Below are 144,179 nucleotides of genomic sequence, written 5' to 3'. Positions count from 1 at the left end.
TTGTGTTGCGATCGAAACATCGTGATTTAATTTATTTTCTACCTACGTGACTTTACCGAAAGAACCAAAGAGTATTGATTCCTGCAGTCACGAAAGCTTCAAATCAAGATGTACATTTGCTGTTCTTTAGTTGTATCGTGAGAGCTGTCGGTGTGGAGTTCTGGATTTAGGCTGCCGAGTAATCTCACATTCGATGAAACAGCCGGGACGCATGGAGTTTAGGGTTCAACTCCTGCAGCCCGTTATGTCATGTCGAGGAGAAATTGCCAATTCTTGTGTCGCGTGAACGCTCCAGACTTCGGGAACATAACTTATAACTGCAGGTCATTATGAGTGTCTATTATTAAAATTCCCAACAAATATACCATAATATACTCCATGACCATTCTTACATCTTTGATATGTGTCATTTATAACCGCTGGGTTTTTCATACAATATTGCGTGCATTTAAATTACTTGTTAACTTTGATGAATGCCACTGCATGACTGTGTTATATAAAGAACGCTGGCGTTTTTGAATCTTAACTTAGAGCTTTTGTGACTGCAGGAATTCATATTGTTGGGTCTTTCGGTAAAGTCACGTAAATAACATAATTATTTTATTATGTTTTATTTATTTTATTTCATTATTTCCATTCTACGTTACTTTACCGAAAGAACCAAGAAGATGAATCCCTGCAGTCACGAAAGCTTTAAATCAAAATGTTATTTTTGGTTATTTTCTTTGAACCTATCTTCGTGACTTTACCGAAAGACCCAAGAATATGACTGGCGTTTTTGTGAAAAGAAACAAAGCATGCTTCAAGTGAAAGTGAACTGCTGATGATGAGGATTTAGTACAGCCGATGAAGATCAACCGATAGAGATACCACCCGCCTTTTGGCGTCATCTGGTCCAACACCAATGGAGACTAGGCTCTAAGAAGAGCTGTCTCGGGTGTGGACCAATCAACTTCAAGAACAGTGCACACATTATCATTATCAGAGTTGTTTCTTTTGGTTTGCATTTTGACTGCTTGTGTTGTGGTTATTGCAAACATGATCCGTTGTATAAAGGTGTCAGTTTTTGTACCAGTTGAAAGGGTAAACACCTATTACTATATGTTAGAGATACAGTTGTAAGTGATTTAGCCATCCAATGGCTTTGTCTGAGAGTTGGTGGTGAATTGCAGATACACTCGCCCACCCACTCAACTATTCACTCACACTCACACACCCACCGCCTTCCATTTTATATTTGGGGGAGTGCGACATCACGTGATTCACGTCTTGGTGTTCGTAGCCTCAGTCGCATACAGGGGAGAGAATTCTTCTTTATTTTCCACTCGTGCATTGGGTATCCACGTGTTCTGTGGTTTGTGTGGATCCGGTAAAACACTGCCCGTTGTGTCCGTGGAAAATGAAAGCCAGGTGGTGTGGTGGTGGGCTCGCTGATGAGCTGCGTGTAGAAGAAGCTGTGGCAGTGTGGTGGTGGGCTCGCTGATGAGCTGCGTGTAGAAGAAGCTGTGGCAGTGTGGTGGTGGGCTCGCTGATGAGCTGCGTGTAGAGGAAGCTGTGGCAGTGTGGTGGTGGGCTCGCTGATGAGCTGTGTGTAGAGGAAGCTGTGACAGTGTGGTGGTGGGCTCGCTGATGAGCTGCGTGTAGAGGAAGCTGTGGCAGTGTGGTGGTTGGCTTGCTGATGAGCTGTGTGTAGAGGAAGCTGTGGCAGTGTGGTGGTGGGCTCGCTGATGAGCTGCGTGTAGAAGAAGCTGTGGCAGTGTGGTGGTGGGCTCGCTGATGAGCTGCGTGTAGAGGAAGCTGTGGCAGTGTGGTGGTGGGCTCGCTGATGAGCTGTGTGTAGAGGAAGCTGTGACAGTGTGGTGGTGGGCTCGCTGATGAGCTGCGTGTAGAGGAAGCTGTGGCAGTGTGGTGGTTGGCTTGCTGATGAGCTGTGTGTAGAGGAAGCTGTGGCAGTGTGGTGGTGGGCTCGCTGATGAGCTGTGTGTAGAGGAAGCTGTGGCAGTGTGGTGGTTGGCTCGCTGATGAGCTGTGTGTAGAGGAAGCTGTGGCAGTGTAGTGGTGGGCTCGCTGATGAGCTGTGTGTAGAGGAAGCTGTGGCAGTGTGGTGGTGGGCTCGCTGATGAGCTGTGTGTAGAAGAAGCTGTGGCAGTGTGGTGGTTGGCTCGCTGATGAGCTGTGTGTAGAGGAAGCTGTGGCAGTGTGGTGGTTGGCTTGCTGATGAGCTGTGTGTAGAGGAAGCTGTGGCAGTGTGGTGGTGGGCTCGCTGATGAGCTGTGTGTAGAGGAAGCTATGACAGTGTGGTGGTGGGATCGCTGATGAGCTGTGTGTAGAGGAAGCTGTGGCAGTGTGGTGGTGAGATCGCTGATGAGCTGTGTGTAGAGGAAGCTGGGGAGTGTGGTGGTGGGCTCGCTGATGAGCTGTGTGAAGAGGAAGCTGTGGCAGTGTGGTGGTGGGCTCGCTGATGAGCTGGGTGTGGAGGAAACTTGGTAGTGTAGGGGTGAGGTGCAATGATCAGCTGAGTTTGTTGGGTACGTTGTTTAAATCCAAGGAATCGGTCCATGCCGTTTTGATGCTGACATCTGCATCACACAGAGTTCGTGCCACGTGTTTCCAAACCGACTGAGTTCTGTATCTCAGCTGTGGATGTGGGGCCGCTGGTCAGATCATCGTTGACCGGCGGGAGGTTTTGGTCGACTTCAGCTCGGCGAAGCGTTGCAGCGTCTCCGCAAAATATCTGGCGGCGCGATATTTGACAGCGAAGGAAGGTCGAGGCAACGGCGTAGGCTTTTATTTCAGCTCCTACGAAAGTCGGCGTCGCGATGTTCAGTTGGGTTGTCTGTGAGTCAAGTGCGGCAGCTTCATGCCCTAATGGGGCGCAGTAGACTCTGCGGTTATGTACGCCACATGTCCAAAAGCACAGAGGCATCTTGCCCTTCACCGTGTGACTGGATCATTATTGAATGAGGTTCCCCCTTCGTTTTTTCAAGTCGACTGACAAAACGTTCAACGCTGAAACGACGTCGGGCACGCGCACATTTTCCCGAACGAGCATCCAACGCAATTTTGTGAAATATATAAATAGTTTTTTTACGTAAAATAAAATATCGCCATAAATTGCATTAATATTATGGTTTAAGGGATGTTTGTTAATAATGTATGCGCCACGCTGTGGAAGAAGTCATCAACTGCGCTAATTAAATTTGCAGCATTTTGGCTCAATGGCCACGCCGCTTGAAAAATGTGATCATTATCGCGCAGGAGCGAGCACGCGCGCTTGTCAAGAGCATCTGCTGCTCTCAACGGAGACAAGATGAGGCTTGGCAAATCTGTGCAACGGGGGATGGCGAGAAAAAAGAAAACAGCATCAGACGAGCACCCAATTAGTGGTAGGGGAAGATGTGCCCATTTGTGAAAGTATGATATCTCTCTCATTCATGAGTGGCACAGTCAGCAAAAGAATATATTCTTAGGTTTTTTCGGTAAAGTCACGTAGGTAAAATTTTTTAATTAATAAAAGTAAAATAAAACATAAGATAAAAATCACGACGTTTCTCTCACTTGATACAGCTATCGTGCTGTGACTGTTCCACCTGAAGATGGAAGCTTGTGTTGCCTCCGAAACGTCGTGATTTTTATTTTATTTTTATTTTACTTTTATTAATTCTAATTTTTTACCTACGTGACTTTACCGAAAAAACCTAAGAATATGAATCCTTGCAGTCACGAAAGCTTCAAATCTAGAACAAAATATAGTCCAGTAAGAGGGAATTTTCTGTCAAAGTAGCCAGGAGGCACAGTGGGTTTTGGCGAATTAGGAACTGCAGTCGGAAAGGTTACACGTTTGGGCTTGTCTGCCCTCCTGCGCCAGTCAAATTGGTACATTGCCACTTAGTGAGAGGTCAGCTGTGGCCATCTAATATAAAAACTGGTCTCTCCCATGGCAAGATGGAAATTTCCTCCACTCGCTCATTGCATCAGGAAAATACGCGAGCCAAAAACGTCGCTCGTTTGGGCAGCAAGGTGGCACGTTGTCTTTTATATTGTTTCTACCTCAGGTGCTTTGTGTTTTGCAAAACATAATTCGTTGCTTCAGTACTCTCACCCGATTACAAACTAAAATGCTCTCACTGACTTGAATAAAACTCCTCGGGAAAATAATTTACCAAATGCTCAAACGTCGTTTTGAGTGACTTTGAGCATCGGGGCTTTGGGACCGAGCCAGGAGCTGCCAAGCTCCAGTCAGCAAAGCTCCACGAACTATCGAAGCCACCAATGAAAATGCAGCACCGTGATCTGAGACCATGGCTTGCGATGAGAAGCATAAGTTTGTTGTCCTTCCCCTGCACTTCCGATGAGCATGATTGGACACGTAGGGTGCCAAAGAAGTTCAACATACATGCAGACGTACAAGCTAAATTGGCCGTCAGGAGTCTACTGAAATCTTTCATCAATCAGAGCTCAATAAAATTAGTATCTTCTTGGTTCTTTCGGTAAAGTCACGTAGAAGGGAAGTAATACAATAATAAAAATAAAACATGATAAAATAATTCTCACGACGTCGTGACGTAGAAGGGAAGTAATAACGACGTCGTGAGAATTATTTTATTATGTTTTATTTTTACTATTTTATTACTTCCCTTCTATGTGACTTTACCGAAAGAACCAAGAAGATGAATCCCTGCAGTCACGAAAGCTTTAAATCGAAAATTAGTATCGCCTTGCGAAAAACTACAATAATGGGCGTTGTGTGGATAGACCTTCCCCCTGCCATAAGAATGCGGAATGTAAATCATTTTCTGAGAGCCACAAACAAAACAGTGAGAACCATCCCATACTTGTTTGGGAAACCACTTTTGTTTTTATTACCTCGGAAAACACAAATGATATTACCCAAATTAGGTCCACCGTTGAGTTCATTTAGAATCCCAGAGGCATATCCAAATCTTCAAAATGATCCTTGTGAAACGAAACGTGGCAAGTGAAAACACAATACGAGATATTTAATTTGCAACTTGGCGTTGATAACAACAAAAAGCGACGGGGCATATACAAGATGCGCGATCTGGTGATGCACATAGCGTGAGATAAAGCACACTTGTGTGCGTGACCGCATTGCATGCCGTAGAAAATTGAAATTTATTTTCATCATATGTTGGCTGCTCTCATGATGTGAGCAGCGAATAAAAATTAAACAGGGCAGCGTGTCCATAAGATGTTTTTTTTTGGGGTTAGATCGCGTAAATATAAACGTGTCGTTAAACCCGCCACCACCCGACACAGCCAATTAGTAAGAGTTTGTTTGTCGCGTTAACAAAACATGCCAATTCGTTACTAGTAAACCCGCAACATTGACAATTCCAAAGCATGTTATGCCAGGAGGTTTCCATTGAGGCTGTGCAGCTGGTAGTGTGTCCCCCTGTTTCAGTTCAGGCCCCAGCAGATGCCATCATCAAAGTACTTTCGAATTAACGTCTATATTTATCAGAAACTTTAATATTCCCCCCAATCCACACAAGGGGGTGACCCCTCTTAATGACCTCCAACGAGTGTTAATTGCACGTCGATCACATGCTTAGGTCTCAGACCTGGAATAAGCTGAATTAAGTGAAACTCCAAATGTAATATCATGTTTTGATGGAGTCGTTGGTGACCAGGCCTAGACCATCAACTCATTGCAGCTGACAGGCCTAGTTTTCTCAAAGGAACCTGATACGCGTGTTCAAACTCTATGGTGCTGGCCCTGACAGAAGATGTATATTTTACAGGTAGGAACAACAGTTCCATACTGCCCACCAGGGAACACGTTCCTTCAGAGTGGGCAGGTAGCAACTTGGTTGGACAGCGCATTCGTGCACGACAGAAAGCTCGCGGTCACGTGACGCACTTCAACCAATCCGGGAGCGTATATGTTTGGGAGGGGCTATGCACGACAGACAAATAATCCCTGGTGGGCAGTGTGGAACTGTTGTTCCTACCTGTAATATTTGTCTGTCGTGCATAGCCTCCTCCCAAACATGTAGTACGCTCCCGGATTGGTTGAAGTGCGTCACGTGACCACGAGCTTTCTGACGTGCACGAATGCGCTGTCCAACCAAGTTGCTACCTGCCCACTCCGAAGGGACGTGTTACGCACACACGCGCAAGTGTGTTTTTGTATATATTCTGCTCAGAAATTAAGTGATCTATTTCCAAATGGGCCTGGGTGCAATGCTCATTCCCATCCATGGCCAAGAGCTAACAGTTGCAAATTCAACATTCCAAATCGCAGCAGCCATTCCCACAAAGTGATGTTCATTTTATCGACCCTGGCAGGAAGTTGAGATGAGTTTACCCCTGACCAGGATTTGAATTCATAACCTTTCCACCGGTGAGTCGCGTGCCCCATCCACAGCTTCACCCAGCAGGATTTGATTGTCACCAACGTCGCATTTTAATTGTGCCGTGCACTCTGCCGCTTCACCGCTCGACGTGCACGTGTGCTCACGGCTTCACGCGAGGTCATCGCTCTCGTTCCGTCTCCTTGGTACCTGCCCCCAGGCTTCGGATGCTCGGCAGAATTCAGGCCGACCCCCCGTTGCGTCGTTCAACGTACATTTCAGGCCTTCGGCGATGACATTTGATCACATGTGTTTCGCTAGTCGGCACGCGCAGTAACAAGCTGTTAAGGGAAAGCGCTGCTGCCTACGGGCCTGAGTTATCATGGCAACGCTTTCACCACGGCAACCCATCTCACCAACGCTGCAGTTGCCCAATCATTGCCGACAATTCGGTCCGAGGAATTTGAATGCTCCGATGCGGTGCCTTTGGGTCAATTGCTCCTCGAGAGGATGAATTTTGCGCTCCGAATTGTATTGAAATGGTAATGACCCTCCATTATGTAACCCTGTATAATGCGATGTAGAATACGAGAGGCATGACAGCCGAGCTTATGTAACATCAAAGCCTCTGAATGATGTGGTTATTTATGTGGAAGGGAAAATGTACGCTCTGGTTTTTGTTCGACAAGTCGTGATTTTGGGTTTCCATCAGGCGTCAACTCTTACCAAAGGCCATCATTCCGGGCGTGGTAAATTGAGTACCAGTTTAACACCTCGGCTTTTGCGACCAATATTATCTACGAGTCGTTTGTTTGGGTTAGATCATGTAAATATTGATGTGTCGTTAAAACCGCTACCACCCGGCACAGCCAATTAGTAAGGTTTGTTACGTAAACAAAACATGGCAATTCGTTATTAGTTCAGCACACCTGTGTGTTGGAGAGTAATTGTACATTTTGTGGGTAAACTCTCGAACGCACCGGTATGCTGGACTAGTCACAAATTGGCAGGAAACAAGTTAGGCGGTGCACATAAAACTGGGGCTTGAAAGAGATTTGGCATATATCTTGCAAACTTTTATATTCATAGACGTGTTTGATTACCAACGATGTATGGCTTCTATTTTCACGTGTTTGAGAATCAAGCAGAGGTGGGACAAAGTCATTGTTATGCAAGTCCAAGTCGAGTCTGAAGTCATCAAATTCATGACTCGAGTCTGACTCGAGTCCAAGTCACATGACTCGAGTCCACACCTCAGAGGTGGGACAAAGTCATTGTTATGCAAGTCCAAGTCGAGTCTGAAGTCATCAAATTCATGACTCGAGTCTGACTCGAGTCCAAGTCACATGACTCGAGTCCACACCTCTGGAATCAAGGTTGACTGAAGTCTTCAACAGTAGGCTTTGTTTTGCTGGAGTTGAGGGTAAAAGCACAAGTCCCTGTGGGTGCCTTTGTGAACCAAAGTACATGCTCAGGCTGGGGAACATGAGACCATTTTAGTATTTTTTGAAGTTTAGTGGCCGGAATCTCAGCTCCAGGGAACTGTGTTTAATGCCGCTTCTGTGAGTGAGTCCAAGTCAGATATTTGTTTTAAGTCATGTCACCCAGACTTGTATTACTCAGCCGCTGGCTCTCCAGGATTTAACGATGCATTTGTTCTGTCATGGCTGGTGAAGAAAAAAATGGTTCTGTCGCATGGACAGTGTGAGCTTGCATAGGATTGATATTCTTGGGTTTTTTCGGTAAAGTAAAAAAAATCCCAAGAATATGAATCATAGCAGTCACGAAAGCTTCAAATCTAGAATTGCATAGGATTCTAATAAAATACTGAAATAACTCATTGGTGGATCCAGGATGTATATCATCTTATTTTAATGTTTCCAGTAAGTTCAAATTTGCAAAGATGATACACTTCAAACAGATGCTTTGAACACTGGAGCGGTTGCTCACCGCATTCAACTCGCTACGGTTGGGAAAGTGGCATTAACTGCCAAAAACCTTGCGAAGTGGGCCCATGTCCTGGCCTTCAACTGGTTGTAGGAGTGTGACTTTTAAAAAGTAATCCGCCTCTCATTTGCTAATTACTTGAGATGTTTTTTTACATCACGATGTAATCAATTTTCTTTAATTTTCGATTTAAAGCTTTCGTGACTGCAGGGATTCATCTTCTTGGTTCATTCGGTAAAGTCACGTAGAAGGGAAATAATAAAATAATAAAAATAAAACATAATAAAATAATTCTCACGACGTTTCGGCCACAACGCAAGCAGCCGTCCTCAGGTGAAGACCAGGTCTGTCGGGGAGACTGAATTATTTCCCTTCTACGTGACTTTACCGAAAGAACCAAGAAGAACAATTTTCTTTAAGTTACGCAAACGGATTGAATCGTGTTTACGACCATTTGTTTTTCATGAACGTATCAGCACAAACACAAAAAATGAACCCTTCGTCCTCAACACTACGTTTAAGAAGACTCCCGTTTCAGACAATGGGCATTCAAATTATTGTATTGTTTTTAATTTGTTCAAACGTGAAAAGATGGTACACTTTAGCAGATGGTTCGTTGGCTGCTGAATCCACTAGAATGCGATCGGAAGTGGCATTACCTTGTACAGCTACCAACACAGCGCCTTACATTTAAATGAAAACACGTTATGTTGCCTTTAACATCAGTAGGAACAGCCCAAAATACTGCGATCGTAGCCTTTTTTATCCTCATATTAACCCGAAACTGCGAGACAAATCATTTACTTACTCCCAATTGTTCATGGAATTATTTTCAAACGTATAAAAATGAAAGAATCACGAAAAAAAGTCATCCGGGATGTTATATACAACTACATCTGAATGCACATGCAGCAGTAAAACATGACAAGTGGTACCTGACTTACAAAAAACACATTACTTCGTTAACATATTACTCTCTAACGCTATTTAAACGCCACCCTCCTGAATTAGACTTCAAGCCACAAAGAGGCGTTGTTGGTGGTCCCCTTGACAGTGAATACAGCACATGCATCTCGAAGCAGACGAGTGATTCGTTAAAGGTACGGTCAATTGTGCTTTGCATTCACAGACGAACGAAGACCCATTTTCCGCCCCCCCATAAAAAATATACCTCTAGCAATGGTCTCGCGTCGTCGCATTCAATAAGGGGGGTTATAAAATGTACAGAATCGCGTGCAAAGCACAAAAGCATTCCCAAAGCGTTGCAGTCTATTTAAATTACACAACAAACAAAAAAAACCACCACGGGCTTTCAATCCAAATGGCATGACACCCGTGGTTTTAAAGTACACGCAATGTGAACTCACTAAATCTCTAACAACACGAAACCAGTGCCGATCATGAACCTTGCCTTGAGTAAGACAACATGTGTGGTGGGTGGTGGGGGAGGGGAGGCTTTCGAATCAAAATTGGAAAGTTGTGGAGGTCAAATCGTGGTCGGATATCTGTTCAACCTACCATCATCTCTCCAGGGGTCATTCAAATTTCGCAAAGCTTTGTTGTATTTAAGGACTTGTCTCTAGGAATTTTGCCTCACTTTATGCAGTAATTCATCTTCTTGGTTCTTTCGGTAAAGTCACGTAGAAGGGAAGTAATAAAATAAAAAGAATATTTATTTTATTATTTAATTTTATTATTTTTCCTATTTTTATTATTTTATTACTTCCCTTCTACGTGACTTTACCGAAAGAACCAAGAAGATGAATCCCTGCAGTCACGAAAGCTTTAAATCGAAATTTATGCAGTAAATATAGCTGCGACGGTCCCACCTGATGACGGAGACTTGTGTTGCCTCCGAAATTTATTATTTTATTTCAATTATTACTTCTATTATTTTATTATTTATTTTTATTTTTACCTACGTGACTTTACCGAAAATAAAAAAAAACTAAGAGTATACTTCGTGGCAAGAATAAGCAACGTTTCCAAGTGAGAAACTGGAGTGCAACTTGCCTGCTGAAACTTGCTTTGCCACGACGACTTCAGGGCAACCAATGATGGCAGGGAAAGCAGCGCCCTGCGCTAATTTGAGTGATCATACTTTAACGGAGGCCTTGAAAGCACCGAGACATTTGGAGACGGTTTAAATGCAAAGTATAATGTTGGCGTACGTCGATTAGTAAAGCGTTATATCGTGCAATGCAACCAGGGCAATTTGCCGCATTAAGACTATTTAAAACTGCAAATAGGGAATTCGTGCAAATCGTGTACCTTTTAAGGATTTTAATTCGTCAATTTCCTCCTTGTTATCCAAAAAAAAAATCTGCCAATATAAAACGGCTTATAAATCAGCAGCACCCAAAACTTTCCTGTATTTTCCAATGCCATGCAATAGTTTTGAGCGAGTGGCTACCTGCAGTCCAACCTCAAGACGCTGAGGTTACACCCAGCGGCCCGTCGTCTCCCTGTGGTGTTTGCAAGCGAGTACCAACTTCGTTTTGTTGCACCTCAACAGAGGGCATGTGATTGAAGAAAGTGACCCACACTCACGGGAATCTGCAAATTCCACGAAAAGGGCTTCGCGGCTGCCGACAGCGACAATGAACGTTGCGGTTTATCTCACGTGAGCGGGGGGTGGGGGGCACTGCGACACGGTCAAACGCTGTCTCCCATCTGACCAAAAAATTAACCCGTAAAAACAAAGTTTTTCACTATAAATCCTTTATATGCGTGGCGGCTAAAATCCTCTCGTCCTCTGGCTTGAGATGGCTGCCACCTATGGGTCAGATGATTGCCTGCCACCATTAAGCAATTGGTAGTTAAATATAAAAAAAAAATCCTAAAAAGTGTAAAGTTATGGAAACAAATTTTCACGAAAATAAATTGTCACGCACAACGAGTCTGTGTGCAAAATGTCAGCTCGATTGGATCACGGGAAGTGGGTTAAAAAACGACCGAAAGATTTGCACGGTCGTAAGCGCGCAAGCAAGCAAGCAAGTGAACTTAATATAAAGGATTTAAAAGGACAGTCTGCCTGCGATCTCAACGATCGCTGCCTCGTTTCGGGATGGCGGTGAAGCGAGGTGTTTTCTGGGCAGTGCTTGAAACCGCCCACTGTATGTGAATGAAGCCCCCCCCCCCTTTCAGCCTTTTCCCCTCCGTTGCGCATCGGCACTCGGCATCACAATAAAAGGGGGGGGGGTGTCTCGGGTCGATGTCACAGAACATGAAACAACCTCGAGGGTAGCGCGAGGCATTTACCACGCGCCGACTCCAGTTTACCGCAACACGCATTCCGACTTTTCCAACCGGATATTTCTCGCAGTAAGCGACAATATTTTTCGAAACGAATACCGTGCAATGCGTTTACTGAAAGTGTTTTCGCTCTCTCTCTCTCGCTCTCATCACCAAGGTTGGCAGAATCTTGACAGGACAGTAGTTGATACATTTCCATCGCATTCATAGAGAGAAACCCGTGGACAAAGTGGCAGCGTTTGGCTGTGCTCACCTCACAACCAACACAATGTGTGGTGAGCACGCCCGCTCCGGAAACATCAGTGCTGCCGTACAATTGTTATTTCACACCCTGAAGATGTTGAACGGAGACGTTCACTGCCATCGCAGCGCTTTCAGATGCCCTTCTGTGGCCGTCTGGAACGCTCTTCCTTCCGATATTAGGAAGCCACTGGAGCTATGCAATTTATCATCATCTAGATTAAAAACTAATTTCTTTCGAAGTGTTGTTTGTGTTGTCCTTCTCGCACACCTCCGATTATCACGATTGGATGTGTACGGTGCGAAAGAAGTTCAACACACATACATGTACACACACCCACACATATACAAAAGACCCCCCATATAGCGTTAACAGACTGTAGGGGCAAGTGCTGTTAGCGAGCACCTATGAAGGCCGGAACGGTACACGAGGGGGTGGGTGGCCAGCACCACGCCTGACCGCCTTTGTCTCCCCAGTGGCGATGTTTACACACCGCACCAGGTACTCATTTGAGGCGGAGTCGACCTAGGGGAGGCCCAGGACCAGTTCAGATAATCGTCACTGGTGTTGGCCGTGAGCGGGAATCGAACTCGGGTCGCCGGGTTCATAGCGCAGCGCGCTAACCGCTACACTACCGCTCCACACACACACACTTACACACACACACAGTCACACACACACAGTGACACACACACACACACTTACACACACATACATGCACATACACACATACATATACACACACACACATGCACACATACATACTAGTACGCGTGGCAGAGCTCAGCATAGCTCCGCTTAGCGACAGGCAATATTTTGTTCGTTTTATTCCAGACAGTTCTGCTTGCGATGAAAGGTGCAAAACTTAAGCTTCGTGCTTTGCCCGTGGTTTAAATATTTTTTTTTATTATCTTCGGACCATTAACTGCCAAGTGCAATTTTACAATGCTCGCGAGAGATTCCAGGGCAGTTAAGTGTCCAGAGGGAAATGTCCTAATGCGCGCGTTGGCTGAAGCAACACAATCAATCCTGCAGACGAAAACAACAATTGGATGTTTTCATACGATGACGCCAACTCATTTCAGCACGGGGGTTGGAAAATTTGCCGAGGTCATGCAAATGTGATGCTAATGTTGTTCTCTCCCTGTCGGCAAGCCCCTGTAGTCATGCCGTGACTCCGTTCACTTAGGAAGTCTCCCGGAGCACGGTAACACTTTGTACGGCGAGTCAAAAGTGCTCCCCTGGCTCGTGACGATGAACGTGGAGCCGGCGGGCTGAAGTTCACAGTGAGAGAGGACTGAGACCACTCAAAGGAATGTCGACGCCCTGCCACGTGGTCGTCGCCCCCTCCTCCCCCCCCCGGTGATCCGTGGATCAAACAAATCACTCGAACGCTGACGCAAGAGGTCACACATTTTGGCGCAGCGGTCCTTTTGCCGACTTAGCGCGGCAAATGAATGAACATCGTGGGGTCAGACTTATCTTCGCTCGCCACGAAGTGGTACCTGTTTGCATTGACCCTCCCCCCCCCCCCCCCTCCCTCGAGAGACGACGAGTTGATTCGAGATGTTTTCTTGTTCATGTTTTAGTTTTTTTGTTTGTTGCGGTTGCACCCGATTCAAGAGCCGAATGGCTCACAGGGCTATACCTAATAAATGAACTTTGAACTTTGAACCCTCTCCCCCCGCCCGGGATTTGAACTCGCGGCGATCCGATTGTGAACCCAGAAGAAGTCTGGGCTGAAATGCTACGCAAATTGGAGCTAAGCGTTCAAAGTAACAGCCATCCCACAGTAGCCGCCTTCTCGTCCAGGGTGCAGCTGCGAGGAGTTCTACAAGAACCCCATGGGCCCAAAGAGGCATTTCACATTCATCCATTCATACAAAGGCCCCACAAACATTTGTGTTTGAAATCCTATACAGAGCTCTAAGTGTTGTAAAGGCCCCTCACTTAGAAAATGATGTCTGTCCACAGGGAGGCAGCATGCGGGTCTCTGAAAGAAGAACCTTCTGCAGTATTAAAGGGCAAAGAGAGATGCGCTTTCGTGATGCACTTACAAAGCTCCCCATCGTGTGTGAACATCTACCACTGCAAAACGACGTGACGCATGCGGGTCTGGGATACAGGGGGAACTCTGGCTCAACACTGAACGCTTAATACGGGAACCGTTAGGCGAAACATCTAAAACGTCTCCATAGTAAACCAGGACGTACACCGCTCATGAATAGAAATACTTTTACAACAACAACAACGACGAAAGTCAAAGTGAGCTCGGTACTCAAGCGAGCATTGGAGGGCAGTGGTGGAAATTCCACATTTCTATGGCAGCAAACAAAAAAAATCTCTCCATCGTACAATCACAAAAGTTTACCTTCCCCACAAAGCAGGACTTGTGTTTTAGTGGGCACAGGTGATAATTGTACGGGGTGAATATATGTACACGCATAACTTGCTTTAACCCCGCACTCGTTATGGCATTAATCTGATGTGCTTTTTGTGCAAGAGACGTCAGTATTTTGACAACGGAACGAACATGTTACGGCCATTCACTGCGATTTTTAACGATATTTTTTCTTCTCGAACAAAGTGTGGGTTTCATCCCCGGTCGCAAACGCTTTGTAAAATCAAACACAAGAGTGCATACGAAAATCTAACAAACTTCCAAATAAGACCCAACTCAAATTACCAGAACACTCAGTTGTACATTGAGATGTTTTATATATATATATTTGGGTCACACTGAATGAGAAATGTCTGCTCTTTATCAGACTCAGAATCTTTATTTATCCTAGGGGAGGAATCCGATGAGCTATTAAGCTCTTTTTCACAGATGCCCAGGAGGGGAGGCTCAACACGTCACACCAACACGTGTAATTGCAACCCCAGTGCATCATAGTGGCAGTGGGAGACTCTCTTAACAGGCCATTAGATTGATGCACATGCCCAACATGTATCGTGTTGCAGTGTTGCGAACATTAACATCGCTGTACATTTCGATTTAAAGCTTTCGTGACTGCAGGGATTCATCTTCTTTGGTTCTTTCAGTAAAGTCACGTAGAAGGGAAATTAAAAAAAACATAATAAAATAAAACAAAATATTATTTTATTATGTTCTTATGTGTTATTTTTTATTATTTTATTATTTCCCTTCCACGTGACTTTACCGAAATAACCAAGAAGATGAATCGCTGTACATGTTCTATTAGCACGCGGGTTTTGGATGTTTTCAAAGCCGTCTTAGTGTGAGCTTACTAAGTAATGCACTTTACTGTTGACAAAACATTTGACTCTTTGTATTTGAAGCCCTCAATATGTTTATGGACAGAAATGCTAAATTGAAAGTCAATTGGTACCAGTATTCGTGCTCAAAGGATTGTTGAGGTGGTGGACCATCTCTGTTGAGGATCTTAAGCCGGCTGTGGAAATTCCACATTGCTATGGCCATGATTAGTCTATCTGCAAAACCACTGGTATTTTCCCACAAAGTGAAACGTCATTTTACAAACCCCGAAGGGATGATAGGTTGAAGCAACCCCCCTTCTGAGTGAGAGTCAAATGCTTTACCAATCGTGCCACCGAATGAAAATGATACTTTGTGTTTGTTGATCATAAATTATGAATATCAGTGTTCTGTGTAAACATTGGTATTTTATCATGAAACAGAGTGATGCAATCTTCACGTAGAATCTGAGGATTCGTATTGACAGGTTGGATTTTGCTGTGCTTTGTCATGGTTTGAAGAATCTCCAGGCGAGACAGTGTTCTTGACCAAACCGTCATTCATAATTGTCAAAATTATTGGAAAAACGACAGCCAAGGTGGATCGGTGGCACAGTGGATAGTACACTGCGCTCATAACCCAGTCGGCGGAGTTTCGATCCCAGCCACAGCCAACATTGGCGAGTCGAGAGCGATTTCTTGAACTGCTCCTTTACAGCCTTCTTCGCAAGCCCGCACTGACCAGCGTGGTGAAGTATGGTTAAGGAACCCCCCCCCCCATTATAAAAATACCTCGTAAATACACAGAGCAGTGCACTATTAGGCTTGAGTAAAGAGTTTTAGAATTCACATTCCGAATGGGATGCATAAAGCAGGCGTTCGTATCATCCGAGCAAAAAACCGTCCGTTAAAATATTTCTATGGCAACTTGAATCCCAGTATAGTAGTCGGTTTTTACCCTTTAAACTGGTACAAAACTGACACCTTTATGCAAGGCATCATGTTTGCAATAACCGCAACACAAGCAGTCATATGCAAACAAAAAGAAACAACTCTGATAATGGTAATGATATGCACTGTCCTTGAAGTTGATTGGTCCACACCCGAGACAGCTTTCCTTAGAGCCTAGTCTCCATTGGTGTTGGACCCGATGACGCCAAAAGGCGTACAACTCAAAAACAGCGCACTATCAGAGTATTGAGAGCTCGGGGTAAGCATTTACACTATGAGACAACTTGAATCCCATGCAGTGTTATGTAATTTCGATGGACAGCGACACACGGGTGTTCCAAAGACGGCCAAAACCCAAGAGACCTCCAACGCAAGGTCTACCACGACATTGCACAACGCTGCAACAGCACAGATTCAGAAACAGCCAGGCGGCGTTTAACAAACCGAAAAGTTTCGATTTAAAGCTTTCGTGACTGCAGGGATTCATCTTCTTGGATCTTTCGGTAAGCTGGGTTGGAGGGGGAAGAGCGTCTCAACCCAGCTTAAATATACGCTCCAAGCCTGGGGTGTTTCATTCAGACGCTGTCTTCCCGACAGACCTGTTCTTCACCTGAGGACGGCTGCTTGCGTTGTGGCCGAAACGTCGTGAGAATTATCTTATAATGTTTTATTTGTATTATTTCCCTTCTACGTGACTCTACCGAAAGAACCAAGAAGATGAAACCAAAGAGTGCTTCGGCCACTGAAATTCCCGTTTGTCACGCACCACATGCTAAGTGTCTGCAAACGCAGAGGCAGCGGTGTACACGTCTCAAGCGTGTGCGCGTGTGTGTGTGTGTTCGACCTGATGGGAAAGACGAGAATTCATTGATTTATTAATAATAAAGAACCGGACGGTGCGTGCGTCGTTGCGGCAGAGTTTGCCCCTGAGTCCGAATCTATCGTCGCATGCAATCGTATCCCGGCGGTCGAAAACCTTGCATACGCACGGCAACACACGAAGAATCCACGACGTCTACCCACGAGCACGAAGAACTTGAAAAGAACCGCGGTTTTACGTGAGCGAACAGCGGCTGAAACAGGAACGCTAGAAGCTAGTGCATCAGAGGGCTCCGTGTTTTTATTTTTTACGTGTGTGTGTGCGTGTTTTTTTTGTGTGTGTAAATAAATAAACTCGTACATTTTTACACGTCGGCTTTCGCGAGAAAAAACATTTGCGATTCACGATCGGGTTAGATCGCCGTACGCGTGCGTCGGTGTTAAACGAGGCGACTTCCACCATCCCCGACAGAGGCAATCAAAGCGAGTTGTGTAACGGGTTGGGGGTAGGATGCGTGCCACATTCTGCTTAGCTCTACCACGTCGCCTTTTTGCGCTAACAGGATAAAAATCGGCACGTTTTAGCCCCGAGTGACAACTTGCTTTGCGTGGGTTTCGTCAGGTGGTGGGAAGCTAAAATGCTCAAATCGTACGCGTGCGTGTGTGTGTGTATGTTGAACCTCTTTCGCGCACCGTACTTAGCCAATCGCTGCTAATCGGAGGTGCGGGGGAAGGACAACAAACTAAACACAGGAAACAAAATAACCTCGTACTTGTACGATCTAGCCCCCCCCCCCCCCCCAAAAAATGCATGTAAATCTACAATAAGGCTCACTTGCCTCGATATGACACAGGACACATTAATATCCTCCAATGTTAACCGCATCCATTGGGTACAATTGTCCGACGTCAACTTCCTTGCATCGATACAATGTGCCTTGTGATGCGACCCATCGGCGCGTAGGAAAATCCAAACGAAAAGTGACAACTTCCACGTGGTGCATGCACAACGCGGGTTCACAGCACGTGACTAGGAGGGTGACGATGCCCGTGAGACGGTGCAATGTAATGCTGATATTCACGTGTTCGTCCTTCAAACGTCTGCGTGATGCGAACACGTATCGAACGGCTCTCACACAAAACTCGCTATCGTTTCACTAAATACGCACGTTCGGAGTGACGTTTTGCTATTCACTAGGAGACACACACACACAGACACAGACAGTATAACGTACATACACACAACGGCTAAAAATATATGAAAGTATTTGTCTCTTCTATGTACACGTTTAAAATTCATTCAGGTCTGTCCGTCACAGTTCATCTGACCGGAGTTGAGCGGCGTGCTAGAGAAAAAAAAACAGCAAAGTGGCTATCACCGTCATCCGCACGACTTATTTGCACCACGCAACACGCCTGGCTCAACGCAGCAGACCAACTCCCCGGGCGCACATCGCGTCCACCGTTTCATTGTCGCAAACTAAAAAAATCTACAAATCGCCACGGAGATCACCGACGCGTATGGGGATCTCCGACGAGGCCGGCATCGCCATGCAAGCCGAGGCTTTGCATTGCAAAGATGCCGTTTACAATTTTTTTTAACCCACTTTGACCCCTGAATTACTCGACGCCTTCCAAAATTAGCGCGACCGCGACGAACACGCGTGCGTGTGTTTGGACGTCGAACGCCTTTCGCGAACCGTATGTGGCCAACCGTGCTTAACGGAGGTGCAGGTGGAAGGACAAGAGACTAAGCACAGAAAATAAAAATAGCACTCGTACTTACACACACTGATGTGTTTTCAAATGACTCATATTCACTTTAAGATGTTTTTTGTTCGTGTTTTTTGTTTGTTGCGGTTGCACCCGATTCAAGAGCCGAATGGCTCACAGGGCTATGCCAAATAAATTAACTTGAACTTGAATGAGGACGATAGTCCGACAATAATGTCGTGTGGATCTGACGAAAACTTGGGACCAATTTTAGCGGTCTTCGGTCGGACGAGTCCCGAGCAGCAACGCAGCTTTTTTGTTGACTAAAGTTCGGTTCGTGTTGGATCACCTCCGCGTGACTTATCGTGGCCGACCCGTCACGAGAAGAGGACCAGGGCTAAATGCGTTAACCATTGTTGGAAAGCGTAAAAAAAATCATCCCCCGGGGTCTCATTCGTACAAAGAAAACGGAGATCAAAGCAGTATTTCGTTTTCGTGCCGCGCTCAGCTCAGAGTTGAACTCGAGGCGAGCGCGCTCCGCGCTCCAGAAAACTCAAGAGCTGCCGTAAGATTGTTATTTCACAGCCTGGAGATGCTATGAGACATCTCCTTTACCAGTGGCAAAATATAGTGATAGGTTTTTACCCTTTCAACTGGTACAAAAACTGACACCTTTATACAAGACATCATGTTTGCAATAACCACAACACAAGCAGTCAAAATGCAAACAGAGTTGTTTCTTTTTGTTTGCATTTTGACTGCTTGTGTTGTGGTTATTGCAAACATGATGCCTTGTATAAAGGTGTCAGTTTTTGTACCAGTTGAAAGGGTAAAAACCTATCAATATAGCCTGGAGATAGTTCCATCGAACGCACAACAACCACACACCGCTACACGTGGTTACTGGCTTGCACAGCTCCGATTAGCGGCAATGTTTTGCCCGAAACACTCCACGCAGTTCCGCTTGCGATGGAAAAGGCGCGGAACTTAAAACGTCGTGCATGGGCGTAGGTTTTTTTTCTATTACAATTTTTTGGGGGGGAATCCAAAGATACAAAAAAAGTATCCATTGGGGCATGCACTCAGTTACACTGGGGGCGGGGGTGGAGGACGGAGGGGGTCTGTGGGGTCCTCAACCAAGCGGTGAAGAAACTTTGTAGAGTGCAACCGTTGATGTTGACTCCCCTCCGCACGGTGACACTGAATTTGAACGACCCTGCCCCACCCCCCCTCCAAAATAATTTCTCGGCTCGGTCGATCCACTCCCCCGGCCCTCCTCTCAGCGAGTCTCTAATTCTTTTGCTAACAAAATGCTGCTGCCTATCGAACTCGGGGCCCAATGATTATGGACGTGGCATCGGGCGGCCGTGGGTCAGGCGAGGTCGCGATGACCCACGGCTACTCAGCTCATCGATCACACGCGGTCGTGGTGGAGGAATCTGTTGTTAGCTACGGGCGCTAATTATCATGATTGTTGGCGGACTCACGGCCCTCGCGCGAATGGTTTGCGTGCGCGCGCAAGTGCAATCGTTTCTCCGCTATTTCATTTCAGCGAGTGCTTTGTATAGAGGATTTTAATTGGCTGTTTTTGTGTTGTTGTTTGTTAATATTGTAATATATATTGCGCCAGTGATTACATTTTCCCAGGAGGCACAGCTGGAGATTATCCACTTTCCTGGGCGGGGGGTTGTTTTCTTCTCTGCGTGCACACATTTGCTGGAGGTTGTCCTTACAATAAAAAGAGTCAATGAGGGCAACAAAAATAAAAATACGTCAACGTAATCGACCGCAACAGCCGTTAATTGGCCGATAACGCCTTCATATGTAGGGGACCGCAGAGCTTGGGAGTTTGTTGGCGCCGTCACGTCACCCACGGCGCCTCTTTCGAGTCGTTCTCTCTGTTCGCGAGCGAGAGAGCGAGCGCCGTGTGGCTGCGGCGCATTGCAAGTTGATGTCATCGTCATCGTCATTATGATGATGATGACTGCGATCACATCGGCAGCATCGCCCTGCGGCAGAAACACTGAGGCCTGCTGCTGCCCGACGGCGAGGCATGCGAGTGGGGCGCTAAACAAACGAGGTTCCTAATAAAATTATAATAACAGGGCTTTTCCCCTTTTTTCTGGCAACAAAACTGAAACCTTTTGACAAGGATTCATGTCTGCATTAATCACAATACTTGCAGTCAAAATGCAAACAAAAACACACTATGGTAATATATGCATTGTCCTTGAAACTGATTAGTCCATACCAAGGGACGGCTTTCTTTCGAGCCTCGACCCAATTGGTGCTCGACCAGAGGACGCCAAAAAGCGCACAGCTCAAAGACAACGCACCATCAAAGTAATGAGGGCTCGGGGTGAGCATCTACATCATTAGACCTCCTTTGCCAGTACCAAATCCTAATAATAGGGCTTTTCCCCTTTTTTCTGGCAACAAAACTGAAACCTTTTTACGAGGATTCATGTCTGCATTAACCACAATACTTGCAGTCAAAATGCAAACAAAGCTGTCCCTTTGTGTGGACCAATCAGTTTGAAGGACAATGCATATATTATCATAGTGTGTTTTTTGTTTGCATTTTGACTGCAAGTATTGTGGTTAACGCAGACATGAATCCTTGTAAAAAGGTTTCAGTTTTGTTGCCAGAAAAAAAGAGGAAAAGCCCTGTTATTATATTTTGCTACTGGCAAAGAAGGTCTAATGATGAAACGAGGCTCCGTTCGTTGTGGTTAGAATCCACGTGCACGTGACCCAACACGATTGCGACGATGACAGCCCGAACCCGCCGCATTTTCATCGCAGTCGCCCTCATTTTGGAAGGTGGCTTAGTTTGAGTGAACATCATGCACAAGTGCGTTTACAAAATAACACGGTATACCTTGGTATGTACACACATCTCACGTTCTCGAAAGCTACCTCTAGATACGATACGCTCTATAATACACTCACTACGCTGAAACATCGTGTGCATGCCTTCTGAAATTAGCTGCTTAAAATATATATATATAAAAGAAGTATAATCAGGCTATTGTGTTGGCATTTTGTTCTTACGACGTAAAAAAAGTGAATTTTAAACGTACAGTTTTACGGTTAGTCACTTTCAAACGTAATCAGTCTGCAATTACCGATTTACCAAGGTTTTTAGAAGTAGCGTAACCCTCTATTTGGTGTCTTCACAGGAGCGTCATACAGTCACTTGACTACTCTTGAATACGTGCTTCATTTAACGTACAGATGGGGTGGAGTGGTGGCGCAGCGGTTAGCGCGCTGAACTACAAACCCAGCGACCTAATATTCCATTCGTGGTCATGGCCAACATCACCACCCCCTTCACCGACCCACACTCACAAGTGTGGTGAAGTATGGTCAAATAACCCCAAGGACGCTCAAGCATTGGCAAGATCACCATCCATCAATGTCAATTATCTTAACCTCGTGATCTTTAGCGCCATGCTTTGACTGTATGATCTTTAACGAATATCTACGTTCATGGGCTGCTACTGCTGCTGCTGCTGCTCTGTTAGCTTCAAGCCCGTGCCAGTGACACGACTGAGTGATTGTAAAAAGAGTAACCAGCCGGTGATCGCCACGTACAAGGTGACTTGACTTGTTTACACGCTGAAAATGGAGTTTCATGCAGGATTACCGATATACGCGATACTTTCTTCATCCAATTGCAGGAACGGATACTTAGAAAACGTTGCCGCTAACAGTGCTTTGATATATGACCAGTTGCCTTTGTGTTAGAGGAACACCGATTTTGTACTGTCACGTGGTATAGCGTTATAAACATTGCTGGTTTTGATATATATACATACATATTTCCACGCCTTATCGCACACGGGTTAACATTTCCAAATGAGACAGAACGTAAACTCCCTCCTCTATTTTGTTCTAAGTACAGTGATTAATAATAACGATAATAATACATACTTAGACATGCTCTTTTGTAATAGGGTTAAATATAAGGTGGTCCCCGATCGGTGAATCTACAACCGCGCGTGTCAGTGCATTTACGTGGACAGGCAATCGTGTCTCTGTTAACATGAACGCTACGGTACACAATATCATTCCTTTATATTCTGCGCGAGTTTTGAACGGAGATTCACTTCCTTGCCATTGGCAACACGAGCAATTCCAGACGGGACTAGGAACACGCGTAACGTATTTTTTTTTAGGACGTACACATTTCAACCAAAAACAACTTTGTACAAGCGCCGCCGTTTAAATTTTGACGGATGCAATGATTCATCCCTAACCGAAAATGTAAAGAGTTACGGGTTCGGGATCATTTGAACACGTAGGCTTTCGAGACCAACATCATCCATAACACACGAGTTTTGGGTTAGATCGCGTACATACATAAATGTGTCTACGCCTCTATATAAGGAACGAAACAGGTGGACTTCTCCACAAATCTGGCTGTCGCCTGATGAAGCTGGTTGTAATTACTGGCGAAACGTCATAAATGTTGTGGCTTGGCTCTCCAACACACCGGTGTTGTACCGGCACGTTCTGTTTACGTGACAAACCTTACTAGTTGGCTGTGTCGGGTGGTGGCGGGTTTAACGGCACATTTATATACGGATTCGAGATCATGATTTCGGTCCCAAAAAACATCTGTTGTGTTTTTTTTCGGGCCGTAGACTCTACGGCGGGTACGATGTGTATCGAGCCAAGCTGTGGCATGCGGGAGACTTCAGGGCCAGATTCACCTGGTCACGTAGGCCGTCATTTCCTCCGGCTTTCGACAGAACGAGGGCTCCTTTTGATATCGCAGTTTTTTTTGGGGGGGTTTAGATCGCGTGAATATAAACGTGTCGGTAAACCCACCACCGCCCGACACAGCCAATGAGCAAGGTCTGTCACGTAAACAAAACGTGACAATCGGTGGCTACTTCAGCGCACACTTTCGCTGGAGACGACAACAAACAGTTCTAGATTTGAAGCTTTCGTGACTGCAAGGATTCAAATTCTTAGGTTTTTTCGGTAAAGTCACGTAGGTAAAAAATTAAAATTAATGAAAGTAAAATAAAATAAAAATAAAATAAAAATCACGACGTTTCGGAGGCAACACAAGCTTCCGTCTTCAGGTGGAACCGTCACAGCACGACTGCTGTATCAAGTGAGAGAAATTCCAAGAACACAGTATTTGTATATATACTGGTTGAGGGTGGAAGGAGCCAAGGTAGGCCCTGAATAGTATTATAACATCGTGATTTTTATTTTTATTTTATTTAACTTTTAGTAATTTTAATTTTTTTACCTACGTGACTTTACCGAGACAACGGCTTCGTCGTGCGATGAACCAGATTTGCGCACGGCCCTGGGAATAAGAATCCACGCGCGGTGGTGAACCCCGCCACCGCGTTGCGCAATCACGGAACGACCCGACGACGGGAGGGGAGAGGGAGGCTTCAGCTGGAGCCGACGGGGAGCGGAAAGTTCACGACGTGACGCAGGGAGCCGCGTCGCCTGGCGTGCGAGGGCGTGACACGTAGCAGAGCCCCGCTGTGTCAATAATGAAGAAGAAGAGGATTACATTTTGACTTAAAATTTTCGTGACTGCGGAGATTCATATTTTTTTCGGTAAAGTCACGTAGATAAAAAATTTTAAAAATGAAATTTAAATAAAAAATGTAAGAAAAAATTTTGAAAATAATTTTAGACGCAATTTTTTTTTTATCTACGTGACTTTACCGAAAGAACCAAGAATAAGAAGATGATTCTGCAACTTGTTTTCCCCACTCCTCTGGGCAATGTTTTGCTCTGGACTTTTCAGCGAGTGGCGGAATGAGGGCACGCGTGCACGTGAAGGAGACGAGATGATGGATACACAAATAAATATGAATGTCGTGGATTATAATAACGATGTTGTAGATACATTGCTGATTATTATGATGTTGCTGTTAACATTGCTGCTGCTGATGATGATGATGATCCAGAAGAGGTAGTGTTCCCAGGAAAGCCTCACTGTGCTGATCTTAATGCCAAGATTTCGTAAAAACAAGAAAACCCACTCGACATGAATGAGGGCCTTTGATGTCCCATTGGGTTCCTGCCTGGTGAAATTAAGTTGATAAAGTGTCAAACACTTCAAATATACAAACTGAAAAGAATCAATTGTTACGTGCAGGATTCAATACATGCTTCACAAGTTTACGAATCAAAGTCAGTTAATTGATTTGATGAATCATTACATCCGTACCAAATATAATCTGAAAATAAAACGCACGGCGTAAAAATGCAATTTCACATTTTCTGTGTGCATATATTTACTTACTCCAAAATATATATTTCTCAAACGTGCATGGCCTTTTTCAAGAACGCGTGCCACTCTCTCATTTACATTTTAAGTTTTTTTTTTTATTCTCCGAGTATTTATTTTCGCATCTCCCACACGCACCCTGTCCTCCGAGCGACAAGCAAAACATCCCAGACGCGACTTCAAACGCCGGTCGGGCTCGCCGCGAAACCAACCAACGAGACATCTCATCCGGCAATCACGGTGAGAAACCCCCCCTCCCTCTCCCACACGACCGCCCCCCCCCCCATCACCAAAATCACGAAACGACGACAAAACCGACGGCGACTTTCCCTACATCTCGGACCGCAACTCGTTCCCTGCCTCGTCCGCTCCGTCGCCATCGCTCGCGTGAACGCAAATGACGATCGAATTTTCCGGCACAGCCGCAACCGCCGCTTCAGCTTCACCCTCGGCGGGCGCGGCAGCTCGCGGACCGGCCGAGTACGGCGACGGCTGCCCGCCGGGGCGCGACGACAACGCCGCCGCCACCGCCAGGCCCCTCGTCGGCGTCGGCGGGGACGCTCCGTCGGTGGCGCACGGCGGGCCGGCCTCGGAGTGCCGGGGCGAGGGGCGCGCCGAGCCGGGCTGCGGCGAGCGGCCGTTCGGGTCGGGCGCCCCCCCTCCTCCTTCGCCGCCGCCGTCGTCGTCGTCGCCGGCGGTGGCGGCGGCCTCCGTGGCGCCCGGTGGGCCGCCCATCGCCGCCGCGGGAGACGGAGGCGCCGAGTGCTGCGTCGTCCGCAGGTGCTTCATCATGGCCGTGACGCGCACCGCCTTCTGTTGGGGGTGGCGCGCGCGGGGCGCAGGGGGAGCGGGGTGGTGGGTAGGTGGGTGAGCGGGGTGGTGGGTGGGTGAACGGTGTGGTGGGTGGGTGAACGGGGTGGTGGGTGGGTGAGCGGGGTGGTGGGTGGGTGGGTGAGCGGGGTGGTGGGTGGGTGAGCGGGGTGGTGGGTGGGTGGGTGAAGAGGTGGTGGGTGGGTGGGTGAGCGGGGTGGTGGGTGGGTGGTGGGTGGGTGAGGGGGGTGGTGGGTGGGTGGGTGAAGAGGTGGTGGGTGGGTGAAGAGGTGGTGGGTGGGTGGGTGAGCGGGGTGGTGGGTGGGTGAGGGGAGTGGTGGGTGGGTGGGTGGGTGAGGGGGGTGTTGGGTGGGTGGGTAGGTAGGAGGAGGCCCTCTTTCTACCTACGTGACTTTACCGAAAGAACCAAAGAGTATGGATTCCTGCAGTCACGAAAGCATTAAATCAAGATTGAGGCCCTCTAAGTTTTTTGAGTCGCTTGTGTCTCGTCGTGCCCCAGGCCTGATGATGAGCGTCGTGCCGCAGGCCGTGCCCGGCTCGTCAGCTGCGGCGTCGCCGCTCGTCACAGAGGCTCCGACCACTCGCCGCCGCAAACGGAGTTCGTGTCCCGGGCGTGGTCGACGCTTCCGGAGGTTCACGTTGCGGCAGCGGACGCCTCTAGCGGCGGCCCCTCTCGGGGGCCTCATGCGGGGGCCTCTCTCGGGGGCCTCTAGCGGGGGCCTCTAATGGGGGCCTCTAGCGGTAGCCTCTCTCGGGGGCCTCCAGCAAAAGCCTCTAGCAGCGGCCTCTCTCGGCGGCCTCTCTCGGGGGCCTCCAGCGGGGGCCTATAATTGGGGCCTCTAGCAGGGGCCTTCAACGGATAACTCCAGCGGGGGCCGTCATTGATACTGTGGGTTTAAGCAAGGGACAGCCGGGCTGGATGTACTTGCTGTGAGAAACGAACCCGTGCCTTTAGGAGGAGCCTTGCGTCATTAGCCGCCGCGAGAGAGAGAGAGAGCGAGCGAGTGAGCGAGAAAGCGAGCGAGAGAGTGAGCGAGCGAGTGAGCGAGAAAGTGAGCGAGAGAGTGAGCGAGAGATAGAGCGAGAGAGAGAGAGTGAGTGAGCGCTCGAACGGCACTCACCTTCCACTTGGTCTTCGCAAAGTTCTTCTCGATCTGAGCGCAGACGCCATCCTTGATGTTCTTGTCCGATGCCGCATTTCCGGACACCCTTGAGGGCACACACACACACACAGAGAGAGAGAAAGAGTGAGTGAGTGAGTGAGAGAGTGAGTGAGTGAGTGAGAGAGTGAGTGAGTGCAGCACACTCTTCTTTGCTTCTGGAGGGGCACTGGCGTGTGTGTACGGGTGGGTGTATACAAACACCACTTGCCCTAACGCTATGATACAGGCTACATGGGGGACCTTTGTCTTTGCCTGTGTGGGGGGCGCTGGTGTAACAACAGTTGGTGCGACAAACCTGGCGACCCGAATTCGCTTCCTGCTCAAGGCCGACGCGGGTGATGATAATCAGCCTTAAATGTTTTACTTGGTGCGGTGTGTAAACATCGCCACTAGGGAGACAAAGGTGGCTGAGCGTGGTGCTGGCCACACCACCCCTTCATGTGCCGTTACGGCCTTCATAGGTGCCCGCGAACAGCGCTTGCCCCAACAGTCTGTTGGGGCTACACATGAGATCTTTGTTTTTTGGGTTGCAAGACAGGCAGGTAATACGGACAAAGACGGAGAGAGACATTGAGGCAGAGAAAGGTAGAGTGAGATGAACATCCTGCAAATGCTTCATCCGGCACTCCAAATTCCTCACGCGCACAAAATATTAATTTTGGAACTGTCAAAACATCGCCGGCAGAACTCTCTAAAATGAAAAGCGTCTTGAGACGTGGGGCGAAACAACGTCGTGCTCTTCAGATTAGCACGGTTGGCAATGTACGGTGCAAAAGAGGTTCAACATGCACACACAAACAATAATTATCGCCATTGCGGAGAAGGCAAATAATTGAAATCAATCAAGATGAAAGGAGAGATTGTTTTACTCAACGCATCAGTCGCACAGCCTTCTGGGAATGCATTTTCTCAGCAGCATTGTGGGTTTTTTTCTCTTCTTATTCTTCTTCGAAAATACCAAACTCTTGTATTTAGTGTCTCGTCAGCAGAGCGTTATTGAGCAAAGGTTAGTTGGGTAAAGGAAAGGACACAATTCCACTATTGTCATCGTGTATTTTCATTGTTGATTTCATCAGCAGTCTTCACGTTTTATATATAGATGTATAAATAACAACTGACTTCAAATCCACAGATTTCAAGGTGAGAACAAATGAAACATTGATCCACAATGCTTTGTCTAACCCCTTGAACTGAACACATATTTTACCCGTGGTTTTGTTTGTAGTTTTTCCCTCTCTAAACTCATCGATCTGTCTTCTTTCTCCGAGCCGAACGACGCTGACGCGCCCCCGCTGTGGGCTGCGCGAACGCTAACACGACCGCAGGCATCACTTTGGCTTTGAAGGGCAACATTTCGTGCACACGTGTGCATGGCGCAGAGTGGTGGCGCAGCGGTTAGCACACTGCGATACGACCCCCCCCCCCCCCCCGGCTCATGGTTACAAAGGAGGTTTTGAGGACTCGGCTATTGGAAGGTCGGGGAGTTCAAGTCCCATGCGGAAGTCGAACTTACTTATCAATCATCCGTCTGGGGTCAATATAAAATGAGCACCGCTTCAAGCGTTGGACAAGGGCGAGGTGTTAAAATTACCTCGCCTGGTGTGCAGGTCGTGGGTTCGATCACGACCCTGACGTGTGCTGTATATTTGGAGTTTGCGTCTCTCTCTCTCATCATCATCATGGTGGTGAGATGTTAACTACCTCGTCTGGTATGCAGGAGGTCGTGGGTTCGATCCCGACCCTGCCGCCTGCTGCTGTATATTTGGAGTTTGCGTCTCTCTCTCATCATCATCATCACGGTGGCTAGCAGATGTTAATGACCTCGCCTGGTGTGCAGGAGGTCGTGGGTTCGATCCCGACCGTGATGTTTGCTGTAGATTTGGAGTTTGTATGTCTCTCTCCCCGTGGTCACGTGGATTTTTCTCCGGGTCCTCCGGTTTTTCCCTCCACATTTAGAATCAAAGTGCGTTTAGAGTATTTGGCTGCTATAAATGTCCACGTGACAATAAGCCACTTCATTGAGCTATCATTTTGTGGCCAGGTCGCTTCTGAAAAAGAGCTACGTAGCTCAGTGGGGCCTTACCTGGGAAGAAAATAAAATAGTTTGGTAAATAAATAGTTTAGTTTTACATCAGTGACGGGAAATTAATTAGCTTCGTCTTGAGACCCCACTCGTTACCAATCCATCTTGGTCACAAATCCCTCATGGCTCGACACAGTGCGTGGTGGCCTTCATCCACAAAGTGTACCGATAAGCCAATGTATTGTGTATTATTATGGTAATTATTATTATTATAATAAAGCATATGCGTCGAGCCTATTCCTTCCCACAGCCCTCCCCCTGTACTGTGATTCCAACGAAGCCTGCGGAATGATGAATTACATTTGAGACCATCGCTCGCCCCGTGAATGCATGCAACCCCTGTGCAGCGCCTGCACCCCTGGTGTGTACGTGTGGTGTGTGTGGTTGCGCGTGGTGTGTGTGGTGCGTGTGATGCGTGTGGTGTGTGTGGTGCACGTGGTGCGTGTGGTGCGTGTGCTGCGTGTGTGGTGCGCGTGGCGCGTGTGGTGCGTGTGGAGTCACGGGGGGGGGTCGGGGGCTCTCCTGGGTGTGCTCTGCGGAGAGGAGACGCGAACCCAGGGGTGTTGTATCTGGGACACGACCTGGAAATGGGTGAACGTTTGCTATTTTAACACCGGCGCAAGGGGCGAGAAGGGGGGGAGGTGGGACGGGGGGCCATGGTGTTCACGGATGCATGCGCACCCTCTCGACACTCATTTGGGAGGCGGCGGTGGTAACATTCACAGCAAGAAGGACCCGGGTTTGATTCCTGACTCGGTCTCACTTCTGTGTGGAGTTTGTATGTTCTTCACCTGCTCTGCAGAGTGACAGTGTGAGTGGGCGAGTGTGTGCTTGTGAGAGTATTTGTTCGCGTGTGTGTGTGTGTGGAAGTTGTATATTCTTCCCCTGTTCTACCGACACACACTCACACCGTCAATCTGCTTGCGAATATCTGAACCGGTCCTGGGCCTCCCCTAGGTCGACTCAGCCTCAAACGAGTACCTGGTGCGGTGTGTCAACATCGCCACTCGGCAGACAAATTCGGGCGGGCGTGGTGCTGGCCACCCACCCCCTCGTGCGCCGTGCCGGCCTTCATAGGTGCTGCTCGCTAACAGCACTTGCCCCAACAGTCTGCTAGAGGCTACGGGGTGGGGGGGGGGGGTATCTTTGTCTTTGTTGTCGCGGCGTCGTCGTTGCTGTGCGAGGACAAGTAACCTACCACGGGTGGGCGATGGCCTCCTGCGCAGTGATGCGCGTGTTCTGGTCCACGTCCATGAGCCTCGTCACCAGCTCCTTGGCTGCACGACACGCACACAGCCGCTCAGAGCCACAATGAGCAGAGCCGCTCAGAGCCACCATACCCACACAGCCGCTCAGAGACACAATGATCACACAGCCGTTCAGAGCCACCATGTCCACACAGCCGGTCAGAGCCACAATGAGCAGAGCCGCTCAGAGCCACCATGCCCACACAGCCGCTCAGAGCCACAATGATCACAGCTGGTCAGAGCCACCATGCCCACACAGCCGCTCAGAGCCACAATGATCACAGCCGCTCAGAGCCACAATGATCACACAGCCAGTCAGAGCCACCATGCCCACACAGCCGCTCAGAGCCACAATGAGCAGAGCCGCTCAGAGCCACCATGCCCACACAGCCGCTCCGAGCCACAATGAGCAAAGCCGCTCAGAGCCACCATGCCCACACAGCCGCTCAGAGCCACAATGAGCAAAGCCGCTCAGAGCCACCATGTCCACACAGCCGCTCAGAGCCACAATGTTCACAGCCGGCCACACAGCACCCAGACGGCTGTACATACACAGGACTGGTGTCAATCCACTGCTGAACTTCAATACACTCACCATGATGATGATGATGATTATCATTATAACGAGAATGCGATTCGTAACGCGCTGCGTGACATTTCGCGGACACAAATGACCGCGACTCTGAAGGGCGGGAGCCAAGCTTGGCGTCGTTCGAAGGCCAGGACCCCAAGAGGTGGGCCCTTTAAGAAAGAGGTGGGCCCTTTAAGAAAGAGGTGGGCCCTTTAAGAAAAAAATTAACCCGTAAAAACAAAGTTTTTCACTATAAATCCTTTATATGCGTGGCGGCTAGAGTCCTCTCGTCCTCTGGCTTGAGATGGCTGCCACCTATGGGTCAGATGATTGCCTGCCACCATTAAGCAATTGGTAATTAAATATAAAAAAAAAATTCCTAAAAAGTGTAAAGTTATGGAAAACATTTTTCACGAAAATAAATTGTCACGCACAACGAGTCTGTGTGCAAAATGTCAGCTCGATTGGATCACGGGAAGTGGGTTAAAAAACGACCGAAAGATTTGCATGGTCGTAAGCGCGCAAGCAAGTGAACTTAATATAAAGGATTTAAAAAGAGGGGCTATTGCCATTACATTCAGCGATATACGGGAATTACGATTTACCAGTAACGTTAGTACAAGAAAACATTACGAAGGATTCTGTATGATCTGGTACGAGAGGAGGTCCATGGGGGGTGTGACCCCGTGAGTTACCGCACTGCGCGACACCAACCATAGTCACGCCACTGAGTACACTACCAATGAAATTCACCACAAAGTTACCGTTCACGAATAATTTATTGTACTCGACGGTGAAGCTCGCACGCTTCTTTGTGCGCGACACGAAAGTGGTTCGTGTCCAGGGTAGTAAGTGGGTGGTGGTGGTGGAGGTGGTGGTGGTGGTGGAGGCTGAGAGGTGACGAGAAAGCACAGACGATGACGACGATGACGATGACAGACGATGACTACGACCCTGACTGCGACGTGAGCGCGTTGTGGTGAGGTTGAGGCGACGCAGATCCAGGTGGGCGGTGTCCATCGCAAGGCGGCGAGGTGCTTGCGAAAACTCGTGGAGAGAAGTACATCGTGGGGTGTGCATTACCGTATCGCTCACATGGCAACTTCATCCCTGCGTGGTCCATCAACCCCACCTCTATACTCTGCTGGATTAGTCTCCGCTGTGTGCGGCCATTTTTACCCACCAACGGCTGGGTGAGGGGCCTCCCCCACAACGCTGCTGGTCATCGCCACTACTTGAACATTCCGTTGCTGAAGTAGGAGAGCATGAAAGTAAGTGGCAGCGTAGAATAGCGGTACAACCACGAATGCCGTGGCACTGCCACTGTGCCGCACACGGCGTAGAACGGGGCAGCAGCAGCCACCTCGGGCAGCCTGACCCTGCGTTGAGGTCACTCGTTCTGCTGGACGTCCGCGGAACGACTGGAGATCTGGGGGAAAGTGCTTTGTAGCTCGTCGGAGTCCCCCGGTGTGAATAAATATTCAGATTGTGATCCAGGCACTATCCAGGCGTAAATCTTCTGAGATTCGACAATATTGGACGACTTCCGAGCGATTTGGACATCGGCGGTCAAAACTCAAATGAAACCGAATTCAGGATCAAGGCACTCAAACGAGAAAGTCCTCATCTTGCGAGGTTCGTGGTGGAAATTGCACATTACCAAGGCGGGAGTCAATAAAAAATGTTTTTAAGGAAAACCTTAATTTTACTTCCCAATAATTGGCACTCATTTTTGCTGCCACAATAAGGATTATGATCTCAGCCAACCCACGACTGGGATTTGAATTCGAAACTTTGGAACTGTGAGTTGAATTGCTCTAAAAGTCTCTGAGCACTCTGAACAACCCACGGCATTACCGAAGAAATTGAAAACAGCGGTGCACAGACATAATCAATATTACATTAAATATTAAATCTATATTAAATTAACCTAAATGTAAGAACAGCAGGTCATCGCTGTACAATTTCCATATCGAGTTCCAGAGTGTCCCCGTGTGTAAGACGTTCTTCCCCCCCCTTCCCCCCCATAGCGCAAATTCGCAAGTTACGGGAGTCATCTTCTTGGTTCTTTCGGTAAAGTCACGTAGAATGGAAATAATAAAATAATAAAAATACAAATAATAAAATATTTTATTACATTATTATTTTACTTTATTATGTTTAATTTTTATTTGTATTTCTATTATTTTATTATTTCCCTTCTACGTGACTTTACCGAAAGAACCAAGAAGATGAATCCCTGCAGTCACGAAAGCTTGAAATCGAAATTTTTACGGGAGTCATCTTGTAGGAAGACACTTCACACGTACACTGCTATGCGCTTCACTCTTACGCGCTCAACAAAAAAAGAAAACGAGTGAAAGAAGATTTTTTTCGAAATGCAGGCAGTCCCCGGGTTACGGAAGGGTTAGGTTCCCGAGAACGATACGTAACCCGAATTTTCCGTATGTCAGAAACTTAACAATTTTCGTGATAGGGTTTTACCCTTTCAACTGGTACAAAAACTGACACCTTTATACAAGGCATCATGTTTGCAATAACCACAACACAAGCAGTCAAAATGCAAACAAAAAGAAACAACTCTGATGATAATGATATGCACTGTCCTTGAAGTTGATTGTTCCACACCCGAGACAGCTTTTCTTAAAAGTTGTTTATTTTTGTTTGCATTTTGACTGCTTGTGTTGTGGTTATTGCAAACATGATGCCTTGTACAAAGGTGTCAGTTTTTGTACCAGTTGAAAGGGTAAAAACCTATCACTATATTTTGCCACTGCTAAAGGAGGTGTCTCATAGTGAACAATTTTCCTTTCCAAAAATCAAAGATAAATTCCATTTGCCTTACTCTTCGATTTAAGCCCGAACGCGGTTCAAGGCCGCTGCCCACCTTAGGCCTCCTCACCCCGCGGTATTCATCCGCGACCTCGCCGCGCCGCACTACTTGCGCTCACGTAACCGGCGCAAACATTTCCGCGCACTGGACTATTTTTTCGTGGACGCGATTCACGGGGAAGCATTTCCGTAAGGTCGGGTTTGCGTAAGTCGGGTCTTCCGCAATCCGGGGAGACTGTTTGTAACAAATACCTTTCTATGATAGCAATTAAAAGTAACAAAAACTATTTATATTTCTGATGGCATCACCGCCCCGTCGTCAAGGCTACGCCACCGTAGAAGAAGCAGCGAACGGGAGCAGTTAAGAAGCCCTGAAGGTGCTCCTTATTAAGTAACCTTTGAAAGTATTAACCATTTGAATCTTATTCTTATTATTTGTGATGAAACTCCGGATTTAGCATTTTTTTGTAATGGTAATAATGTTATTATTAAGCATTGCATTGATACGTATTTTGTAAATGCAGCGCTAAAATAACATAGGGAGTGGTGGCGCAGTGGTTAGCGCGCTGCGCTAGGCACCCGAGTTCAATTCCCGCTCACGGCCACCAACACCGGTGACCAACTATCTGAAGCGGTCCTGGGCCTCCCCTAGGTCGACTCAGCCTCGAATGAGTACCTGGGTGCGATGTGCAAACATCGCCTCGAGGGAGACAAAGGCGGCCGGGCGTGGTGCTGGCCACCCACTTCTCCCTCATTTGCCACAGTTCCGGCCTTCATAGGTGCTACTCGCTAACAGCACTTGCCCCTACAGCCTGTGAAGGCTACATGGGGGAGCGGGGAATCTTTGTCTGTGTCAGTGAACGTCGCTTTGTGGAGCTTGGGGGTGCCGTGGATGCCAGAAAAAAAAAAGAAACTCCGCAGATTTTAACAAAAATACCAAAAAAATTAACTAAACCTCCTTTTGGACCGCCGTGTAAAACCTGCCCACGGAGGTGACTCACCGGCATCGGAGATGTCGTCCCAGTACGGGGAGTCGAACTCGAACTCGGCGCTTAGGATCTTCCGAAAGAGGTTCTTGTCGTGGTTTTCGTAGTCTTCCTCGTCCTGGTCATCGTAGAAGGGTGGGTTCCCCGAGAGTCTGGGGGGTAAGGGAAGGGGGTCGGGGCAAGGGGGGTGGCGTTATCCGACGGGAGGCTTCGCGCACGGCACCGCACATCCACGTGGTTCCAATCACCTTCGTCACGTGACGCGACAGCGCACGTGACATTTGGGGGAGGGGCGAGGACCGGCAAACCGCAGCCAATGAGCGTTGAAGGAGGCAATTTGAGCGATACGTGTTCGTGACTGCGAACGTAGCAGGTGTCGGATGTCGCCGTTACTTCAACAGCACGGAGCAATCGGTAAGGAGTTCCGTACGACTTGTCAGCAGTCAACTTGCCGGTAGTGAGTAGATGTGTGCGGGGGGTGGGGGAGGTGCAGGTGTGTGCAGGTGTGTGTAGGTGTGTGTAGGGGTGTGTAGGTGTGTGTGTAGGTGTGTGCAGGTGTGTGCAGGTGTGTGTGGGTGTGTAGGTGTGTGTGTAGGTGTGTGTAAGTGTGTGTAGGTGTGTGTAGGTGTGTGTGGGTAGGTGTGTGTGTAGGTATGTGTAAGTATGTGTGGGTGTGTAGGTGTGTGTGTGTAAGTGTGTGTAAGTGTGTGTAGGTGTGTGTAAGTGTGTAGGTGTGTGTGTGTGTAGGTGTGTGTGGGGAGCGATAGTGTAGCGGTTAGCGCGCTGCGCTATGAACCCGGCGACCCGAGTTCAATTCCCGCTCACGGCCAACACCAGTGACGATTATCTGAACCGGTCCCGGGCCTCCCCTAGGTCGACTCAGCCTAAAATGAGTACCTAGTGCGATGTGTAAACATCGCCGCTAGGGAGACAAAGGCGGTCGGGCGTGGTGTTGGCCACCCACCCTTTCATGTGCCGTGTTAGCCTTCATAGGTGCTCGCTAACAGCACTTGCCCCTACAGTCTGTTAAGGCTATACGGGGGATCTTTGTCTTTGTAGGTGTGTGTAGGTGTGTGTAGGTGTGTGTAGGTGTGCTCACAGGATGTAAATGACGACGCCGGTCGCCCACAGGTCCACAGGCCGCCCGTACCGCTGCCTCCCCACCATCTCCGGAGCTGCAGTGGGCAACAGCAGCAACAACAACAACAGCGTCAACAACAGCAACAACAGCAACAATAACAGCGACAACAGTAACAGCGGCAACAACAGAAACAACAGCAACAACAGCAACGACGACAACAACAACAGCGACAACAGCAACAACACCATTGGAACCTCCTTTGCCAGTAGCAAAATATGATAATTGTTTTTTTTACCCTTTTATCTGGCAACACAACTGACACCTTTTGTTACGAGGAGTCATGTTTGCATTGACCACAATACCTGCGGTCGGAATGCGATATTAGGGAGCCACTAAACGGCAAAACTCGTTTCTTCAGAGCCGCTATTTGTGTTTAGCTTGTTTCCCTTCCCCCTGCACCTCCGATCAGCACGGCTGGCTACGTACGGTGTGAAAGAAGTTCAACGTGCACACATACATACAGCAGGAAAGACCTGCTGGCTTCAATGGATCATGGGTTCAATTCCTAAGGTGCCTTTCTCTTGCATGCTATCCCCATCTCTGCCCCCCGGGTTTCTCCGCTTTCCTGCAACAGCTTGAACGAAAAAGAAACATGCCGTGAGACTGGGAATTGGCCAAACATCCCAAATGCTGGAAACCCACTCGCCGTTTTAACCTCATCGGGATCGCTCACAGCGGCAACGTTGCCCCCCCACTGAGAAAAACCTCCACTGGGCCCCTCCTGAAAACGAGTCTTCTATGTACGCGGATTTGTTCGTAGGTCCAACTTTACTGCTGTCGATTCCAAACACGCTGTACGGCATGGACACTAAACACGGGGAATGGCTTTACGAGTTGTATAATCTCCTTTAGACGTAGATGCCACTGGTTATCCATGTTCTGCAGATGTAGATGCCACTGGTTCTTCACGTTCTGCATATGTAGATGCCACTGGTTCTTCACGTTCTGCAGATGTAGATGCCACTGGTTCTTCATGTTCTACAGATGTAGATGCCACTGGTTCTTCGTGTTCTGTAGATGTAGATGCCACTGGTTCTTCATGTTCTGTAGATGTAGATACCACTGGTTCGTCACGTTCTGTAGATGTAGATACCACTGGTTCGTCACGTTCTGCAGATGTAGATGCCACTGGTTCTTCATGTTCTACAGATGTAGATGCCACTGGTTCTTCATGTTCTGCAGATGTAGATGCCACTGGTTCTTCATGTTCTACAGATGTAGATGCCACTGATTCTTCACGTTCTGCAGATGTAGATGCCACTGGTTCTTCACGTTCTGCAGACGTAGATGCCACCACCGCCATCTATTGCACGGCGGTTGAACTTACGACTCTCGGTCCGAGCAGGCAACTGGACATACGGACAGGGTTTGTTCGTATCTTTGAACGTTTGTAAGTCGAATGTTCGTAAGTAGAGGCGTATGTTGAATTTATTTCCCACAGCACATAGCGATCCATGCTAATCGGAGGTTTGAGGCTCAGCGAGGCTTAAGGAATCATAATCCTACAAACTCACAATAACAGTAAATACAGGGCATTAACATCATTATTATTGCTCTCAATTGGAGCCGAGATAAATTGTCCCTTCGAGAAAAAGGAGGTCGTGACATGTATCGCAGCAGCAGGAGACGGGTTTATTTTTTTCCTAGGCTACGTAAAATCACTCGCTCAGAGCGGAGGTCAACTCGAGCATTAAAGGACGGACGTTTGGGGGGAGGAGTAATGCCTGCGTTTCATTTGAGAGGTCAAAGAGCCGGACTTCAACGAAGCAACTACAAAAGATCCTTCTGACCCTTTCGAGTGCAAAAAGTGTTCACGGACGCGATGAGGTGGTCAGAAACTCGCCCGTGCTACTCCAGCGGAGGCGGTGTTAGCAACGCGCTGACACGAACTCTCTCTCTCTCTATCTCTCTCCTGAAGGCCCCCCTCTCTCTTCGCGGCCAGCACGCCTCCATGTTGGCATTCAGTTCCCCGGACACCACGATGTGAGTGACAGTAGAATAGCGGTAACTCTAGTTTGAGACCGGAATGTCGCGACCGGCGTCGTTGTTGCGATGCGGCAGGAAGATGAGGTCCGCGGTGAGCGAGACGTGTGGTGTGCACGGTGGAGGAGGACAGGTCACCGAGACGGCCATTGGAGTGACACCCAGAGGTCAGTGACGAAGGAGATGACCCAAAGCCACACGGTGGTGGTGGTGGTGGTAGCGGCGGTGGTGGTAACCTTCTTCCTTCGTAAGGCTGTTGACGTAGCTGCAGAGCAACAACTACAATCTCACATTCAGGTGGTCAGGCCCAGACCACCGCGTGATGACCAGCGGAGTAGTGTATCGTCGCCTTCGTAGTTGTGGATCGGGCATTGAAGTCGTGCTACGTTGTACGGTCTGTTCTGGATGACCACAGCCGCGCACCGCTGGAGAGCTTTTATTTATATTTTCCACGTGCGCATCAGGTATCCGCGTCTGCTGCCACGGTTTGTGCAGTGGATGCGGTTTAGGGTGGAACCGTGAGCAGCTCCGTGGAAGATCAGAACCCAGCGAGTGGTCACGGGACCGTCAGAGTGGGCCACGGAGAATGGGAATTGAGCCATGCGCAACAAAAGCGTTTTATTTCGATTTAAATCTTTCGTGACTGCAGGGATTCATCTTCTTGGTTCTTTCGGTAAAGTCACGTAGAATGGAAATAATAAAATAATAAAAATAAAACATAATAAAATAATTCTCACGACGTTTCGGCCACAACGTAAGCAGCCGTTCTCAGGTGGAGAACCGGTCTGTCGAGAAGACAGAGTCTAACTCTGTCTTCTGACTCTGTCTTCTCGACAGACCTGTTCTCCACCTGAGGACGGTTGCTTGCGTTGTGGCCGAAACGTCGTGAGAATTATTTTATTATGTTTTATTTATATTATTTTATTATTTCCATTCTACGTGACTTTACCGAAAGAACCAAGAAGAAAAAAAGTTTTGCAGATGAAAGTGACGAGCAAAGCTCCGCTGACACCGACGGCCCTCGGCCACGATGACCTCCTGAGAGGCGAGGAGATGATGGTGTTGTCGAGATGAAGTGCAGAAGCCAACTGCGGTGGGCTGGAGAGTCATCGTAGCTCCTGTGACGGAAGCGCAGAGCCAGCCCCGTCGAGGCTTGCCGTTATTTTACATGCGGCTCGAAATTTGTCAAAGTGATAAAAAAAAAACTTTTAGGAATTTAACGACTGATTTGCATTCAAGAGAGAAACACATTGTTTTGGGATTATAATAAAGGTTTAACAGCTTTTAGCTTATTTAAATTTAATGGCCCCATTTTTTTTTTGTTCTGATATATTTAATGCATTAAATGTTTTATGAAAAGATCATAACCGTAACAATTTAAGTTTTCAGGACTCGGCTATTAGAAGGTCGGGGAGTTTAAGTCATCGGTCTGGGGTCAATGTAAAACGAGCACCGCTTGAAGCATTGGACGGGGTGACTTACCCCCCCCCCCCCAAACCATGGAAATGTGGAATTGCAACAACTGGTTCAGTGCTACTCAACTGAGATGAACATCACAACATTTAGGGGAGCGATGGAGGCGAGATGTTAACTACCTCGCCTGGTGTACAGGAGGTCGTGGGTTCGATCCCGACCCTGACGCCTGCTGCTGTATATTTGGAGTTTGCGTGTCTCTCACCCTGTGGTTGCGTGGATTTTTCTCCGGGTCCTCCGGTTTTCCCTCCACGTTTAGAATCACCATCACGCTTTTTAGAATATTTGGCTGCTATTAATTTCCACCTGATCATAAGCCACTTCGTTGAGCTATCATTTGTGATCGCCACGTCGCTTCAGTGGGTGTTACCTGGTAAAATAAAAAAATAGTTTTCGTTTTTAATAATATTGCCCACTTGACAATTACCGTGCATTGCATTCAAAGATAATTCACCACGCTTATATTTACATTATTCATTAATCAACATAATATCTCCAACGAGGAAGGGAACATTTTCCCGTAATATCACCTATTAATCGGAACGTAAGAACGTCTCCTTTACAAGGCCACACGTGTTGATATTGACGAACGTGTTGGGTTCGTTATTAACTGTGTCAACGCAGCAGGAGGAGCAGCATCATTTTGTTTTCTCACAGCGCGTTGCGGGCAGCTTTTGCCTTCTGTGCCCACATTGCACGTACGGTGTTCGACATAGTCGCACGGTTGCCCCTTGCTTCTCGTTCGGTGCGATGCTTTATTTTTCGGACCGTCAGACAGCGTTCGCGAGTGGACGGTGCGAAGAGGGAAAGACATGACGCACCATTTGTTCAAGAGAGCAAACGACAAGCGATGATGTTGGGAGAGAGCCCAGGGGATCGGCAGCCTGTGGCTGCAGACCCGCATGCGGGGTGGATCTTCAAGGAACCAAGTTCAAATTCGTGTATTAGGTGTAGCCCTGTGAGCCATTCGGCTCTTGAATCGGGTGCAACCGCAACAAACAAAAAACTAAAACATGAACAAAAACATCTTAAAGTGAATATGTGACTGAGTGCAAACAGAAAATCCAAGAAAAGACGGCAAAATATTGCAGAAAATGCACCGTACACCAACGCTGTGTGCAAAAATCCCAGTGGGATGCAAGTCAAACAACAACAACCACAAGACAACTTAGATTAAGGCCATCAGTCTAACTCCGTACTACAACAAACAAACATGGCCAAAGCAAAACACTTTTCGAAAATCACCAAAATAAAGCCATGAAAGTGATCATAGGAATCGCTGCTTTGTGACCGTTATTGTATCAAGGACTGCCACCGTCTCGTATTGAGGTTTTTTTTTAAGAATAAAAAAAGTATCTTCCTTATTATTTTGGTTGCCGACCCCCTGGGACAGAGGATGTAGATGTCAACGCTTAATAAGATGATGATGATGATATCGTGATGATGCTGCTGCTGCTGACAATGAAGATGCTCGTATAATGATGCTGAACTCTGGCGGGCAACTGTCCCCAAAGCCCCGATGTATGATGACATTTTCCTTCGTCAGACATGGCCTCGCTGGCTTGCGCACATCATGATTTCGCAGACGCATGGACCATTAGGGGCGATCGTTACTGTGCAGCCGGGGACTTTAATGAGCCCAGAAGCGATTCCTATAGGAATCAATAGCAAATTCTTACAAGGTCAGAAATGTGTCTTCCTGACATTTTGCCCAATGGGCTCGCTCACACGCTTGTACAACAAGATAATATGAGGGCATGTGCATGCAGTGTATGTACTGGGGTGTACGTATGTAACGTATGTGCTTGTGAATGTGCGTGCGTGCGTATGTGGGGAGTGGTTGGGGCTACTGCTGCGCTACGAATCCGGCGACCCGGGTTCGATTCTCGTTCACGGACACCAACACCAGTGACGATTATCTGAACCGTTTCTGGGCCTCCCCTAGGTCGACTCGGCCTCAAATGAGTACCCGGTACGATGTGCAAACATCGCCACTGGGGAGACAAAGGCGGCCGGGCGTGGTTCTAGCCACCCACCTCCTCGTGTGCCGTGCCGGCCTTCGTAGGTGCTCGCTACCAGCACTTGCCCCCAGAGTCTGTTAAGGCTACACGGGGGAGTCTTTGTTTGTTTGTACGTATTTCTGTTCGCATTTAGTCTATCGACGTAATTACCTGGCTGCATGTCGCTGTGCGCATCCTTTGCTCACGGTGCAAAGGATGCGGATTTGAATCCTGAACGGGGTTCACTCAAAATCAAAACTAGGCCCGAATTGATCCACCCTTGCAGCGAATCAAGTCATTGGTTCGGATGTGCGGCCACGCATCGATTCTATTTTTTTTCGATTTAAAGCTTTCGTGACTGCAGGGATTCATCTTCTTGGTTCTTTCGGTAAAGTCACGTAGAAGGAAAATAATAAAAATAAAACATCATTAAATAATTCTCACGACGTTTCGGCCACAACGCAAGCAGCCGTCTTCAGGTCTGTCAAGTAGACAGAGTCTGAATGACTGTCTACTTGACAGACCTGTTCTGCACCTGAAGACGACTGCTTGCGTTGTGGAGAACAGGTCTGTCAAGTAGACAGAGTCATTCAGACTCTGTCGACTTGACAGACCTGAAGACGGCTGCTTGCGTTGTGGCCGAAACGTCGTGAGAATTATTTTATCATGTTTTATTTTTATTATTTTATTATTTTCCTTCTACGTGACTTTACCGAAAGAACCAAGAAGACAATTCTGTTTTGTCTCATTTTTACGTTGCCGTTTGCGCTTTGCTTGCATTTTCCTCGTCCCTTGCCTCTTTAAAATGTATCCACCCCATGAGCTCTGCCCGGCGTTGCTGGCTACGCTGCACAGCGAGGCTGGCTGCCTGTAACCCAGCACTGCGGAGGCTGCACAGAGGGTTGGGTGGATTGCCGCACAGACGCTCTGAATCTCCCTTCCCGCGGGCGTCGAGGGGCACCCTCTCGTGCCGTGGCTCACGAGGAGAGGGCAGTAGGGGATCGAGCGTTGCCCTCTCGCACGTGCGTGAGCTTTCTCTGGGCGCCGTCACGGGTGAACGCTCATTAGTTGGCACGCAACAACCTTCGTATGTAGGGCACTGCAGAGCTGGGGGGGAGGGTTGGGGTCGGGAAGGCGGTACGTTAATAAACTAAACTAGAATATTCCTGGTTCTTTCGGTAAAGTCACGTAGAAGGGAAATAATAAAATAATAAAAATAAAACATAATAAAAATATTATTTTATTATGTTTTAAAATAAAACATAATACAATTAAATTCGTATTTTTACAATAAAACATAATAAAATAAAATTATTATTTTATTATGTTTTATTTTTTATTATTTGATTATTTCCCTTCTACGTGACTTTACCGAAAGGACCAAGAATATGAATCCCTGCAAGTCACGTAAGCTTTCAATCGAAATTTAAACTAAAATATTTCATTTTACCAGGTATGGCTCACTGAGCTATGTAGCTCTATTTCAGAAACGACCTGGCCACAAATAATAGCGCAACGAAGTGGCTTATCACGTGGACATGTATAGCGGCCAAATACTCTAAACGCGTGCTGATTGTCAGTGTGGAGGGGAAAACCGGAGGACCCAGAGAAAAATTCACGCGACCACGGGGAGAGAGACACGCAGACTCCACATATACAGCAGCAGGCGTCAGGGTCGGGATCGAATCCACGACCTCCTGCCCGCCAGGTGAGTGTCTCATCAGGTCACCAATGCTGGTGACCTGCCAGATTTGTTTTTTATCGGCAAAGGACCCTCTCCGCTTAGGTGTGAGTCCGAGTTTGATGATGAGAAACCCCTACGAGACGTAGCTCAAGAGAATCTGGCAGATTCAATTTCCTTCTGCCGAGTATTGGGAGCATTGCGCTGTGCTATCCGCAGCCCATCCGTGCATTTTAGCTCGCACATATCCCGAGCAACCAAGAAAAACCCCGAACGCCATCAAGTAGGGACGCGATAATCTTCCATTACCCTTGATGCGCACGCACAAATATTCACGAACATAAAGCAGTGCGCTATTACCCAGAGACTCGTGCTTAAACTTCGAGCACAGCGTGTGCCCGACAGGACGGAAGGGAAGTTATTTAGAGTTTGCAATTAAAAAATAATAGAAACCACGTGCTCGGACATTTAAAAAAAAGTCTTAAAAAAATTAACTCTCGATAAGTTATTGCGCTAAAATATTCTAATAGCAAAAGCGTGTGTCTATTAATTATGCAAATATATCCACGGTGCGTTAAATAATACACTGACGGACTGACATTCTCCAATAACATTTCTATTCAAAGCGCTGAACAACAAAGGGAGATGAACCTTTCAAGGCGCATTGTTGCCACATTACTTAGCGGAGAATTACCGGCTTGTGGAATCTATCGATATTTTGTATGAAATGCAAGAGAGAAGCACTGAAAGTAATGATCTATTTTTCAAAGGAGAGACCCGAGAAACGGCAGCTACAAATCAGTGCTCTTTGTTTTTTTCGGTAAAGTCACGTAGGTTCCACCTGAAGACGGAGGCTTGTGTTGCCTCCGAAACGTGATTTAATGTATTTAAATTTTATACCTACATGACTTTACCGAAAAAAACAAAGAGTATGAATCCTTGCAGTCACGAAAACTTCAAATCTACAAATCAGCGGTTGTCTTCTTTTTGTTTGAACCCCCCCCCCCCCCCCAATTGCACAACAGTCGCAACCTTGCCCGAGCCATGCCACGCGATGAAGAAAAATACCCTTCCCAGAATGCCCACTGTCACCAAAGCATCGCGTGTCACAAAATGCCCCCAGAAGAAGATTCCGCAGAGCTAGTTCTGGTGACGTGGTCCAACTTGTTGCAAAAGATTTGAAGCTTTCGTGACTACAAGGATTCATACTCTTAGTTCTTTCGGTAAAGTCACGTAGGTAAGAAAATGAAATTAAAATGAATAGAAATAAAATAATAAAATGACGACGTTTCGGAGGCAACACAAGTCTCCGTCATCAGGTGGGACCGTCACAGCCAGATTTGTATGTTCTCCACCTGTTCTGGATGGGTTCCCTCCAGGTTCTAAAATCTGTTCCTGTAGCGCAAAACACCACGAACAATGTGACTGCTTTTGGTCAAACAGCCCAATCCTGAAACAAATATGCAGCGATTGGCGGTGTAAGTGGTGAGTGCACTTCACTGCAAAACACAGCAACCACGAATCCGATTCAGTGGCGATTATCTGAACCGGTCCTGGGCCTTCCCTAGGTCGACTCAGCCTTAAATGAGTACCTGGTATGGTGTGTAAAAAAAACATCGCCACTTCCTGGCAAGACTATGGGGGGGGGGGGGTGTTAGGATGAGAGATGTTCGTCTTGTCATTTCGTTTGCAGATCTCAGGAGCCTTACATGCTAATGATAATTTTATTCAAACAAACCTCGCCGTATGAAAGGCCATGTCTGCAGGCTTTGTGGGCCCTATTTTTACCGGCACTCCCTCAGAGGGGCTGTCTCTGTTCGACTGCCCTTGTTCCACTACGCGTTACATTCGAGCCGTGTTCTGTCTAGCGCAGCGGTCGGGAACCTTTTTGACTGGGAGAGCCATAAAAGCCAAATATTTCTAAATATATTTCATTGACAGCCATATGGTATTTTTAACGTATAATAAATTAAATATGTCTTACTTTTAATGCGACTTCTGGTCACGGGACCCGTGACCCGAGAAATTTTATCTTCAAAACTAATTTCTGTTTACTTTAAAATGACACAGTAGTATGAAGCAATATCACAAGTATTTTATTTTTATTTTATTATTATTATTTTTTTCAACTCAAAATTGTCTGGGAGCCATATGCCGTCACCGGACGAGCCATATATGGCTCGCGAGCCATAGGTTCCCGACCGCTGGTCTAGCGGGAGCAGGGATGGTGGAGGTATGTGTGTGTGTGGGGGGGAGGGGTAATGCTTTATTCCCCTCACTGCTAATGCTGCAGGAAAATGGCAATCTCGGCCACGGCTCTTTTCAGATTGTGTTTTTGCCCCACTTATTTCGAATGAGAAAAGCACAAAAGGTTCCAACGCCGGCGTTCTGCAGCCCATTTGTGACTTGTGTTGTAAGCTGTCCTCTCTTCGGCGCCGTACTCGCACTGCGTGCGTGCGCATTCACCCGCTTTCACGGCCATCGCCAGTGACGATTATCTGAACCGGCCCTGGGCCTCCCCTCGGTCGACTCAGCCTCAAATGAGCACCCCGGTGCCATGTGTAAACATCGCAACTGGGGAGACAAAGGTGGTTCTGGCCACCCACCCACCCCCTCCTGTGCCGTGCCGGCCTTCATAGGTGCTCGCTAACAGCACTTGCCACAACAGTCTCAGAATCAGAATGTGCATTTCTACTGGAGGAATCCGATGAGCCAAGAAGCCCTTTATCACAGATGTCCAGTCAGGCTGTATGGATGATCATTGTCTTTGTTTCTGTTGTACATCCTGCGTGCGGGCTTTTGTGCTGGTTTATTGTTCGCGGGATAGTTTAGTAAATACAGAAGTTGCTCCTCGATTGACCCGGCAACAGCTCTGCTCAGCCTTCGGACCCTTCTTTTGGAATACCTCCGCAGTAGAGTCGTTTGTTTTGCCTTTTTTTACGAGTATCTTGCACGTGGCGTTACAAAGAGAAAAAAAACTCCAGAGAAAAATCAACAAACGTGAGGCGGTAATGCTCGTGACACCGCCGGCACAGAGGGGGTTGACGGCCCAATGAGTGCACTGCGATGCAGTGACGAGTCAAAGCCGCTGCGAGGATGACCGAAGTTTGCGTGATGGCTTGCACCCCTCGATTGCGAGTAGGCACATCAGCAATCATCCCCCCCGACTGCCAGACGAATGCCGACTCGCATGCCAGGTGCCCAAGTCGCCTTGCGCCGCACCGAGACAGCTGCTGCTGCTGCTGCTGCCACTCGGGATGCCGCTTTTCAAATGTGCTGACATGAGATGTGACGATTGCGAGCACCCCGCTGACCTCGTCGAGGAGGGCAGATCACCGTCACGCCAACTCCGCTCACCCTCGCAGCGGCGGCAGCGGCTGCGAGGGTCACCGCATCGCGCGGCGCTCTCAGATGCCGTCTGGAACGTTCTTCCTTCTCATACGAGGAAGCCGTTGGGAGCTGTGCACTTTTAAATCATCGTCTAGATCGATGACTCATTCATTCGGAGCTTATTTTTGCGTTTAGTTTGTTGTCCTGCCCCCCCCCCGCACCTCCGTTTAGCACGGCTGACGATGTACGGCGCGAAAGAAGTTCAACACACATACGGCGTTCCTAAACCGACGCTCACCACGGCCGCTATTCACTCACCCAGGTACTCGGGCGTGCCGCAGGGCTCCTTGATGAGGCCGTCCTCCGCGCGTGCCAGGTGGAAGTCGCTGATGACGATCTTGGAGTGCTTCAGGCGGTTGTAGTAGACGATGTTCTCGAGCTGCGTGAGACGACGACATCATCGGGGCGACACGAACGGGGCAACCTCGGCGCGGCACGGAGGTCGCGACGAACAGAGTCCATTGGGCACGAAACTCTCTAGCCCAGTGGCCAGCTTCAGTCGGACGCGTTTCTCGCTCGGCGCACGGTCTCGCTGTCAAAACACTGCACGGGATATTGCGGTGGTGATGATGATGATGAGAGCTTGAACTTGTCAAGCGGATCCAGCCCACGGCGGGGGCTAGGAGATGTTAACTACCTCGTCTGGTGTACAGGAGGTCGTGGGTTCGATCCCGACCCTGACGCCTGCCGTATATTTGGAGTGAAGAGCGATGCAAAGCGCTCCGTGCAGCGGGGAAAACGCAACTCACTCACACGACGGCGACATCGGCGACATCGCGAGCCGGTCCACAGCCGGACGGGTGACTGTTCAGCGGCGCGCCGGTGCCGGATCTCATTCAAAAAAATCTACTGCCACCCCAAGGCAGACGCCAATTCCCCCGATTGCACCGTGTGTGCGCTGAACTTCTTTCGCGCCGTACGTAGCCAACCGCGTGAATTCGGGAGGTGACGGCGGCGCTGGTCCCGCCACCCTGGCCGCAGGGCGGACACGCACCTTGAGGTTGCGATGGACGATGCCCAGCGAGTGCAGGTAGGCCACGGCCTCCAGCACCTGCTTGATGACCAGGCTGGCGTCCTTCTCCGAGTAGTAGCCCTGGTCCAGGATCCAGTCGAACACCTCCCGGCCTGTCGCCCTGCAACCCAAACGCACGCCCGGCCCGCACACATCACCACCACCGCCGCCACCACCCAGAGGGCACACGGTGAGGGTGAGCGACGACCTCTGGGACGACGTCTCTCGGAGTCTGCACTTGCGATTGACCTTTCACCGTTGAATGAGCCGGTCAATTGCCAACAGGTTGCTGTGTGAGCCGTTCGTCAAAGGCCAGCTTGACCACTGTAACTCGCGCCTCTATAAAAGACAAAGGCGCAGCCTGCAACTGCTCACTCGTGCCACTGCTGGTGGAATGGGCCTCGACTGGAGGGAGCCCTAGACAGCCCCCCTCGCGAGCGTATTTGGCCTACTCTTCCATGCGAGTCGGACAACTTCAAAGGGGTGGGAGTACCCACACTTTACCCTACCACACGCGGTCTTCACAACATGGCACTCTTCCCCAGGTGGACATCTGCTTTCCTTTCGTCCACATGCATTCATCCGTTTGTTATTTGTCCACCTTACGTGACCCCCCAACTCCTGTGCGAACCACAACCTTCGCCGTGAGACGCTTGGCAAAAGTGAAACTCTCCATTGCACTGAATTGTAAAAATGGCAATGGTGTAGTCGGTGGGCAACTAGGTGGGGGGGGGGGGGGCGAGGGGGGGTGGGGGCTTTTTGCCGGCGGCATTACCGCGTTAAAGACACAAAGCCACAATGCCGCTGAGATTCTGGATGGGAATTCAAAGGCATTGTGATCACTCGGAAACGAATGGGCTTCCCGTGCACAGCGCACGTTCCCGTCACAGATTGACTTTAAATCCCGGCCGGGTTTCATCCGCCAAATGCCTTCCTTGGCGCGCGGCCCGTTCAGGACACAAAGCGCGCTTGCGACCCCCGCTTGGATTGGAGGTTTGGGGTCAGCGTCTCCCTGCGAGGCGTCCACCGGCGCGCGGTGCGATGAGAGCTGCCAGGCGAGTGGGAAGCGGAGCAAGCAGGCGCTCAAACCTCCACGGGTTGCGATTTCAACGTCGTCCTTCCCAGCCGGTGGGTTTCCGTCGTTCGCTCGAATTTCCAACAGGCGCTGTTAAGCTAAAAAAAAATTAACCCGTAAAAACAAAGTTTTTCACTCTAAATCCTTTATATGCGTGCCATCGGTTTTATTTTATTATTCATTTCTGTTTTTCTTGAGTAAGAGTTTCATTTTTATCACATTGGTATTTTAAATTAAATATGAAATGTTTTTTTTCCTAAAAAGTGGAAAATTTTGGAAAAAATGTTCACGACAATAAATTGTCACGCACAACGAGTCTGTGTGCAACATGTCAGCTCGATTGGATCACGGGAAGTGGGTTAAAAAAGGACCGAAAGATTTCCACGGTCGTAAGCGCGCAAGCAAGCAAGCAAGTGAACTTAATATAAAGGATTTAAAAACGACCCAACCGTTGCGAGCAGGACCCTCCTGACGAGCCTCGTGAAAAGTGTCGCCCCCCCCCCGCCCCCCCCCCAGCTAAAATGAGCACGGAAAGAAGGCACCGATTCTCGGCTTACGGCCCCCCTAAGCCAACGGAGGTGACTCACCATTGACGCAGCAGGGGGAAACCGCCGAGGTTCAGGACGCTGTGTTTATTGGGCGCGTTGCTGCATCCTCGGGCGGGTGTTTAAACACGGGCATTCGTATTTCACGCAGAAAACACCATCGCCCACAAAAAACTACGACAATTGGTGGCTTACAATGGTTCGAACACATTTCAAGAGCAGACTTTTTTTGCGGAGGGGGCAATGAAGGCTGTTTACATTAATTGCACCCTTTAAAAATGTTAGTGGTAGAAAATAAATTAATAGACAAACAACAATTTCCGTCTGTTATATACTTTGAACCACACTTCTTGACATTATGTGGGTGTCACACCTGGTGTGCCATGTAATTGCATTGCTATTTTTGCCAGTGCAACCCATGCAATTAACTTTCACCGGCAAATCAGAAGCAAGATGTCCTCATAATTACAAAGCAAGCTAAAACATACCCAATTAAGGTTCTACATTTAAAAAGAATTGGGGGGGGAAATACGCGTTAAGTGGCTTCGGGTGGCTCGGGGCACGGACGATGGCTCTCCCGTCAGTCACGGAGCCATCGCCGATGGGGGAGCGTGGGTTCTGAATCTGGATTTGTGCCACCCACGATTAAACCCAGTTTGCCCAAGTCAGTTGACTGCCTCATCCCCGTGCTCAGGAACCCATGGAACTGCACTTTGATAGCAGCCTTTCAGGCGGGTGGTGGAAATTGTGCATTCCTATGGTAGAACTCAGTCTGTGAAGCGCTCTGTGACAATTTGATCGTGAAGGGTGCTACAAGAGATGACGTTCGATCGATGAATACGCATATAGAAGTCGCCGCCGACTTACAACAAAGCAGCACCTCATTTAACGGGGATGATTGGCTCGGTGGACCACAACCAGGATTTAAACCCGCAACCTTCAGAACGTTGGAAAAAAAATTCCCCCACAGAACAACGGGGAGGAGAGAGGAGGGAGGGGGAGGATGATTGAGCTGGGAGGCACAGCCGTGGCTCAGAACGGCATTAAACGACTCAGCGACAAAAGTCCACCTTGTCCGTCGTGATCACCAATATCGCGGGCCGTGTAATACTCGGGGCTATCCGTAGATTCACTCACGTCTCGGGGAAAAAAGAGGCAACGGGTCGGGAAATCAAAAGTCGAGCAGCGCGTGTACGTATACAGCGCGGTAGGGGTTCGTGCGCTGCGCTACGAACCCGGTGACCCGCATTCAATTCACGGCCAACGCCAGGAATAATTATCTGAGCCGGTGCTGGGCTTGCCCTAGGTCGACTCAGCCTCAAATGAGTACCTGGTGCGGTGTGTAAAAGCATCGCCAACTGGGGAGGCAAAGGCGGTCGGGCGTGGTGTTGGCCATCCATCCCGTCGTGTGCCGTGTTGGCCTTCATTGGTGCTACTTACTAACAGCACTTGCCCCAACAGTTTGTTAAAGGCTATACGGAAGGTACGTTCCCTTTGTCTATATGAGCGGTTGTCAAGAGCATGGTCCCTGGAACCACGAGTTGTCCATGATACTCCTCCAGATGGTTTGTCGGGCGGTGATCCAAATGCAGGGTTTATCCGCAAATAATGACTAACGCTCATACCTTTTTGTTTCGAACATTAATTCATATTTTACTCATTTAATTATAAAATGACGTTAGGTCAATTACCCCGATTAAACGACTCTAACCCTACAATCTAAAAGCCTTTATAGCTGCGTCAAAAAAAGGGAGAAAAGAATCTGTTGCGGAAAATATGAACGAATCATTTTGTACGAGTGGGTATTTTTAGCCGGAGATGAGCGAATGTGTGTTTGTCGCCAGGGAAGGGGAGGGGGACACTGGGTGATCCACGTAAAATGTTTACATCGGCAGAGTGGCCTGCGGGCCTAAGAAGAGTTTGACAAACACTGCTCTGTATGAATTGCTTATTTGCCCCTCCCGTGATGTGCAGCATGCCACCGACTGTTTTGTACAGTCTTGGGATGTGCTTGAGGGTGTACACTATAAACACACCGTGCTGTTGTTGTTTTTGTTGTTGCTGTTGTGTTCACATGACAGAGTTGTTTTGGGTTAGATTGCGTACGTATATAAATGTGTCGTTAAAACCCGCCACCACCCGACACAGCCAACTAGTAAGGGTTGTCACGTAAACAGAACGTGGCCAATTCGTCACTAGTACAGCACTAACCGGTGTGTTGGAGTGCCAAGCCACCACATTTACAATCTGAGTACGACGTTTCGCCAGTAATTACAACCAGCTTCATCAGGTGACAGCCAGATTTGTGTTCACACTTACGTTTCTTCACAGTGAGCGGGATTGGAGAGCCGGCTACATTTTGCGTCGATCTTCCGCACAATTGCAGCAAAGTGGAACATTTTAACATGGAGGAGGAGGATGCTTTCGCGACCAATATCACATCCATAATACAAGGTATTTTTTTTGGGGGGTTACATCACGTAAATATATAAATGTTGTGCCGTTAAACCAACCACCACCCGACACAGCCAATTAGTAAGGTTTGTCAAGTAAACAGAACGTGCCAATTCGTTACTAGTACAGCACCATCGGTGTGTTGGAGAGCAAATACACAACATTTACAATCTGAGAGCATAGCAAACCTTACTAATTGGCTATGGCGGGTTTAACGACACGTATATTTACGCGATCTAACCCAAAAAAAAAAACCTATATTATAAAGGGAAACACCCCGAAACACCGACGGATAACATCGCGTTCCTGGATATTAAACACTTTTTTTGAGAAGTAAATATATTGATGTGTCTCTTTTTATCTCTCTCCCCCTCTTAAACACAATGTTCCGTAGCTTCGACAGTTAAAAAAAAAAACTCTTCATGAAACAAGTCCACGAAGTCCAAACTCAATGTGCGCGATGGAGTCAGTAAGAGTTGTGAGCAGGTCGGTGGTTCGTCGTTCATTGTGAAAATTCGGTCACAGTTCCTATGAGCACTGTTTCGTTGCTTTTATGGCTTTATTTTGGTGATTTTCGAAAAGTTTTTTGGTTTGGCCATGTTTGTTTGTTGTAGTACAGAGTTAGACTGATGGCCTTAATCTAAGTTGTCTTGTGGTTGTTGTTGTTTGATTTGCATCTCACTGGGATATTTGCACAGCGTTGGTGTACGGTGCTTTTTCTGCAATATTTTGCTGTCTTTTCTTGGATTTTCTGTTTGCACTCAGTCACATAGTCACTTTAAGATGTTTTCTTGTTCATGTTTTTGTTTTTTGTTTGTTGCGGTTGCACCCGATTCAAGAGCCGAATGGTTCACAGGGCTATACCTAATAAATTAACTTTGAACTTAAAAAAAAAATCCAAGCGCCACCCATCAAGCATAAATGAGAGCGTCACCAGAATTCTGTCTGCAACACATCTCTCTCTCTGCGTCATCCTCCCTCGCCCTGGTCCACTTGGGAATTCCCTCCCATCGTCTCTTTTACCCCAAGCTCTCATGATAATAATGACGACGACGACGATGATAACTGAGCAATTCAAGAAACGCGTTAACTTTCATCTGTTAAATACTTTGAACGTGCTGTTTGTTGCCGGCCACTTGGCATTTCGGGCCTTTAGGCCTGTGCTCAGCCACTGTGATTTTTTTTAAGTGCCCCTTAAGTTGATTTGACAATAACATGTGTACCTGGTGCAGTGTGTGAACATTGGCATTCGGCGGAAGGCCAAGGTGGCCGGGCATGGCCCTATCCATAACATCTGAAGTGCGCCACGCCGACACTTGCAACCTGTGGCCTGGAAAGGCTTAGCCTTAGGGATGCTGTCCGCGCTTATCGTTGTCAGCGCGTACGCACAGATACCGCCCATGGCAATGAGAGATCGCTAAACATCCCCAGGGTTGCGACTGCAAACATCTGGAGCCCGTCCTGTTGCTTTCACGGCTCCTACCCACGATGTGAACTACCTTTCTCGCCGGAAAAGGGGGACCGCAATGACCATCAAAAGTTTTTAAAAATTACTTTAAATATTAACCTATTCAGCCCGGCATTCACAGATGAAAACTAAATGAACCCTTTCCCATTCCGATGACGTAAAGTAACTTCATGTCGGAAGACGTATCGAGGCTTCCACAAGGCCATGCGGGAGGGCGTGGCACAATTTGGCACCAGCTATCATAGAGAGCGGTCGTGTCGCTACTACGCCTCTCTAAAAAACATTAACGCTAACCGCTTGCATGTTCAGAGATTCAGCGGTGTACGAGACACCCACCCTGCAACTTGCAGACGTATCTGAGCAGGAAAGCGGTTAATGTCACAAAATGTACGGCTGCAGATTGACGTAATTATTTTAATGGCACAGTTTTCCCCCCCCCCCCCGGTTTAAACGGAGGATAATACATTATGCACAACGAGAGGCCTTGCTTTTAAGGACGATGGCGCATTTGATGAACTCAAAGTTTGAGTGTCTGCTTGTAATCGACGGGCGAGCGAGGTGGTGCCGGGTGACGGACTCACAGTTCCAGAAACACGTAGTGCTCCTTGCGAGTCTCAAAAGCCTCGACCATCTGCAGGATGTTGGTGTGCTTGACCCTGGAACGCAACGGGGCACGGGACGCGTCGCACACATGTTATTGCTGCTGCCGCTGATTATTATTATATTGATGATGATAATGATGATGCTGCTGCAGCTGTCGATGATGGTGATGATTATCAAGATGATGAAGTCGGTGCTGATACTCTTAATAACGATGATGATCCTGCTGCTGCTGATGATGATGATTATAACTGATGATGGTTCTGCTGTACGTATGATTAACGTCTTTCGCACTGTACGTAGCCAACGATGCTAATTGTGGTGCTGTTATATATGATGACGTTGGTGACGCTTCTGCTGTTGATGATGAAGATGCTGCTGCTCATCATGATGATGATAGTCTCCGCTGTTGACTATGAAGCCCCTTTTGCTGATGATGATGATAATGGCAATGATGATGATACTTTTGCTCTCGATTATGAAGCTGCTGATGATGCTTCTGCGATCGATGATGACGATGACGCTTCTGCTGTTGATGATGAAGATGCTGCTGCTCATCATGATGATGATAGCTTCCGCTGTTGACTATGAAGCCCCTTTTGCTGCTGCTGATGATGATGATGGCAATGATGATGATGCTCTTGCTCTCGATTATGAAGCTGCTGCTGATGATGCTTCTGCGATCGATGATGACGATGACGCTGTTGAGGCTCAAGCCGCTGCTGCTTTTGATACTGACAATTGTTATTGTGATTTCACAATCGATTATCATTCTCATTATTACAACAATGAAATATTAACGACAGAAAAGCCTTCTAGATTTGAAGCTTTCGTGACTTCAAGGATTCATACTCTTAGGGTTTTTTCGGTAAAGTCACGTAGGTAAAAAATAAATAATAAAATAAAATAATAGAAATAGTAATAATAATTTTATTTCTATTTATATTATTTTATTTTGATTATTTACCGAAAAAAAACCTAAGAGTAGAAAAGCCTTCACTGAAGCTGGCGCGCGGCGTCTTCAACACTCACATCTTGAGGATTGTGATCTCGTTGTTGGCGATCTTGCGAACTCTGCGTCCGTCCTTCTTTATGAACTTCTTGCAGGCGTAGACCTTTCCCGTCGACTTGTCCTTCGCCCGGTAGATCTCGCAGTATTCCTCTCTGCGGTAAACGGGCCGGCGGAACACAGCGAGTCGTCGCAACTACAACCCGCGTCCGACAAGCTTACAATCCCCGACTGCACAGTACAGGATGAACCGCAAAGCGAAATCGGCTGCGAGGGATATGGTGAAACGTCTAAGTCTACACCGTATGTATATGTGGTTGTATATATGGATCAGAGTATGAGAGCTCGGGGCAAGCATCTGATGGTGCATTGTCCTTGAGTTGTGCGCCTTTTGGCGTCATCTGGTCCAACCCATATGAGACTAGGCTCGAAGGAAAGCTGTCTCGGGTGTGGACCAATCAACTTCAAGGACAGTGCACATTATCAGAGTTATGTTCTTTTGTTTGTATTATGACTGCAGGTATTGCGGTCTATGCAAACATGACTCCTTGCAAAAAGGTGTCAGTTTTGTTGCCAGATAGAAGGGTAAAGAACCAATTATCATATTTTTACTGGCAAATGAGGTCCCCATAGTGTAGATGCTTGCCCCGAGCTCTCATACTCTGATGGTGCATTGTCCTTGAGTTGTGCGCCTTTTGGCGTCATCTGGTCCAACCCATATGAGACTAGGCTCGAAGGAAAGCTGTCTTGGGTGTGGACCAATCAACTTCAAGGACAGTGCACATTATCAGAGTTATGTTCTTTTGTTTGTATTATGACTGCAGGTATTGCGGTCTATGCAAACATGACTCCTTGCAAAAAGGTGTCAGTTTTGTTGCCAGATAGAAGGGTAAAGAACCAATTATCATATTTTTACTGGCAAATGAGGTCCCCATAGTGTAGATGCTTGCCCCGAGCTCTCATACTCTGATGGTGCATTGTCCTTGAGTTGTGCGCCTTTTGGCGTCATCTGGTCCAACCCATATGAGACTAGGCTCGAAGGAAAGCTGTCTCGGGTGTGGACCAATCAACTTCAAGGACAGTGCACATTATCAGAGTTATGTTCTTTTGTTTGTATTATGACTGCAGGTATTGCGGTCTATGCAAACATGACTCCTTGCAAAAAGGTGTCAGTTTTGTTGCCAGATAGAAGGGTAAAGAACCAATTATCATATTTTTACTGGCAAATGAGGTCCCCATAGTGTAGATGCTTGCCCCGAGCTCTCATACTCTGATGGTGCATTGTCCTTGAGTTGTGCGCCTTTTGGCGTCATCTGGTCCAACCCATATGAGACTAGGCTCGAAGGAAAGCTGTCTCGGGTGTGGACCAATCAACTTCAAGGACAGTGCACATTATCAGAGTTATGTTCTTTTGTTTGTATTATGACTGCAGGTATTGCGGTCTATGCAAACATGACTCCTTGCAAAAAGGTGTCAGTTTTGTTGCCAGATAGAAGGGTAAATAACCAATTATCATATTTTTACTGGCAAATGAGGTCCCCATAGTGTAGATGCTTGCCCCGAGCTCTCATACTCTGATGGTGCATTGTCCTTGAGTTGTGCGCCTTTTGGCGTCATCTGGTCCAACCCATATGAGACTAGGCTCGAAGGAAAGCTGTCTCGGGTGTGGACCAATCAACTTCAAGGACAGTGCACATTATCAGAGTTATGTTCTTTTGTTTGTATTATGACTGCAGGTATTGCGGTCTATGCAAACATGACTCCTTGCAAAAAGGTGTCAGTTTTGTTGCCAGATAGAAGGGTAAAGAACCAATTATCATATTTTTACTGGCAAATGAGGTCCCCATAGTGTAGATGCTTGCCCCGAGCTCTCATACTCTGATGGTGCATTGTCCTTGAGTTGTGCGCCTTTTGGCGTCATCTGGTCCAACCCATACGAGACTAGGCTCGAAGGAAAGCTGTCTCGGGTGTGGACCAATCAACTTCAAGGACAGTGCACATTATCAGAGTTATGTTCTTTTGTTTGTATTATGACTGCAGGTATTGCGGTCTATGCAAACATGACTCCTTGCAAAAAGGTGTCAGTTTTGTTGCCAGATAGAAGGGTAAAGAACCAATTATCATATTTTTACTGGCAAATGAGGTCCCCATAGAGGAGGCGTCTTCTTGGTTCTTTCGGTAAAGTCACGTAGAAGGGAAATAATAAAATAATACAAATAAAACATAATAAAATACAATTATATTTTATTATGTTTTATGCTAAAAAACACACTATGATAATATTTGCATTGTCCTTGAAACTGATTGGTCCACACCAAGGGACGGCTTTCTTTTGAGCCTCGACAAGGACAATGCATATATTATCAGTGTGTTTTTGTTTGCATTTGACTGCAAGTATTGTGGTTAATGCAGACATGAATCCTTGTAAAAAGGTTTCAGTTTTATTGCCAGAAAAAAGGGAGAAAACCCTATTATTATATTTTGGTACTGGCAAAAGAGGTCTAATGATGAAATACACAAAGTCACCAGCAAACAAATGAAAATAAACGCTACAAATGCACGCGCTGTGGCGCTAAAAGCACCGCGCACAACACGAAATAAAAGTCACGTGGTTGTGGTGGTCATCGCGCCACGCCAAGCGATGTCGCATCCACCACGAAGCACAGCAAATAACACGCTAATTAGTAACTGCGAGGCACGTATGGGCACTGCCATTTCAGACTCTGCCAATACAACCGATGTCGAATTAATAATTAACATTGCACCTTTGTTCACTGCTGGACGCAGCCCAAGAGGCAATCCGAATCTGGTGGGATTTCAATGACACACAAGCCCACAGTTGAACATGCATCTCAGACCGTATGGCCCACCAGATGGCCAATCCTGTGCACGGCAACCTTAAACCATCATTTGCGCTGTTATTTCAGAAACGTTTCAATCGAGCCGGGCGGCAACGCGGAGCACTCGGCTTCACGATTGGGTCGTGAGTTCAAATCCCGAGATGTTTCGTCAGCCCACCGAAGAAATGAGTAACCTCGTCGGGAAGTAGACATTGGTCGTCCAATGGATAGACAGCGGACTGACCCTTGACCTCAGCAACATCGACTTCTCGCCACGTTGCTTGCGGCCACCAATCGAGATGACCCCCCCATAAAAAGAGTGATTTACGTATTGCGTCGATGACTTATCAGGTCACCGTACTCGGGGTTCGTCCGTTGGGCAGAGTGCTCCAGAGGGCTTTCTTATGGGACTGACCCCATTAGCGAACGTTATGGGAAGCTGCGCCCTCATTGGCCGAGCGGGCCACGTCGTGACGTCACACCGTTCAGAATCAGAATCTTGTATTGACACTGCAGGAGGAAATCCGATGAGCTATGAAGCTCTATTCCACAGACGTCCAGTCGGGACGTTACAACAACAAACAGTGCAAAAACACAAGGGTGCAAAGTACATGAAAGGTAAACAAATCATCCAAACACGTAGACATAAAACTAAACCACCCCCATCATACCGGGCAACGCTCCCAGAGGTTCATCTTCTTGGTTCTTTCGGTAAAGTCACGTAGAAGGGAAATAATAAAATAATAAAAATAAAACATAAAATAATTCTCACGACGTTTCGGCCACAACGCAAGCAGCCGTCCTCAGGTGAAGACCAGGTCTGTCGGGGAGACAGCGTCTGAATGAAACACCACCACGCTTGGAGCATATATTTAAGCTGGGTTGGAAGGGGAAGAGCGCCTTGACAAAATAATTTGCATATCAAGAGGAATTTAGCATATTTATGGGAAATGCAAATATGTGATTAATACTACTTGTGAAATGCGTAGGAGGTGGGCGGGGGATTTTCAAAGTCATATTATGCCCGTGCATTATGCAGGATTAACTTATTTTTCAGAAGCGACCTGGCAATCACAGATGATAGCTCAGCACAGTGGCCCATCATTTGGACAATTATAGCAGCAAAACAATCGAAGTGGTTCAGTAGGAGCCAAAGTCCCACCTCGTAGCAGCGCCACGCTATCTGAGAGCCATGTTCAAACCCAGGATGTCAATGGGACCGGCTCGGTGGCTGTGACTGACACGTTATGAATGTCTTAGATCCTCACTTAATTAGGGCCCGTTTGGAATCCCTGGTCTCTGTCACAGGAATGTGAATTGTCCACCACTGGCCCAGGACAAACAAACAGGCAACAGAGCTAAGCCCTGCCCAATGCTTGCTTGAGTAGGGAGAATTTTTTTTAACTCACTTAATGGACTGGCTTGGCCCACGTTTTGATATTCACAGGGCCCATTGCCTAAGGATGCTGACCATAAGGCGCTAGGGCATGACAGCCACCATCGGATGTCCTGGGGCTTTGAGCACCAACTGAGCTCCTTTAAAATAAAATAAAACCAGCAGGGCGCCTGAACGTGGACTAAGGGGGTCACCGCAGCCTTGCACGCACACGGACTCCGGTTGCTCAGCACGGACCTAATCAGAATTCACACTTCATCCTCGACTTTCCAACTCTGCGGGTAACACAAATAATTCAGGCTGCTTTTGCACGCGATGCACACTACTCACGGACCCGTCGGCTCATTCGCGTCCCTAACATGGCAGCTACAAAAACATCAAATTAAATAATTTTCACGACCAGGAACGCATCGGCTAGCGTACCGCGTTCCTGTAATCAGATTACCAACGGTAGCAGTAACACCGGATGATTGCTCTGTTTTCGAAATCGTGTTATACGTTGCATCAGCCGGTTTATTGCTCTCTGTGATCCGTGGTGGTTCAGAGGTCAGAGCATTGAGTCAGCGCTGCTGAGATCCTGGGTTTGTGCATGGGCTTGTCACCCACAATTAAACCAGGCCATCAAAAGTGATGAGTTTGTGGTCACGGCCTGGGTCAGCGACGACTGTACACCAATGATATCACGTAAAACGTAGGTTTGTTTGTTTTTTGCCCAGATAATATTATAATTCGTAATAGATGTTTGCGGTTAGGCCACGTGATCATCTAATTGCAAAATTCGGTTGTGAGGATTAATATGCAGCTTTACCGGTGAGCTGAACTAATAATACTAATAATTATTGGGGCGTTAAATGCTCGCACACGTGACAATAATTGTTTATTGGGCTGTGTCGGGTAGTGAAAGATTGCAGGTTTATTCAAACCACTACGCGGCCTAACTCAAAAAAAAATGATCGCGGATCACGTGAATAATTAAAACAAAAATCTGACACCGGGAGTCATAATGCACGTCTGACTCTCATACGAGGAACACCGATCTCACAGGAGAGTATATGGGGAAGTCTGCCGCCCTCCCCCCCCCCCCCCCCATTGTGTCAAACTAAAAGACCACTTTTGAAGTTGTTCTTTTCAGCAGAAATGCTGTGACAATCTCGAGAACGGCTGTTCTCGAGAACGCAAGACTTTTCAAATGGATTATTGTCGGGACAACACACCCAGAGCACAGTTGCCTTGAGGAATATCTCACGAATAGAATTCAAGTTCAAAACCGCCGGGGGGGGAGGGGTTAATCATTATTATTATAGAAACACATTATCACACGAGCTGCTTGGGATAATAAAAGCGTACAAGAGCAGTCGTGTGCATACAGATCATGGATCTAGACCTGCCAATACAGCAGCATACTTGAATCTCAGAGGCTGTATCAGCCTGGACGCAAGATAATCATTCAAGGGGCATGACCGCAAACAGCATCAAGTGAGGCAGATTACATTACTTTCAGCATTCCGGCAATGTTGGAATTAGATTACTCCACATTATTTCTGCAACCTCGCGTAATTAAGCGATCAAGCTGGATTACCTTTTAATGAAAGTAACCCTCTCAACAACCAACACCAACCGCTCAAGCCTCCTGTTCGGGTCAGTGGCCCAGTAACGACATTATCAGCTCAGGATCGGTCAGGAGGGGGGCCCCAAAATTGGATTTGTCTCCCACGCTCGCACACAAGCTATTCGACATCGCGGCTGCTCTAGCCTCATCGCGTCAATGCGTTTAATCCGAGTTTTTCAATCTCTTGATATGCAAATTATTTTGTCAAGGCGCCCTTCCCCCCCTCCATCCCAGCTTAAATAGTCGCTCCAAGCCTGGAGTGTGTCATTCAGACTCTGTCTATTCGACAGACCTGCTCTCCACCTGAGGACGGCTGCTTGCGTTGTGGCCGAAACGTCGTGAGAATTATTTTATTATGTTTTATTTTTATTCTTTTATTATTTCCATTCTACGTGACTTAACACTGTTGTTCAAAACACATCTCGTGGTGCTTGTCAATGGAGCCACAACTACCAACCCCCCCTCCCCGCTCCTGTCTATTTTAAAGACAATTTCAGATCTTTTCAGAGATGTTCAGAACATTGACACTTTGTGGGCATGCAAAATGTCTCCGTGCTAACAATATTGACCTTTCTTGGACGTTGCGCTCCGATCGTGTTTTTTCTGTTGATTGTTTGCCGTCGTGACGTTCTTAAGCCTGTGAAAAAGAGCTTTATAGCTCACAAGATTCCCCCTGCAGTATAAATATTCTGATTCTGATCAGCGGATGCCACGTGACACCGCATTTGGCGGGAAAACATGCGGAAGGTGGTATCGTTGCACGTGGTTGCCATTTCGGGTTTTCGGATACAGTAGATCAATGGTGATGCCACGTTACTGATTCTTCCTCAACGGTGTCCTGACTAAAGCCACACCGCGCATCAGCCCCACTCCCCTTGCCCCTGGCTTGGCCACAGAGCCAGATGTCTCCTTGCGAAACCACCGTATCACCGTCTGGCTCAGGGCACGGCACGGCACATAGCTAGCCGTCAACTTGTGCTTTTGTGTGGCTGATGTGGATACAGAGCGATCAGCTACAGTGAGATCAGCTACAGTGAACACATTGAGGTGGTCAAGCCAGACAAGCGCGTGACGAGTAGCAGAGTGTGCAATGATACTAGCCGGTGGGAAGCCGTTACCCACATCTTATGTGGCCCTGCGCTGGCTCGGATGTGCCAGTGGAAAAGAGGTGTAAGGATACAAAGCAGGCCACCCAGCACAGCAAGTGTAAATACAGACTTGAATAATAGTCAATACTCTGTTAATATTACGCATGTATGTTGAACTTCTTTCGAACCGTACGTAGCCAACCGTGCTAATCACAGGTGCGGGGTAAGGGCGACAAACTAAACACGAAAAGCAGTCCCTAGCTCCAGTGGCTTCCTAATATTGGAAGGAAGAACATTCCAGATGGCCGCAGGAGCGCGTCTGAAAGCGCACGGCGCGGTGGCCACCTTCTTTGTTCGACAGCTGCGCCAAACGCCGCCGCTGCGAGGATGAACCGGAGTTGGCGTGATGATGGTTCAAGCTCCTTGACGAAATCAGCAAGGCATTGTGGTTCATTTGTTGCAAGTACTCTGTGTGTGTGTGTAATGCGTGCGACCGTATGTATACGTTCAGCAGCAAGGAAACCAATGCAGCTCGGCGAGCGCTGGACGGACACGGTGGGACCTTGCAGCACCCGTCACGACACGTGCCTAGTACTATTGTACACGCTGCAGCTTGGTAAAACATTTGCCAGACGTCCCGTAGAGGAGCGAGTTGCAACAATCGAGCCTTGTCAATGCACTACGCTGCGCGCCACCGTGTTGGCTACGTCACGACTCGATCGTGATCGACTGCGTCGCAGAGCCCTGATATGACATATTCTTAGGTTTTTTCGGTAAAGTCACGTAGGTAAAACATAAAAATTAATAAAAGTAAAATAAAATAAAAATCACGACGTTTCGGAGGCAACACAAGCTTCCGTCTTCCACCTTATTTTACTTTTATTAATTTGAATGTTTTACCTACGTGACTTTACCGAAAAAACCTAAGAATATGAATCCTTGCAGTCACGAAAGCTTCAAATCCTGATATGACAATTGCAGTGGTGACCAAATGAGAGATTCTGGTCGAGTATGGTGCCGAGGCTCTTTAGATACGTGTAGAAAGCTGCGTCACATAGTCTACGACTGCCACGCCTGATCCTTCCACAAATTGTTTTTGCTTTTTCCCGAGCCTGAGTGCCAAACGGCAGAACATCCGATCTTTCTGTAATCAGCAGAAACATGAAGCGTGTTTTATTAGTATTGCGAGACTTTGGTGATATGCATGAATAGATATTAATAACATCACTCTTGGTAGTGAGGCAGTGTTGCATATACTCTCACGATCCCAGGTGCAACGCATGATAATTCATGAATATTTATCGTGACCAAATGCAGTGCTGAAATTGTCTTAAACGCTCCATAAAACATGAAAGTGAGGCAAGGTGGAGCCTGAAACTTAATTTTCAACACGGGTCCTTCTCCGTAACAAAATAAAAAAACGCGCATTTGCTAAAGCTGTGCAGGAGAAGCGAAGAGCCCGGATTAGGCCGAATCCCCACACCCAACAGCGTGGCAGCTCCGTGTTGAAGTTGAAAGCCAGCGAGCTGCACATGTCAAGGTGGTGGGGTGTGTGAGTGTGCGTGCGTGTGCGCGATTGTTGGGGTACGTGAGCAGCTTCTGTGTGGCCGGATAGAGAGAGAGAGAAGGGGCTAAACGGGCACGACACGGGGCTGGAGAAGAGATGGAGCTGATGGGGTATGGGAGGACGTGGAGTTGGGTGGACTTGCCTAAGACTCCCCGACTGTCCCGAGTCAGCCCAGCGTGGGGCACTGATGTGGCTTTGACGTGGCACGGGAATTGAGAAATCTCACGACTCAAGATGCACAGCTCATGAACAGGCCGAAATGAACATCGGATGTTGTGCATCTGAGGAATGGCTGTAATAAAACGTCTTTGCCCATAGCAGGCCCAAACTTCCATGTTTACTGAGAGGTGACCACGCGCACACGCACCAATGTGATAATACTCAACTTGAGTGACCAACGGCTCACATCAGAGCAATGCGGATGTCTATTTCGTGCGTGTTACACAATCGCTGATTTTTTTTATTTAAAAACATCAACTGATTAATGCATTCTGGGAAACCCCTTGCTTTGCGCTAGACTGGCTTACACAAGTCATTAGCACGCGATCCACCCCACCGAGGCATTTGCTCTGACACTGACGATTTAAATGACAGGCATTAACCTATCAGCCGACGGGGCCCTATCAAGGCATCTGATGCGGGCCTGTGGGCTGCGGTGGCAGCCCATGTAATTAACGTCCTGTCCGCGCGCACCAAAGCCACCGTTCTTTATCAAAGCGGAAAATAACAGGGCTCGCATAGCGGCAAATAACAGGGCACGCGAGACGCAGACAAGCGCCAATGTGAAGCTATAATATCGGGCACTATAAAGGATGCCTCAATTAAACATTTACTCTTCGACGGGATAATGCGCTGGGCTGCCAGTCAGGTGCCACGGCGTTTGGCTTATTAAAAAAAAAGGTCCGTGTCGAGCCAAAGTCGAGTCGTCTCCCAGCGCGTGCGAGCAACAGTTGTGGAGGCGCGTTATGCAACTGACGCCATTTCGTGTTCTTATTCTTGGGTCTTTCGGTTAAAGTCACGTAGATAGGTTCAAATATATTAACAAAAAACGAACGTTTCGTGGTGGGGCTTTTTAAATCCTTTATATTAAGTTCACCTGCTTGCTTGCTTGCGCGCTTACGACCGTGCAAATCTTTCGGTCGTTTTTTAACCCACTTCCCGTGAGCCAATCGAGCTGACGTTTTGCACACAGACTCGTTGTGCGTGACAATTTATTTTCGTGAAAACGTTTTTCCAAAATTTTCCACTTTTTAGGAAAAAATAAATTATATTAAATTACCAATTACTTAATGGTGGCAGGCAATCATCTGACCCATAGGTGGCAGCCATCTCAAGCCAGAGGACGAGAGGACTCTAGCCGCCACGCATATAAAGGATTTATAGTGAAAAACTTTGTTTTTACGGGTAATTTTTTTTAGATGTGCCAGTGAGTTTGGGGTCAGTGAGACGGCGATGACAGCAAGCGGCTCGCTCAGATCTTGCAGGGACTTGAAGGCTTTTCGCACTGCGTTGTGAGTCTCTGAAAAGCTCCCCACATTGGCTACGACGTTTCAAATCTCTCTGATCACCTGACATCCTGCTGAAAGAGGGTTGAGATTCCGTGATTATATGATATAGATTTATAAATATATGGATGCGGAGCTTGAACCTCTGTCAGAGCGCTGTGAGTTCAAATCCTCGTTGGGCTGACAAAGTCCATCATCCCGCTGGTGTTGATAAAAAAAAGTAAAGTACAGAGGGCCTCTTTAATAAAAACTCACCGTCATCATGTGCCGCATAGCCCCAATGCTCAATCAGCATTTGGGGGGTTTGTATCATGTACCTCATGTGCGTACGTATGTTGAACTTCTTTCACACCGTACATCTCCAAACGTGCTAATCGGAAGTGCGGGAGAGAGAATTTGACGAATATTTCTCGCGCATTTTTGTTGATTGGTGCTTTTTGTTTTAGAGGCAATTCTCCTGAACAAAAAAAAAGGTTTAACTTCTGCTCTCAGTGTAGCGAATAGATTATGTAAAATTGCCTGCACAATGCGCGATGAAATATTTACGACCACATCCCAGCGAGCTTAGGGCAACGTACGTTTGCAGACGCTTCAACGAGTCGGTCCAAACAAACTCGTACACACGAGCCCATTTGCTCCATCTCCGCAGAGGTTTTCCTTGCAACTTGCAAAGCACACCTTTACTGGGATGCCTCAATTTGTTTTTATCTCCCTCTCCTTGAATAAGTGCGTCCGTCTTGTTTTACGTCAGTGTGAAAGGTTCAGCATATCACGAGCCTCGATCTTCTTCTTGGTTCTTTCGGTAAAGTCACGTAGAATGGAAATAATAAAGTCATCATGGCTTGGCTTCGCGAACGAAGATCTAGGAAGGACATCCACGTCTTCTGCAGGCACGCTGGTGGCTGAAGAGGCCTATGCGGGACAAGCAGGTCCTGCCACAACAGCTGCAAGTATAGGTCTCATCTGGGATGGGTGCTGAAATAATAAAGTAATAAGAATAATAAAGTAATAAAAATAAAACATAATAAAATAATTCTCACGACGTTTCGGCCACAACGCAAGCAGCCGTCCTCAGGTGGAGAACAGGTCTGTCGAGGAGCCTCGATCTATCCGATGACGGATGAGGGTCCCGTACGTGATTGTTTAGCCTCAAGTATCAAGCCTGCGAATGAAATTCAAGGACTTTGAAAAAAACCTTTATGAGATAATTTCTTTACGATTTTTTGCATTTGCATAATCAATGCGGTAGTCAGTGCACACACGCACACCTGCGCATCGCAGCACCAGGATCAGAGCACTGAATACCCATATAAGTAGCCCTGAACAGACCATGAGTAACCTCAGCCATGAGTAGCCGTAACTTTGTAATGTGAGTGTAGGGAAACTTGGGATTTGGGTGATGGGCGACGCACATGAGTACAGGCGTAAACAAAGGCAAAGCTCTCCCGTATAGCCTTCAAGGATTTTTGGGCCAAGTGCTGTGAGTGAACACCTATGAAGGCCGGCACAGCGCACGAGAGGGTGGGTGACCAGCAACACGCCCAGCGATGTTTACACACCACACCAGGTGCTCATTTTGAGGCTGAGTCGACGTAGGGGAGACCCAGTACCGGTTCAGATAATGGTCACTGGTCTTGGCCATGAGCGAGAATCGAACTCGTGTGGCTGGGTTTACAGCATAGGGCGCTAACCACTGCACCGCCGCTCCCCACACACGCATAAAAAGACACGTACACACGTTGGTAAACGCAACACGTACATGTATATGTAAACGTACACATGCACACGTGTGTAAATATGTAAACGCAGTGCAGGGACAAAGATCCCCCCGTATAGTTTTTAACAGACTGTTGGGGCCGACACGTGCGGCCGGGTAGCCAACTTAATTTCCCGGCCGCCTTTGTCTCCCCAGTGCCGATGTTTTACGCACAGCACGAGGTGCTCACTTAGGGCCGAGTCGACCCAGGGGAGGGCCGAGGAACCAGGTTCGAACATTCGCCACTGGCGCCGGTCGCGAGCGGGAATCGAACTCGGGTCGCCGGGTTCGTAAAGCAGCGTAGCGCTAACCACCGCGCGCACGCGCACAAACGCACGCGCGCGCGTGTGCACGTGCGCGCGTGCACGTACGCGAACGCACGCGCGTACAGAATAGAACGAGCTATGAAGAGGCATTCGTTGAGCGGCGTTCAATTTAAATTGCCCGCACGGAGCAAAAGCTGCTCGAGTCCTCTTTTTTTCTGAAACCCGTGGCGGTTGTCAGCTCCATTTATTAAAAAATCAAAAGGTAAACACGGCGATGGAAGGCCAAAACGACGGCACATCTGCAGGAAGCAGGGCTGCTTTGTTAAATGGAATTATCGGTCGACGCTGGCCATAGTTTAAAGTCTTCAGTCCCTCTAAGAACGGAGCACAGATTACCCAACGCGATGATCAAGAGGGTACTGGAGTATTTGAAAGAGGCCTATCACCAAACTGTTTCGCTCGAGGGCCGTGCATATAATTCTTGGATTGGATTCAAAATCACGTATTGCAGGCATTTTGCATAAACAACGAGGCTGTTTTAAACATCCTAACGGGAACTCTGAACAATTCTGTCAGCTGTGTCAGTGCAACATTTGTAGAGAGAAAAACTTGCAAAGTGAATTTTCGCCGAGGTCCTGAATGTCCCGTTCTATAAATTCAAACTGTGCGAGCGACAAGACTTGTTTCGTACTCGCGTCGTCGCGCGCTCGTTCCGCAAGTGTCAATTGAGTGTACATAAGTACACTTACAGATGAACACGTGTCCACGTGTACACTTACACTTGTACACGTGAGGAGCGGCGGGTCAGTGGTTAGCGCACTGCGATGCAAACCCGGCGACCCGAGTCCCCGCTCGCGGCCAACATCGGTGACGAAAATCTAAACCGGTTCTGGGCCTCCCCTAGATCGACTCAGCCTCCAAACGAGGTCGTGATATTCTGCGTAAACATCGCCATCGGGGAGACAAAGGCGGCCGGGCGTGGCGCTATCCACCCCACCTCGTCGTGTGCTGTTGTTGGACTTCACAGGGCGCTTTCCCCCAAACAGGCTCTGCGGGGGGAACCTTTCGTCTAAGAGCATTCCACGTGCGAGTATTCCACGTGCGAGCATTCCATGTGCGCGCGCTCGTGGCGGCGGCGGCGGCGTTCCACGCTCGTCAAATAACGCGCGGCGCTGCGGCCCACGAAAACCCGGGGTGGTGGTGGTGTCCCGAGTCCTCCTGTCAATGAGCCTTCGCCCCTAGCCACGAGCTCCACGAGCTCAGAATAAATGAGGCTGGGCGCCGAGAGGGCCACGCGCGGTGCCACCGCTGGCCCTGGCGAAAATTGTCATCGATGTCGGAGAAGAGAAAGCGGTGGGCGGCAAGCGGCGAGGAAGTTGAGCGGCGCGGTGGCGGGGTTGGGTGGGGTGTGAAGGACGAGGCGAAGCGCTTCGCGCTGCAGGGGGACACACAATTCACAGGGCGGCGACATCAACAGGGGAGGACACATCGCGAGCCGGTCCACAGACGGAGAGACGGGGCGGGCGGAATAATGCGAGGGACTTCAGAAGAGCCATGGTCCCAGGAGCTTGGAGCGGAAGAGGCAGAGCGAGGTGACAGAAGGGCAAGACAGAGAGAGAGGCGGGCAGGCAGGCAGCGCCAGACCATCAATAATGTAAACGGAATTTTGATTAGATTCCATAATGTGCAATTCTAAAACGAGTTCAAATCCCAGCCAGGTGCCAACTCAAGCCAGTATCCATCCAGGGATGATGACATCATCGTTGTTGTCATCATCCCTCGAGAGATTATCGAGGCTATAATCCCTGATCTGGGCTATTATTCATGAGTACCACTTCGCGGAAAGTCAGCAGTGACTGCCTTTAAGGTGGCCTCGCCATACGAACGTGGAATTTCCACTCCTACCACAGGGATTGTAATGAGGACATGATCACCGTCCTAACGAGTGGGTGAAATTACTTTCAATGTTTTTTTTTTATTCACTAAAGAGAGCACCCGCTCCTTTCAACCATAATTAATGTGTGATGTTCAGTTTTTCATCACAGAGAGGAGGGCCCTTGCCTGGACACATCTGGCAGCTCACGAGCTTCAGTTGAAGAAAGCCCAAATCTGCTGATGAGGCAGTGAATGACAAAACCTGTCGAGAAGGCCCAGAAGGCCGTGTGGCTGATTGATGGGATGTGTAAAAAAAAATACTTGCATTTTTATATATCTATACGTGGAAAGGAGATGGTATTGTCTGTTTATATATTTTGTCGCTTAAATCATAGCTGCACTGTCGTGCCAGGCTGCGGTGGGGCTATGATTACCCGATAAGCATTTGAGCGTAGGTGCCAGGGCACAAGAACAAGTCCCAAGCTCTCCTGCACAATATCACAAAATGCAAACAGATGACCTGCCATGGATATACAACCAAGAATAATTGTCTACAAATCCAACATCCAAGGAAGAGACGGGGTGAGAGAGAGAGAAAAAACATTTAATTAAAATCATTTATTGTGGCCGAGTGAAAAACTGCGCCATGTAGTGAACGTTCATAGGGAACTGCCGTGTAGGTTATTGAAATAATTCATCACTATTCAAATATTCCGAGCAAAAACTCTTGATTTCCCGCGAGATATAGATTCCATCATTAAGTCCCTTTGCAGATCTGAAGAGCGGCATCCAATCACTCCGTGATCTTGCCGTACAATCCATTACAAATGTCCAGTGAGGGTTGAACTGTAAGATATGTTCGAAGGGTTCAATAGAGAAGACGGCTGAAACGTTTGGCTCGGGATACACATTTTTTATTAATTTTAGCAGCTAATTTTAACAGCTAATGCCTGTTGAGTTATCAGCTATTTTTTCAGGGACGGCCTGGCCACACTCGATAGCTCAACGAAGTGGCTGAAATCATCACACGTGAGAATTTATAGTAGCGGCCAACTAATCTGAACCCATGTTTGTAAAATGTGGAGGGCAAAACCAGAGAAACAACAGAGAACAATCCGCACGGCCACCACGGGGGAGAGAGAGAGAACTCGCGAACTCCAAATATACAGTTTAACACGTAGCAGGCTTTCGCAACCAATATTATTCATAATCAACGTTTTTTGGTTATATCGCGTTACTTATAAATGTGTCGTAACCCTCCACCACCCGACACGGCCAATCAGCAAAAAAATGTCACGTTGAGAAAAGACAAATAGTTCACTACTTTAGCCCACCGGTGTGTTGAAGCGTGAAACCACAACACCATTCTGGCGAATTTCCCGATGATGCTGGATGCAATTACCAGCGAAACGTCGTACCCAAAAATTGTAAATGTTGTGGTTTCACGCTTCAACACACCGGTGGGCTAAAGCAGTGCACTATTTGTCTTTTGTCAACGTGACACTTTTTTTTGCTGATTGGCCGTGTCGGGTGGTGGAGGGTTACGACACATTTATAAGTAACGCGATCTAACCCAAAAACGTTGATTATGAATCCAAATATACAGCAGGCATCGCCAGGCTCTGGGATCGAACCCACAACCTCTTGCGCACCAAGAGAGATAAATAACATCTCCACGCAGCCTGAACCGTGGTACAGCTCCTGAACGCTACTGTCGTTGTGAACGTGCTGTGCTACGAACCACGTGACCCGAGTTTGAAATCCCACTCATGTCCGACACCTTTGCGAGGTCAACGCAACCTCGAATTAGTAGCCTGGTGCGCTGTATAAGCATTGGCATTGGGGAGACAAAGGCGGGCGGGCGGGCGGGCGGACCTGGTTGTTGGCCGCCCAACCCCTTACGACTTTTGGACATCTGTGAAAACTACTGGACATGTGTGAAACAGAGCTTAATAGCTCATCGGATTTCTCCAGGATAAATAAAGATTCAGATTCTGATCATGTGCCGCGCCGGCCTTCATGGGTGCTCGCTCACAGCACTTGCCCCGACAGTTTGTTAGCGCTACGCGGGTGATCTTTGTCTTTTCTCATTTAAAGCAGATGGGAATCGTCCCCAAGATACCTGCCGATCGATCGTGGAAGGATCGATTGGTTGGACGCATCGCAGGGTATATTAGTCGCCACCGCTAATTACGCATGTGATGATTCACGCTCATTCAGCACCGTGATCCTACTTAAAAGTGCATTCCATATCTGCTGGTGTCGTTCTCACCGTCTCGTTTGTATTGTTTTTCGAAGTATCTTTCACCGTGGGTTCAGTTTGATGGTACATGTAACAGGATGTAGCCTAGATTTCGATTTAAAGCTAAATCCCTCTTGATATACAAATTATTTTGTCAAGGCGCTCTTCTTCCCCCGCCAGCTTAAATATACGCTCCAAGCTTGGTGACGTTTCATTCTTCACCTGAGGACGGCTGCTTGCGTTGTAGCCGAAACGTCGTGAGAATTATTTTATTATGTTTTATTTTTATTATTTTATTATTTTCCTTCTACGTGACTTTACCGAAAGAACTAGGAAGAGAATGTAGCCTAACTGGCGGCGTGAAACACTGGTGCTGGTGGCGGTGTCCATGAGCGGTAATCGAACTCGGGTGGCCGGGGTTCGTGTTGAAGCGCCCTGACCACTGCACCACCGCTCCCCACCGCGTCACCGTCACGCGCTCACACGGCCACAGAAGCGCGTCTGAAAGCGCTCGGTGCGGTGGCCGCCGCCATCCTATAACATACCATCCTATAACATACAATCCCATAACAGATCATCCTATAACCTACAATCCCATAACAGACCATCCTATAACATACCATCCTATAACATACCATCCTATAACCTACCATCCCGTAACATACCATCCTATAACCTACCATCCTATAACATACCATCTTATAACATACCATCCTATAACCTACCATCCTATAACATACAATCCCATAACAGACCATCCTATAACCTACAATCCCATAACAGACCATGCTATAACATACCATCCTATAACATACCATCCTATAACCACCATCCCGTAACATACCATCCTATAACCTACCATCCTATAACATACCATCTTATAACAGACCATCCTATAACATACCATCCTATAACAGACCATCCTATAACAGACCATCCTATAACATACCATCCTAAACAGACCATCCTATAACATACCGTCCTATAACATACAATCCCATAACATACAATCCCATAACATACCATCCCATAACAGACCATCCTATAACATACAATCCTTTAACATACCATCCCATAACATACCATACTATAACATACCATCCTATAACATACCATCCTATAACATACCATCCTATAACATACCATCCTATAACATACCGTCCTATAACATACCGTCCTATAACAGACCATCCTATAACATACCATCCTATAACAGACCATCCTATAAAATACCATCCTATAACATACTATCCTATAACATACAATCCCATAACATACCATCCTATAACAGACCATCCTATAACATACATTCCTTTAACATACCATCCCATAACATACCATCCTATAACAGACCATCCTATAACATACAATCCTTTAACATACAATCCCATAACATACCATCCTATAACATACATCCCGTAACACACCATCCTATAACAGACCATCCTATAACAGACCATCCTATAACATACAATCCTATAACATACCATCCTATAACATACCATCCTATAACATATCCTATAACAGACCATCCTATAACAGACCATCCTATAACAGACCATCCTATAACATACAATCCTATAACATACCATCCTATAACATACCATCCTATAACATAAAAGCCTATCCATAAGAGGTTTTTTGGGGTTATCTCACGCTATCTAACCCAAAACAAACTCTATTTTGGTAAATATTGGTCGTGGAAGTCCACGTGTTAGACATACCAACATATTCCATCCAGTGTGTCCAAGGGGACATTAGATTGCCGTGGTGAATGTAGCAAAGATACAAAGGATGGTTTCAAAATGACATCAATATTTTGCGAGCATTCAAATAAAAATATAAGCAGGTGAACTGTGTTCTTGGAATCGGGGGTTTAAGCCGTCCGTGATCAAATCAAGTTCTCAAGTGCGCCGAGGTGATTATGTCGGCCCGGTCACGAATGGCTTAACAACAAAAAAACACATCAGATTGAGTGTGTTTTTTTCATTGAATTTGATTAAATTCCAGCCTTGAGAATATAATACATTGGGTTTGACTGCCATGTGATGAATATTTCTCCGCAGCAGCGTGTCCTCTTGTGCATATCTGTCCCACCACATCAATATAAACGCAATGGTTGTGTTTTTTGTTTGTTTACCCCCCATAGCAGCAGCAGCATCAGCAGCACTGGGTTAACAACATGCAAACCCTCAGACCCTACTCTTTGATTCTTTCGGTAAAGTCACGTGTATGAAAATAAAAAAATAAAAATAAACAATAAGAATGGAGGCTTGTTTTGCTTCCGAAACGTCGTGATTTAATTTAGTTATTTATATTTTATTCTTTATTTTTATTTTTTATTTTCATTTTTTATTTTCATCTACGTGACTTTACCGAAAGAACCAAAGTATGGATCCTTGCAGTGACGAAAACTTCAAATCTAGAACCCTCAGACCCATTTCGACTGAGAAAAAATAATGTTCCCAGAAGGCCGTGCGGCCGATGGAATGTATTTCCTTTCTTTTTACGTGGACAGACAAGTTCGTGAAGGATGCGTTTTTTCAACTTGGCAACGTTTGCTCCGTGAATTTCTCCACGACGCGAAGGGTTATTTTGCGTGAAATATCAAGCCAGAGAATGCAATTCAAGGTCTCATCAGCCAACAAAAATAAAGTTTACAAGATTATTTAAAGCAATGTTGATGAACTGCAAGATGTCCATTGCCATGAACCCCCCCCCCCCCACCTCTCTGTCAGACATGGTTCCGAGTTTGACCCAAAGCTATATATTACACACAAAACTGAATCATCTAAATTTCGAATTTTTAAAGGGATCTCAGAAGTAGTTTTGTGAATTCTACTTCCCGCGGGGCATTCTCTCTCTCACACAAACACACGGGGTGACGAATAGCATTGTCCCGTGATAGGATGGCGAGAGACCAACAGAAAGAATAGAATTGTGGGGGGGGGGTGAGGGGAGGAAAATGCATTTAAAATAACGGATTGTATCGGCAGAACACCTACCACCCACGAATGGAAATAAACGCACACTCCCTCTTGTTTTTTTTCTCTAGCACTGCCACAAAAGAGAAAACATGCATTGCCATAATAGCCCGTTTCAGGCTATGATTGTTTCCCAAGGAGAACCACTTTGCCTGCACCCGAAGCCTGCTATATTTAGTATTTCTCCGCTGTGAGGTTGTGCGGCGATGAGCGTTTGACGCGACACGCGGTTTGGTGGTGCACGTGCACCCTCAGCATCACTGGGTGCGAAGTAGCTGCGATATGCCGCCTGCCTGGGTTCGACTCCTAAGCCGCGTCCAAATTCGGCAGTGAAGCGATGGAGTGATGCATCCCGTCATGTCGTGGGCCCCCTGGGTGAGCTGAGCCTTAAATGAGTGCCTGATGCATTGCGCAGGACTTCGAGTGCTGAGCAGAGGAAAGACATCTGGGGGGGGAGATGGCTCGTAACGACAACGATGACAATAAAACCCTCTCGCGTGTCGCTCCGCCCTGAACAGATGACTTGCAAACAGACATTTCCCATTGAGCTTCTGAGGTCAAACAGAAGATCGTCGTCATTATCATCATCATCATCCTCCTCGTCGTCGTGTGTCTGCGTGTGAGAGTGTGTGCATGTGTCTGTGTGCGTCTGTGTGTGCGTGTGTGTCTGTGTGTGTGTGTGGGGAGCGGTGGTGTAGCGGTTAGCACGCTCCGCTATGAACCCGGCGACCCGAGGTCGATTCCCGCTCACGGCCAACACCAGTGACGATTATTGGAACCGGTCCTGGGCCTCCCCTAGGTCGACTCAGCCTCAAATGAGTATCTGGTGCGGTGTGTAAACATCACCACTAGGGAGACAAAGGCGGTCGGGCATGGTGCTGGCCACCCACCCCCTCATGTACCGTTCCAGCCTGTGGGGGGGAAGGGAGGAGGAGGTTAGCGGGGGAGGAGGGAGGAGGAGGGGGTGAGGAGGAGGGGGAGGAGGGAGGAGGAGGGGGGAGTGGGGGACGACGACGAGGAGGAAGAGGGAGAAGAAGGAGGGAGGAGGAGGACACTGCAAACCGCATGGGAGCATGAGGTGCCAGAGCAAGTAAGCTCGATGGTTTATATTTTTGTGAATATTATTAATATTTTTATTCACGTGTTTGTACTAATGTCACCGAGCGGAGGCTCCAGTCCTCACAGCTGCCTGGGGAAGCGGCTGGAAACTGCTTCAAGGAAGACGTTAAGAAAAGGCCACTGCTTGCCTCTATTATGATGCTAATTATTACTTAACTGAACATTTTTATTTATTTAACTACGTGAAGCTCACTGAGCTGGCTGTACGGCATTTTTTCAGAAGGAGACGTGGTCACAAATTATCGCAAACCGAAGTGGCTTACCATCGTGCTGACATTCATAGCAGCAGCCAAACACTGGACGTTGATTCTAAATGTGACAGGGAGAAAAAAGCGGAGGACCCGGAGAAAAATCCACGCGACCACGGGGAGAGAGAGAGAGACACGCAAACTCCAAATATACAGCAGCAGGCGTCAGGGTCGGGATCGAACCCCCGACCTCCTGTACACCAGGCGAGGTAGTTAACATCTCCTAGCCACCGTGATGATGATGAGAGAGAGAGAGACACGCAAACTCCAAATATACAGCAGCAGGCGTCAGGGTCGGGATCGAACCCACGATCTCCTGTACACCAGGCGAAGTAGTTAACATCTCCTAGCCACCGTGATGATGATGATAGAGAGACACACGCAAACTCCAAATATACAGCAGCATGCCAGGCGAGGTAGTTAACATCTTTCAACCATGGCACCCCAATTAAGATAAATGAAATATCACCCATGGTAATGGTGGAAGCAATTAAAGTGGCTCCATTTATCATAAACTGTATTAATAAAAAAAAAGTTTGACACAAACGAACAAATTGGATCCACGCTCAAACAAGACATTGTGCAGGGCGCATCCTCCGCTGACAAAGGCCGGGTCAGTGGTGGCAATTCCATTGCTGCCATGACAGGAGCCGACAGCGGAAAGATGTTTTATTTCCCACAAAGATTGTAAATGTTTCGATTTAAAGCTTTCGTGACTGCAGGGATTCACTTTCTTGGTTATTTCGGTAAAGTCACGTAGAATGGAAATAATTTTTTGTATTTGTTTTCCCATTCTATGCGACTTTACCGAAAGAACCAAGAAGATTTTAAATGTTGTGGGTTGGCTCTCCAACACACCGGTGTGCTGTGCTCGTGACGAATTGGCACGTTCTGTTTAAGTGACAACCCTTACTAGTTGGCTGTGTCGAGTGGTGGTGGGTTTAACGACACATTTATATATTTATGCGATCTAACCCCCCAAAAAAACCTCTATTATGGATGATATTGGTCGCGAAAGCCTCTTACGTGTTAAACTTCCCACGAAGTGGTACTCGTTTTAAGCAGTGGAAACCTGAGGACCCGGAGAATATATAATTTAGGTTTGAGTGAGGCTTTTCCTGGGTAAATGAAGGGCATTATTGCCATTGGAGCAATGTTCAATTTCCACCACTGGCTAAGGCCCATAAACAGAGATCATTAGCACTCAGAATACTTTTAATAATAACAATGATAAATTCTAGATTTGAAGCTTTCGTGACTGCAAGGATTCATATTCTTAGGTTTTTTCGGTAAAGTCACGTAGGTAAAACATCAAAATTAATGAAAATAAAATAAAATAAAACAAAAATCACGACGTGCCTCCGAAACGTCGTGATTTTTGTTTTATTTTATTTTCATTAATTTTGATGTTTTACCTACGTGACTTTACCGAAATAATGATAAAAGCAACTTCTCTCGTGCTGTCGCGTGGCCAACCATTGCAAGGGCTCTGACATCACGGGAGGTGCAGGCGGTGACTGACAATTACTCAAGTGTCTACGTACGGTGCGAAAGAAGTGCAACACACGTGCACTTGAGATTACGCACAGCACTAATTGTCGCCCCCTGCTGGCAGACAAATGCCCCAGGTCACTCTTGCAAATGAGACACATCCTGGTCACCTGAGTCTTTAACCTGATTAAACAGACATGAACTTAAAAGTTAAAACAGAAGCACACCTGCATATTATCTAAGCTAAACATTCGACACCTGCCGTGGTTTTGTTCATCGTTATGACAATTACATTACAAAGACAAAGGTGCCCCGTATAGCCTTTGAAGCGCCTATGAAGGCAGGCACGGTACGCATGAGGGTGGGGTGGCCAACACCACGCCTACCCACCTTTGCCTCAGCAGTGCTGATGTTTACACAATGCACCAGGTACTCATTTTAGGCCGAACCGACCTACGGGAGGCCCAGGACCACTTCAGATATGTCACTGTTTTTTTGGCTGTGAGCGGGAATAGAATTCGGGTCGCAGGGTTCGTAGCGCGGTTCGCTAAACCCTTTAATACCGCTTCTCACAATTATATACAATGTGTATATGTATATGCACAGGGGTGCCACGGTGGTGAGATTCTAACTACCTCGCCTGGTGTACAGGAGGTTGTGGGCTCGATTCGGGACCCTGACACCTGCTGTATATTAGGAGTTTGCGTGTCTCTCTCCCCGTGGTCGGGTGTTTTTTTCTCTGGGTCCTCTGGAATTTCCCTCCACATTTAGAATCAACGTCACTCGTTTAGAGTATTTGGCTGCTATACTCTTCCACGTGATAAGCCACTTCGTTGAACTATCATTTGTGGCCACGCTACTTCTTAAATGGAGCTATAAAATAGTTGGTAGTTTTTATACACATATGCACAAGGGCCAAAATAACTTTGGCCATTTATTTTAATTAGACAATCAACTTTAACGATCTATATTTATATTTCCCAACGAAGATATCTCAACAGACGCGGCAGTGCGAACAGATCGTGTTACTGCACTGCCGTTACAAAACCAACATTTGAGAGAGAGAATAAAACAAAATTCAACACGCAAACGTTTTGTTGCCTCGCCCGAGGAAGGTTTGCATGATTGCGACTCTTAAAATATGCAGACACAAGTCATTTTGTGCCCCTTCAAGTGTGCCCCATTCCCGCTCCGAACGTGGCATTTCACCGTGAATGCTAATCATCGCAGGTGGCATTAAACATGCATGGCGGGCCCCTTGCATGCCTATAGATTGAACGGAATTCACCAACACAACTTGACATTTTCTCTTCCTCTCTCTATATATACATGTAAAATAACAGGAAGACATCTCCTTGGCTTAAACGAGCATTTGAGAAGGTGCTCTTTATATTACACACAAGGAGTGCTCGCCACAAATGACCCACAATGCATTGCTGATCTCGTCAAGGAGCATGAGATCATCACGTGAACTCCGATCATCCTCGCAACGGCTTTTGGCTGCAAGCCATCGAACAAAGTTCAAAGTTAATTTATTAGGTAGAGCCCTGTGAGCCATTTGGCTCTTGAATCGGGTGCAACCGCAACAAACAAAAAACAAAAACATGAACAAGAAAACATCTTAAAGTGAATATGTGACTGAGTGCAAACAGAAAATCCAAGAAAGACAGCAAAATATTGCAGAAAAAAGCACCGTACACCAACGCTGTGTGCAAAAATCCCAGTGGGATGCAAGTCAAACAACAGCCACAAGACAACTTAGATTAAGGCCATCAGTCTAACTCTGTACTACAACAAACCAACATGGCCAAACCAAATTTTTTTTCGAAAATCACCAAAATAAAGCCATAAAAGCAATGAAACAGTGCTCATAGGAACTGTGACCGAATTTTCACAATAAACGATGTTAACAACATGTACTACCAAACTCTGCAGCCATAGCTGGCTGCATGAGTCACTCCACAACAGTAGGAGCATCAGTCGGAGTATCAACATTTTTCAATGCACCTTTAAAATCAGCGCACTAAATCAAAACACAGGTGGTCATCGCGTCGCTCGCTTTCAGATGCGCATCTGCGGCCGTCTGGAACGCTCCTTGTTCCAATATTAGGAAGCCATTGCAGCTACGCAATTTTAAATCATCCAGGTTGAAAACCCATTTCTGTAGAACTGCTTTTCATGTTTAGTCTTGTGTCCTCCCGCCACACCTCCAATGAGGGCGGTTGACTGCTTACGGTACAAAAGAAGTTTATTACACGTACACACATCTTTCGTCATCTCTACAGCGTGCATGGTCCCTTCTCGTTTTCGTGATGCCCTACACTCAATCCTGATGTTCCCGCACGAACTCTACGTAAAAAAAAAACACATCCTGCAATGCTAACAGTATTCTAAACGAAACTAAACTTTATTTTTTAGATTTTTATTTTACCAGGTGAGTGCCAACTGAGCGACAAAACAGCTTCTTTTCAGCAGCGACCTGGGCCACAAATGAGAGCCCAACGTTTGTGGCTCATCACGCAACAACAGCGGGCAGCTCGTGGGGGCACTGCGGCAAAACAACAACAAAAAATACCGCTTCAGCAACTGCCCCCTTGAGGCCAGCAAGGAGACACGCAACTACCGAGTGGTAACATCAGCGCCACCTTGTTTTATTACCAGGCACCAGTGCCGGATTAAGCTCGTACGGGGCCTGTAGCATGTGTTATAAAGGGGCCGTATATTAAAAAAAACACAAATCTAAAGCAATTGTATTTGCTATACAGCCAGATAATATGACAAATCGCTAACCTTAAACACGCAGTCGTTCATAAAAGTTGAAGGCGGTATAGTGCTATAGTACTAGAGCAAGTGCAGAATCACTGAACCGGAATTGATAGCTTTAAAGCATTAAGCGCGGGGCCCTTGAAAGTGCGGCGACCGTAGCTACATATGTAGCTACTTTTGCTACCAGAATAATCCTGCACTGCCAGGCACTCGCTTTTATGACCCACGCCACCCAAGGGCCACGTTTTGTCGCGGTATGAATTGTTCCAGTTTTAGCGATTTGCGTGTCTCGGAAATGAGAATCGAAATGAGCAGAGTGCCCACTCCTATGCAGGCAGACGCCGATCGCGTAGGTGCACGGACAACGCAACGGATACAACAACAATAATAACAATTGCATTTATAAAGCGGATTTTCATCAATTATCTCAAAGCGCTGTACCAGGCCACAGCAGCTGCAGCAGCAGACACTCAGAATAAAATATAATGACATTATAATTATTTTTATTTTAAATGCATTTACTAAATGAACAAAAATTTTCAATCAAACCACGCACGCGGGTCCTCGGGTTTCAGCAATCTCGCGCGTCGCAACAACCAGCGTTCGATTAATTTTGCCGGGTACTCGTAACTTGCTGTGACTGGCCCTCTCATTTTGCCCGTCCATTTAAATCTAAAAAAGCCACGTGCAAATGAGGTTGTCGCGCGCGTGTCGCGTGCGCGTGCTAATGGGATCCCGCCCCCAGGGAAAAAGGTCGCGTTGAGCGATTCGTGCGAACTTGACATCGATTTCTCTACACGGTGGCGAGGAGATGTCAACTACCTCGCCTGGTACACAGGAGGTCGTGGGTTCGATCCCGACCCTGACGCCTGCTGCTGTATATCTGGAGTTTGCGTGCCTCTCTCTCCCTCATCATCATCATCATCATCACGGTGGCGAGGAGATGTCAACTACCTCGCCTGGTACACAGGAGGTCGTGGGTTCGATCCCGACCCTGACGCCTGCTGCTGTATATCTGGAGTTTGCGTGCCTCTCTCTCTCTCATCATCATCATCACGGTGGCTAGGAAATGTTAACTACCACACCTGGTATACATGATTTGTGGGTTCGATCCAGACCCTGACGCCTGCTGTGTATTTGGAGTTTGCGTGTCTCTCTTTCTCATCATCATCGTTACGGTGGCTAGGAGATGTTAACGACCTCGCCTGATCTGCAGGAAGTCTTGGGTTCGATCCCGACCCTGACGCCTGCTGTATATTTGGAGTTTGCGTGTCTCTCTCTCTCATCATCATCACGGTGGCTAGGATATGTTAACTACATCGCCTGGTACACAGGAGGTCGTGGGTTCGATCCCGACCCTGACGCCTGCTGCTGTATATCTGGAGTTTGCGTGCCTCTCTCTCCCTCATCATCATCATCATCATCACGGTGGCGAGGAGATGTCAACTACCTCGCCTGGTACACAGGAGGTCGTGGGTTCGATCCCGACCCTGACGCCTGCTGCTGTATATCTGGAGTTTGCGTGCCTCTCTCTCTCTCATCATCATCATCACGGTGGCTAGGAAATGTTAACTACCACACCTGGTATACATGATTCGTGGGTTCGATCCAGACCCTGACGCCTGCTGTGTATTTGGAGTTTGCGTGTCTCTCTTTCTCATCATCATCGTTACGGTGGCTAGGAGATGTTAACGACCTCGCCTGATCTGCAGGAAGTCTTGGGTTCGATCCCGACCCTGACGCCTGCTGTATATTTGGAGTTTGCGTGTCTCTCTCTCTCATCATCATCACGGTGGCTAGGATATGTTAACTACATCGCCTGGTACACAGGAGGTCGTGGGTTCGATCCCGACCCTGACGCCTGCTACTATATATTTGGAGTTTGCGTCTCTCTCTCTCTCTCTCCCCGTGGTCAAATGGCTTTTTCTCCAGGTCCTCCGGTCTTTCCCTCAACATTTAGGAACAAGCATTTAAAGTATTTGGCTACTACTATACATTTACACGCGATAAGCCACTTCGTTGAGCGATCATTTGTGGCCAGGTCGCTTCTGAAAAATATCTCAGTGGGCCTTGCCTGGTAAAATAAAAAATAATGTCGTTTCATAAAGAGTTTATTTTGTTGCTCGCTAGAGACTTGTGTTTTCTCTGCCCGACGTGCGTGTTCTGCATGGGGCTCGTGTGCAATAAAAAAAATGTCACAACAATTTAAAATAAAGTCATTAACAAGATGTTTCATTACATGGCGCGGCCGCCTCCCATCGCCGACATTGTCCCAGCATCGCACCGCGAACCCGTGCCCCGCGCGACACATGGCCATGTTGACAGCCGTGCCATGCCCGTTACGATATTTGCTCAAAGTCGTGCCAATGCTTCAACAACTAATACGTCCCAGGTGGCTCTGCGGCTGGAAGCGAGCGAGCGAATGCCCCGGCTGACTCAGGGGCCGTAACCAGGAGATGAGTCCAGCTCTTCGACGCTAATTTGAACAGGAACAAACAAAAAACACTCCGATTTTTTAATCCTTTATATTAAGTTCACTTGCTTGCGCGCTTACGACCGTGCAAATCTTTCGGTCGTTTTTTAACCCATTTCCCGTGATCCAATCGAGCTGACATTTTGCACACATACTCGTTGTGCGTGACAATTTATTTTCGTGAAAATGTTTTTCCAAAATTTTACAATTTTTAGGAAAAAATTAATTATATGTAATTACCAATTGCTTAATGGTGGCAGGCAATCATCTGACCCATAGGTGGCAGCCATCTCAAGCCAGAGGACGAGAGGACTCTAGCCGCCACGCATATAAAGGATTTATAGTGAAAAACTTTGTTTTTACGGGTTAATTTTTTTATTTGACTGAAACAACCCTCTTGCAATATTCTCATTTTCCATTGGTGGCTCTCGGCCAGCGGATGACAATTCCACATTCCAATGGCAGAGGCCAGTCTGTCCACCGGATGACAATTGTTGACTTCCCACAAAAGCGGGACTTCCTCGCTTTATCCAACCCCATGAAGGGATGATGATGAGCCGAGTCACGCTACGATCCTGGTGAGCCTGTCTCTGTGTTGAAGGCGCGGCCATGACTCACAACAACGAACGCGTATCGAAATCTGTCTTAGGAAACCTCCGAGGTTAACCCAGCCTAAGTACTTGGTGCCGTGTGTTCAATATCGGCACTGAAAGGATAACGTCTTGTTGCTTAATCACACCACAACATCCAAAACGTTCAACAGCACGATCAGACATGTAACAGAGAGATAAGAGTGAGGAATTATGTTTAGATTAACGGATATCCGGGCCAAAGGGCTACCACGTGTACCAAGGCAGCCGGAGCCGAGGCTCGCTGAGAGCACGAGCCACCGCATCTCCGTATTGCTTCATGAATGGCTGTGTGTCTTTACATATATGAGCGGTGGCGCAGTGGTTAGCACGCTGCGTTACAAACCCGGCGCCCCGAGTTCGCTTGCCGCTCACGATCAGTAATCGTTGTGAATCTCTTGTCACCGATCCTGCGCCTCTACGAGCCTTGAACTAGGACCCGGTGTGGTGTGTGAAGATCAGCGGTGCTGGCCACCCACACCCTCGTGTGCCGTGCCGGCCTTCGTAGGTGCTCGCTAACAGCACTTGCCCCAACAGTCTGGTAAAGCCTCTCTCGTATGTATGTTCAACTCCATTCGCACACTAAGTAGCCCAGCCGTGATAATTGTAGGTGCGAGGGATCTTTGTCTTCGTGTCTACGTGCGTAGACGCTAATAGACTCAAACAGCCTGTTCAAGGCTATACGGGAAGATCTATGGCTGCGTCTCCGTATATGTGTGTGCTGTTTAATTCAAATCATTAAAATGAATTGCCAATTGTGCAAACCCAATTTAACACAATTGAGGCAATAGGAAAAATGAATTAACTGGTTTTCTTGTAATTATGCGACATTTGCATGAAACGCATTGCACAATCTTCTATTGACATTGCATTTGATGTTTTTAATAAATTTCACATTTGCAATGCAAATGCGATATAAGAAGACCAATTTCTGATCCAGGGATGAGCACATGTTGATTAATCTCAGCTGTGATTAGTTTAATGAACAGAGGCAAAGTCAACAAAGACAAAGATGCCCCATAAAGCCTTCGGAAGGCTGTTGTGGCAAGTGCTGTTCGCAAGCAACTCGGAAGGCCGTCTCCCCAATGCTGATGTTTACTACACACCGCACCAGACACTCATTTAAGGCTGAGTCGCCCTAGAGGGAGGCGCAGGACCGGTTCAAATATTCCAGACTGTTATTGGTCTTGAGCTGGAATTTGATCTCGGGTCGCCGGATTTCGCGGCGCAGTGCGCTGACCGCCATGCCACCGCTCCCCATAACCACGCACGCACACAACACGCAACGGTCCATTGCCCACGGATTACGTGGCGGCGATGTCACTGCGTCGGTTGTGCCAAGGCAGCCCGCAAAGAGTGGAGAATGCTCGCTGGAGCAAGGTCAAGGGAAGAGACCCAGGTGGCCGTGGGTCGACTGACTGGGGTGACTTGGCAGATGACACCACCTGTGGTCTTCACCGTGTCACCTCGTTGTCGCGCTTTAGCCACCCGACGGCGCACTCGTTGTTGTGAGCGTCGCTCCTCCACCCTCCCGTTGTGGCTGGAGGACGGCCGATCTCCAGCCGTACGGCAACATCGAGTCACCTCCATACGAAGCCAATCTTAACACCGCTGCAGCCAGCCATAAACCAAGTCCGTTTAGCTCCAACTCCTCGGCCCATCTGTTCTCCAGCCCACGCCGTGTCCATCTTGGCCCTCTTTATTTGGGCAATAACAGCCACACGGGCATGCGGCGGCTAAGCATGTGGGCAACGTTATGCCTCCTCACCAGCGAGAGCAGCGAAGTAATCTTGTGTTAACCTCCCGCAATGGTCCGACAGACGCAGAGGATGGATCCAAAGCAGTGCGGCCAGAGTGTTTCACGTGAGTGGCACGTGTTCATTTAACAGTGGGGTGGATGAAAGAAATAAAAAATGGGCGCGGGTGCTGCACAGACATTACGTTCGCCGGGATGTGCCCTGCTTGTAGTATTCATGAGCGAGATGTATGCATTACTTTGTAGAGCCATGTGCCATAGCGGCAGGGTAATTCCACGGGGCTTACATTTCTTGTATTTTCCACGTGAAAATTACACATTAGGGTTGCTCACAATGGTGAAGCGTCGTCGTGATCCGCAGTAGAACACGAGCATGTATTTACCGCGAGAATTAATGCCGATGGAAGGAAATGAAAAATACAAAAAACAATCCCTAGCACGGTATTGCCCCCATCACATCAAATATTGACCTGAATTGACAAGTGAATATTAGGGCTTACATTATGTAGGCTAAGCCACGTGCATATTGTGCTACACAGTGGTAATCATGTTTTGTGGCCAGGTTTGAAAATGTACTTGACATACAAAACAACTGCATGAAATGTATTTTTTTTAATCACGTAAGATACAATGAGCATTTAGAAAAAAAAGACGAAACCCTTTGCCAATCTACTGCTGGATTAACGCATATCTACATTTTGCCGGTCATGGGGCGTTGTTCGACCATACTTCACCACGCCGGTCAGTGCGGATCGGACGGGTTCAACTCTGGCCAACCACGGTGCCACCGCTCTCCATTACGCAATAATATCAACGATAAAGGCGCAGCCATGCAACTGTTTTCTCACGACACTGCTGCAGGAAGGGCCTCCTCTAGATGGGAGCTCTGGAAAGCCCCACTCGAGGGTGTTTGGCCTACTCTTCCACGCCAGTCATATGCAGAGCGGGCGAGAAAGCACTGCCCCCTTCCTTGTGTGAACCAATCGGTCGTTTTAAATGTATCTCAGAAGTAGTTCTTTGATATCCACTTCCGTGGGCTATTCTCTAATGCGCTGCCCTGTGGGATATCCGAATGGATTTCCCGTCTCATGCCGTGACGCCGATAGCACAATTGCAACAAAACTGGATGAAAATTACAACAACAAAATCAACAGTGGTCGGAAGAGAACGGATTGCTCGGCAGAGGAACGTGGAGCTTCCAAACCTCCGTCTCAACGCCACCAACAGAGATGAGCGATACTTCCTTTGCTTGTGTGAACGGTGAGGCGCTTTGAGATTTGTAGCCTAAAAAGAAGCACGTAAAAGTGATTTATCCAAAGAGCCTGGCCACATAAAGACCATTGATTGAACGCTACCATAATTAGCGTGACAAAGTGGTTATATTCTGCATTAGGGAGCGAAACAAGGCAGATTTCATCACGTTCACTGCACTGGATAATCGTCGAAACGGCGCGGCTTTTGCAAGTGAACGCGTTGCAATTATCAATTTAAAGTGCCTCATTTGATCACGCGTTACAACTGTTGCAGCCTTGGGGCCATCTGGAGGTTGCATCGTTCGTGACAATCACGCATCATCTTAGCCGATGATTGAAAAAATAATTTCAATTTTAATCCGGATACAATAGCTCCGCACGTGTTGGCCCAGCGTGGACAAATTAATGAATGGTAATTACACGTGGTTAAAAAAGAAAAAAAGAAATAGATTACACACGCGCACGCACAAACCCCCGTCAAACGCGTGTTACCTGTCACGTGTCTGCCGCGTGCAAAGTGTCTTCACATTAATACATCTTCTATCTCGCGTCGTTTATGCAAAACTGCGTCTCACAACGCTGCACAAGACCACAGAAAACAATCACTGCATATATATATTGTGTATTTATATCTATACATTGTATATCTCTTCATAATATAGGTTTTTGGGTCAGATCGCGTTATTTATAAATGTGTCATAACCCTCCACCACCCGACACGGCCAAACAGTAAAAAAATGTGTCACGTTTTCAAAGGACAAATTAATTGACTTGTGACACATTTTTTACTGTTTTGCCGTGTCGGGTGGTGGAGGGTTACGACACATTTATATATAACGCGATCTAACCCAAAAACCTTTATTATCAATAATATTGGTCGCGAAAGCCTACGTGTTAAATTGACATTGTATATCTATTGCCCAGCGCACTAACAACAAAAAACATAGCACACCCAAACCAAGGTTCAACTCAATTATAGGCCACAGAAAACAAAGCGTTGTTTTTGTTTGTCTTCAATGGGGATTTAAATCGAGGAAGAAACTGAAATTGACGAACACGGAGTGGGAGCTGCAGTTTCGACGGCGAAACGCCCCACCCAGAGTCTCGTGTGTAGCTCCAGGCTGGAGGAGCTTGCTCCAGGCTGGAGGAGATTGCTCCAGGCTTGACGAGGCTTGGGCTGCATTGATGGAGGTAGATGGATAGATGGATAGGCCGGGGCAAGTCCCATCGTGAGGGCACCTGTCACCAGCCCAGGTGACGCTGTGGTTGTAAGACATCGAACTCATCGTCGGAATTCGTGACGAGTTGAAATCCTGGCCTTGAGAGGACTCGGACCATCATCACTCTCGAGGGTCGGTAAAATGAGTTACCGCTGTGTGAAGACGTCCATTGGTGGTTGTTCAGTGGAGTGTCCAGCCCCTGCCGTGTGAACGCGGAATTTCCATCACTGGCTCAGGTGGTCAAGCCGGAGGCTGCATTGGAGGCTCACGCGGGCCGCCCAAGACGTCAATGATTGTTTTTTTGTTGTGTGTGTGTGGCGTTCGTTACGACCGCAGGTGGCTGTACAGCAGCAAAATTATTTTCACACACTGGCTTCCTGCTTTAAGTTTTACCCACCCAGCAACATTGCAAAGGGCTGTTTCTTCCTGACCTCCTTTCTGTTTCTACCATCTACATAACAAAGGCTCAGTCCCATTTGCAGCAGCCGCACCTTAACAACTCTGGCACCTCCCAGTTCAACCAGTCTACACAACAAAGGCTCAGTCCTAGCAGCAGCCTCAGCCGCACCAACCTCACAACAATAATCCAAAACTCCGATCCAGGTGCCTACCTTGGCTCCCCCCCCCTCAACCAGTATATATACAAGGTCGGGTCTCTTAGAATTTCTCTTTACTTGATACAGTAGTTGTGCTGTGACGGTTCCACCTAAAGACGGAAGCTTGTGTTGCCTCCGAAACGTCGTGAATTTTTATTTAACTTTAATTAATTAAAAAAAATTTACCTACGTGACTTTACCGACAAAACCTAAGAGTATAAGGACCCAGAACTTCGAGGCGTTATGACGACGACGATGACGGCTGGAGGAGGAACAGCGTGAGCGGCCGACGCCGCTCACGAGATATCATCTTCGCCTGGGCTCGTTATCGCCTGGTAAAATCATCGCCTGGGCCTATCCCCGGGCCAATCATCACCTGGGCCAGTCCCTCAGATATATTATCACCTGAGCCAATCATCGCCTGGGCCAATCCCCGGGCCAATCATCACCTGGGCCAATCCCTCAGAGATATCATCATCATCCCCCTGGGCCGATCCACAGTCGAGATCTGAACTCGAAGCGCCGACACAATCGCTCGACCACAGCGCAAATCGGCCCTCGCAGGAAGCGAAGCGACGAATTCAGACTCTTGTTTCGTGCAGCAGCAGAAACTCAATTCAAAACGCAAACGGCAAAACGATGGCTCATGACCACGTGAGACGAAGACCAACAAGCACATCCTGCCTTCAGTCAATAAATGCCGGGGGGGGGGGGGGCTGGGGAACAAAGCACCGCTTAAGCACGGCCAATTGTAGATCCATTTTCCAAATGGAGGCACTCAAAGATAAGGCGGCACGGCACCCACGCTAACCGGGGTGGGTTTTTTTTTGTCCGTTGCTTTTACGAATGCAACACCGAGTGTATCAGCGTAATCAGCACGAACGAATCCCCGGGCCCCAGTCAGTGGAGTTGCAGTGAAGCGGCAGCAGTTGCCTCGTCGTTCTAACTCAGCACCGCGGCGAGTGTTGTTTTTGCACCACTGATGGCGGTTACTGTGAAATTCGCCAAGCGTCCTCCTCCATGCCGATAGCCACTCATTCGCTCATTTGCATGGCCCTGCTTGCTCACTGACAACGTCCCAAGGCATTTGAAGAGATAATAAAACATATACATGAAAAGAACGTGGGCCATTTCTATACAGCGGCGGTCATTCACGCTAATCGCATTTCAAAACGCCACGGTAAAATGAGCGCCGCGCAGATTTCGCTACAGAGGCGTGCTGGAAGCCAGAGACAAGCGATGAAAGCAAGCCAGAAGCGGCACTTATCAACAATTGTCCACGCGCAGTGCTCCTATATTGGAATGTTTGGCCCAGTCCATTCGTGAGCAGATTGCATCTACGACGGGTCTCCAAGCCGATCGCGACCACGGCGAGAGAGGACACGCCGACTTCAAAACACACAGGGCATCAGGGTCGTCGGGATCGGACTCACAACCACCTGCGTACCAGGCGAGGTCGTTAACATCTCGCCGCTGACTTAATGTGAGAGCGTCAAGAACCGGGGGGCGGGGGGGGGGGCTGCAGAGCTGTTTATTCTTTTCACTCACGGGATGAATATTGCAAACGACCACATGTCCGTTTGTTGATGCGGCGGGCGCTGGGAGAAGTCTTCTTCAATCGGGAGTGAACTACGGGTGGGATCGAGCGTAGTGCTCAGAGCTCCTATCGTACGACTTCTGTGCAGCACATCAATTAGAGTAAACAAATCAATCATCAATCACAAGCAGCACATCAATCACAGTAACTTTCTAACCCCGGCCCCTTACTGGACATTTGTGAAAAGGAGCTGTGTGGCTCATCGGATTCCTACAGTTTTAATAAATATTCAGATTACGATTCAATCGTCGGAGTTGCCAAGTTATAATCCACCCAGAGAGACAACGTTTTGCCAACTTCGCTGCCAGCGTGTGCTGAAAGGCAACGTTCCTGTTTGATTATTTAAAATCGACCACCGCCGATTTCCCTGCCACAATACAGGCAGGGGATTAATTATAGATTTGAAGCTTTCGTGACCGCAAAGATTCATATTCTTAGGTTTTTTCGGTAAAGTCACGTAGGTAAAAAATGAAAATTAATAAAAGTAACAGCGAGCTTCAGCCGCACCGAACCTCACAAAATACTATTCAGGGCTTACCTTGGCTCCTCCCACCCTCAACCAGTATATATACAAATACTGTGTTCTTGGTATTTCTCTCACTTGATACAGCTATCGTGCTGTGACGGTTCCACCTGAAGACGGAAGCTTGTGTTGCCTCCGAAACGTCGTGATTTTTTTATTTTATTTTACTTTTATAAATTTTAATTTTTTACCTACGTGACTTTACCGAAAAAAAACTAAGAATAGGCAGGGGATTGCCCTGCACGTGACCGAATATGACTTCTCCGGCTGTCGTGGGCGTATTTATTTAATTGGTCACAAGTCTTCGGCGGTCCAGCGGCACGGGGCGGCTGGTGCCGAGGCTGCGCCCGCAAATTATCGCCGTTACATTTTTGATTTAAAACTTTCGTGACTGCAGGGATTCATATTCTTGGTTCTTTCGGTAAAGTCACATAAAAGGGAAATAATAAAATAATGAAAATATTAAACAATACAAATTCTCACGACGTTTCGACTGCAACACAAGCAATCATCATCAGGTGTGAAATCCAAATTTTCTTGCTGTGGATTTCACACCTGATGATGATTGCTTGTGTTGAAGTCGAAGCGTCGTGAGAATTTTTATTGTTTCATATTTTTATTATTTTATTATTTCCCTTCTACGTGACTTTACCGAAAGAACCAACAATATGATCGCTCTTACGTTGTTTTTATCGCTTCATTTTGGTGATTTCGAAAGCGTTTTGGTTTAGCCATGTTTGTTTGTTGTAGTATATATTTAGCCTGATAACTTTAATCGAAATTGTCTTATGGTTGTTATTGTTTGATTTGCATCCCACCGGGATTTTTGCACACAGCGTTGATGTACGGTGCTTTTTCTGTAATACTTTGCTGTTTTTTCCTGGATTTTTCTGTTGCGCGTAGTCACTTTAAGATGTTTCCTTGTTCATGTTTTTGTTTGTTGCGGTTGCATCCGAGTCAAGAGCCGCGTGGCTCACAGGGCTAAACCCAATAAATGAAACTGAAAACTGAAAGACAGTTTTGATTTGAAGCTTTCGTGACTGCAGGAATCCATACATGTGAAAGGCAGTTACCATATTCTTAGGTTTTTTTCGGTAAAGTCACGTTGGTAAAAAAATAAAATAAAAATTAATAAAAGTAAAATAAAAAATCACGACGTTTCGGAGGCAACACAAGCTTCTGTCTTCAGGTGGAACCGTCACAGCACGCTTGCTGTATCAAGTACGCTTGCTGTATCAAGTACGCTTGCTGTATCAAGTAAATAATTTACTTGATACAGCAAGTGTGCTGTGACGGTTCCACCTGAAGACGGAAGCTTGTGTTGCCTCCGAAACGTCGTGATTTTTATTTTATTTTATTTTTATTTTATTAATTATAATTTTTATTTTTTACCTACGTGACTTTACCGAAAACACCTAAGAATATGAATCCTTGCAGTCACGAAAGCTTCAAATCTAGACAGTTACCACGTGACAAGAAGTGGCAAGGGCCTCCGACATCCTGACTCCGGCGCCGCTGCGAGCAGATCGTAGCAGGGTAAGGAGGAAGACACTTCAGAAGAACGACCTTGCCCAACTCATACTTAATTTGGAGCTTTCGTGACTGCAGGAATTACTCTTTGGTTCTTTCGGTAAAGTCACGTATAAAGAAAAAATAATAAATTAAATACTCGCATACGACGTTTCGATTGCAATACAAGCAATCATCATCAGGTATAAATGAAATAGAAACACAAATCTAGTATACTTAGAAATGTAATGTGATACAACAGAGAGTTGGATAACATAACAGTCAACACCCTACCTGGTTGATTACGTTCTTCCTGAGAATGCTAAATTTGAGAGAGAGATAAAACACAGAACAAGAGACATATAGACAGACATATAAGCAGAGACAGATATCACAGAGACACATAGAGAGAGAGACGTACATAGGCACACAACTCGCTCATTTAAATTTCGATTTAACGCTTTCGTGACTGCAGGGATTCATCTTCTTGGTTATTGCGGTAAAATCACGTAGAAGGGAAATAATAAAATAATAAAAATAAAACATAATAAAATAATTCTCACGACGTTTCGGCCACAACGCAAGCAGCCGTCCTCAGGTGAAGACCAGGTCTGTCGGGGAGACGGCTGCTTGCGTTGTGGCCGAAACGTCGTGATGATTATTTTATTATGTTTCATTTTTATTATTGTATTATAACTCGCACATTGTAATGACGAGATGGAAACAGCCGTCGCGTTCATCATTCCAGCAACGAAATAACGGAATGTCATTGCATGACGACGCCCAATCTGTAAGCCGGGGGACTCATTGAGAGGCACTTTTATGAATCCCCATGAACGGAATTCGTAATTCCCTTTTCACCGAAGTAATTGCCTTTGCCTGAGCATGCCGCAAAAGTGTTTGTGAGTCTACGAGCGCGGGTGCTTGTAATAAGCAGCGGATTATGAATTCGTCTTGGAATTGGCTTCTTTTTATGAGAGCCACGCATGAAATCAATTAATCCATGGCTTGTTCTTCCATGCTGTCTGCTGCTCTGTCATGCTGAATGCATCACGTGTTCCTTGTTGGTGACTCGATGTTTTGAGAAAGAGAGACATATTTGGGGCGGTGACCGGGCCCAGCGGTGGTGCCCGGAGAAAAAACACCACGCGACCACGGGAGAGACACGCAAACTCCAAATACACAGCAGCAGGCATCGTCAGGGTGGGGATCGAACCCACGATCTCCTGTACACCAGGCGAGTGAGTTAACATCTCCCAGCCACCGTGATGATGACGAGAGAGAGAGAGACACGAAAACTCCCAAATATACAGCAGGCATTGTCAGGGTGGGGATTGAACCCACGACCTCCTGTATATCAGGCGAGGGAGTTAACATCTCCAAGCCACCGTGATGATAACGAGAGAGAGACACGAAAACTCCCAAATATACAGCAGGCATCGTCAGGCTCGGGATCGAACCCACGACCTCCTGCACACCAGGCGAGGGAGTTAACATCTCATCGCCACCTTGATGATGATGAGAGAGAGAGAGACACGCAAACTCCCAAATATACAGCAGCAGGCGTCAGGTTCGGGATCGAACCCACGACCTCCTGCACACCAGGCGAGGGAGTTAACATCTCCCAGCCACCGTGATGATGACGAGAGAGAGAGAGACACGAAAACTCCCAAATATACAGCAGGCATTGTCAGGCTCTGGATCGAACCCACGACCTCCTGTACACCAGGCGAGGGAGTTAACATCTCCCAGCCACCGTGATGATGACGAGAGAGAGAGAGAGAGACACGAAAACTCCCAAATATACAGCAGGCATTGTCAGGCTCGGGATCGAACCCACGACCTCCTGCACACCAGGCGAGGGAGTTAACATCTCCCGTCACCGATTGCGACGAGGATAGCGGCTAAATGCGTGCGCAGTTTGATGAGCACACGCGGTGGCGTTCAAGCAAATGCGTGGACATGAGTCGAGTATACGAACAGGAGAGGAGAGGAGGGGTGGGGGCACGGAATAAATAAATAAATACAAACACATGCATGGGCGCACCGTTAGAAACAAATGACCGGAGAGACTAAGCAAGTGATTGCAAATCATCTCTTAATGACCGCGCCGAAGGATATGAAAGCAACTTCCTTCACACGCCCCCCCCCCCCACTCCACTCTCTGATTGAGTGACGACTGCTGTGTGGTCATCTCGGCGTGGTCTGGGACTCGTTTTGTCGTCGCTTTTGCCGCCTTGCCCAATCTTGATCAGATGGAACATATGTATATAATGAATGTACTTATCATTTATTCATATTCAGTGACTTAGCTTTCACTGTATTTTGCACACTGATCGTGTTTGTTTTTTAATTGTTTGGCTGCTGCAACTCGCTGACCCGCCCCTACTGGACATGTGCGATTAAAGAGCTTCACTGCTCATCGGATTCCTCCTGAAGTCTAAAATTAACGATTCTGATTCCGACTCTCTCCCAACACACCTCCCCCTCTCTCCCTCTCACCACCCTCGCCCAAGCCCCACCACGTAACAAACCTTCCCCGCCAACGTCGCTTGGTCGGTAGCTCACCGTGGTCACGACCACTGCTGCCAAGCCCCACGACCTCGTTGTTGTTCGGTCGCGAAGCGTCGCCACGAAGATGAAGAAAACTAGATGTGAAGCTTTCGTGACTGCAAGGATTCATATTCTTAGGTTTTTTCGGTAAAGTCACGTAGGTAAACAATTTAAAATTAATACAAGTAAAATAAAATAAAAATCACGACGTTTCGGAGGCAACACAAGCTTCCATCTTCAGGTGGAACCGTCACAGCACGATAGCTGTATCAAGTAATTTTAATTTTTTACCTACGTGACTTTACCGAAAAAACCTGAGAATATGAATACAACTATAGTAATAGGTTTTTACCCTTTTATCTGGCACCAAAACTGGCACCTTTATACAAGGGATCATGTTTGCAATAACCACAACACAAGCAGTCAAAATTAGACAACTCTGATAATGATATGCACTGTCCTTGAAATTGATTGGTCCACACCCGAGACGGCTTTTCTTAGAGCCTAGTCTCCACTGGTGTTGGACCAGATGACGCCAAAAGGCGTACAACTCAAAAACAGCGAACTATCAAAGTATTGAGAGCACGGGGTAAGCATTTACATTACGAGACCTCCTTTGCATTTTGACTGCTTGTGTTGTGGTTATTGCAAACATGATCCCTTGTATAAAGGTGTCAGTTTTTGTGCCAGATAAAAGGGTAAAAACCTATGACTATATCTTGCTACTGGCAAAGGAGGTCTCAGAATGTAAAGGAAGAAAACCACCCGGCCAACGCGAGGAACCTTTTTACAATCGCGTCGCCACCGTTGTGGCTTCGTGCGTCTATCCGCCTCGGTCGCAGGCCTCTTGAGAGGGGAGCCACCTACGAATTCCCTCCACACCGCTGCACGCTGCTTCCCCGCGCGTGCCCATCACAACCTCCTGGCTCCGGTCTCCAAATTGGGGCGCCGTTCTGTGCGGAGTTTCTGAGTTCTCCCCCCCCCCCCCCTGGTCCGCATGGGCATCGGCGGTCGGCAAACCGACATGGCAAGAGGAGTCGTTAATTTTGCGGTGGGGTGGCGTGGAATTCGGTCAAAACTAAAAGAAAAACTCAATAAATTTCGATTTAAAGCTTTCGTGACTGCAGGGATTCATCTTGTTGGTTCTTTCGGTAAAGTCACGTAGAAGGGAAGTAATAAAATAATAAAAATAAAACATAATAAAATACAATTCTCACGACGTTTCGGCCACAACGCAAGCAGCCGTCCTCAGGTGAAGAACAGGTCTCTCATCATTCAGACGCTGTCTTTCCGACAGACCTGTTCTTCACCTGAGGACGGCTGCTTGCGTTGTGGCCGAAACGTCGTGAGAATTATTTTATTATGTTTTATTTTATTATTTTATTATTTCCCTTCTACGTGACTTTACCGAAAGAACCAAGAAGAAACAAACTCAATATTTTAAGAGCCGCAACGCGCTGTGGTGAATACGAGAGGTGCGGCTTTGACGATCCTGAATAAATAACAGCGCGGAGAGGCTCCTTGCAGAGCCACGTGCAGCTGTGGAGCCACGGGTTGCCCACCCCTGTGCATGGGTGTCGTGTGAGTTCTGCGCTTTCCTCCCATCGCCGAGACAAACGCGCACACACAGTACAGGGACGTGCGGTCAGGGGGCGTAGGTATAGGCACAGCCTCACCTGTCATACTCCAGCGAAAATAGCTGTTGCGAAAAGTCAAAAATAATAAAATAAAAATTACGATACTCTAAGATTTTTTTGGTAAAGTCACGTAGGTAAAAAAACTGAAAGAAATTAAATCACGACGTTTCGGGCGCAACACAAGCGTCCTTCTTCAGGTGGGGACAACTTAGCGAAAGCACAACCGTTTAAGTAAAAAAAATATACGATGTTTTTTTCTCCACTGATCTGTGTTATGTCATTTCTGCAGAGCTCCGCTGTGAGGCAGCGACGAGCTCAGCCTCCCCTCTGATTGCGCAACCCCTCGGAAACTGGATGTAGCGCGGGCAATAAGCGGGTGCCCGTTACTATCTCTCTGTAATGATCAGAATCATACAGAAGTGACATTTATAACGCAGATCAGTGGGAGAAAAATTAAAAAAAATCTAAATTTGTATTTTATTATTTTTTTACTTTTCGTAACAGCTATTTTCATAGGAGTATGACAGAGGAGGCTGTGCCTCCCCTGCCTCCCCTGACCGCACGTCCCTGTCACACCGTGCAACTGCTATTGGCCAAACATTAACAACGCTCAAAAAAATCTACTCAATTGGGAAAACTTTTGGCAGGGCCCTCCTGACGCTCACTCACACGGAGACTCGGTGCGGCGTTCCTGGATAAAGCACGCGGGGAAAATGCCCCTACGTGACCGAATGTCGGTTACTCCGCTCACCGCAAGAGTTGTTAGCAAGTGCCTCTCCCTCGTGCCTTGGCGTGCCCTCTGCTCCTTGTGACCTCGCGCAAACTGCACAGGTGATAGATGGAACGCGCGCTTTCTCTACGCGTGCGACGCTCCTGGGTTGGCGAGCGCGTCACGATTAAATTAACACAAATTTTTTTTTTTATCTCAGAGAGAGAGACAGAGACTCACGATTTGATGAGCTGGCCAATCTCGTACTTGAGGGTGACATCGCTCAGTTTGCTGTAGACCTTCTGGCTGGAAAAGACGCAGCTGAACGGCATCTTGCGGCTTCTCCTCCGCCTCCTCCTCCTGCCGCCTCAGCACAATGGATCTGGAACCGGCAAGAGAAGACCACCCCATGTGACAGCGGCTCTCCACGTCAGCGGGGAGCAGTGCCGCCACCCTGCAGCTCCTGCAGAGCATGTCATGTCACTGCGACTTGAGCCACTCCGACTTGACCCGCGCACTCCCATTTCGAAAACATGTTCACGCTGCTATTAAACAAAACAAAAAAAACTTGACGCAAATGAAAAATAAAGCGGCACGTTTTCCCGTCGCCTACTGCATCGAAGCCTCCCCCCCCCTCCCCCCCCCCCCCCCCACTTGTATTGGCCGCGGCGAAGGCGCAGCCCCTGCAATGTCTTCGCTGCTAGTGGGAGGGCCTCCGCTCGAGGGAGCTCCGGAGAGCACCCTCGAGACTGCACGTTGACGTCTTGGAAGAGGCGCTCGAGGGTACGCACACTTGACCCCACTTGACCCCAGCGTACGCGACCTGCCAATGTCATGAGCCGCCCGGTGGCCAGGAGCACCGTAGAGTCAAATGCCTTGCCGGGAGATCGAACTGCCGACGTCTGGATCACAAGTCCATTGCGATATAACCATAACAGCACGGCAAGCTCCCCACGACCACTGTGATGATTAATCAGGCACCTGGCAGGCGATCGATTGCCATGAGCGACTTGTCTGAACTCAACTATAAACTAAACTATTTTTATATTACCAAGTAAGGACCACTGAACTATGTAGCTCTTTTACAGATGCGATCTGGCCACAAATGAGAGCTCAATGAAGTGGGTTATCATCGTGTGGAAATTTAAAGCGGCCAAATACTCTAAATGCACGTTTATTCTAAATGTGGAGGGGAAACCGGAATACACGGAGACAAATCCACGCGACCACGGGGAGAGAGACACGCAAACTCCAAATATGCAGGCGTCGGGATCGGACCCACGACTTCCTGCATACCAGGCGAGGTAGCTAACATCTCACCTGTCAACGATTCGATTCTTAGCGTTGATCGTTCTCTGAACGTTGGGGCGAATGTAAGCGGCCACCAATGGCCACACGTGAACCCATCCGTCACAACGTGTAGAGAAACACGAGCAAATGCACGCACACCACACGTGGCCAGCGCCTCCAGTTTAACAGGCGAGTCGAATCGGTGCGTGGCTGTTGGGTGGACGGGTAGGATCTGTTGCAAGATAGTAAGAATTCACCGCCCCCACCCCCACGCGACTCCGGCGATGGACTCGGGGGGTGAGGGCAGCAGATTCAAATCGCGAGTCGTTTAATCCCAGTGGCCACCGCTCCATGTGTAAGAAGTCCCGCCGAGTCATTTGCAGGCGATTTTCAAATTTTGGAGAGAAAAAAAAAGATTGGAGCCATGACGCCTACAACACGATGGCCTCACTGGAATCTGTGACGTCCTACTTGTGAAGCAGACAGTGCCAATACAGCGGCAGTATTAACTGGGGCGGCCCGTCGAATTCGCACCACGAACCTCGGCAACAAACGGCGAACGCTGCGCCGCTGGGTAACGTCAGGACTGACGGTGCATCGATTCATCGATTGAAATCGATTCTTAATCTCGCGATACGTACGTACATACATACATGCGTAAGAATCAATGATTTTGGTTTCAAAACCTGTTGCATGTCATTGGTTCACGTAATGCTGGCAGCCACTCGTGGCTGCTACATTCACGACAACGTTAAACAATTCACAAGGTCACGAGGGATAGGAGGTAGGTGGAAGGTTTAATTGCCACCCCTCTACTGAGTTTGTGCACTGGCAGGTAAACATACAGGTGAGTGAGCATTGGATTTAATTTCGTTGAATATTGGACGCTTTGATTTGTTGGTCCAATTACATGAACGAAAGATTTCGGATTTAAATTCATAACCATTAAGAAACTTACACTGTTTATGCAATACATTTAAATGCTATTTATCATAAACCTAAGTGAGTGACGCAATCATTTTAATACTAATCTCTTTTTCATGTAACAAAAATGTAACAAAAAGCTACACCCTGCATCAGCGATAAAGTCACGTGGCGGTGAGGTTACGGTGAGGTCACAGTGAGGTCATGTGGCTGTGAGGTCACGGTGTCGTCCCGGTGAGGTCACAGTAAGGCCACGGTGAGGTCACAGTGAGGTCACGGTGAGGCCATGTGGCGGTGAGGTCACGGTGAGGTCATGTGGCGGTGAGGTCACGTGGTGGTGAGGTCACGTAGCGGATACTTTCGTCAGGAAAGGCACAGATGGCCACACCGCGGTGTGATGTCAATTTAAAGCTTTCGTGACTGCAGGGATTCATCTTCTTGGTTCTTTCGGTAAAGTCACGTAGAAGGGAAGTAATAAAATAATAAAAATAAAACATAATAAAACAATTCTCACGACGTTTCGGCCACAACGTTGGCTGCTTGCGTTGTGGCCGAAACGTCGTGAGAATTGTTTTATTATGTTTTATTTTTATTATTTTATTACTTCCCTTCTACGTGACTTTACCGAAAGAACCAAGAAAGTGTGATGTCACTTGCTGTGATGTCACGTGACAACACATTTCTCAGATAAAATCCGACAAAGAAAAAAAATCGGACCCTTATTTTTATATCCAGTCCAAATTGTCTGATTTGCTTTTCCCAAATCAATCCGTCGGTCGACAACACATGAACACTAATCCTCGCGGGATGCATGGATAGATTTCCGATAAACCACGAGGAGATGAGCCCAATTAGACACAATTCCGCTGCCAGGCTGCGTACACAAGCCACACGTGCGTCGTTTGTTCGCACTCACAACTCCGCTCTGGGAAACTTAAAAAACCAAAGTGCGCAACAACGACACAGGCTGGCAGGCATCAACGGCGTACAACACAAACGCACGCAAAAAAATATACATACCTAGTTCGCGAGAGGATGGCAAGATGTAATCATCCATTACGCTGCACCGAGCATCAAGCGGCGTGTTTTGATAGTTGATGGTGAAGCCAATTAGCCATAATTACATTCAATAATTCAATTTCTTAATATTCGCCTTTGTAATACAACTCCCGAAGCACAGTGTGTAAGCGAGGCGGTCCCCGCGGGGAGCCGGGCCGACGGGGTGATGGGGGGGAAGACACGGGGATAATGTCGGGGGGGTGGGGGGGGTCGCATCCTCGATATGCAAATTGTCTCCGCTGAACGCGCAGGAGATCTGCGTGTCGGCATTGACCGCGGTCGATCCACTGCTGGATGAAGGCCTCCCCCAATCCGCCACCGTCTCCCGCTTTCTAACAACGCGCCCGGCAAACCCCCACGCCAGCTGATGAAGCTGTCTTTCATAAATCTCTTTTCAGCATCTTTTAACACATTTTTAACGGCTCATGCCATTTATCGTTTCGTGCGTCTCAAATGTCATCGCCGCACTGTGCACGCGTGCGGAGGCTCAGCGACGATGCCGTCGTTAAGCGCGCCTCGTTCAATTAATGTCCGTTGCTTTCATCGCTCCATCACGTCGGATGGACGCAACCCTCGGGCCAATTACATTTGCAGTGGTAATGATGGAGACGCAGTCTTCTGCTGGAGGCAACGCGTTTATTTAACAGTAACGACTATAACGCGAGGTCGCTAGCACGAAGGGGTATCGGCCCCTCCACCCGATACCCTGGGGAGGTATAGCCTCCGAGCTAGTGTATCCTACTCACTGGGACCACTTCCTCTATATATCTGTAGTGTTGTAAAGGACGGACTTCTAAACTTCTTTATGGCACACACTGTTGATTATCTTAATACACAGCCCCTATCACACTAAGGGGGTATATGGTCCCCTCACCCGTTACCCTGAGGAGGATCAGCCTCCGGACCTTGCAGGCTATCTAATCTCCCTGCTCTCCCAGCGTCCTCTGGCTGGACCTAGGGGATCTCTCCCCGACCACTGGTTACTCTGAGCCCTAGCCCTGACGAGGGCTGGAGGGCTTGGTCCAGGGTCCTAGATGTCTTCGGCCGACTTGGGTCTTCGTGTAGCAGAACTGGCCAAGAGCTCTCAGCGCTCCGGCTTTTATACCTGTTCGTGGCCGGGTTGTCCAATCCCCGGCCACCTCGTGGACCCCTCCGATTGGTCCTTCCCAATCTGGCGTTTGGATCCTACCTCACCCCATTTGACCCTAACCGTTTGATTGAGCGGGAAAACCTTGTTTACTAACTGCTCTCTCACAGCTTGCGAACAGCGAGTAGTTATCACCACTACATATATATCAGCCCTCGGGCTAGGCGGGACCTAGGGGAGGCTAGCTGACCCGACCCAGCCAAAGGTCATCGGGTCCAGGCCACTGCCCCGCTCGGTCCCGGCCCTGAGAAGGCCGTCAAGTCCGGGGGTTCCCAGGGTCCAATTCTAGACTGGCTCTTCGGGTCTTCAGCCTGACGACGACTGGCAAACCCGCCGCCACACTCCGCTTGGCAATCGACCGTCGTCCCTTGCTGCCCAAGCCCCCACGTGATGTTCGTCACAGGTGAGATGACGTCACTAGACATGCGCGTATTCTCGACGACTCCGTTGTGTTTCCCCTTTTCTCTTGGGGCGCCACGGTGGCTAGGAGATGTTTACTACCCTCGCCTGATGTGCAGGAAGTCGTGGGTTCGATCCAGACCCTGACGCCTGCTGCTGTGTATTTGGAGTTTGCGTGTCTCTCTCTCTCTCATCATTATTACGGTGGCTAGGAGATGTTAACTACCTCGCCTGATGTGCAGGAATTCGTGAGTTCGATCCCGACCCTGACGCCTGCTGTATATTTGGAGTTTGCGTGTCTCTCTCTCTCTCTCATCATCATCATCACGGTGGCTAGGAGATGTTAACTACTTCGCCTGATATGCAGGAGGTCGTGGGTTCGATCCCGACCCCTGACGCCTGCTGTGTATTTGGAGTTTGCGTGTCTCTCTCTCTCATCATCATCATCATCACGGTGGCTAGGAGATGTTAACTACCTCGCCTGATGTGCAGGAAGCCGTGGGTTCGATCCCGACCCTGACGCCTGCTGTATATTTGGAGTTTGCGTGTCTCTCTCATCATCATCATCATCACGGTGGCTAGGGGATGTTAACTACCTCGCTTGATGTGCAGGAATTCGTGAGTTCGATCCCGACCCTGACGCCTGCTGTATATTTGGAATTTGCGTCTCTCTCCTCTCTCATCATCATCACGGTGGCTGGGAGATGTTGACTTACCTCGCCTGCTGTACAGGAAGTCGTGGGTTCGATCCTGACCCTGACGCCTGCTGTATATTTTGAGTTGCGTGTCTCTCTCTCATCATCATCACGGTGGCTGGGAGATGTTGACTACCTTGCCTGCTGTACAGGAAGTCGTGGGTTCGATCCCGACCCTGACGCCTGCTGCTGTATATTTTGAGTTTGTGGTGTTTATATCTCTCCGTGGTCGCGTGGATTTTTCTCCGGGTCCTCCGGGTTTATCTCTCCACATTTTGAAACGTGCGTGAAGAGTATTGGGCTGCTATAAATTCCCACGTGACCAGGATGATGATAAACCACTTCGTTGAGCTATCATTTGTGGCCAGGTCGCTTCTGAACAAAAAATATATAGTTCAGTGAGCCTTACCTGGTTAAATAAAAAAAAGTATTATCTCTCTAGAAAGTGTCCTTTTCAGCGTGCATCTCTCCACGCTACTTTGTGCACTTTCCAACGTTCCGCTGCTTATTGTTAGCGGCCATGTGTCCGAACCATATGGTCATAAGAGGCAGTGCGCACTGAGTAACAGTATTCGCAGCCTCGGTTCTTTTGTTTTGATGATGAAATCCCAGCACGCGGACAAAGTGGGTGAGTGAACTGCATCATCGAGATCTCCATGACAGGGAGAGAGGGAAAGAGCAGAGAAGGGGGAGGGGTCATCACGATGGGAGATTGACAGCTAAGGAGAGAGGAAAATAAATGTGGTCAGCTGAACTACAGGACCAGGTCACGGTCCTCCTCCCTATCGAAATTCTTGAGGTCCCAGCCCAAGATTTAAACAACGCCCCACGCCACCCTCCGCCAGTCAACCTTTGCCCTGCCATGGCAACATGGAATTTCCACCGCCACTTTCGGAGTGCCTACACAAGCAAGCGCTGCGTTACGCTCGCTTAGAAGGGGGCGACATCTCTTACTCCCGGCGTTAACGTTTGGGCCAATCTCGGGGGACGAGGTCACTCATTCTCCTTTGCTGATCACGTGGTGTGCACCTCTGCCTTTCCCAAGACGTCCATGCTGTTGATTCCCTGCCCCCTGGTCAAGGCCAGGCTCAGGACCTCGGCGATGATGGTGACGATGATGATAATGGTGATAATGGTGATAATGATGATTATGATGATGGTAATGAAGGTGATAATGGGGATGATGGTGATGATGGTGATAATGATGATAATGATGATGTTGGGGATGTTGGTCATGATGGTGATGATGGTGATGATGGTGATGATGGTGATAATGGTGATGTTGGTGATGGTGGTCATGATGGTGATAATGGTGATGATGGTGATGAAGATGGTGATGACGATGTTGATGCGGGTGATGATGATGATGGCGATGATTGCTACCACGTCCCCGTTCAGTGTGAACGGGTGAGAATCTGGATGGGTGAAAGCAAGAACAGGTGAGAGCTTGGTCAGGTAAGAGTCTTGAGCTGCTATTGGAAGGTGGATGATGGCGCTTGGATGCTGCTGCTGCTGCTGCTGCTACTGCTGCTGTGAGCACGCAGCAGTGGAAGAGAGAGAGCGTTCCAGACGGCCACTGTCTGTGCAGCTATGGAGAAACGGCGCTCAACTAGTACGGCCGTGGTGGTGCTGGGTTGCGATGAGCCGGTTGTTCGCTGAACTCGGAAGTTCACCCAACGGTGCGGTGGTCATTAGAGTGAGACGAGTGGAGAGGTGCGGGGTGGGAGTGGAAGCACACGATAATGATAACCCTGGGACAATTGTACCTCTATTCTCGGATCTGCCGGTGTTGTTACAGGGAAATGTGAAGAGAGAGAAAGAGAGAGACGGGGGTGGGGGGGGGGAATTCCCGATCTTTTAGCGAAGGGACTGATGGCCGATCCGATCAACGATCCGTGGGTTGGGTGCCAATCGCAGCCCGCTTCACCAAAACTACGGCGAGAACTTGGCCGAGACGGCGCCCCGGGGATTAATCTTCAACCTCGCTCCACGGACTCGCTCCACGGACTCGCTCCACGGACTCGCTCCACGGACTCGCTCCACGGACTCGCTCCACGGACTCGCTCCACGGACTCGCTCCACGGACTCGCTCCACGGACTCGCTCCACGGACTCGCTCCACGGACTCGCTCCAGCGAAGGGTTCCGCAAGGGGGCTACCGAATGACAATCCCTGCGCCGGAAACCACTCCGGTCTTTGTGACCGAGAATGACGAAAAGAACGGTGTCGACTTGTCGTCGTTGTTGTTGTTGTCGAAACGTTATTGTTGTCGTGCGTGCGCACGAGTTCTCGCTTTGTACATTGCGAGGGCAATAAAGCTGTACACGGGCGACGAGTCGCCGACGATTGAGTCGCGGAGAGCATTCGGCTCGGTGGTTTCGCCGGAATGTCGCTGTGACTTGAAATGGATGTTCACAAACCACGCGCAAAGGAAAAGTTCTGCAATGCTGCTGCTAAGCTCTGCTCCATCGACTGGACGGGTCTTTAATGCACGCGGCGTGTAACTGCTCACGCGTAGACACACGACGGACAGGATCGGACATGCATGTTCATTGGCTTTAATGTCCGGGGTGGCAAACCAGTACCGATGTATTTTCTACGCTGATGATAAAAAGAAAGCAAAATACAACGACCCGCAACGTAACAACGCGGACCATCTGGCAGCCAATATTATTATTCCCAACGGATTGTTGGGACGCGCCACGTCATGATTTGGCCAAATTTCCGTTGTAAGATCTTCCACCTGCCGACACTGGCCAAACAAATTGAACCGTCACGTGGTGCGCAGAGGGCGTTTAACAACGCGCAAAACGTCGTTGAAGCTCACCGGTAAGTTGTAGAGAAATTTAGGCAAATCGTAAACACGATGTTCCTCTCGGAGCTGCGGCAAAATAATGTTCAGGACAAGGTTCCAGGATGTCGTTATCACCTGACCGGGCTTCTCAAACGGGTGTCGTGACATCAAAGGAAGAACCCATCGTTAATTGGCGCATTACCGAATGCCTGCACACACGTGGCAATTTAATTCGTTTGGCTGTTTCGGGTTGCCAGATCAGAACGTAGCGGCCGAACATAATCTAAATCGGTGACGGATTAACAACGCTAGTTTTGAATACCCGTGAACCGCACGAGAGAAGAATATGCAACCCTTGGCTTTTTCCTTACACTCGATGGCATCAGCAAATACCTTCAGGAGTTGAACGCCATGTCCGGGCAATGCTCGCCAAGCCGAGGGCCCTTCGGGAGAGAGCTCGTGTGCTTTTGTTTGTTCCTGCATTGAAGGAGCACGAACAATTCTGGCTTGCACGGCCACAATTGCACCACTGTGGATTGCCTCTTTTAAATCCTTATATTAAGTTCGCGTGCTTGCGTGCTTGCTTGCTTAGGACCGTGCAAATCTTTCGGTCGTTTTTTAACCCACTTCCCGTGATCCAATCGAGCTGACATTTTCCACACAGACTCGTTGTGCCAGACAATTATTGTTCGTGAAAAAAATTCCCAAAATTTTACACTTTTTAGGGCAAAAAAAAATTATTTTACATATATTAAAATAGAACGCATTCATGGCTTTGGCTGAACGTCAGAGTGTAAGAGCCCAGAGCGTAACCCCTCCACAGGCCGTGGTGGAGTAGCGCAGTTGGTAGCGCCCTCGCTTCCCATGCCTAAGGTCGCGGGATCGATCCTCACGTCCTACACAGGCGAATATATTTTTTAATCCTTTATATTAAGTTCGCTTGCTTGCTTAGGACCGTGCAAATCTTTCGCTCGTTTAAACCCACTTCCCGTGATCCAATCGAGCTGACATTTTCCACACAGACTCGTTGTGCGTGACAATTAATTTTCGTGAAAAAAAAATTCCACAATTTTACACTGTTTAGGGAAAATGTTTAAATATTTAATAACCAATTGGCTTAATGCTGGCAGACAATCATCTGACCCATAGGTGGCAGCCATCTTAAGCCAGAGGACGAGAGGACTCTAGCCGCCACGCATATAAAGGATTTATAGTGAAAAACTTTGTTTTTACGGGTTAATTTTTTCTATTTTCCATACGAGAAGGAGATGTTGCGCATTCACCCATTGTTGGTGTTCTCGTGCAGAATGATGGCCATACCACCGGCAGTGTCTTCGAGGGATGCTAAAGCCAGGAGGGGTGCGATGATTGGGTCTCGAATGAGGTGCTGAGTCTTTCTATCAAGGCAAAGGTCCGATCGTTTGTTCTGTGTGGATTCAGAGTGGCAGGGCAGGCCCAGGACCGGTTGCTGATACGAATCGCCACTGATTTGGCGGTGGTGGCCAGGAATCGAACTCAGGTCAGCAGGTTCGTAGCGCAACGCACTAACTGCTACGCCACGTATTTCCATATTACACAAAGATAAAGAACCCCCTGTAGCCTTCACTGCTTGATGGGGCAGCACCTATGAAGGCTGGCACGGCGCACGAAGGGGTGGGTGACCAGCACCACGCTCAACCGCCTATGTCTCCCCAGTGGCGATGTTTACACACCACTCCAGGTACTCATTTAAGGCTGAGTCGACCTCGGGGAAGGCCGGTTAAGACATTCACCACTTTGGTTGTAAGCGGGAATCGAACTCGGGTCGCCGGAGTTGAAATGCTGTGCGATAACCACTGCGCCAGCACTCCCCACTCTATCACACAAGGCAATATATACCAAGACGAACAGACACACACATGCATACCACACACACACACATATACAAACACACACACACGCATACATACATGCACATAATAACACGCAGAGCCATACATACAACACATACACAAATAAAAACACACAAATACAAAACACACACCAACAAACAACACAAAAACATAACATAAAAACCAAAAAAACAATACATACATACAAACACACACACACAAATACAAACACACACACGCATACATACTAACACATAATAACACGCAGAGCCAAACATACAAACACATACATACTACAAACACACACACAAATACAAACACACACACGCATACATACATACATACACACATAATAACACAGAGCCATACATACAAACACATACATACAAACACACACCACAAATACAAACACACACACACAAATACAAACACACACGCATACATACATACATGCACACACATAATAACACACAGAGCCATACATACAAACACATACATACAAACACCCACGCACAAAATAAACCACCACAACCTTGCCGGAGAAACCAAAGGCACATCATTTGACTTTAATATGAAACAGGCTGCACTGCTCACTGCAAAAGCCATAGCCGCAGCAAATGACCTACATATCAAAGACGAATCGATTATCTTCCTGTGCCCCATGGTGATCTCCCTTGAGATTCATATTTACTGTGCTCAGGCAATTCTGAGGGTTGCGCTTCATAGGTTGACCCAGTGTGCAATAAACTCGCTTCAGTCCGAGTTGATCTAGGAGAGGTCCACGCAAGGATCACGGCCCCAGGGTATTAAACCTGCGGTGAGATTTGGCGCGGGTGACCCAGGGTGGGCAGTGCGAGTCCATCTGTGCGGAGTTCTGAGCAATGCCCTGCTCCCTTGCCCACCCCCCCCTCCCCCTGGTATGAAGGGGCTTTCTCCGGGCACTGCCAGGATTTCTCCCGAAGCACCGAAAAGCGATGAATTAGAATTGACCAAACGTGCCAATAAATAAGCAGACAATACCTGTGCGTGTGTGTGTTATATATATAGATGTACAACAAAGACAACAATCCCCCGTATAGCCTTAACAGACTGTTGGGGCAAGTGCTGTTAACGAGCACCTATGAAGGCCGGCACAGCACGAAATGGGGTGGATGGCCAGCACCACGCCCGGCCGCTTTTGTCTCCCCAGTGTCGATGTTTACACACTGCACCAGCTACTCATTTGATGCTGAGTCGACCTAGGGGAGGCCAAGGACCGGTTGAGATAACCATCACGGTGTTGCCGTGAGCGGGGTTTCGAACTCGGGTCGCCGGGTTCGTGGTGCAGCGTAGCGCTAACCGCTGCACCACCGCTCCACTACCACTCTGACAAACAGGCTTAAAAATATATATTTTAAAAATAACAACAACGCACGGAAGAAACAGCAAACGCTCCAGCCAAAGAGCAAAGCTGCGGAACGTGCCGCGCGGGTACATTTGAGGAGGATCGTAATTTCATTTCTCATCATTTCCATTTCCCGGGATTGTGCACAAAAGGATTGAGGGACGGGTCCGAGGGAGATGCGCGCGCGTGCGGTGTGAAGAGCCGAGAAAGGGAAAGTCAACAGGCGTCAAAGCCGCCCGGAATCTCTCGCATCTGAGGCTTCAGATTTCAGACCGCGCGTGGGTCAGCGGAACCGAGAATATTCAAATTGAGTGAAAGTCAGTTCAACACGTAGGCTTTCGCGACCAATATTATTCATAATCAACGTTTTTGGGTTTAGATCGCGTTATTTATAAATGTGTCGTAACCCTCCACCACCCGACACGGCCAATCAGTAAAAAAGTTCCTTACACTCGATGGCATCAGCAAGAACAGGTCTGACCTGTTTCCGACAGCCCTGTTCTTCACCTTAGGACGGCTGCTTGCGTTGTGGCCGAAACGTCGTGAGAATTGTATTATTTTATTATGTTTTATTATTTTATTATTTCCCTTCTACGTGACTTTACCGAAAGAGCCAAGAAGATGAATCCCTGCAGTCACGAAAGCTTCAAATCGAAAACAGCACTGTTGGACGCCTGTAGGGAGCTATGCCCCATTTGCCGGATGCAAGGCGGATGATGGCCTGACTGTAGACCCACGATTTGGTCTCGAGGCCTTCGTTCCTGTTGTGGCCAAAGGCAATCGTCGGGCGTGGGGAACTCGTGGCCTTCACCGTTTGTAATTCGTTGCCACCTCAACTGCTCGCAGGACGCGACTTGTCACAGAGAGGCAAAACTGCGAGGTCTTTTGTCTCTGTATACTCTTAGTAGATAAAAAATGAAATAAAAATTAATAAAAATAAAAGAATATATTATTAATTAAAATATTATTAATTTTAATTTAAATTTTTTACCCACGTGACTTTACCGAAAAAACTAAGAGTATGAATCCTAGCAGTCACGAAAGCTTCAAATCTAGAATCTTTTGTCTCTGTTGCACAATGAAAGAGTGATGTTATACAGCCTACACTAATGCCTTTGACCACCGAGGCAAATGATTAAGTATGCTTATGGTTCAAAAACGTTCTCCGACTAAACGAGGGGCATTCATCAGAAGAGCGGCACCTGCCTATGAAGAGAACGGTGAATGCCCCGCGAGAACATTTTGAGGAATTCGTCCGTTTGTGACGAAGCTGTGGCCAACAATTCAAAATCTGATAGAGAACTCCAAATAAAATTCTTAGAGATATAATAATAATGCATTTTTATGCAATCTTTGATTATGCAGATCTGATCCGCAAAGGATAGCCTCTGTGGATCTCAGCTGCCTGAATAAAGGACTTATATTGACTCATTGATGGTGACAGCATTGAGGGTGACAGTTTTAATGGTGACAGTGCCACAGAGCTCAACATTTACGGTTTGTAATGTTTGATATTCTCATAAGCTATGAATTGATTTTTTTATTCATCTTTATTGTATTTACAATTTTCATCCTTTACCGATCCTTGGCCACTAAATCTACTGCTATATTTACCCATGAATGTCAGTGTGTAACGTGCGTGACGTCACTCCATGTCGACCAGCCCCCTTCATTAATAATCATGAACATTCTTCACCTGAGGACGGCTGCTTGCGTTGTGGCCGAAACGTCGTGAGAATACTTTTATTATGTTTTATTTTTATTATTTTATTATTTCTCTTCTACGTGACTTTACCGAAAGAACACAAGAAGATGAATCCCTGCAGTCACGAAAGCTTTAAATCGAAATCATGAACAGATTACGTCCTTCACATGGACCCGCATCCTCATTAATAATCATGGGCGGGTGACGTCACTCCGCATGGGGGGGGGGCGCGAGGCGCCTCCTCCCCCTTCCTCAGCATCAACTCATAACCCTCACTACAATGTCAGAACCCTCACGTCACGTGATCTCCGTAACGCTATTGAGACATAAAATTAAAAAGGACGTCGTGATGCACAGTGATTATAACCTTTAAATTAAATAAGTCTGTGTCAACCGCGGCCTTTCAAAGTGCACACGAATGGACGCAATGAATATCACGTCGCGGTCTGCATTTCGCTTGCAAGTGTAGTGAGTCCAACTGAGTTGAAGACGTTGTCTTGGGAGCAACACTATTTATCACATCAACTCAACACACAACATCACGTGACCTACACTCGGGTGTTGAACGCCCATCTAACCACGCTACGGCAGAACTAGGCGTGGTTCGCTATCCCGGTCCGGACCACGAGCTAGGTCCCAGACCACGTGGCTAGAGGATTCTTCAACCCGACGTGGATCTTCTTCACCGACAACCCGAAGAACCTCGAGCTGGGGCTGGCTCCGCCCCTCGCCCCGCCCACCTTCTAGATCTCTCGAGCTCTTTCCCGAAGGCTCCCGAGAGCTCCTCTATACCACGTGACCACCCAGCGGCCCCCGTCCACCGGTGGCCCCCCTCCAATATCATCCGGTCACGTGTCGGCAAGTCAACCAGCGTAACCCTGGCTGGCTGACACTCTCTCTTGCTCCCTCACCGGGAGCCCACACCGCACACGACTTGGTGCTTCCGCGCTGACCAGCGCTCACCCAAGCCCTGCTAGGGCTGGTACTATGCCCAGTAAGCGGGCTGCAGGTAATGCCAACACATTATCCGCCGTGGCTTCGCAAGCCCCGCACTACACAATGACAGTCACAGTCACTACACACGTTGCAGATTTACTGCAATACACCCGTCCTTGGACGGGCAAAAGGCTAGTAGCTAATAATTATTTTTTGTGAATGTCATCATCACCAGCTCGCTAGCCCACTCCCCATCAGGCACAGCTACCTCTGCAACACTAACAACTGAGGTACAGTATTAATATGCCATGTGCATAGATTCACCCCTTGTGCGTCATTCAAGATCGAAGCCGTTTGGCCTCATGAGATCCAACGCAGCGCTGCAAGCCCGGTGACCCATCTCCAATTCCCGTCCACGACTAACATCAGTGGCGAGTGAAATCCGAACCCAGCTATGTAACTCTTTTTTCAGAAGCGATCTGGCTATCACAAATGATAGCTCAACGAAGTGGCTTATCATCGTGTGGAAATTCATAGCAGCCAAATACGGTGCGAAAGAAGTTTAACGTACGCATGTACGCACTCTAAACGCGTTACGTTGATTCTGAATATGGAGGGGAAAAAAACCGGAGGACCCAGAGAAAAATCCACGTGACCACGGGGAGAGAGACACGCAAACTCAAAATATACAGCAGCAGGCGTCAGGGTCAGTACCCAACACCCAACTTTCACCAATCTACGCTGAAGAGCGTGGACAGAATACGGCCAAAACAACCTTCGTGGCCGACACAAGAATGGGAATGGCCTTCATCCAGCAGCGAAATAACAAAAACTCAAATGGAAACAGCAGGCCAGGTTGTAACAATTAAAATTCTTTGACAACGCAACAGAAACCCACGGTCCCCCCCCCCCCCACTGCCCTTTGTGAGCTCAGTTTTGACCGAGTCCTCTATTTGCTCGGCACACCTCTTCAACAACAAACCCACTTCTTTATCCTCTACCCTTTGTCTCTCTCTATCTCTCCACTTTGCCTCTCCTCTCCCCCCCCCCCCCTTGTCACCGTGCGTAGCTCCACAGCTCTGTTCTTCAATCCCGATGTTGTGCTCACCGCCGTCGGGGATTACAAAGAGCTGCCGTGCACTACGCGTGGCCCGTTTCTGACATGTCGCTGGGTCGCTCCGGCCTATTGGGGCTTCTTTTTGTGACAACTTTGTTCCAGCAAAACCTAAAAGATAACCAAATCTAATTCTGAGTTTGAGTGATGTAACCGCGGCCGGGTAATAGTAATGCGAGTACCAAGCATCGTGCAAAATATTCCTTGCCGATCTGTCCGTCCGTGAGAACTATTGGGTCACCGTGACCTATAACCCAATTTGTGGATAGAATCCTGAGCATCGAGCGGCGCGGACGCGGACTTGACGAGCCCGACGTTGTTGGAGGCTCGTTCAAAAGCGCCCCGGGGGGCCGCGACCGCCCGCGGCTCCAAATCGAGGAGGCAAAGAAGTCCACCTCAAGGTTTCTCAGTGCGGTCCGCGCGTGGCACGCCGCCGTTCAGGAGTCACCCCAACGCCCCTCCCCCCGAGACTGCCCCGGCGTAGTGCGGCGGAGAAAGAAGAGACCGCACGAAGCCACCGGTGACCGACCGCCGGCGAAATCTCACGCGAGAGGCGCACCCCAATCTGGAAGCAGCTGCAGGGACTCTGTCTCAGGCATTCGTTCAATGGGGGAGAGAAGGACTCGGCAGCAGTGCCCCTTTTCATCGATTCGTTCTCGACTCGACTCCCGTGTCTAAGCTATCCCCTCGAGGGCTAGAAAGGAGGGTGGGGGCCGGCATACGATGGCACGCTGGCACTGAAGCACACGGAATGCCTGGACGCGCCTATGCCGGCACTCTTTCAGAAGGGTTCTTATTGCTGAGCCACGGCGTTTCCAGAAGAGAGGAAATGGCAGTGAGTGAGTGAGTGTGATGGGGAGCGGTGGTGCGGTGGTTAGCGCACTGCGCTCCGAACCCGGCGACCCAAGCTCGATTCCACACTCACAACCAATAATAGTGGTGGAATAATTGTAACCGGTCCTGGGCCTCCCCTAGGTCGACGCAGCCTTAAATGAATACCTGCTGCGGTGCGTATACAACACCATCATTGGGGATACAAGTGGCAGGGTGTGGAGTTGGCTGCCTAACCCCTCGTGAGCAGCACTTGCCCCAATGGTCTGTTAAGGCTACACGGGGGATCTTTGTCTTTGGCAGTGAACATGAGCTGGAAGACGAATAGGTTTCATCTCGGAAAAAACTCCAACATTCACATTTCGAGCACTGATCCCCGTCCGATTCTCCCTTCTCTCGCCCACAGTTTCGTGGATTACCGCCGGAGGACATCTGAGCCCCTGCGGTGAATGTCGCTGTGTAGAACGTAGACTCCTGTTCACCGTGTTCCCCCGCTATCAGCGACGGATACGGTCCGGATGTGCTCGTGAACAGCACATTTTCATGAAATTGGCCTACGAAAACTTTTTTTTGGAATTTCCTTAAATCAATATGTAAATAAGCCACTGAATTAATGGGAATGATCATGATAATACGATTGGTTATAAGGAATATATGATAAGAAATTTTATTAAATAATAGTTTCGAAATGTGATGCTGCTGCACAATAGCATCATCATCACTTTATCTAATCATTTTCTAGCATCACATTCTCTCTCATCACTGTATCTCATCGTTTTCTTTCTTTCCTTCTCTCTCTTTATCTCAATTCAGTCGTGTAGAGTCCCAGATGCCATTCGCGGGTAGCCAAAATCGCCGATAGCAAGTTCGTGAAAAACGAGGTAATCCTGTACTGTCATGTCGTTGGTGAAAATACGCAACAGAATAGTAATTAAAAAGTCACGTGCCATTTTGTTACATTATGCATTTTTTTCCCTCCTGAAAATGGAAAATGCCAAGGATGCAAATGCGTAAATGCGTGCATTTTCAGTTTTCACACCGCTTCGTTTTCACGGCTGCCGTTTGTAATTATCAATGACCACGAAGTGCTTAAATATTCAACGTTACCATTATGATATGAGAAGTGAACACATTTATAACCAATACTATGCATTTTTTATACTTTTAATTTAAATGCTGATTTTGTTGCACAATAGATGAATGCTTTTAAATGGTTTCGATTCTGTTATTTCGTTGGACTTCCATCCGCCACCAGTGGCCTCTTGTGCTTAGAACTCGCTCGGGTCCCAGTCTAAATGTCCCCAGTTCAAATCCGGGTCAAGGGTAGCCTCAGGCCTTGCAAGTGTAATGACCGAAATTAATAGACACTCACCCCAAGCCAATGTGCAGACAAACTGTAATTCAAAAAGTACGCCAAGGCCTCCGATTGGTGGAAAGAGGCCTCCACGATGATTGGTCGGGAGGCGAGGGTTTGAAGGGATTGGAGGAAAAGGTTTAAACGGGAAAAAAAAGCGGGAAACAGCGGAACCCCGAAGGCGACGGTTGGGAACCGTTGGGGGGAGAAGGACGGTGATTGGCTGCGGTAAAAACAGTGAGGTGAAAGCAGAGGTCGCAACCGGGTACCCGATACCCAGCCGGGTACGGGTACGGGTAGCCGTTTGCGACCCTGGTGCGGCCGGGTACGGGTACGGGTAGGCCGTGAGTCACTGGTGAGTAACCGTTTGTCACTCATTTCGGGTAGGGTACGGGTAGGGAACGGGTACCCATTTGCGACCCTGGTGCGGCCTGGTATGGGTACGGGTAAGGAATCAAAACCCGTTTGCGACCTCTGGGTGAAAGTTCAAGAGAGGGCCTCGAGGAAGATAGAAGGCCTCAGAGGATGAGGAGAGGGGGCGTTCGAGGGAAGGGACGAGGAGCGTCAAGGCCAAGAAAGAAGCCTGGGCCTAGTGTTGTTGTTGTGTCTGCAATAAAGAGGCTCCTAGTGGACGGCCATTGGTGTCATTTCACAAGTAAACTACCTGAGCATTAGGTCAACTGTAATGCAAAACCGTAACGGTGGTGGGTTACTTCTGTCACCGGTATGGATGTCGCCCACGTTCCAAATTAAGACCGCACACAGCTTCCTATGAATGGACTTATGACGACAGTGAAATACTTGGTATACATTGGATGTGTCCATAGCGTGTATCGTGGTAGGCGTCGAATGCGATAAATCAGTGATTCTCAAACCATTTTGGGCCCGCGGACGTTTCCTGCAGACCACCTAGATCCCCCACGCCCCTAGTGACTAAACGCATCACTTCTCTCTATAAATACCACTCATACAATATGATTGATATTAGTGGAAGATAAATAATATTTTTAAACGCAGCTAGACAGGTTTTTTGGGGGGAGGGACGTTTAGATATTAGGGTTAGGGTAGTTTAATCAAGGGTAGTTTAACGGGGGTTTTTTATTATTAAATATCATGAGTAAAATGAATTATAATCCGACAACTTATAAACGTTCTCATTATTGTCGGGATCAACCTGAGTTTGACATCACAGCCCCGCAGACCACCTGGAGGACCGTCACGGACACCTGGTGGTACCAGGGACCACGCTCTGACAACCACTGCAATGAATGAACGATCAATGAGAACGACTGCGATGAATGAACGGTGAGATTTTACAACGCGTAAGGATGTGCTCACAGGCACCAGGAAGGCGCGACTCCCATCATGCCTTGCGCGCAGGCCATGTTGGGCCACGAAAGGCGTGAGGCAGCGGTGATCATACCGATGAGTCCTGATGAGGGCGAATCCAGTCTAGAGTTGTCGCCTGTTTTTTTGCACTGGTGCCTGTTGATGGCCACGTTTTTAACTCTTTGAGCTGTTGGACCCAACAGTAATACAGCTCTGTCGCGCTTGGTGGTCTATACAAGGCTGAAAGCATGATACGTGCAATGTGGTGGTCACATGACACGCGTGCAATGCATGATGGACTCGTGCTGTTTCTTAGCACACCTTTGTGTGTCGTGAAATTATATCTATTCCCAGCTTTGCACGATGTTTTTTACGATATTTATGTTACTAGGCAAGGCCCACTGAGCTATATCGATTATTCTTATAGTTCCACGATGTGGCTTATCGTTTGGAAATGTATATCAGCCAAATACGTTGCGGAAGGAGTTCAACATACATACATACTCCAGATGCATGTTTCTAAACGTGGAGGGAAAAACTGGAGGATCCGGAGAAAAATCCACACTACCACGGGGAGACCATGCAAACTGCAAATATACAGCAGGTATCAGGGTGGGGATCGAACACACGACCTCCTGTATACCAGGTGAGGTCGTTAACATCTCATCACCGTGGCACACATGGCCATTTACGCATCATTTACAGAAAGTGTTAGAATTGAAAAAAATAAAGCTACAAATTGTTATTTGAGTCTAACACACCGTCTTCTCAATACGCCTGGGCTGGGAATAACTAATCGCACCCGCCGGTTTTTACAACCAAATAAAACCCCACCGCGTGACCAACGTGCAACCACGACGTACAATATATGCTCCAAAAGGCTCGCACATCACGGCTTAACGTTTAGAAACGATTGCTTTTAGCGCATGCTCTATATATACGGCGCTAGTTTGCCAAAGCCTCGCACCCTTAGTCACATGGCAGGTGATAAAAGATTCCGTTGCACCTGGATTTATATTCTTCTGGGACTCTGCGGTGGCTATGTGGCGCCCGTAATCCAGCACCTGTGAGAAGGCAAGCGAGGGTTGGTGGATTGCACAAATGTAGCGAAACACCATTGCCTAGGGCTGGTCGGGGGAAGCACAAAAGTGTGGAACTCCACTTGTTCAATCTGTGTGGAACAGAGTGTTTCTCCCCTCGCAGGCGTGGCTTTTCTCAGGGTGCTCCGATCCCCTCCCACATGTATTAGGTGTAGCCCTGTGAGTCATTCGGCTCTTGAATCGGGTGCAACCGCAACAAACAAAAAACAAAAACATGAACAAAAACATCTTAAAGTTAATATGTGACTGAGTGCAAACAGAAAATCCAAGAAAAGACAGTAAAATATTGCAGAAAAAGCACCGTACACAAAAATGTGCAAAAATCCCAGTGGGATGCAAGTCAAACAACAACAACCACAAGACAACTTAGATTAAGGCCATCAGTCTAACTTTGTACTACAACAAACAAACATGGCCAAACCAAAAAACTTATCGAAAATCACCAAAATAAAGCCATAAAAGCAATAAAACAGTGCAGGTCATAGGAACTGTGACCGAATTTTCACAATAAACGACGTAAACAACATGCACTACCAAACTCTGCAGCCATAGCTGGCTGCATGAGTCACTCCACAACAGTAGCAGCACGCGTGAACGCTCGTTAAATTGTCCGATAACATCCTCATGTGTAGAGGAGCGCAGAGCTTGGGCAATTGTTGCCCCGCTTTCCCGAGGCATTCTCCCTCTGTTCGAGGGCGAGAAAAAGGCTGTGAAGCACCGCATTGCAAGCTGAAATCATAATTAGAATTTGTCCGTCATTAATCACAACTTTGTTTATTTATTTTCTTGCTTTGGCGGGCGCGACGGCCCACGAGGGAAATGCGGGTGCAAGGTGGACTTGCTGCAGAGGTGCCGGTCACTGCTACCCCCCCCCCCCCACACTTAGAAAAACATCTGTTATCTTATTCTTTGGTTCTTTCGGTAAAGTCACGTAGATAGAAAAATAATAAAGTGAATACAAAAAAGAAAAAAAATTACAATAATAAACAACAACAAAGAAACACTAATGTGGACTGTAGCCTGGTTCTTAATCGGAGTGAGTTAACTGGCAGTCTATAATGTAGACTCTATTTGTATTTACTTTATTTATTATTATTTTCCTTCTATCTACGTGCATTTACCGAAATAACCCAAGAATATGAATTCCTGCAGTCACGAAAGTTTTAATTCAAACTTTACATCTTGCTATCTCTTTGGTTTTTTCGGTAAAGTCACGGAGGTACAAAACAAAATAAATAAATCACGACGTTTCGGGCGCAACACAAGCGTCCGTCATCAGGTGGGACAACCACAGCAATAAACAACTGCTGCAGTGGGCAAGACCTGCTTGTGACAAGGGGTTATATAAGCAAAAGAAGGGGAGAGGAGCCAGGGAGGAGAGATTGAGTGGGTGGTAGGGGTGTCCAACATCAGCAAAGGACACTTGTGTTGCGCCAGAAACGTCGTGATTTAATTTATTTTCTACCCACGTGAATTTACCGAAAGAACCAAAGCGTATGGATCCCTGCAGTCACGAAAACTTCAGATCCAGATATTGCCATCTGTTCCAGGCGAGCCCCGACGAGACCGATCGGCGGGCGGGGAACGAGTTATCGATCCGGGAGGCTCCAAATCACTGGGCGAGAGCCAGAGGTCGCAACCGGGTACCCGATACCTCCGTACCCTACCCGATACCCGGCTACCCGTACCCGGCCAGGTACGGGTACGGGTATCCCTTTGCGACCCTGGTGCGGCCGGGTACGGGTAGGCCGTGAGTCACTGGTGAGTAACCATTTGTCACTCATTTCGGGTAGGGTACGGGTACGGGTAGGGAACGGGTACTCGTAACCCGGCCGGGTACGGGTACCCATTTGCGACCCTGGTGCGGCCGGGTACGGGTAAGGAATCAAACCCCGTTTGCAACCTCTGGCGAGAGCGCTCGCCACGCGCTCGAGAAGCCACAGGTTCTGCGTCGTCTCGGGGGACGCGTCGGAAGACCTCGGCCGAGGCGAAAGACGAGAATGAGGGCCCCCATTGGGAGGCGGGTCATGAGAACAGCCCCCCCCCCCCCGCCCGCCCCCATCGTTCGTTCAAACCGCACCGCTTCGCGTCTCTAACTCGCCGCGTTCCAACGCAGCCTGGGATCCGTCACACAACCCCATCTGCCGATTTGGTCTCTCAAGCTAAGGCGGCCAATGAGCCTTGGCGGGGGGGGGCAGTTGAATTGATTGAGGTTGTCCATCGGCTGCTGCAAGGCGCGGGACCACGTGGTCAGCACGGGGGCAGTGCAGGAAAAACAACTTTTGTTGCGCTGTACTACATTGCGACGTCTATGCTCCCAGGGCTTCACCGACACAATACCTGCAGCCATAATGCAAACAAAAAACATAACTCTGATAATGTATGCACTATCCTTGAAGTTTATTGGTCCACACCCGAGACAGGTTTCCTTAGAGCCTAGTCTCACATGGGTTGGACTAGATGACGCCAAAAGGCGCACAACTCAAAGACAATGCACCATCAGAGTATGAGAGCTCGGGGTAAGCATTTACACCATTGGACCCTCATTTGCCAGTAAAAAAATATGGGGTTGATACGGTAAATTTGGCTGTGACGGTCCCACCTGAATACGGAGACATGTGTTGCCTCCGAAACATCGTGATTTTATTGAGTTGTTTTCATTTTTTTAAAGTATTTTTTATTTTTTACCTACGTGACTTTACCGAAAAAAACCTAAGAGTATTCATTGTGGGCCACTGCTGCTCACAGGCCCAGGGCCGACCGAGCGAACGGCGTGCGCGAGTTTTTTTGGTCGACGGTGATCGAAAAGTGCGGCGACCCCACGTGACACCGCCCTTCACTCGTCTGAATATATCACGGCAACGTAGAGGTCGATTCAACACTCGGGCGTGATCTTCTTGGTTCTTTCGGTAAAGTCACGTAGAATGGAAATAATAAAATAATAAAAATAAAACATAATACAATAATTCTCACGACGTTTCGGCCACAACGCAAGCAGCCGTCCTCAGGTGAATGGCCATTCAGACTCTGTCTTCTCGACAGACCTGTTCTTCACCTGAGGACGGCTGCTTGCGTTGTGGCCGAAACGTCGTGAGAATTATTTTATTATGTTTTGTTTTTATCATTTTATTATTTCCATTCTACGTGACTTTACCGAAAGAACCAAGAAGATGAATCCCTTCAGTCACGAAAGCTTTAAATCGAAACTCGGGCGTGGCTTTTGTCTTCATTTTTTCATGTATTTAAAAATCTCGTTGGACAGCCTGGGACACGGCTGTAGGTACACGCAGCTGAACGATCAGATGCGTCGGGTGGCTAGGTCACGTATTTTTCTTTCCAACAGAGCAAACTCCGAAACACTGACCCAGCAAACGAGGGAACACTGCGTTCCATATCGTCGAATGGATTCACAGAAAGAACAAACAAAAACCCAGTCTGGTCGTGATCCAAAGCATATTTATTTTGCTGCTTATTTATTTTATTTCGCTGCCTACTTGATATTCCCCACGACGAGGCCAATGATTATCTTGCGCTGTGTATTACACAGCTTTGCGTCGAACCGGGGACCCACGTTTGTATCGATAAACATCTGTAGCAGTTTAGCAGCATTACTTCAAGCAAGCCTCACTCAGCTGACGAGCCACTGAACGCCAAGAACCCCCCAGAGTTTTACTTGCAACGAAAACCACCGCTGCCGAGCGAGCGTTCTCCCCAGAAGGCCGTATGGACGATGGGATGTGTGTAAATGTATATTTATTTCGCATGCGCAGGGGCAGATACGAGTACGAGGAGGCGTATCGCCTGCCTGAGTATCTTAGAGCGGGGGAAGAGACAGACGGACAGACGGCAGGGGTGAATGGAGAAAAACTAAATAACCTAATTACTCTGATAGTGCGCTGTTTTTGAGTTGTACGCCTTTTGGCGTCTTCTGGTCCAACACCAATGGAGACTAGGCTCTAAGAAAAGCAGTTTCGGGTGTGGACCAATCAACTTCAAAGACAGTGCATATCATTATCAGAGTTGTTTATTTTTGTTTGCATTTTGACTGCTTGTGCTGTAGTTATTGCAAACATTATGCCTTGTATAAAGGTGTCCGTTTTGTACAAGTTTAAAGGGTAAAAACCTACTACTATAACCTGAAGAGGGTTCTACGAAGAGAGGGTGGCGGGTGTAGGGGAGTGATTTGTTATCAAGCTGGCGACATGTGGATACGAACAGGGGGGGACCGTGTGTTTCTCTCGACCAGGGGGTCATCGACCTGTGATTCGGATGCGGTGACCCTTTGGCCCCCCCCCCCCCCCCCCACCCTTGTAAACAGCAAGTTTAGAAAAAAAAGATTTAAAAAAAGATTTTAAAAAGTTAATCTTAAAACATACTCTTTGGCTTTTTCGGTTTTAGATCTTTTATTGATCTATTGTTTTTCTATCTACGTGACTTTACCGAAACACCCACAAAGTATGAACTTCTGCAGTGACGAAAGCTTCAAATCAAGATCTTAAACATAATTTGACGTTAAAGATCACTGATTAAACATGGCAGGCAATGGGATCACTATGGAATGTCTCGGTGCCGACACAACGTACAACGGTCAACGTGTGCTGCTAAAGAATAACCGAGTGAGTGAACAACGAACTAAACGCAGGTGATTCCATCACCATCTTCGTGTTTGTCGTCTGCTGTCTACCGGCTGCTGTGTTTGTGTATAAGCGGCTCGGGGTGTGTTGGGGCTTTCGAGATATTTTGGTCGAAGACGACAACAACAACAAAATGCCTCTTCTTCTTTGAAAGCTTTGCTGAGCCCTTGCTTCCGACAGAGACACAGAGAGAGGAGAGAGACGAGAGAGGGGGGGCAAATGAAAAGCAACCACGTTTTTTGGAAGCGAACGTGCTTGATGCTTCTTGATGCGTTCTACAAAGTGCGTTCTTTGTTTTCTTTCTCTATTCCTGCCTAAACCTACGAACGAGTCATTGGCTGTGTCGGGTGGTGGAGGGTTTAACGACACATTTATATATTCACGCGATCTAACAAACAAAAAAAACCCGCGGTGTTATGGATAATGTTGGCCGCGAAAGCCTACGTGTTCATCTAATGTACCTTACAGAAAATAATAACCTTTTATGCGCATATCATTTTTAATACATTATACATTATTACGAACAAATATACTTCTTATAAAGTGGTAAGACCTTCAAATCTAGATTGGTAAGACCTGTATTTCCCCCCCCCCATCTACCCCTCCCCCATCTACCCCCCCCCCCCACCTACCCCCCCCCACTTACCCCCCCCCCATTAAGCCCCCCACCTACCCCCCATCTACCCCTCCACCTATCCCCCCACCTACCCCCCACTAACCCCCCACCTACCCTCCCTTCTACCCCTTCCCCAACCCACCGCCACTCCTACCCCCCCGCCACAGACCCCTCCATCTGCCCCCCATCTACCCCCCCACCTACCTCCCTCTACCCCCCCCCACCTACCTCCCTCTACCCCTCCCCACCTACCCCCCCCCCCCCACCTAACCACTCACCTACCCCTCTCCTACCCCCCACCTACCCCACAAAGCAGTGCGACGCTACACCACGCTCCAATCACATTCAAGTGTCAACATTAATCAACACGTGGGATGCATTTGCGTGCGTGCGTCTTTTTTTCCTCGCACACATAACACACGAGGAAGGAGCGGTGGCGCAATGGTTAGTGCACTCGCCCTCCCAAACAGTTCTCCTTCAGACACGAAACCTATGGAGCCGATGTTCACGAACAGGCACAAGCCCATTTCCCCACCCACCCCACACCACCCACCCCACACCCAACTCCCCCACCTAAACTCCCTTGCCATGGGTATTGAGGAGCCATACCCGAGTACGACTGGAGTAGGTAGTACAGCAAAAATGTGTCATCTACCTAGAGTTGAAGCTTTCGTCACTGCAAGGATTCATACTCTTAGTTCTTTCGGTAAAGTCATGTAGGTAAAAATGAAATTAAAATTAATTTAAAAAATATTTTTTATTAATTTAAATTTCATTTTTTTATTATAAAAAATATATGTTTATTAATTTTAATTTCATTTTTACCTACGTGACTTTACCGAAAGAACTAAGAGTATGTAATCTACCTGTTCCATCCGCGTGGGATAGAGCGTTTCCCCCTCGCGCGCGCGTGTGCTGCAGTTTCCTCCCGCATGTAAACGCTCGTTAATTGGCCGCTAACACCTTAATAGAAAGAGGGCAGCAGAGCTTGGGCAATTGCTGGCATCGGCTTATCGCGCGACTGCTGCCTTCCCGCTTTGTCTGCTGTTCCCCGCACCTCTGAGCCGTTCTCTCTCTCTTGGAGAGTGAGCAAATGCTGTGTGTCGGTTTCAACCTTGAAATAATCATTATCATTATTATACGTTTTAGCAGATGGTACACGACGCACACGAGCACAATGTGGAATACGCAATAAGGCGACTGGCACAGACTGCGGTCCAACAATCTCCAACGTTGTTTCTGCGCTCGGCGTAGGGAGACGACGCATGGTGAACGCATGCCACACACACACACCCCTCCTACCCCACCACATACACACACACATACCTCCTACCCCACCACAAACAAACACCCCTCATACCCCACCACACACACACTCCTCCTACCCCACCACATACACACACGCCCCTCCTACCCCACCACACGCACACACCCTCCTAGGGGGGTGTGTGCGTGTGTGTGGGGTAGGAGCTGTGTGGTGGGTTGGAGGGGTGTGTGTGTGTGGTGGGGTAGGAGGGGTGTGTGTGTGGTGGGGTAGGAGCTGTGTGGTGGGGTAGGAGGGGTGTGTGTGTGTGGTGGGGTATGAGGGGTGTGTGTGTGTGTGGTGGGGTAGGAGCTGTGTGTGTGTGTGTGGAAGGAGTGGTGTGTGTGTGTGTGGTGGGGTAGGAGGGGTGTGTGTGTGGTGGGGTAGGAGCTGTGTGTGGTGGGGTAGGAGCTGTGTGTGTGTGTGTGGAAGGAGCGGTGTGTGTGTGGTGGGGTAGGAGTGGTGTGTGGGGTAGGAGTGGTGTGTGTGTGAGTGGGTATTCTCCATCGTGGCGAGTCGATGCCTCAGCTCTGACCGATTGCCGCGCGCGCAACAACTCACGCGCGGGGAGTGTTCTAAAAATTAATTAGATTGAGATGCGATTCGCGCTTCTTGTCCGCATGCCAGATGTTGATGTCGGGGCAGCAAATGTAATCTCTACACTGCGTTGGTTGAGCCGAATGATTGCGTGAAGGAGTAGCGGAGCGGTGCGTCGCTGGGACGATGCATCCGCCGCCTCCGTATTTGTTAATCGGACACCGAGGCCGCGACACGTTCAACGCTGCGTTCTGGGTGACCCACAGTCGCGCACCAGAAAGTTTCTGATTTTGCAAGTATCAGCGTATCTGCTGTTCCTGCTGCTGCCATGGTCTGTGTGTGGATAGTAGTTCAGCTTGGCCCGTCAGCTTCGTGCAAAAACGAAGTCGGGATCTTCTGCGTCGTTGGGTCTTCCACGAGGTGTGTGTCACTTCTTGTGAACTCCATTCGACTGTACGAGCTTCATCATCATCAATGGCGGAGAAGGGATTTTCAGGTAGGGGTGGGGGAGGGCAACCCCTCCAGCAATGAAAAATGATAGAGGAGTTGTTAGTAAGTAAGGACTGGTCCCTTGCTTTTTACTCGACACGTGTGCGGCGATGGCGCAGCCATCGATCGAGGGTCGAATTCGAACCGCGTTGTGTGATCGGCATCGCGCTCGCTGAAGGTGAATGCCTTCAGGGAAGTCGTGTGCTGGATACGCAACTGCGCACAATTCTGTGAGTCACTTATAACCGCTTTGCCATTAATTATTGGCAATTATGGACTCAGACTATTGTCATATCATCTCATAAAGTCCCTTGGCACGTAATAATATGCTACACAGCGGCAGTGGGGGTCGCAAAATGCCGATTTATTACTAATAAACCCCAATGATCCGATCGAAATTAGGAAAAATAGGGATTTCGATCGGATCATTGGGGGGGGGGGCACATGCCACCCCATCCCCCCCCCCCCCCACTGGCTCCGCCAGTGATCATCATCAGGGTTGAACACTGTTTTCTGAGCACATGTATGCATGTCGAACTTATTTCACATCTCACGTAACCAACCGTGCTAATTGGAGGTGCGGGAATAGGACAACAAACTAAACACAAAAAGCAGTTCTACAGAAATGAGTTTTCAATCTAGATGATTTAAAATTTGCATAGCACCAGTGGCTTCCTAACATCGGAAGGAAGAACGTTCCAGACGGCCGCAGAAGCGCATATGAAAGTGCCCGATGCGACGACCATCTGTGTTCGATGATTAGCCAAAAGCCGCTGCTGTGAGGATGACCTGAGTTCGTGTGCCGCTTTATGCTCCTTGATGAGATCAGCGAGGAATTGTGGCTCATTTGTGGTAAGCCCGCTGTGTGTGTGATGAGCGCGATATGAAAGGCGTGGCTGTTGCGCGGATATATTGGCCCATATCCCATCACATTGCTACATTTGAGATTGTGGCCAAGTTGCAGGTGGCCTTGGCCCAGCGCTTGGAAGTGGATATGGAATTAGATCCGTTTACAACAATGACAGCGCACCTCCCGGTGCTGACATGAACATCTGAGCCACGTCTTCTTGGTTCTTTCGGTAAAGTCACGTAGAAGGGAAATAATAAAATAATAAAAATAAAACATAATAAAATCATTCTCACGACGTTTCGGCCACAACGCAAGCAGCCGTCCTCAGGTATAGAACAGGTCTGTCGAGAAGACAGCGTCTGCATGACTCTGTCTTCTCGACAGACCTGTTCTACCCACCCTTCTCTCCCCACCCAGCCCCACCACCCTCCCCAGCCAGCCCCTCCCTGCACGACGGACACAATAATCCCCTGAGGAGGTTCCTACCAGTGTAAGCCACTCCCGTTGAGCCGTCATTTGCGATGGGCAGCTCGCTTTTGTAAAATAGCGACGCGTTTGGTCGAGTTTTATATGCGACGGAATGGCGTGGTCGACGAGATTCATCGCACGCGAGATCATGACCCCTCCTCCCAGGGATGCCCAGCAGTTCGCACGTGTTGGTTCCGAAATCAAATGACGAATGCGGTTTTCTGTAGAACTTTCTAGATGGTTACGGGCCTCGACCCATGAGAAAAGTGGTTGAATGAATTATTTACGTAAAAAAATTTATCTGGATATAGAGGGTTCCGATTGGTTGTTCAATTGCAACCGTTGACATTTGAAGTGTTTTCTATTGTTATCATCCAATATTATTCTCATTTTTATTCTAAAAATAATCATGGGACAGATGGACATCTTAGTTTCTCCACTCGGTTGATTAATTGACTCGCAATGCTGGCAAATGCGAGGTGACGTTACGTTCGTAATGAATGTAAAACGAGATAAGTGCAACATGAACGAATTGCATTATAAAGCAATCACGGCTGCGCTTGTTAACGCCGATGATACGGAACCCATTATACCCCCCCCCCCACCCTATTAAATGTTAAAACGGCGATCAGCGCAAAAATGCGCCGACTTAATTAAAGCGCGCGGAGAGGCTCACGGCAAACGCCCCCCCCCCTCCCCAAACAACGTGACCCCCCGAAAGTTGAACCCGCCACCAGGGGGATGGGGGGGGGGTCCGATGATTCGTGCCGTCGCGGTCACCACGACCGAGGAGAGACGTGGCCACGGGATGGATGCGGAGATGGATGTGGAGATGGATGTGGAGATGGATGCGGAGATGGACGCGGAGATGGACGCGGAGATGGATGCGGGTGGCCCCTTGCCCGTGCCGTGGTGGAGTTGCGACGGGACGGGGAGGAGAAGCCTGCGACGCAGCGAAATTTAACATGCCCGTCGGTTTCCCCCGCCGTTGTTGTTGTTGGTTGTTGTTGTTGCACTCATGGTAAGTTAACCACACGCTGCGTCGGTGACGGCGAGCGCAAGACAACGAAGGGTGATTTGTTAACTGATCAATTACTAAATTGTGATTTAAAGCTTTCGTCATGGACGCGGCGGCGGCGACGGTGGCGCCTGGCTGCCCGTACAAATACGCGGCACCGGGCGTGACGGAGGACTTGGCAGAGCAGTTAATTAAGGGGCTGTTGATCAGCCGGAAACACAGCACGTTGCCGATATGCTGTACTCCAAGCTCTTGTGCAGTGAGCCCTGCTATTCGCGAGTTTCGGATTCGCGAGTTTCGCATATTTGCGAGTGACTGAACGGATCATAATTCCCTATTCGCGACCCGCCGGGCTCCAGGATTCGCGGCCTGGTGTTTGAACTTCTTAAGACCTATACTCTTGGTTCTTTCGGTAAAGTCACGTAGAAGGAAAACAATAAAATAAGAAAAATAAAAACCAAAAATATATTATTTTATTGTTTCCCTTCTACGTGACTTTACCGAAAGAACCAAGAATATGAATCTCTGCAGTCACGAAAGCTTTAAATCAAAATCTTAAGACCTGTTTTGTTGCCAGAAAGGGTAAAACCTCTTCTTATTTTTCATACGGTAAAACCTCTTCGTTCGGGGTTTTTTTTTCCGCCGTCGCGAAATTCGATTATTCGCGATGTCATATTTCGTACACCAGTTTTAATATTCGCGCCTTTATCTTTACATCGACTGTTCGTGATTTGGAAGGGCGCATCGTGGGCGTACGGGGGGGGGGGGGGGTACTCGAGTTTAGGAAGAGAGAGCAAAGGGGCAGAAGAGTGACGAGTTGAGCTCACATCATCCAGTTGTGGGATCGACTTGCTCGTAGAGGTCGCGCATGTGCTGACCATCATCATCATCACATCCTCATCATCATCACATCATCACACTCCCACCATCATCATCACACTCCCACCATCATCATCACACTCCCACCATCATCATCATCACATCATCACACTCCCACCATCATCATCACACTCCCACCATCATCATCACCACCCCCAACATCATCACCATCACCCCCAACATCATCACCATCACCCCATCATCATCACACCCCCATCATCATTACATAATCACACTCCCACCATCATCATCACCACCCCCAACATCATCACCATCACCCCATCATCATCACACTCCCACCATCATCATCACCACCCCCAACATCATCACCATAACGCCATCATCATCACACCCCCACCATCATCATCACACCCCCATCACCATCATCACACCCCATCACCATCATCACACCCCCACCATCATCACCATCACCCCCATCATCATCTCACCCCCATTATCATCATCATCACCCCCATCACCATCATCACACCCCATCACCATCATCACACCCCCACCATCATCACCATCACCCCCCCCACCATCATCATCTCACCCCCATCATCATCTCACCCCCATCATCATCATCACCCCCATCATCATCACCACCCACATCATCATCACTCCCCATCATCACACCCCATCACCATCATCACACCCCCATCATCATCACCCCCACCATCATCACCATAACCCCATCATCATCATCACCCCCATCATCATCATCATCACCCCCATCATCGTCATCACAACTCCATGATCATCATCATTATCATCATTACACCCCCATCATTATCATCATCACACCCCCATCATTATCACACCCCCATCATCAGTACACCCCCATCATTATCACACTCCCATCATCATCATACTCCCATCATCCAAGGTAAATGAAACGTCCACATTTACGGTATAATTTACATGACGTTTTATTTCAGTCATTACATTTTGTTGTATCATTTGTGTTAGTCTATGGATGTTATTTATGTGCAGTCACTCGAGGATTAATGTTACAAAACATTTTTATTTTCTCTCGTATGTTCAGTCGGACACCGGGACCTAACCCCATTTTTCCCCCCAAATATAAACACAACAGCATCTTCATTCGCGAAATTCCCCTTTCCTCCTGCTCCTCCCAACGTCACTCGCCTGCATAATATAGATTTTTTTGTTGGGTTAGATCGCGTAAATACATAAATGTGTGTCGTTAAACCCGCCACCACCCGACACAGCCAACTAGTAAGGTTTGTCACGTAAACGTAACGTGGCCAATTCGTTACTAGCACAGCACACCGGTGGTGGTGGGTTTAATGACACATTCATATTTAAGCGATTTAACCCAAAAAAAATGGTACTCAGATTGTAAATGTTGTGGCTTGGCTCTCCAACACACAACCGGTGTGCTACGTGACAACCCTTACTAGTTGGCTGTTATGTTATCCGACTGCGAATAGCCTTCAACGGACTGTTCGGGCAAGTGCCGCTTGCGAACTCCTCTGCAGACCAGCGCGGCACACGAAGAGGTGGGGCCACCTTTATCTGCCTCGTGCTGATATTTCAACAACACACGCCATGTTTTTGTGTAAAGCTGAGTCAACATCGGAGAGGCCCCAGACCGGTTCTAATATAGGCCGCTGATATCGGTCGTGAGCGGGATTCAAACTCGGGTCGCCGGGCTTGTAGCGCACAGCGCGCTAACCGCTGCACCACCGCTCCCCCCTCCTCCTCCCAACACACACACCTGCCATCAACAATCTGGATTGTGACGATGTTGGAGTCCCATCTCATCACGGCACTGCCGCTCCCAGCGGCGCCGTAGCGCTAGCGAGCCCTAATCTGATCGACGCAGAGCCTGCCGACTAATTCCCAGCAGCTGGGGCAGCGGGAGGCTCTGATGTGCACCGTAGCGGGGTGGGAGAGAGCGGGTGAGCGCGCTCCATCCACTCGCCACGGCCTGCCGCAGAGGTCACAAACGGGGTTTGATTCCTTACCCGTACCCGGCCGCACCAGGGTCGCAAACGGCTACCCGTACCGGGTATCGGGTAGGGTACGGGTATCGGGTACCCGGTTGCGACATCTGACCTGCCGTCAGCTCGTCCGCCTCCACGGCATCTCAGCCTCTCCGCGGTTCCCCGCGTGGCCACGTGGCCGCGGTTCCCCCTCGTGGATCCGCGCGCGTGCGCGTGCCGTGATGTCTGAGCAATGATCGATGATTCATTTCAGCCGGGGAAACTTAGGGAACGGTGCAAACCGGGAATTGTTTTTGCCAACGTCGCATCCGACCCAAGTTCGATGTACCGTGGTGGTGTGGGGTGGTGTGGGGTGGTGTCTGCGATGGCCTTTGTGGCGGTGCAGTGCTTATAGTGCGCTGCGCTACGAACCCAGAGACTCGAGTTCGATTCGCGCTCACGGTCAACATCGGCGACAAATATCTGAACCGGGTTCCTGGGTCTCCTCGAGTGTGCAGACATCAGTCCCGGGGAGACAAACGCTGCCACGCGCTGTGTTGGTCACCCACCCGCCCGTGTACCGTTCTGGCCCGCATCGATACTGGCCCCAATCGCACTTGCCCCAACAGAGTGTTGACGGCTACATGCCGCTTGTGTTCGTGGTAATCTGTGCGGTGGCGTGTGTGGTGAGGTGCAACACCACGTGCGGGAATAGCGCATGTGGGTTGCCAGGCGCCCTAAAGGACAGCGGTTAAATTGAACTCCCTTGTCCTTCAGATGAACTGCCTTTAATAAGGACGCACAAATGTCTTGCGACGCCGAATCTCACGATCTGCGCGACGCGAGGCGTTCCCAAGAAAATATCGAATGAGGAATTCAGGCCCCCGGAACTGGCAAACGTCCAAGATATCGCGGATTTAAAATACAGCGTCTGCATTTTGACACCGTGCAAAACAGATGCGGGCCTCCTTGTCTAAAACACTCGCACGTGATCGCGGTCTCATCAAGTCTGGTACTGCCACTCACGTGCACTGGTGGGCTCAGAACGACAGCACCTTGGCGCTTTGACTAAATATAGAGGTGAGACAACAACACACCTCGACTTGAGCTGTTTCCCAGTCTAAGCAGCGAGCGGGAGGGGAGTGACGCGTCGGCTATCGTGACCAATATTATCCATAATGGACGGTTTTCTTTTGGGAGGTTAGATCGCGTAAATATAAATGTGTCGTTAAACCCGCCACCACCCGACACAGCCAACTACTCTTTGGTTCTTTCGGTAAAGTCACGTATAAAGATAAAATAATAAATTAAATACTTGCATACGACGTTTCGATTGCAACACAAGCAATCAGCATCATCAGGTATACATGAAATAGAAACACAAATCTAGTATACTTAGAAATGGAATGTAATACAACAGAGAGTCGGACAGAGGCGGCTCGTCAGAGACCACTCGGGGCCTGTGACATCCACGAATTAAAGAGGCGAGCGCATCCGAAGTGGAGGCTAATTGTGGAGCGCGCTCCCGCTCACGCTGCCACCGAAGGGGGCTCTCGTCGGCTAGGGGTCACGACCCCCCTTCCCCCACCCCCCTCCCCGTGCCGGATTATCCTCGTGGCAAAAAAAAGTAGCTTCATGTGGAGCTAAGTGCCCCGCGTTGTTAATGCGTTCAAGCTATCAATTCCGGTTCAGTGATTCTGCACTTGCTCTATTAATGTAGTACTATACCGCCTTCAACTTTTACGAACGGCTGGGTGTTTAAGGTTAACGATTTGCGGTATTATCTGTGGCTGTATAGCAAATGAAAAAAGGCAATTACTTTACCATGCAAGTAAAAAAAAATTGTGTTTTAATATTTACGTGTTTTTATTTATTTAGGGGGCCCCTTTATAACTTGCTTGATCCTGCCCCCCCCACCCCAGAACACTCACACAGAGAGCGGTACCCGCACCAGCGTCTCGTAGCTGCGTGCGCACGCGCGAGATGAAAGCTCCGCGCCATCCTGCGCGGAGCGACGTTTTAGAAAGCGGAGAAAATTTACAAATCACAAAATGCAGCCGCGCGCATTTTTTATTTCACTCGCGAACCGCAAAATGTTCCCGGGAGCCGCCGTGAGTCCTGGTAGTTCGTCGGAATATTGATTAGTGCCGCTGCGTTGTTGTTAATGTATGAATCGCACGCTTTTCCGTTTCAAGTGCCGATTGATTACGGAAAACAGAATAATGTATTTGCTTTCCGAATATTACAGGGTGTGGGAGGGGAGGTATTTTTTATATTAATGGCTCAAAAAACACTTTGGCATTGCAGTGACTCATCCTTGCATGTTTGTGTCCAGCACTATTATTTATAAAGTGTTAATGACGCCCGTGTATCCGGCAGGTACGGTCACGTAATTAGAAAGCTCGACTCGGAGCACAAATCACACGACAGGTTCAATTCCCGGTCCCTTCGAGGTGACAGTAAAATGAACCACTGCTCGGAGCGCCACTTTTGTCGAAGGTCAACAGCGGTGGTTTAATTTCGGCTGCTGTTGTGATTATTGTATGCGTTGGTGTTGCTCAACTGTGAGAATGCGGAATATCCCGACTGCTCGATTCAATGGGATGGGTGCCACCCCAGGCTCCGCCAAAGCAAGACGTTAAATTTGGCAAAAGGCCAAAAGTTTGAATTCTCAATGCCCCGGTTACTCAGTGTGGCTATGCTGGCACGGCTCAGACTCCAGGGGTTTTAAACCCGAGGAGCCGCCCATGATTAAACCGAGTTGCGTGGCGTAGCAAAGTTTAATTACTTATCGAGGAGAGCCACATTTGAGAGTCTTAGGACTCATTTTCAGGCGGGTGATGCGTTGGGGTTTTTTCTTTTATTTCGAGATGTTTTCAGCCTATCGATGTATGAGGCGTTTAATCGCGTGTGAGGAAAGCGGAGCAGCCGGAGAGAGTCCACACAAGTGATGGGGCAACGCTCTATCCCCCGTACAGATGGTTAAAGATGGCGATCGGTCCCGCTTGCTGCACTGCCTTGTCAAGGTGAGCCAGGGCATGGCAATCTCAATGACAAAGTTGATTTGTCTTGGCCCTGGTCACCAATGAGCAGAGAGAAAAGAATAAAAACAAATTACATATGGTTCTGCGGTTAATGCGTGCTAAATTGGAGCGATGAGATGTAAAAATGCATATATATTGGTTTGACTGCCGTTCGATGAACATTTATCTCTGCAGTAGGGCGGCCAAAAGAGTGTTGCAGTCTCGTGGGGAGAAGGTGTCATTTGAAGAGATCTAAGCAGTAGTTCTGAGAGCTCCTTCCACGGACTGTTCCACTACACGGGGTCATGCACTGCTCTGTGATAACGGTGCCCCCCCCCCCCCCCTATTCCCCCTTGAGCCCCTGAAAATTGGTATTTATTGCTACTTACCAGAGAAAATGCAATTGATGTTTTATTCTTTTTTTATTATTATTATTATTATTTAATGTTGGGCCCTGTTTCAAATGGTGACATTTTGGGGCCGGCAACCATCCCCTTGGGAAGCTTATAGATCTGCCTCCGTAAGAGAATTCCAAATGGGTCGTTTCGCTTCATACAACGGCGACCGATGGTGCTATCGAGATAGAATTGAGTGGATAAGACAAAATGAAATAAATGAAATTCTCAACATTCCTGCTGCTACTACGCTTCACTTGCAGGCCCTGACACCACTCCAAGCCGGGCGAGGCCGCACACGCACACGTGACACGCACGCCCGTTGCCCATCACGATGTGGATGATGAGACCAGGGCTGGACCTTGACCCTGGGGCCTTGGGAATATTTCCTCGCAGTGCCCAATTAGCCAGCATCCAGAGCCGGCTCCATCTCCTGAGGGCTCCGCGGGGATTTCATGAATTGCTGGATGATACGGGAGCCATCCCACGGGTGTGCCAGTCGCCTTCCAAACTTAGCCCTGGCTTAGGGCCCAAGATGATCCAAATCTAGGTGTTTGGCTGCAGCGTAATAGAGACAGGGTTTAGCCACCGTGCCATGCTAAGGAGAGACGCGTTCGACGCGATGCATTCCTCTAATTGATGTGCCAAGGGCAGGTAATCCTGTATGACTCAATTATATCATTTAGCGTGTACCAGTCGATGACTTCGCATGAGTATTTTTGCGGTTGAAAACTGAACCATAAAAGCAATTGCAACAAAATGAAAAACAAGCAGCTCGGGTTAAATGCGAGAGTAGCAGCAGGCGCTTAGTAGAAGTCACGTGACACATCCGACGACCGTTGTTAGAGTGACGGCGATTCCACGGTTACATCGAATGGATGCGCGCGCTCGTTAAAAAAAGCGTAATTTGAAAAGTAGTCGACTTCTCAGATGTTACCTTTGAAATGCCAAATGTAGGATTACTTCTGCCGCTGCGTTTGCGGTTATGTGGGTGCAAAGTCGCTAACCCTAGACGAGTGGGTACTGCGGTGACGATGTTAACTTCCTCGCCTGGTATACAGAAGGACGTGGGTTCGATCCAGACCCTGACGCCTGTTGCTGTATATTTGGAGTTTGCGGTGTCTCTCTCATCATCATCACGGTGGTTAGGAGATGTTAACTACTTCGCCTGGTATGCAGGAGGTCGTGGGTTCAATCCAAACCCTGACGTCTGCTGTATATTCGGAGTTTTCGTCTCTCTCTCTCATCATCATCACGGTGATGAGATGTTAACTACCAATCCCGGCTTTGACACCTGCTGTATATTTGGAGTTTGCATGTCCCTCTCCCCGTGATCGTGTGGATTTTTTCCGGGTCCTCCGGTTTTCCCCTCCACATTTAGAAACGTGCATTTTAGAGTATTTGTCTGCTATAAATTTGCATTAAAGCCACTTCGTTGACATATCATTTGTGGTCAGGTCGCTTCTGAAAAAGAGCTATATAGCTCAGCGGGCCTTAGCTGTTAAAATAAAAAATAAAAATAGTTACATTTATAGTGAGGAGCAGCTGACAGTAGAATCAGCGCCGTAAAGTGATTTAATGTACTCTTTGGTTCTTTCGGTAGAGTCACGTAGGTAGAAAAACAATAGATCACGACGTTTCCATCGCAACACAAGCAACCGTCATCAGGTGGGGAACCACAGCAAGAACAAACTGCTGAAGTCTTGCTGTGGATTTCACACCTGATGATGATTGCTTGTGTTGCAGTCGAAACGTCGTGAGAATTTTAATTGTTTTATATTTGTATTATTTTATTATTTCCCTTCTACTTGACTTTACCGAAAGAACCAAGAATATGAATCTCTGCAGTCACGAAAGCTTTCAATCAAAATTTAACTTGATTTTATTTAATAAATTTTGTAAAAATCAGGTTCATTTATTATGATCGGAAATGCGACGCCATACTTCAGTGATCGAAGCGTGCATGGTTAGCCTGGCATTTACAGGTGAGAAATAAAATGTGTCGTTGTAAGATGAACCTAATTATTATTTTAATTGCATGGTTTCAAAGTTGCAAAGGGCGCTATAGAAATGCGAAATAGAATACAATTTGTTGCACAGGTTGGTTTAGGTAAAGCGCATGAAGCTTGAGTCAGTTGAATGTGATTCATAACACTGGTCAATACACTTTTTTCTGGCATAAGGTATTCCAACGGTGTTAAGGTAATTTTGGGGTGCTGATTCCAAATCTGGCATCAGTTTTTGTCTATCACATCAGGTTTTTGAGATATCAAATATTGCCTTTTCAATAAAAACTGCAGAAGAAAAATATTAAATGTGGATATCTACATACAATGATATTATAAACACACTATCCTAAAAATACAGCACCATATTTTAACACTAAAGCAGTCACTGACTCGCAACAACTTGCAATCATAAGTGACAGAGTTAATTTCGGGTAAAATCAATGAAAATGGGGTATGCCGATAGCATAAAAATGATGTGATAGAGCAAATCTGAGATCACATTTGGAATCAGCACCCTGAAATTTGTCTAAAACAGCTGCAAAAGTCCAGGCCAGAAAAAAATGTTTTTTTTTTTGACCAGTGTAATTGCATAATTTGTCTGCGTGGCATATATGAATTGCCTTTCCGAATTATCGCTGCCTTCATCCCAGCCACTCATGTCCACATTTCCGTCGTTTTTGTAATCAAACAAAAACTATTCTGCAATTATAGAAGCAATCATAACAAGCGTCTGGCGCATCTTAATCAATGTACATCTGTTTAAATCAACGCGCTAACTTGTACTGCCAACACTGGTACAGTGAACATGATGATAATGACAGTGACGATGCCATTTTAATCGGCACAAGACACTTTGCGGCCTCTACGAGTGGCTCGGGGCGGACTTTTATGACCCAGACAGGATGCAGAGCCGTGCCTTCTGGCCAACGCAAAACCATTTAGTCTCTCCGCTGAGCAGACTCGCACACAAAACAGGCGTCATTGACGTCAACTCATAGACCCTGCGTCTGTTCACTCGGAAAACTAAACCCCCGTGCTGGATTACTATGAGACATCTCCTTTACCAGTGGCAAAATATAGTAGTAGGGTTTTTACCCTTTCAACTGGTACAAAAACTGATACATTTATACAAGGGATCATGTTTGCAATAATCACAGGAGGTAACCAGAGCTTTGCGCTTTTAAATCTCGACTGAAAACTCGTTTCTCCGCACCTCCGATTAGCACGGTGGGCTAGGTACGGCGCGAAAGAAGTTCAACGTAGCGTACGTACCACACTTCTTACACACGGCCTCCTCCTCCGCACCGCACCGAGCGATCTTGCCAGTCGTGCCTCGCTGAATTTACTCAGCTTCGCCTACCCCGCACTGGACAGGTCTCGGTGAAGTGCGGTCAGACAACCTTCACGAAGTGCGTGACATGTGTGGGGGGGCGGGGCCCTTCGTCCAGCAGTGGAACGCGTAAAACAGAGCGTCAACGATGATGCCTTGACTCAACCCTGGCTAAGTAATTGAACTCATGTGCTCGCCATCAAGAGCCCTTAACTGCGCCACATCTCAGCCTCTATTGAGTCATCCCCCACGCCTAAAGCGGGCAATTAGAGCGCGCACAGAAATTATATTTTTCCAGCTGCTGCCCCCCTAATGAAGGAGTGAGACGCTTAGCCTCTGCCCTTGACGTTACACGCAGCGCGTCGGCTAATTACCAGCAACGCGACGTGGGGATTGTGCCGCGCGCGCGAAATCTCTTGGACTCGACGAGGCAATTGTCCTGCTGCTCTTCCTCGCCCCGCACCCCCAACGCGGCCAAGAGAGACACCGACTCTTGAATTAGGGCCTCTCGGCCTCGTCATTAGCACGGTCAAAAGGCTTGTCGTTAATTCGTCCGTCGGCCGCTCGTTAAATTCATCAGAGAGCTCATGCGGGCCTTTGGAGAGAGAGAGAAATAAAATAAAATAAACCTCCAGTTGCACGTGCATCGTGCGAGCGAGATCAATCACGTTGCTTCTCGCGAACCGCTGGGGGGAGTCGATTCAACGATGTGGTCAGACACGGGGTGCGTTCAGAGACCGTCCGTATGCCGACGCCTCCGATGAGATGGTAGCGCGGTTTGCGCCACGCGCGGCGCGAAAGAGGTGACACGTGCGCTTCAGAGTGGCACATTTGAATACCGTTCAAACTCATGCTCACTGTCATTCAAACCGAAGCGATCAACATCGTCATGCCTTGGTCAATCCACTGCTGGATGAAGGCCTCCCTGAGCCCCCAAAGCCATCGCCACCTCTCCCTGCCCCGCGATGCAACAGGTCGTGGAGCACCTGCACACAACCTGCCGATTTCATCCGCTCCTTCTTCTACGATTTCATCCGCTCCATCTCCTTCTGCGGACGTACCCTGGTGGTGTTTCATTCAGACGCTGTCTTCAGCTTAAATAGACGCTCCAAGCGTGGTGGTGTTTCATTCAGACGCTGTCTTCAGCTTAAATAGTCGCTCCAAGCGTGGTGGTGTTTCATTCAGACGCTGTCTTCAGCTTAAATAGACGCTCCAAGCGTGGTGGTGTTTCATTCAGACGCTGTCTTCAGCTAAAATATACTCTCCAAGCGTGGTGGTGTTTCATTCAGACGGTGTCTTCAGCTTAAATAGACGCTCCAAGCGTGGTGGTGTTTCATTCAGACGCTGTCTTCAGCTTAAATATAGACTCCAAGCGTGGTGGTGTTTCATTCAGACGCTGTCTTCAGCTAAAATATAGACTCCAAGCGTGGTGGTGTTCATTCAGACGCTGTCTTCAGCTTAAATATAGACTCCAAGCGTGGTGGTGTTTCATTCAGACGCTGTCTTCAGCTTAAATAGTCGCTCCAAGCGTGGTGGTGTTTCATTCAGACGCTGTCTTCAGCTTAAATAGACGCTCCAAGCGTGGTGGTGTTTCATTCAGACGCTGTCTTCAGCTTAAATAGACGCTCCAAGCGTGGTGGTGTTTCATTCAGACGCTGTCTTCAGCTTAAATAGTCGCTCCAAGCGTGGTGGTGTTTCATTCAGACGCTGTCTTCAGCTTAAATAGACGCTCCAAGCGTGGTGGTGTTTCATTCAGACGCTGTCTTCAGCTTAAATAGTCGCTCCAAGCGTGGTGGTGTTTCATTCAGACGCTGTCTTCAGCTTAAATAGTCGCTCCAAGCGTGGTGGTGTTTCATTCAGACGCTGTCTTCAGCTTAAATAGTCGCTCCAAGCGTGGTGGTGTTTCATTCAGACGCTGTCTTCAGCTTAAATAGTCGCTCCAAGCGTGGTGGTGTTTCATTCAAACGCTGTCTTCAGCTTAAATAGTCGCTCCAAGCGTGGTGGTGTTTCATTCAGACGCTGTCTTCAGCCTTAAATAGACGCTCCAAGCGTGGTGGTGTTTCATTCAGACGCTGTCTTCAGCTTAAATATAGACTCCAAGCGTGGTGGTGTTTCATTCAGACGCTGTCTTCAGCTTAAATAGACGCTCCAAGCGTGGTGGTGTTTCATTCAGACGCTGTCTTCAGCTAAAATATAGACTCCAAGCGTGGTGGTGTTCATTCAGACGCTGTCTTCAGCTTAAATATAGACTCCAAGCGTGGTGGTGTTTCATTCAGACGCTGTCTTCAGCTTAAATAGTCGCTCCAAGCGTGGTGGTGTTTCATTCAGACGCTGTCTTCAGCTTAAATAGACGCTCCAAGCGTGGTGGTGTTTCATTCAGACGCTGTCTTCAGCTTAAATAGACGCTCCAAGCGTGGTGGTGTTTCATTCAGACGCTGTCTTCAGCTTAAATAGTCGCTCCAAGCGTGGTGGTGTTTCATTCAGACGCTGTCTTCAGCTTAAATAGACGCTCCAAGCGTGGTGGTGTTTCATTCAGACGCTGTCTTCAGCTTAAATAGTCGCTCCAAGCGTGGTGGTGTTTCATTCAGACGCTGTCTTCAGCTTAAATAGTCGCTCCAAGCGTGGTGGTGTTTCATTCAGACGCTGTCTTCAGCTTAAATAGTCGCTCCAAGCGTGGTGGTGTTTCATTCAGACGCTGTCTTCAGCTTAAATAGTCGCTCCAAGCGTGGTGGTGTTTCATTCAAACGCTGTCTTCAGCTTAATAGTCGCTCCAAGCGTGGTGGTGTTTCATTCAGACGCTGTCTTCAGCTTAAATAGACGCTCCAAGCGTGGTGGTGTTTCATTCAGACGCTGTCTTCAGCTTAAATATAGACTCCAAGCGTGGTGGTGTTTTCATTCAGACGCTGTCTTCAGCTTAAATAGACGCTCCAAGCGTGGTGGTGTTTCATTCAGACGCTGTCTTCAGCTTAAATATAGACTCCAAGCGTGTTGGTGTTTCATTCAGACGCTGTCTCCCCGACAGACATGTTCTTCACCTGAGGACGGCTGCTTGCGTTGTGGCCGAAACGTCGTGAGAATTATTTTATTATGTTTTATGTTTATTATTTTATTATTTCCCTTCTACGTGACTTTACCGAAAGAACCAGGACGATGAGTTCCAACGACGCCAACTCAACTCCCGTGCCGCTCTACGATCCGCGCGGTGCCTCGTTCCGTCTCTCCGTGCAATTCTCCGCACGCTGCCATGACTCAGCGCCTCTTTTGAATCTCACTTTTCAGACCCGAGCGTTCACGTCAAATGTTTTTTTTGTTTCCCTGCCATCGGGGGAGTGTTTTTGTTGCGTCGCGAGCGAAGCGTTTTGTCGGCGAACATTCCAGAAGCCGCGAACCAGCGGCGTCCCGTGTTGATTCGGTGCCGACACGGCAACTTGTAATAACAATAATAATAGTTCAATTTGTAACGCGCGCAAATTTGCAGACGTAGTGGCCGCAACTCAGAGGCGCAGAGCCAAGCTCAGAGTCGCTCAAAAGCACGTGGTTGTAGAGGTGAGTTTTTAAGTGTCTCTTAAAGGAGGCGATTGAGGTGATGCTGCGAATGTGCAAGAGGGATACCGTTCCAGACTGTTTGGGCTGCCACGAAACGCTTCAGACGGGTTAAAACCGACGCGTAAAAAAAAAACCTCACGGACTTGGCGCTCGCGTCTTGCTCGAGCGTTCGTGCTCTGTCGTATTGCAGCAGCAGCAGCAAAAAAAAATAAAAACGCTTCACGCGGAGTTTTTCGAATAATAACACAAAAAATCCGGAGTCGTCAGCGAGAATCCCAACGGCGTTTGAGTCGCCCTCGAGACCCGACGGGCGCGTGACAGACGTGGAGATGATTGCTCTCTCAGTGCCCCGCGAAATGACATTGCTCCGGCTCGAGGTGGCTGAATCACGAGGCGCGCGGTTGGCTCTGAGATGTTAACTCCCTCGCCTGGTACACAGGAGGTCGTAGTGCTCATCGAGATCCCGACCTCTGCATGAGTAGGGCAGTGAGCCCAGTCGCCTACTGCTGAGGGCACCTGGCCCCGGTGGTGGCTAGGAGATGTTAACTCCCTCGCCTGGTATGAAGGAGGTCGTGGGTTCGATCCCAACCCTGACGCCTGCTGCTGTATATTTGGAGTTTGCGTGTCTCTCTCTCTCATCATCATCACGGTGGCTAGGAGATGTTAACTACCTCGCCTGGTGTACAGTAGGTCGTGGGTTCGATCCCGACCCTGACGCCTGCTGCTGTATACTTGGAGTTTGCGTGTCTCTCTCTCTCATCATCATCATCACGGTGGCTCGGAGACGTTAACCACCTCGCCTGGCATCCAGGGGTCGTGAGTTCAATCCCAACCCTGACGCCTGCTGTTGTATATTTGGCGTCTGCGGTGTCTCTCTCTCTCTCATCATCATCACGTTGGCTAGGAGATGTTAACTACCTCGCCTGGTATGCTGGAGGTCGTGGGTTGCACTGTTTTACATTTGCATTGAATCGGTAACAACGTGGGTGTTCATTCTCTCCTTCATCTCGGGGTGGTTTTCTACTCTGATTTATATTTTTGCGTCACCGTTGCACTTTGCGATTTGCTCTTTGGCCTCTTGAGTTCTCACCGTGGTGAAACAAGGTGAACTTAAAACTTGAAAAACATATTTACCCTTCGATGAAATCGGTCACACATCCTAAAGCAGGATCATTCCCTGGAAGTGTTACCGGGATGTACTTTGCCAGGAAAGCCTCAATCGAGTATCAAAAACTAAAGTATAAAATAAATCATTCTCCTGGCAGGCTCGCATGCCCCGAGGGTTTGTGAGCTTCATAAACCGACATCACATCCCAGAATCCTCGCCTCCGAAGTGACGATGCCTCCAGTGGGGTGATACCACCACACCTGCCTCGTTCAGTCTTGCCGCTCGTCATGTAAATAATTCGTTGAATGCGACACCGCCTAGCCATGCCAACATGAACAACGGGGCAGCCACTCATCGCTATCAGCGCTCTGAAGCACGTGGTGGAAATTCCACGTTCCTACGGCAGCGATACGTGTGTGTGTGCTATTATACTCTTAGGTTATTTCGGTAAAGTCACGTAGGTAAAAAAAAAACCGTCGTGATTTATTATTTTATTTTATTTCCATTATTACTTTTATTAACTTTTAATTTTATTTTTTACCTACGTGACTTTACCGATAGAACCTAAGAGTATGAATCCTTGCAGTCACGAAAGCTTCAAATCTAGAATTGTGTGCTATTATGATCGCTGAATACTTATTATAGCATTGCAATCGCAAATGGACTTTCTGAGATAATTCGGTCCCTCCGTTATTGGCTCACGACGGCGCCGTGGGATCTATGAAAGCCGCAATAAACGAGCGAGGCTTTGTGTTTGACAATATTGTGGAGATTGCGGCCGGGTTTGAATTTGGCGAAACGCGAGTCTGAGGTATCCCCTCTGAATCCCCGACCCACAAACAGAGAATGAACAAATTCCTGCCGGCGAATAGCGCTCTGAATATTCGTGTCGTTGGGCTTTGATTGCTGTTGTTGTTGTTGTTGCTGCTGCTGCTGTTGTTGTTGTTGTTGCTGCTGCTGCTGTTGTTGTTGTTCGTATGTGCATGAGCACAGCAGGAAAGATCATCGCGGGCAATATAAAACAAATCCATCGCGGGGGGAGATGTATGAATTCCCAAAACAAATATAACACTCGGTAACGACTACAACGGGGCTTTGTGTACGAAGATTGGAAAGATGTTAATCTTATCTAATGAACCTTTAGACTGCCATTTCCGATTTAAGGAAGTCACAAGTGCCGATGTTCGAACCATACCAACAGTGGTGACACGTGAGCCTCACAGTAACACGAGCCTGGGTTTGCTCCTTATATGTACGGAGTCTCGATGTATGGAGTCTCGATGTATGGAGTCTCGATGTATGGAGTCCTTTCTGTTCTTCCCCGTTGTCTGCATTGGTTCTTCAGCCAACCTCACATTGCCAAACGAACCTACGATGTGACCGGGTGTTGATCATAGATCCCAATAAAATAACGTTTCAAAAAATAATGCAGATGATTCAATTGGGATTACTCGCAGAAGCAACATTGCCCGCGACCGCGGCAACTCGGCAGGAGCCTCTTGGAGGCCGAACTGACCTCGGGGGAGGCCAGTCCCCTCACAAAGACAAAGATCCCCGTATAGCCTTAACAGATCGTTGGGGCAAGTGCTGGTAGCGAGCACCTATGAAGGCCGGAACGGATTACGAGGGATTGGGAGGCCAGCGCCACGCCTGGCCGCCTTTGTCTCCCAAGTGGCGATTTTTACACACTGCACCAGGTACTCATTTGAAGCTGAGTCGACCTAGGGGAGGCCCAGGACCGGTTTAAAAATTTGTCACCAATATTTGTTGTGAGCGGAGATCGAACCCGGGTCGCCGGGTTTGCAGCGCAGCGTAGCGCTAACCGCTACACCACCGCCCAACTATACAACTGCTCACCCTATCACTCACTCACACACGCATCTTCACTGCCACACCCTTATAATCGCGTTACCTGCATTCTATCTGTCGAAAATCGAACCGCGTTTTCCAAGAATTGCTGATTATTGAGCCAGAGGCGTGATTAAATACCGCGGGACACGTGTTCGCACATCGATTTGATTTTGCTTCGTCAATCCATAACGCTTCTCGGGATAAAGGGGTTACTCTATAAGCTAATGACCGATTTCAATTGCTTGGAAAGTGCTTACGTGGATGCAGAGTCGGGGTCTGCACCCTTCCCGGCTGTTAGGACAAAGCCCCAGATGTATATGTCTCAGTCAGCCGAGGTCAATTATCATCGAAATGAAGTTTAATGCAATACCAGCAGCAGATCTCCGTAAAAAAATCTATTCCTGCCACCCGAGCACAAACCACGAACGCGGATTGTATTCTTTATTTAGCGAATGCAAAGTCACTAAAAGCCAAGCGGTGGCTTCTGTTCCTGCCGTGTTGAGGCTTCGTAGGCCTCCAAGAGAACCCGAGACGGTCGATTTGTAACTTTTGTTTCCGTTTCCAAAAATAAAATAAAATAAATCGGCGTCTTATCTCTGCAACGCGCCGGACGGGAGAATGATCACCGCTCCTGCCGACCTGCGTCCCCCCACCCACCTCCCCATCGCTCTTGTTAAAGACCGCCGAGATGCAGGGCCGCATTGCGACGCTTCACAAAGCCACCAAAATACGCGGTGTCGCGTTCTTAATAAAAGAGGCGGATTGCGACTTTGTGCACAACGCGTCAATCCGCTTTCGGTGGCTGTTTGGCGCGTCCGTAGGAGGAGGTGGTGCGATTATCCTTCTGGCTACGCACCGCGCGGATGAAGTGTTTCTGCCTCGGCAATCTTTCACGAGTCAATCGACGAGTTCTGTCTGCCGCTGGAGTGTCGCGGGAAGATTGCGTTGGCCCAAACTGCACGCGCTGCCCCCAAAAATATCTCGCGGCGATCATAGAAATCCGTCGTCGCGCTTATCCACGGACACCTCTCTCGGTAAATGAGCGCCTGTTCCAGATAACCTGCAGCGCAACAACGCGCCACTGTCATTATCAGATCGTCGTTTGTCAGAGAATACGCGCAAGTGAGTTATGGCAGTGTGTCCCTCCACGAGATAAAAACTAGAACAAATTACAGCTCCATCTTTCCGATGGAGATTTCTTTTGACAATCTAAGTAAGGGAATGAAATTAAACCGCCGCCTAAGAAAATCCAGCCGCGCAACAAAATTACGAAAGCTAATCCATCGTTACCGTTCGTGCAAAGTCGGGACGTGACCAGGCTGATACGAGGTCAGGAGGTCAAACACGACCAGTGCAAGTTGACGCCACCACCACCATCACCACGCCTCACTGTCACTTCCATCTGCCATTAATTCTAGATTTGAAGCTTTCGTGACTGCAAGGATTCATATTCTTAGGTTTTTTCGGTAAAGTCACGTAGGTAAAACATTATAATTAATAAAAGTAAAATAAAATAAAAATCACGACGTTTCGGAGGCAACACAAGCTTCCGTCTTCAGGTGGAACCGTCACAGCCACGACAGCTGTATCAAGTAAATGAGAGATTACAAGAGCTACCACTCCGTATATATAATGGTTGGAGAGGGGAAGGGCCAAGTACGGCACACTTTTTATTAATATGGTAAGGTGAGGCTTAAGACTAAGAATAGACTGCATAACAAAAGGCTACGTGACTTTCCATCTGCCAGTTACAGTTGTAAGTTCTACGACCAATATTTGGCCTTCTGTAGGTGGGCGTCATGGTGGTGAGATGTTAACTAGCTCGCCTGATATACAGGAGGTCGGGGGTTTAATCCCAACCCTGACACTTCCTGTATATTTGGAGTCTGCATGTTCTCCCCATGGTCAGGTGGATTTTTCTTCGAGTCCTCTAGTTATTCCCTCCAAATTTAGAAGCAACGTGCATTTAGAGTACATATTTGGCTGCTATAAATTTCCATATGATAAGCCACTTCGTTAAACTATCATCTGTGACCAAGTCGCTTCTGAAAAGAGCTACGTAGCTCAGTGGGTAAAATAAATACCTGGTGAAATGAAATAAAATGGGTTCGTTTGCAGTTTAGTTCATTATTACAGTCAGAAACCAAATGTCTCCCGCTTAGTTCCACCCCTTGCGAATGGATACCTGTGTGCCAATGCACAGCACCTCTCAGTGACGAAACCGCACAGAGCACGTACATCGTGCGGCAGTCTAATCAAGTAGCAACAAAATTCATGAGCAGAGTAAATCACGTCCGCCGCGGAGACGGAGTGATGAACTCAACTCGTTTGTAGATGCGGCAAAGGATTGTAACGTCACGCGACAGTGAGAAATGGCGATGGCTCGGAATCATTCATCCATCAGTTGGATACATCGTGACTGATGGTGGCGATCGGAGCATCCGATTATATTCACCGTGCAGTCAATGTCTGTGAGAAAAGAAGCTATTTTTTTTACACCTCTAAAATCCAGTAACGCCGGTCTACTCCTGACCTCTGACCCAACTCCATACACGGTCGATGTCACTGGCACATGTGACCACAGTCGATTCAATCTTGCACTTTTAGAAACATAAAATCAGCAAGGCTAAACACACTTATACAGCCGGAGCAGTGATGACCGAGGCACGTCTGTCATCCAGCACAGCGAAGGCTGCAGCGAGGGTTGGCTGATAGCACAGATGTTGCGAAACTCTTTTCCTGTGAGCATCAAGGAGGAG

The 144,179-nt window shown here is 47.9% G+C and overlaps 1 protein-coding gene across 1 annotated transcript; it reads right to left on the bottom strand.

The window, feature by feature from the left end:
• Nucleotides 1-25,063: 25,063 nt before the first annotated feature.
• Nucleotides 25,064-95,864, bottom strand: LOC133355556 (caM kinase-like vesicle-associated protein). Its single transcript, XM_061572896.1, has 11 exons — nt 95,725-95,864; nt 54,301-54,432; nt 53,250-53,324; nt 47,109-47,247; nt 46,373-46,493; nt 35,546-35,621; nt 34,462-34,598; nt 30,009-30,087; nt 26,686-26,773; nt 25,426-25,546; nt 25,064-25,293 (listed from the first exon to the last, which is right to left on the bottom strand). The coding sequence occupies exons 1-11, from the start codon at nt 95,814-95,816 to the stop codon at nt 25,064-25,066; spliced, it is 1,290 nt and encodes a 429-aa protein (XP_061428880.1). The 5' UTR covers nt 95,817-95,864.
• Nucleotides 95,865-144,179: the final 48,315 nt, after the last annotated feature.

The sequence above is a fragment of the Lethenteron reissneri genome, chromosome 51 (genome assembly GCF_015708825.2).
Source record: "Lethenteron reissneri isolate LAM-NWPU_2019-01 chromosome 51, ASM1570882v1, whole genome shotgun sequence".
Classification (NCBI taxonomy): domain Eukaryota; kingdom Metazoa; phylum Chordata; class Hyperoartia; order Petromyzontiformes; family Petromyzontidae; genus Lethenteron; species Lethenteron reissneri.
Note: the sequence above shows the minus strand (reverse complement) of the source record. Positions and strands in the feature narration are given on the sequence as shown.

What these genes read in the sequence shown, in the direction of transcription:
- LOC133355556 (XM_061572896.1), bottom strand. Translation starts at nt 95,816, where the DNA reads ATGCCGTTCAGCTGCGTCTTTTCCAGCCAGAAGGTCTACAGCAAACTG. An exon ending in GGCGTCGTCATTTACATCCT is followed by an intron (nt 34,599 to 35,545) that starts GTGAGCACACCT and finishes CTTACCCCCCAG; the next exon opens with ACTCTCGGGGAACCCACCCT. An exon ending in TTGCGAAGACCAAGTGGAAG is followed by an intron (nt 25,547 to 26,685) that starts GTGAGTGCCGTT and finishes CACCCCCAACAG; the next exon opens with AAGGCGGTGCGCGTCACGGC.